General features: G+C 66.1%; 3 protein-coding genes and 1 long non-coding RNA gene across 9 annotated transcripts; 1 reads left to right on the plus strand and 3 right to left on the minus strand.

The window, feature by feature from the left end:
• The first annotated feature begins 11,749 nt into the window (after positions 1–11,749).
• Positions 11,750–80,793, plus strand: PLCH2 (phospholipase C eta 2). 3 transcript variants are annotated; one of them, XM_023257976.2, is made up of 23 exons: positions 11,750–11,865; positions 13,065–13,326; positions 53,630–53,776; positions 55,744–55,987; positions 56,120–56,249; positions 59,936–60,106; positions 62,304–62,397; positions 62,589–62,792; positions 63,023–63,143; positions 64,905–65,076; positions 65,470–65,577; positions 66,731–66,889; positions 71,029–71,115; positions 71,415–71,497; positions 71,864–71,961; positions 72,054–72,236; positions 72,598–72,705; positions 73,045–73,169; positions 73,249–73,333; positions 73,504–73,650; positions 75,331–75,410; positions 77,555–77,852; positions 79,373–80,793. In XM_023257976.2, the coding sequence occupies exons 2-23, from the start codon at positions 13,248–13,250 to the stop codon at positions 80,593–80,595; spliced, it is 4,146 nt and encodes a 1,381-aa protein (XP_023113744.1). In that variant the 5' UTR covers positions 11,750–11,865; positions 13,065–13,247; the 3' UTR covers positions 80,596–80,793. The 3 variants fall into 3 exon arrangements, with proteins under 3 accessions (XP_023113744.1, XP_023113745.1, XP_023113743.1); XM_023257977.2 differs by lacking the exons at positions 11,750–11,865; positions 13,065–13,326 and adding an exon at positions 42,961–43,112; XM_023257975.2 differs by lacking the exons at positions 11,750–11,865; positions 13,065–13,326 and adding an exon at positions 51,545–51,993.
• LOC109502031 lies at positions 57,820–63,081 on the minus strand. Its single transcript, XR_006583829.1, has 3 exons — positions 62,711–63,081; positions 58,868–59,128; positions 57,820–58,009 (listed from the first exon to the last, which is right to left on the minus strand). It is a non-coding gene; the product is annotated as an uncharacterized LOC109502031 (long non-coding RNA).
• A 2,127-nt stretch (positions 80,794–82,920) lies between the features above and the next one.
• Positions 82,921–98,546, minus strand: PANK4 (pantothenate kinase 4 (inactive)). Of its 4 annotated transcripts, none has more exons than XM_023257980.2 (19): positions 98,389–98,546; positions 94,347–94,429; positions 93,163–93,377; positions 92,514–92,697; positions 92,224–92,316; positions 91,716–91,869; positions 91,435–91,616; positions 90,826–90,907; positions 90,143–90,228; positions 87,907–88,062; positions 87,214–87,326; positions 86,874–86,961; positions 86,100–86,251; positions 85,168–85,223; positions 85,044–85,093; positions 84,573–84,677; positions 84,167–84,267; positions 84,004–84,072; positions 82,921–83,443 (listed from the first exon to the last, which is right to left on the minus strand). In XM_023257980.2, exons 1-19 carry the CDS (start codon positions 98,510–98,512, stop codon positions 83,230–83,232), a joined length of 2,307 nt encoding a protein of 768 aa, XP_023113748.1. In that variant the 5' UTR covers positions 98,513–98,546; the 3' UTR covers positions 82,921–83,229. The 4 variants fall into 4 exon arrangements, 3 of the variants coding, with proteins under 3 accessions (XP_023113748.1, XP_023113746.1, XP_023113749.1); XM_023257978.2 differs by having other exon boundaries at positions 90,128–90,228; XR_006583828.1 differs by lacking the exon at positions 82,921–83,443 and having other exon boundaries at positions 83,998–84,072; positions 84,485–84,677; positions 90,128–90,228.
• A 2,012-nt stretch (positions 98,547–100,558) lies between these two features.
• On the minus strand, positions 100,559–102,155 carry HES5 (hes family bHLH transcription factor 5). The gene is made up of 3 exons (XM_023257982.2): positions 102,026–102,155; positions 101,775–101,940; positions 100,559–101,545 (listed from the first exon to the last, which is right to left on the minus strand). The coding sequence occupies exons 1-3, from the start codon at positions 102,077–102,079 to the stop codon at positions 101,265–101,267; spliced, it is 501 nt and encodes a 166-aa protein (XP_023113750.1). The 5' UTR covers positions 102,080–102,155; the 3' UTR covers positions 100,559–101,264.
• Positions 102,156–125,653: the final 23,498 nt, after the last annotated feature.

The following is a 125,653-nucleotide window of genomic DNA, read 5'->3' on the forward strand; positions in this document are numbered from 1 at the left end:
CGTGGGGGGCGGGGCCGATGCGGAGGTGGGGCCGTGAGGGGCGGGGGCGATGCGGAGGCGGGGCCGTGAGGGGCTGTGAGGAGCGGGGGCTTTGCAGAGGCGGGAAGGGGCCGGAGGCGGGGCCGTGAAGGGCGGGCTCGGGGCCGTGAGGGGTGGTGAGCAAGGCGGGGTGGGCGGGGCCGTGAGGGTTGGGGGCGATGCGGGGGCGGGGCCGTGAGGGGCGGGGGGCGATGCTGAGGCGGGCCGTGAGGGGCTAGGGGCAATGGGCTGTGGGGCTGTGAGGGGCGGGGCGTTGTAGAGGCGGGAAGGGGCCGGAGGCGGGGCCGTGAAGGGCGGGCTTGGGGCCGTGAGGGCTGGAGAGCAATGCGGGGTGGGCGGGGACGTGGGGGGGCGGGGGCGGTGCGGGGGCGGGGCCGTGGAGGGTGAGGACGACGTAGAGGCGGGCAGGGGCCAGGGGCAGGGCTGTGGAGGGTTGTGGGCGATGCGGGAGCAGGACTGTGGAGGGTGGGGCGATGCGGGGGCAGGGCTGTGGAGGGTGGGGGCGCTGTAGAAGCGGGCAGGCTCCAGGGGTGGGGGCAATGTGGGGGCGGGGCCGTGGAGGGTGAGGACGACGTAGAGGCGGGAAGGAGCCAGGGGCGGGGCCGTGAGGGGTAGGGGGCTGGGGAGGCGGGTAGGGGCCTGGGGAGGCGTGCAGGGGCGGGGCCGTGGAGGGTGGGGGCGGGGCTGCGGTGGGTGAACGCCGGCCCCAGCTCCCCGAGGTCCCGGAAGGAATGGGCGTTGGGGTGTGGGAAGGGAGTGGGCGGGGCGGGAGGGACGGACGGAGGTGGATGCGGGGCGTGGTTTGGGGACCGGGTGCGAGTGCTGGCGTTTTCGGCTCCGGAAGCTAACGTGGCGGCTTTACGTGAGCCTTGCTCCGGGATCCACGGTGAGCGTGACGAGACAGGCACCGCTCCACATCCGCAAGTGCCGACCCTTGACCCCTGTCAGCCTCTCTGCTCACAGGGGAGGGGCCCAGGGAGGCCACACGCCGGAGGGGACGGCGCTGGGAGAGCCACAGCTGGACCGAGCTGCGGGAGGGGAGAGGGACGAGGGAGGAAGGATGGAGTGTGCCTGGAGGCTTGGGGCTCTGTGCCCCACCCGCTGCCCGGCAGAGGAGGGCAGGGGGTGCCGCAGACGGACACGGCTGGCGCCTGCGGCTTGTCCTGTTGGCACTAAGGAGAGTGCCTGGCTACGGGGCTGGGGAGCCACTGAGCCTACGGTGACCTTGCCCGGGAGGGCGTGGGGCGTGACGGCCGCGGCCTTGCCCTCGCCTCTGCTCCCATCTCCAGGACCACCGTCCACCGAGGTGCAGCCGGGTAGTGGCTGGGCTGTGGCTCTGAGCCAGTCTCCGCGCTAACCGGAGGTCCCACCAGCTGTGGGCAGTCCCTTCCTAGTGAAGCCCCCTGGAGGCGAGCCCCTGCCCACGTCCCTGTGCCTCGCAGCCAGAGGCTGCCCGAAGCTTCAGTTGGCACCCCCGCCCCGCCTTCACAAGTTTCTGACCAGCTACGTCTGACAGTCTGAAATGCTCAGCTCCTTGCTGGCCCCCAAGACGCCCTGACCTGTGGGTTTGCACAGACGGCCCTGGTGTTCACCGCAGCCAGTTGGTGGAGGTTCGGGTCCCTCACTGCCCCGTCGTGCCCCCCAGCGGGTCCTGCTCAGGACTGCACCTCCCAGCATCTCTCCTGCTCAGCCTCACGAAACCATATGAGCAGAAACCAGAAACCATGTGACCCGGCGTGTGTTGTTCTGGGCAGGTGGGGCCTGGGTCCCCCGGTTCAGATCTTCGTTTCCCCCCTGGCGCCGCCCCGCACCCTCGCTGAGAGGACTTCGGGTTGGGGGTCAGACTGAGGAACGGCCGGCAGGTGGCGCCGTCGGCCCATCCGCTCTACGGGGTCAGAGGGTAGAATTTTAGGGATTAGGGAGTTTCACCCCAAAGAGTGAAGCTCGATCAGGATCCAAAGATGTGGCAGAGTGACTGTGATCTCTCCCCGGGCAGGAAGGTGAAGAAGAACAGAGTGGACTTCAGGGAAGTGGCCGCCTGGGCCGGGCTTGAGGTGGCCGAGTCCGGCCCCGGTGGTGGGGGGCGGGGGGGGGGGTGCTGTCCACCAGCTGGGCCTGCAGTTAAGGGGTGACTCCGTTTTTAGGCTACTGGGTGCTATTTGCTGTGTCCAGTGGCAGCCGAGCCGTGGGCCCTGCTGACCAGGAGCCGTGCTGGGCTGGTCTCTGACTCAACCTGCTGCGACTTCGGCGGGTCCTTGCTAGCTTGCAGAGAGCTTTCGCACACTTTCCACCTTAACTCCACAGACCTCCGTTTTTTGCTCTGTGAAATGGGAGCACTGATAGAATGAGCTGGTATTTATTAAGAGCCCACTGTGCCAGCACATGAGTCCCCTGGATCACAGGCTGCCCTTTGAGCAGGAGTGTGATTCCCGGCACTCAGGATCCTCTGTCCCTCCTCCGGGGTGCTTGCCCTGGACCCTCTCCTGTGTCCCTCCTCCAGGGTGTTTGTTCTAGTTCTTCTCTGAGCCCTGCTGCACACCTCACCCCAGGTCCCCCGCCTCATCTCCCGCTTCCACCCAGCACCACCCGCAGCCTAGCGGGCAAGCTGGTGGTCAACTCGTCTGTGTCCCTGTGCTTCATCTGGGAGGCTGGCTTCACCTGGCGGAGCCTTCCTGCTGGGGTGGCTGCTGTCCCCTCCAGCCCGGCATGCACAGGTGCTCAAGAAAACAGTGCCGGGAGGAGGGGAGGAAGGAAGACCAAGATGGGCTGGCCTGTTGCCCTAATTCTAAGATGCTCCCACTGTGTGACTCCCTGTCCCGAATTCCCAGGCCTCAGGGTCTTCCTGTTAGATACCGGGTGGGGTGTGCCCTTGTCCTGGGACTGGGAGGGGGACTGTTCCCCGGGGCAGGATGCCCACCCTGGGGACGGGAGGTTGAGGGACACAGGACGCTGGAGAAAGCTGCGTGCGTGTCCAGACAGCCACATGCCTGGGTGCTGGGCCTGGGCCCCTGACTGGGCAGGTGCCCTGGGGGTGGAGGGCAGAGGTGGGCATTGCTTCCTTTTGTGGGGAGCAGCTCTCCGACAAACCTGGAGAACAGGTTTCTCCACCCCCGTGGCCGCCCCGGAGGCCTGGAGGCCCAGAAATGCCCCTCACTGCACCGACTGGCACTCGCGTGCGGTGGCACACACACAGAGTGGGCGTGGGGTGGGGGCAGCCTGGGGAGGGGAGGGAGGCCCTGGGTGCAGATGGGCAGCACCTCCAGGACCGGGCAGGGGACCCCCGCCAGCCCCTCGAGCAGAGACCTCGTTCAGCCAAGCAGTGGTCCCACAGCAGGAGGCTCGGTAGCTGGGGTCAGGACAAGGGGCCAGAGTGCAGAGCCCAGGTTGGGGGCCTGGGCTTGCCTGCGAGGTCGTGTCAGTGGTTCCAGGGCATAGGCGAGTGGCTGGGGCCAGTGCGTCCCTGTGCTTGTCAGGGATGGGACTGTCTTGGCAGAGTTGCGTATCCGACGAAGCAGAGTCCGCGTGGGATTCTGGGGCTCTGGCCCATGGTCAGGGTTTCAAGGGAGCCAGGACAGGAGTCTGCACTTGGGGGGCTGAGGAAGGCAGGGGTAGAGCTAAGAAATCAAAGCTCAGAGAGATTGTGCCTTGTTCAAAGCAGGCACCGGGTGATCCTAGGTCTGTCTGGCCCCACATCTGTACCCCAGTGGTTCTGCCTGTTGCTGGGTGGGGGTGGCTGTCCATGTATGCGTGGCCGTCATCCTGGGCTGAGCCGCTTGGGCCCAGGGAAGAGATGATCCAGGAGGGCTTCCTGGATGAGGAGGCTTTGCACCGGCAGAAGGAGAAGGAGGGCTCTATCCAGAGAAGAGGCTGGGGTGATGGGTCACCCTCTTGGCCTCCCGTGGGGGTCGGGGGAGAAAGGAAAGGAGGGAAAGAAAGGCCAGGCCCCCGTGGCGTGGGGTGCCCCGAAGTGTGGGGACTCATGGGCACCAGGAGGGCCAGACAGGGAGGCCTCCGCAGGGCCACGGGCCGGGCGGGGTGTTGAGAGCAGCACAGAAAACCCGTACATGCACGCCACTCACTCCAGCCAGGGGAGCGGCCTCCATCCCGGGAGCAGGGACGTCAGGCCCTGTCCTGGGGCCATTTCCTGGGTGGTGCTGGGGGCCGGGCGGCCACTTTCGAGAGACCGTGTGCTGGAGCCTCCTCGGAGACACCCTCCTGTGGCGCCACTGCCTTCGTCCTAGCGGGGACCCGGTTGCCGCGTCTGCGCAGCGGTACGATCCTGGGGGATCCTGGGTAGGTCCGTACCTTTCCTGGGCTTCGGTTTCCGCGTCTGCCGGGTGGGCCCTGGGGGGCTTCAGTGCCGCATCCAGTCGGTTCTGAATGCGGGGTTGGCAGATTTGTCCCAATTCACAGAGATCGGTAGCTGCCAAGGGCACCAGCACCCCCCCACCCCGCTCCTCTGGCTACCTCACGTCAGTGAACCAGAAAGAGGCGTGTGGGATATTTTAGTTAGCGGGGCGGGTGCTCCTGCAGGCAGAGGGGCCCCAGCGCAGCCCACTGTGGCCCAAGTGTGCCGGGGTCCTCCCGCAGGCGGAGGGCAGTGGGAGCCCCGGGCCCGCTGGAGGCCAGTGGGCAGGAGCTGAGGCCTCCAGCGACAGGCTCTGGGTATTTCTGCCCCTGCCCACACCGTTGTGGCTCATTTATCAGACAGGTGTGACCTACCAAAACGTGTCACCAAAGGCCAGGGCCGAGTGGGGACCCGATGGGGTGCAAGTTGACCGTTGCATTTGGTAGCTCTGGGCATGTGGTGGGGGTGCCAATCCTTACAGGTCAGCGCCGCGTCCCTGCCCCACTGTCCCCTGCAGCACCGGACTCTTCTCTCCCTGTTCCAGAGCCTTCAGAGGCTCCCCAGCACCCGGAGGAGAGAGTTCTAGGTCTCACCTTGGCACTGGAGGTCCCTGCGGATATTGTGAGCACCTTGAAGAGTGGGAATGCGGGAACACAGGTGCCCTGTTTGGTGACCGCTGGCCCCACCCGGGAGGCCGTCTGCAGGTACCGTCTTGTCCGGGACTGTCCCATGACTCAGTCACAATATCACTCGTCCCCCACCCCGCTCCATGTGTCTCCCCCGGCATAATCCCTGTTCACGGTCTTTTACGACCGCCAAGGGACTACTTTGCTGCCTGCTTCCTTAAGATGTGAGCCCTGTGAGTGTGGCACTTCTGGGGGATCACTGCGGTGCTCCCCATTCCAGAAGGGGCATCACAGGTTTTCCTGAACAAACACAGAAAGGAATGACCCCCATTTCAGTGCTGAGGGCAGGAAGGGGTGCCCCAGACAGCTGCCCTTGGGATGGAGGCCGGCAGCATCCTTGGAATCTTCTCCCATCTCCTCCTGTCCTCCCTCTGTGGCCCGGCAGCAGAAGAGACCTTCCAAGGTGGCCTGGGGTGCCTTCGGGTGAGGAGGAGCCTGGTGGCAGGACTCTTAGAAGGTGTCTCCTCTCAAAGTCTCCGCTGGAGACGGTGCTCCTGGTGCCCTGTTGTGCCTGCGGGATAGCACGTGTCCCCAGGCTGTCCACAGGGGTGGGGGCAGTGGGTGAGCACGGGTGCAATTCCTCCAGCCTCGCTTGGCCCTGGGCCCTTGCCTGGGAGCACCAAGGCAGGGGAGGGGAGCTCATGCATCAGCTTGGGCAGCTGGAGGAGGCATTCAGGGGAGGCCAGGCCCGTGGACTCGGAACCTACCACCGTCTCTAATAAGACAGTAGCATTTTGTGGAGGGGGCCGAGGATGGGGGATAGGTCTGCAGACTGTGGGCGAGGGTGGGCCTGGGTGCAAGCGTCTGGCCCTGTCCCCAGGTTGGTCTAGAACCCTATGGGCAGGGCTGAAAGCCTTGGGCACCCCAGGGGAGTGCAGCACAGAGCATGGAGTGGGGCAGGGGACGGCCAAGGTGGCCCCAGCCTCGGGTGGGGCATTTCCCCCCCGGAGCCTCTTTCCTGCCTTGTGCAACATGGGGGTGACACGTTCCTGCTGCCTTTTGTTCCCACAGCCGCTCCTGTGCCCATGCCTGTCCCGGCTCCCCCTCTCCCAGGCGGGAGCCCCCCCCCCTCCAAGCCCTGTTACTCTCAGCTTGGCCTTACCCAGGCCTGCTCTGTGTCGTGGCTGCCCAGCACCCCTGCGCCCCCACCCTGGGCCCGACACCCTCGTGGCACTAACGTCTTTGCTGCCCAAAGACCCTGGGGTCTGCTTCCCATCCCTCCCTGTCTGTCCCTCACCGGTGGCTCCAACGACCAGTCCTCCCTGCCCTGCCCTCAGCCATGTGCCCACCCTTGAGCAAACCCTTTTCAAGAGAGTGAGCTTCCTCCCCACTTCCTCTCCCCCTACCCCCTGCTGTCCACCCCGACCCAGAACACAGCACCCCCATGGCCAGGTCTCCCAGCCTGTGGTCTTCAGTGCCCCCCCCCGCCCCCCCCCAGGCCCCGTGGGGCCTCCTCGGCCCCCTTGCGGGCTGCTCTGGCCTGCCCGCTTCCACACCTTCACCCAGCCGGCCACCCCAGGTCCTGGTGGGGCCCGGATGTGCTGTTGGCAGAGGCCTTGAATGGTGCAGTCATGGTGGATGTTCACGGCCTGAGGGGCCGGCAGAGGGAGACGAGGCTTCTGATGTGTTGTTGGCTATGTGCCCATCCAGCACTGGGATGTGGGAAGCCACCGCCAGCCTCCTCTGGGGGTGGGAGGACAGAGGGAGGAGCCAGAACAGGTGTCCCCAGCTGTGGAGGTGCCCTTCAGTTGAAGAGTGCGCTCCCTCAGCTGCCCCAGGCTAATCCTGGGAGGACTGGGACACGAAGGTCCTAGCCAGCCCTGGGCCCACGGACCAGAGGGCCCTTCCTGCCACAGGGGTTTTGCTGTCCCTGGGCTGTATGCTTCCTTTTTAATCCCCCTGTGCTGTGGCGTGGAGACGAAACTACTGCCCTGAAGTTCCCCCCTGGAGCTGCCTGTTGGGCCCAAGTGACCCTCCCGAGTGGAGAAGGTGGGGTTCAGGCAGGAGGGGCATTGGGGCCCAGTCTGCTGGTAGGTTGTGGGTTCTTCCCGGGATCATCTTTGTGGGGTGAAACCCGGTTATTTTGGCCCTGCCCCGATGGGGTGTTGTTCCTGGTACAACATGGGAAAGAGTCCCTGGGGGTGGGGGTCCCAGAGCATGAAGACTGGGAGGGGCCTGTGTCTACTCACCAGGCTGGGCTTCTCCCTGAGACCCGCCCAGTTCCTCAGTAATCTCTTCTGCAGGCCTCGGGCGCAGAGAGCAGCGGGGACCCCTCCTCACCACGTCTCGACCCCACTCTTGACTGATAATGGATTGCCATTTGCCCATCTGGTCCCCCCTTAGGTGCGTCTTTTGTTTTTTTGTTTTTTGGGGTTTTTTTTTGTATTTTTCAGCATGGATAGTGTTACTTCGCTGCGATTTTTAAAAATTCGTATTGGCAGTGCACAGGGTGGTCTCCGGACCCCTTTCCGATCTGAGCAGCTGTCGGGGACCCCGAAGTGTGTTGTGCAGCGGAGCCTGAGCCGCTCGCACCGGCTCACGAGCCGGCTATGAGGTCTCCGGTAATTCTGAGAGCGGGTTGTCACACGCGGCCGTTATTAAAATCAAATTAAACTAATTAAATTATGTAAAACATATAAATTATAAGAAAAGCAAGGTAATGAACACTCTTGCTTCCTGATTATTCACATCTTGCTGTTATCTGCACCCCTATCTTGTAGCTCACGCCTGTGCCCTCCGCCCAGCGGAAGTGCGGGAGGACCGGACGTGACCCCGTTTCCTCCCAGCTGGAAACTGGCTGCCGCGGGCGTATTCACGTGGAAATTGGCAAACACCGCCCATCAGGGCTTTCACCCCCACGGGGCTGGTTGGTAAATCTGGATCAGCACATCCCTGGTTATTAGCACTTGACATTTACTACGTTAGATATTGAGACTAATCATTAAAAACGTTTTGTTGATGCAGTCTCGCTGAATAACAACCAAGTGATTATGTGCGAACATAAAGAACATTTTTTGTATTTTTTGGAAGTAGGGTTGACGTGCGGTCTGACATTAGTCCTTAGTTTCAGGTGCCCAGCATAGTGACCGGGCAACTGTGTAAAATACTCAGGGCTCGCCGCCATCATGTTATTACAATCTACTGACCGTGTTCCCCGTGCTGTACTTCCCACCCCTGTGACCCCTTTATCTTGTAACTGGAAGTTTGTACCTCTTAATCTCCTTTATCTATTTTCCCCATCCCCCCACCCGCCTCCCCTCTCACAACCACCTGTTCTCAGTACTTACGAGTCTGTTTCTTTGTTCGTTGGTTTGGTGTTTTAGATTCTGCGTGCGAGTGAACTCGTATGGCTTTTGTCTTCGTGTGTCTGCCTTATTTCACGTAGCGTAATGGGCTGTGGTTCCATCCGTGTTGCTGCAGGTGGCCAGGTTTCATTCTTTTTATGGCTGAGTAATATTCCCGCGTGCGCGCATGCCCGGTCCTTCTCCGTTCCCCAACGGGTGGACGCCAGAGGGCGCTCGCACACCTTGGCTGTTGTAAATGGTGCTGCGGTAAACTTCGGGGTGCGTGTACCTTTTCGAATTAACGTTTCCATTCTCTTTGGGGAAATACCCAGTAGCATTCTTATTTATAATTTTTGAGGAACCTCCATATTGTTTTCCACAGTGGCTGCACAAACTCAGGTTAATATAAATAGTTTTTCATGAAAATAACTTTTTTTCCCCAAAACGAATTCGGCGAGAAGGGCGGTATTGCTTTGTCTTGTCGCGAGTGTCCGGAATGGGGGGCAGAAGGAAGGGGGCCGGGCTCTGGATGCGCTGCTGCGCCGCGGCCGCCACAGCGTGCGTTCACAGCGTGCCCGTCGGGGTGGAAAGCTCTCGAGGAGACCCACCTCCTTGCACGCGGGCATGTGCGTCCCTCGCCGCCGTGGCAAAGCCACAGAGACGATGACGCTTGGCGGAGGTGGTGGCGGGTGAAAGCCCGAGCCTGGCAATGCCCGTTTGGGGTTCTGTTACGTGAGCCCCGTCGGTGGGTCTTTGGCTGTGAGTGGATCTCTACCTGGGCAGGATTTGGGGCATCTGGAAGCCGCTGGTCGCTGAGTGCGGCAGAGAGTTCCTGCACGTCCACGTGTCGCGTGGTCTCTCCTGAACGTCGCCACTGCTGCCGTGAGAAAAAGCCTCAAATATTCGGAAGCCGTCAGACTCGCAGCGGTGGATACACGTTCTCCAAAATGCTCATTTTTACCGAAGCGCGAATTTCATCGCTGGCAACGGAGCTCATCACACGGTCGGCACTTTGCTTTTAGGTGGCAGGCTCGCCGTATGCGCTTTGGAGAAATCCGCCGCCAGATGTTGCACACGCCCGTGCCTCCCAACAGTCTGTCTGCCGCGGTTCCTTCCAGCAAAGACTGCTGCCTGCGCCTCGCGGCCCGCGGGCCTGGCATCTGCCGCCGGAGCCCCTCCTCTTGAGAAACCCCCGGCTCTCTCACACAGGATACGGGCAAGAGCTGAGGTTTCACAAAATTCACGTTTTGGAATTTCCCAGGGCAGCGGCTTCTTCTGTGTTTAGATCTGAGTGCGCTGTGACAGGGGACCTGACGGGACGACCCAGGGCCATTTGGAGCCGCTGCCTGGCTCTGTGCTGGCTGTTATCCACCGTTGCACAGATGTGGGCACGGGGAGGAGCGGGGTGGGGGGTTAGTATGGAAATAGCGCAGACTTCTACCCCCGGGGGTTCTGGGACACCAGGGGCTCCGTGGGCCTCACGTTGGAAGCACTGCTCTCCCGCACGCCTCGTTCTGGTCTCTGCTTCCTCCGCTCAATACCATGCTCTCAAGACGCTGCTTGTCCCCACGGACCTCATGCTATGTGTTTATTCCATGTGTGCGTCCCCCAGCGGTCAGGGCTGCTGGGAACATCTTCCCCCACTCCTCGGGGGCCGGTGCCAAGCTGGCTGAGTGACCCCCCACTCTTACCTGGGGCTTGACCCTTGACAAAAAGCCCCTCCCTCGGGACCTAGCGTGAAGGCTCAACTCAGTGAGACCAGCCCCTGGGCCAGCTCACTCCTGCCCACCCTCCGCGAGCAGGGGGCCGGGGCAGGGTGCTTCCCGCCACGGCCTCGGAGTCAGGGCTGCTGGGTTCTCTGTGCGATGTGCCCGGCCTGGCTTTGGGCGGCTCAACAGCTTGGGGGGGGGGGTTGAGTGGCCCCCTCATCATCTGTGTTCTCATCCGCTAAGTCAGGGGTGGGTAGAGGGTCCAGCTTCAGACTGGCCAGCCACGGGGGCGCCCTGACCTGCCTCCCCGTCACTGGGGCCCCTCCATCGGTGGCTGTGCTGGAGAGGCAAGGTTGTAGGAACCGGTGCCAGGGGGCGCTGGCGGGCAGCGAGGTGCCCTGCTGGAGAGGAGACCCGTCAGGCAGCACTAGGGGGTCAGGGGGAAGGGACGGCTGGAGTGGAGGACCCTGGCTACTGGGTCCCGAGACGAGGAAGGGGTTGAGGGGCAGGCAGACCGTCTCCTTGATTTCCAGGTCCCTCATCGTATGAGATTTTCAGGCCCTCAGACCAGGTGTCCAGCCCGGGTGGGACCCCAGGGGGAAAGTGGGCAGTGGGTCTAGAAAAAGTCAGGTGGGATGTCTGGAGTCTGGTGGCCGGTGGGGCCTGGGGCTGGGAAGGAGCGGACGCCCTATTGATACATCCCCGCCTCCAGAGGCCGGGGCTCCCACCTCTGCCTGGCTCCCCACCCCTGGGGTCTTTCTGAGCTAGGGGACGCCCGTGGAGTGACACAGAGGATGTCGGGAGCAGGCCGGGGCTTGCGGTGGCCCCCGGGGAACTCCTCTGTCCAGCCGGCCGCTCTGCAGGGCACGGCAGGGGCGCTGCGGACATTGGAGGCGAGTTGTCAGGGGTGGAAGTCACTGAGGGCCCACGCCAGCCCTCCCTGTGGGCAGGGCACTACGGACTGACAAGTGCAGGCCAAACGGCAACCACTTTGTCCTCTGGGGGCTCTGCGGGCGGGGGCTGGCCATTTTGTGGAGGTGGGCGTACCTCTGGGCATGAGCACCGCGCCCTTGGCACTTGGGCTCGGGGCTGGGCCGCTCTCTGGCCTCTCTGGGCCTGGGCTGTATGCCTTGATTAAACAGGCCGACGCTGGAGGACAGGGGTCAAGTGGACCCAGCCTGGCACTGAACCATGTCATCCATGACCGGTCACCCGTGGGCAGTGGCCAGTTCCCAGGACTCGACGTTGGCATCTGGATGGGGGTCTGAGCAAGCTGAAGGCCTGGCACCAGAGGGCCCCCCTCCTCGGCCTGGGGCGCTGCGAGGAGGAGCAGGCCTGGCTGGGGACAGCCCCACAACACCATCAGCTGGGGCTCCTCCCACCCGCGGCCCCCACCCCACAAGGCTGCTGACCCCGCCGCAGGCCCGTGGACTGTAGGGGCCGGGCGTGTCCGAGGGGTGCCACGAGGGGCCCTGGCGTGGTCTGAGGGGCAGGGGCGGGTGGTGAGGGGCTCAGCTCACACGGCAAGGTGCAGCCGGGCCCGTGCCAACGGCTGACCTCATGGTCCTCAACGGCCTTGTCTCGGCTTGCGGTGTGGTGCTGTTGCCTAATTAGGTTCTACCGCGCCAGTCCCGCCGAGCCCCACGCCCGGCCTGTGCTTGCAGACGTGTTCAGGCACGGATCCTGGGCTCCCGTAGCAGCAGGAAGCCGCCGTGCCTACTCGGAACCCGGCAGTAGCCGGCTGAGACGGTGGCAGGAGCTCGCTCTGGCCTCGTGGGCTGTGTGGCCGGCGGCCTCGGGTGAGCTTGGGCCGGGGGACCCCACAGCTTCGGGTGAACCTGGAGCCAGGGCGTCTGGAGGGGTGACCGGGCGTGGAGGGCGGGCCTGTGAGAGGCTGTGGCAGGCACAGCAGGGCTGGGGCCGGAGGGGCCCTGTGAGTCCTGGCGCCCTGGCCTTCGGGCTGCCTGGTGCCCACGCCCCGTGCTCTTCGGGGGCGTAGGACCCCAGGGAGCTCCTGGCCGGCTAGTTCTAGGTCAGTTGCTGGTCTTGGATGGGGTAGGCCGGGTGGAGGCCGAGGGGCTGAAGTAGGCGGGGGTGAGGGAGGGATAGACCCCCGGGGGGGCGGAGGGAGCCCCAGAGGCCTGGGCTTCAGGAGAGTCACGCGCTAAGCCTGACCCACGGGGACCTCGGGAGAGGGCCTGCCCACCTTCGGTTCATTTGCCTGCTCGGACAGAGCGTGTGGCTCTGGGTGGCTGGAGGGGCCAGGTATCCTGATGTCCACCCGGGGGCCAAGCCCAGAAGCTCTGTCCTGGGCCCAGTGGCCTCCCACCTCGGCCTCTGTGGCCTCTCTCTAGCTCCCAGGGAGGAAGAAGTCTCTGGAAGGAGCTGGTCCGGCGTGTGTGGGGGAGGTGGATGGATGGAGTGGGGGCTCCAAGTAGGAGAGGAGCCTGCGCACAGGCCGGCGGGACTAAGACTTGGGGAGGGGGCGCCAGGAGGCAGGTGGAGCCTGGGCCACTCGGGCTCGGACACCAAAGTGGCTCGATCTGCTGCATAGACCCACAGGTGGCCTGAGCCGCCGGGCTGGGGTGACGGTGCCGTGGGAGCCGAGGGCTGTGGAAAGGGTCCAGGGGCAGCCTCCTCGGGCCGCTCCTGTGGCCCGGGGCCACCCCTCTGAGGCCCAGGGCTGGCGAGCACCCTCCAGCACCATCGTGGCAGAAAGGGCTGGCTGGCGTCTGTGAAATGCTGCCTGTTTTGCCTTTGAACTTCATCGAGTTCAGGAAAAGTCCCAGCACAGAACAACAGTCACTCTTTAGTGATGGAGCCATTGCTACGGTCACCAGCCCCCTGGCTTCACCCACTCCTCACCAGGGGGGGCCGTTTATCCCTGAGGGGTGGTGAGCAGGACGGCCATACAGCGGTGCCCTGCAACCCCACCCTGGCATTGGCCTGGATGCCTGGCCAGGCTTCGCCCACCCACCCGCCGCCCTGCTCTCTCTAGGTGTGTGATGAGCCACAGGCCCAGTCCCCACTCCGGAGGGGGACGCCAGGGGCCCCGGGGGCAGAGGGACCTCAGAACAGCATCTCCCTGCCTCCCTCGGGTGGCTGGCCCCAGCTGGTGACCCAGGCCAGCCACACCTCTCCCCTGCTGCCCTCACCGCCGAGAGCCCCGCACCCGTCCGTGATGGCTCCCCCGCTGGAGGACCCAGGGCCCAATCCGGAGAGTGGACAGTTTTTCCTGAACATCAATATTCTGCCTGTGGGTGAGTGAGGTGGTTCTGAGTCCCCGCCTTCCGCCCGGGAGAGCGAGCTCTGCCTGCTCCCTCGGAACAGGCGGGCTGCCGTGGGTGGGGGGCCCCGTGCGTGATGGCAAGAGTGGCTGGTGTGCACCTGTCCCCAGTGCACGAGGTTGACATGTCTTTGGTGGTCTTTGTCCGAGATGGGGGGCTGAGGTGGCCCCACCCGAGGTCCCTGGCTTCTTCTAGTTGAATGGGGACTGTGGCACCTCGGGTGGGTCTAGGGGGCGGCTCCCAGTGGCTTCAGGCAAAGGCAAGTTGCAAGCAGCTCCAGGGCTGGAGGTGGGGGAAAGGGGCCAGAGCAAGCCCGCTCCTCTGGTCCCTCCCCTCAAGGGCCAGGGCAAGGGGCGGCAGATGGGACAGACTTCCTTTTAGGAAGACCGCTTTGGGGCTGCCGGCCGGCCCACCAGCCCCGTCCATCTCGGTCAGACCCCTGGGAACCTGGGCCGACTTGGGGCTTCTCAGCACAGCTGGGCTGCGCACCCCAGGGAGGCTCTGGGCACCTCGGGGCCCGTCGCCTCTGTGCCTTCCTGTGGCCCGCTGGCAGTGACATTCGTGGTCTCTGGAGTGGGGCGATGATGCTTTGGCGCCTACCGTCTCTGCCTCTTGGCTTCGGGAAGATGGGATAGTGGTGCAGACGCTGTGAAGTGCTTGCATCTTGGGTGGGCGGCCGGATAAGGATCTGGCCACGCGACCACCACCATGTATCCGTTCGAGGCGTTTCCGCTTCCGGCGTTTGGATTTACGCAGGTGCACAGGTGCACAGGTGAGCCTGGCCAGGTGTGAGAGCCCCTTGCCCGAGGGAAGGGTGGGAGCCGGCTGCACCCGTAGACGTGGCTCCGGCGTCTCTCCCGCTGTATAATTTGCTCCGAGTTCCGCCGGGGATCTGCTGGCTGTGAGCTGCAGGCTGGGCCCGGGCTCCCCCGGGAGGTGGGGGCTTCTCCCCTTGGGGCCCAGAACCGTCGGCCGCGGTGTCCTGAGTACCCGGCATGGTGGGCTGAGCTGCGGCCACCAGGGAGTGTCCGGCCCCAGCCCCGGGCCCCGGGCCTGGGCTCAGCTGCTCCCTGCCGGCCGCGGACTCGGCAGCCACTGCTCCAGGGTACGGGGGTGCCCGGAGGCTGCTGGCACCCACCGGTGTGGCAGAGCCCAGGCGTGCGGCCGGTCCTCTCCCTGCGCCTGTCCCCTGTCCCAGCAGCGCAGCCTCTGCCCGCACGTGCGGGGGCCCTGCCTCCTTCCGGCTCCTTCTGGCTCCTCCTGGGCAGACACAGCCTGCGGCGGACCCTGACTCAGCTCTCCTGGGAGGTCAGGAGGAGAGCGCACCCTCACCCCCGCGAGGCCTGTGGCTCAGGGAGGTGGTGCGTGCCCACGCGGACCCGCTCTCCCTGAGGCCGGCTGCTGCTTGCCCTGGGGCTGCCCCTCGGGACAGCAGTGGTGGGAGTGAGCGTGGGCGTGAATTGGCACGCCCGCCCGCGAGGGTCTGTGCACACGTGTGCACGTGCGTGTGTGTGTGTGGAGTGGGTTGTGTGCATGTGCTCTGTGCGCCCCGAAGAGCCGGACCCGGCCCGTTCTCCCACATTCCCCAGACGTGCCCCAACGGGTCTCCTCCGCCGAGGGGACATGTCTGCTCGAGGCCCACTGCCCCCTGCCCAGGCTCTGGGCCCTGCTGCTCAGCTCAGTCTGGAATGGACGCCCGGAGAGGGCGGTGGCCGCAGAGCAGGCTGCCGAGCCCGGGCAGGGCCGCGGGGCGGAGGAGGGGGCCCCCACCCGTGGCCTGCCGTCTCCACCTCGTGCTCTCCTCGAGGTGCTCCCTGTGCTCTCTGTCCCCTCCACGCCTGACTTGCCGATGCTGGTGTGTGACACAAGGCCCCGTGCTTGGCTCTGGGCCGAGGGCCAGGGTGGCGGTGCTCCGTCTGGCCCTGGAGGTCCTTCCGGAAGGCTCCCCGAGGCAGCCTCACCAAACAAGAGAGGTTTTCCAGCCAAGAGGGCAGGAGATAGCCTCAAAGCCTGTGAAGCAGGTCAGCCTGTCCTGGAGGCTGTTTGGGGACAGTCGGCAGCTGCAGGCTGTGTCTCCCTGACATTCGGGAGGCTCCTTCTGGCTTTGGACTGAAGTATGTCTGGGTTCCCTTGAGCCATGGCGCCTGGCTTGGCTGATGCCAGCTCTGTCCCAGGTGGGGGTGGGGTGGTGGGGGGGAGCAGTGCCCAGGAGGGGCGTGCCTCGGGCCTGCTCTGGGGCCCTGGCCTCTTGGGCTTCGGGACCTGGGTCGGTGGCTTGCACGGAGCCTGTGCCGTCACCCAGCACCTGCTCTGGGCCGCCCTCACCGGGACTCACGGCCACCGTGCCCACGATGGGGTGCTGGCCCCCAAGTTCCGGTTTAATCCACTCTGGAGGGGGAGAAGACCCAGCTACCCGCCGGAGCTGGGGGCGGGGTGGGCCGTATGGGGCCCAGCCCCAGAGCCAGAGCCAGTGGGACGGTGTCAGGAAATGTGGCAGCGCCCACGGCAGATTGCTTACCCCACTTCTCGTGTGTCCGTGGTAACGGGTCTCGTTGAGAGCCAGTTAATCCCCTCCCACAGGTAAAGGGCTGGGGGTGCCGGGCGCCGTGCCTGCCGCACCCAGAGAGTGGGGTGAGGTGGAGACTTGAGCTCCCAGGTTTGGGGAGCAGTCGGCCTCTTCACGCCTCTGGGGTCGTGGATGCCAGCCAGGAAGGGATGGAGCCAGACAGGCAGAGTTGGGCTGGACAGACACAAAGGGCCTCTCCTGGGCCGGGGGGCTGGTGGTTTGGGGGGGGCGGCTAGGCTCCTGTGGGGGCTGAGTGGGCGTGGCCACCTGGTCACAGACTGGCACCCTCTCCAGGGCTTTGGAGGCTGGGGTCTGTGCTTTGGGAGGTGCAAGGGGCCTGGGGCATCAGGTTCATCCATGCTCCCATGTGGCGTACACGGAGAAGAGATCCACAAAGGGCTTCTCTAAAGGAGCCGGGGATAGGGGCGCCTGGGTGGCTCAGTCGGTTAAGCGTCCGACTTTGGCTCAGGTCATGATCTCGCGGGCCATGAGTTCGAGCCCGGCGTCGGGCTCTGTGCCGACGGCTCGCAGCCTGGAGCCTGTTTCTCCCTTTCTCTCTGCTGCTCCCCCGTTCATGCTCTGTCTCTGTCTCAAAAATAAATAAACGTTAAAAAAAAAATTTAAAGGAGCCGGGGTGGTGAGGGCAGGCCTGGCACTAAGGGACATCCCGGGGATGCTTGCCGACTTGGGGGCTATCATGGATGCCTCCCCGGGTTGCTGAGCCTCCTGGATGCCCCTGCGAGATGCAACACGTTCAGCCAGTGAGGAGGGGCTGTGGTGGCAGCTCCCTTCTCTTTTGCGGGGAGTCCCAAGCCGTGGTGTCCTTTCTCCACCCGGTGCACAGATGGGGCTGAGATGGGAGAGCCCAGTGTTCTGTGCGCTCACGTCTGTGAGGACGGGCCATCTGGAGCAGCCGGACAGCTCGCTAGGGGCGGGGGGGGGGGGGGGGACACTGGACCCGGGATGCTGAGCCATCGATGCTGAGGACGGCTCCCTCCTTTCCGTGGGCCCCGCCCAGCCTGGGTCCCTTGCGGGGCCAGCGTGTGCTGAGGAGCTAATGCAGCTCAGTGACGCTCAGAGACACTCAGTCACTAACTCAAGCTCACACAGCAAGATTCCCAGAGACAGGGCTCAGCCTGGGGAGGATCAGCAGGAGGGCCAGGACGCTGCTGGGTGTGCGAGGTCCTAGGGTTGGACCCGACGGGCCAAGGGTGCAGAGATGGCCAGGTCCCTTGGGTGGACGGGCGTGTGTGCACCGGGAGCTGCTGGTCTCCTGCGTCCCCAGGCCTTTGAGGGCCAGCCAGCCCTGCCGGGCACCTGTGTGCGTGGGCGGGGCCAGCAAGCCAGGGCATCCCCAGTGCACGGCTGGGGCTGCTGAGGCTCAGCGGGGCTTGGAGCAGAGGAGTCCTGGTGCTCCCCTGCCCCCGACGGTGTGCATCCAGGCCTGTGTCTTTACAGAGCTGGGGCTGGAGAGGCCGTGGCGGGGGGTGGGGGGGGGGCGGTGGGGGGGGGGTGCGGGGAAGCCAACGTGTGTCCACGAGGCCGGGGCAGGATGTGCTGACGCGGGCGCCTTCCCACTTGAAAGTGTGTTCGGATCCACTGCCCCTGCTCCTGGGACCTCCTGCCAGCTCTGTGCTGGTAACCTTGCTTTAATTCTTGTTTTCCTGCCTGAACATGAAAGCAAGAAGCAAAACTTGGTCGGAGGAGATGATTTGGAAAATACGGGAAAATGTGGAGAAGGGACGGAATCTGTCACCCCTGCCGGCACCTTCCGTGGGGGCTTTGCGTGCGCGGGGCTCTGTGCTCCAGACGCTGCGCCGACCCCGAGGAGCCCTTCCCCGGGGCTTGGTCTACCTTCCCCCCAACCCTCTGCCTTTTCCTCTGGAGTCTGATTTTTTTAAATTAATTTCTTTAACGTGTATTTGAGAGACAGAGCATGAGTGGCGGGGGGAGGGAGGGCAGACAGATACGGAGGCAGAATCCGAAGCAGGCTCCAGGCTCCGAGCTGTCAGCACAGAGCCCGACGTGGGGCTCCAACTCACGAACCGCGAGGTCGTGACCTGAGCCCAAGTCGGCCTCTTCACCGACCGAGCCCCCCCCCCCCCCAGGCGCCCCTGGAGCCTGAATTTTATGGCTGCCTCCCGGTCCGATGAATGTGGCCGCTGCAGCCACCACGAGCGTCTAGGAAACCTGTGAGTGCTTGCTGTCATAAATAATGTCGCGGGCAAGCCTCCTGCGCACGCGTCTGGGTCTGAGCCCCTGGCTGTTTCCTTGGAGGCGCGTGTCTTTCCCGCTGCGTGCAATGGCATCTGCCGTGTTCGCCAAACTCTTTGAAGCTCCCGCCTTCAGCCTGCTGCCGAGCGCCGGGAGGAGCGGGGCGGGTAGGACGCCGTGGCCTCCCTGCTGCCTTTCCAGAATCAGTCCTGCCTGGAGCAGGAGGGAGGGTCTTCCCAGGCCGGCTGGACGTGCGCTCACCTTCAGGGCCACCCGGGGCTGGGGGAAGCGGCCCAGCTCCCTGGCCAATGACAGCTCTGGGCTCGTCACTCCCTGGGCAGGGACACGCTCCCCTCAGGAGTCTCTTCTTGTCACGAGTCCTGGCCAGGCTGGGTGAACGCAGCCATGAGTTGTTACGTCCTGGGCGCCCACCCCGTGCCTGGAGTCCAGCATGTGCCAGGGCTGTGCTGGGCCCTGGGACAGAGACCTGGCTTTGCTGGCAGACGGACTGAGACCTTCCTGCCCAGTCCGCGGGGAAGCAAGGGGTCCAGGGCTGGGCCAGGAAGGGGGGCTCCACATCAGGGAGAAGGGAAGGGGTCACTGGTTAAAGGCAGGGATGGAGCTGGGCGTGGTCCACAGGTTGTCTGGAGGCCGGTGGACAGGCCACGGGGGTGCCGTGGCTGGGGGGTCCTGCAGGGAGGAACCCGGTCTTGGGGCATTTCCTCAGTGAGGCCCGGGGAGCCCGCAGCCTGGGGCTCTGGGCCTGGGACTCCTCCGGGCTGGGGGCTGGCTCTTTGAGCACCCTGGCCGGCCAGAGGGAGCCAGCCCAGCCGACATCAAGCCGAACAGAAGCTGTCGTGGGTTTCCCTGGGACCGGACGCTGGGCAGGTGTTTGTCAGGTGGGGGACACGCTGTGCAGGGACTGGGAGGGGCCCAGTTTGTGAAGGGGGTCCCCTGACAGGGCTCCCTGCTTCGGGGGCCTGGGGAGGGCAGCGCTGGGAGCAGCTTCCTCGCTGTAGGGCCTGAGGGCAAGGGGGCTCTACACCTGCCGATTCCAGGAAGGAGGCCGGGTCCGGGCACCGCCTGACCCTGGGGCTCCTGCTGTGCCCAGCCCAGGGTGGAATTTACTGCCTGCTGGGCTCAGAGGGACCAAGGTGAGGGCCCCTCCTCCCTCCCTCCCCCTGGGGCCAGGGGAGCATCCCGGCCCTGTCCCTGTGGCAGGCCGAGGAAAGGCGTGGGGGTGAGCCCGGCTGGCCCCGTGTGCCCGCACTCGGCATGCGCTGGCAAAGGCCTCTGTGCCCGGAGCAGTCAGGGAGAGAACAGCGAGAGCCGGCCCCGGCCCGTGGGGTGAAACGGTCTTCCAGGCCTTTCTTTCCAGCCGGCCCCGAAAGAGTAGACGGGCAGTGGCCAGGCAGCGCGGCACCCGGCCGGGCGGGCGTGTTCTTCTCTGAGTGTGGCCACTGGCCCCAGAGACGGGAGGTCCCCTCTCACCTGGGGTCACCCCCATTCACGGTGTCCAGACCCCACTCCTTCCCAAGCTCCCCTGGGACCTCCCCGCGGCCCGCGGACTGCAGGGCTCGGAGACCACTTTCTCCCCAACCCCCTGCGTGCTTCCCGCCACCCGCCTCCACCCTTCTCTTGTCTTGGGTACCTTGCGGTGGGTTTGCCCCGCGGGGGCCGCGGCATCATGGAGCATTCCCACCCCCTACCCTCTAGACCTGGGCTGTCCTGCCGGGGGGGTCTGGGCTGGCCTGGAGGAGCTGAGACTCTGACCGTGTGGATGGTCATACTAGACGTGGCTCGACCCAGCCCTGACCCAGCTTATGGGCCCTTCCCTGTCCTACCAGAGTTAGATGGAAATACCCACCCCTGTCCAGTGAGAGAGGCCTTTTGGGGGCCGGATACCTGGTCTTCCAGGACCTGGGGCCGTCTCTCTGTGCCTCAGTGTCCCCCTCAAAGAAAAGGTGGTATTGGGAGGCAATGATCCCTGAGGGCTGGCAGTGCCTTTCAAGGCCTCTGGTTCATCGGGGATGGGTCCTCACCCCTCCTCCGGTGGGCACCACCTAGACAGGAAAATGCCTGGTGGGGGGGTGTCTTGGTGGCTCAGCCCGGCCCTGCGCCGGGGGCCAGGCTGCCCACACCTTCCCCCCGCCCCCCCAAACCCGTGCCCATGGGAGATGCCTGGTGGCACCAGGGCTGTTCCCAGGCTCCAGGCTGTGCGTTCCCTGAGAAGCAGGAGCCGGGGGGAGCGGAGGTCTGATCCCCGTACGCTGTCTTGAGTTCTGATTGAGAACGGGACGTCTTAAGACCAGATGCTGCTGAAAAGCGAAACACACACTTCCTAAATTTAGCCGGTCGAGAATTGCACATTTACCTAATTAGGCTTATTGATTCGGCGCGTACGCGCTGGCCCCCTCCCCCCCCCCCCCCCCCCGCCCGCGGGCCGCACTCGCTGTGCCGCTGGCTGCCTGCATGCACGCCTCTCTGGGCCCGTGTGTCCTTGCTGTCCCCCGGCGCCCGTTACTGCTGGAGCCGGGCAGCGCCACTCATGGGGACAGTGTTCGTGTACACGGGGCAGCGGGTCAGTCCGGCTGGACTCCTCTCCGCCAAGGCCGAGCAGACACACGCCTGAGCTGCCCGAAGCTGGGCCCAGCCGGCGTGTGTAGGGAGAGCAGTGGGCACGTGGTCCCTGCCCTGCCTGCAGGGACCTCATGATCTGGGCGGCGAGACTCAAAACAAGGGCAAGGCCCTCGTGACAAGGCGTGTGAAGTTCTCTGGCTCAGACCGTGGACGGTGCGGTCTCAGAGCGGGCGAGCTCGAGGGTCAGGGCAAGCGGGGAAGGCTTCCTGAGAGAGGCACCCTTGCTCTAGGTCCTGGAAACCAGGCAGTTGGGCCCCCTGGGTGCCAGGCTGGAGGGTCTGATGTTGCATGACCCGAGAGTGGAGCCCTTGAAGGTTTGGAGTCCGGAACTGCCTGGTCAGGCCTGTGTTCCAGGAGCACGGGTGGGGTGAGCCTGGGGGAGGCGGGGGGCCAGAGTGGGTCTGGGAGACTGGCTAGGACTGTGCTCCGTGGGGGCGATGGAGGGCTGTGGGGGCAGGCGGGCCGTCCTGGCTGCCGGGGCGACTTGCAGAGGACCTGGTGGTCACAGTGGGCCCGTGTACACATCATCCACCGTGTGCAACGGCCTCTCTCTGGCTGCGTGGCCAGCCGGCCCGGAGGCCCTGAGCCCCGCCTGCCCACGCATCCCTCGCCCTCCTTCTTGAAATGCTTGGTGTCTCTGGCTCAGAATGGAGGTTTCTTTCCTGGTGGTTTCCAATTTGCATCTCAATTTTGGCTCTGAGGGAGAGGAGCCCAGTGTCGTCTGTTTGTCTGTTCTCATTGTCACCCTTGGTTTCCATCTCTGTCTGTCCCCGGGCCTTGTTCTCCGGGCACAGACGGTGTGGGTGCCCTTCCTTCCTCCTGGGGCCGCATCCCCAAGGCCTGTTGGGATCCTGCCGTGGCCCAGGCAGCCTTGCCCCCAGGACTGACGTCTGTGTCCCCAAGAGGCGAGCCACCTCCTCCCCCTGGCTGAGCCCCATGCTGTGGGGGGGGCGGGGGGAGGTGTGCAGGTGGGTGTGGCTGGAGGTGCTGCCCACTCTGGCCTGCACCCAGCCAGGGCTCTCAGCCGGGCAGGGACGGCGGGGGCACTCAGGGCTGTCCGTCTGGGGAAGCCTTGGAGAGCCCGGGGATGAGCCAAGGGCAGAAGGAGGCCCGGCTCGGCCGCTGCGGTGATGTCTCTGAGGCTGAGGAGTGTGGGTACCCACGGTGTGGTCACAGAAGGTCACGGGGCCCTAAGCGGGAGTCTCGTCCTGGCCTGAGTGTGGCTCCTGAAGGCTCCAAGAGGCTCCGTCACCCATCCGTGTGATGTGGGTCTGCCCTCTCACTCAGGCCAGCTCTTGCTGTCAGGGGTGGGGGCGGGGACGAGGCCACAGCAGCAGCCCCTAGCTTGGGACTGTCGGGGGGGGGGGCGGTGCAGAGAACCTTAGAAACCGGAGGGTCCTATACCCGGGGCCACTGAAGCCCGGAGAAGGGAGGGGTTCGGCTGAGGCTAACTGGGGGTCTGTGGGGGGGCTGAGGCTAACTTAGGGTAACTGGGGGTCTCTGGGGGGCTGGACGTGATTCTGCATCTTGTCTCCTGCTGTCAGGTAGCCCAGGGCCAGCTGCTGGGAGTCTTGGCCTCTGCACACCGTTGCCCAGCTGGACACGTTCTCTTGACCTGCCTCCCCCCTCCTCCACTGCCACCTGCTGCAGGAGGGAGTGGGGGGTGGGGGCAGAGGTGGGGGAATCCCAGGAAACCGGGTCTGATGGGAAGGTCCCATGAGGGAGGGCCCCCAAGCGTTCGGGGTTTGTCTCTGCGGCAGGTTTCGGGGCCCTCCGAGACCTGGAGCTGCGTGAGGGGGACATATGCTGAGGTCGTGGCCCCCTCGGGGCACGAGGCCAGTTTGGGGAGGGGAGGCAGTGGGCCAGCCCCCACTTTGCCCTTGGTGCTGTTTCTAGCACGGGGGTCACATTTCCAAGACAGCGCTAAGCGCCCCTCCCCCCACCCAGGGCGCTGCCCGCTGGTGTGAACTGAGGGGCGCCTAGTGCCCGGCCGAGGATCTGCCCACCGGGTCCAGATACTTACGCAGGTTTCTGCGCTTGCCACCTTACGTCTTGGGGGAGGGGTAGAGCCTGGCAAACACCCCTGTCTCGCTGCTGCGCTGAGCCACCTGCTCCACAAGCGCCCGGCCCCTGGATGGGGAAGCGGCTCTCGATCTGGTCCGCCCCCTTCCCGGTCCCACCGCCTGGGGCCAAGCGGAGGGGCGTGTAGGGGGAGGTAGGGGGAGCGACGAGGCCGCATCTCTGCGGGGAAAGCCTGCTGGCCCCACCGTGCGCCCCGATCTGCGCCCCGCGCCCAGCTCTGCGCCCCGCGCCCCTCGACTCTGCGCCCCGCGCCCGGCTCAGCGCCCGCCGCCGAGCCCGCGCCCCCGGCCCCCTCCCCGCGCGGGGCGGGCAGGGGGTGTGGTGCGGGCGGCACGAGTGACAGCGCTCTCCTCGCGCGCGGCGCCTCCACGGGGCGCAGTGTCAGCGCGCACAGCCCGCCGCGGGCCGCCCAGCCTGCGGGGCGATGCCGCCCGAGCCCCAGCCCGAGGCCGGCTGCTGAAGGCGCCCCCGCCGCAGCTGCCCCCCGCAGCCGCAGCCGCCGCGGAGACAATGGACGCGGGAGCCGCCCCGCGGAAGCACAGTAGGTGCCGCGCCGCCCCTGGTGCTGCGCCCGGGCTCGGTGGACGCGCGGGGGCGCCGCTGCTCGGGGCGGGTCGGGACCGCGCGGAGAGGGGGCGCCCCGCTGCCTCGGCCCGCCAGCGGTGGGGCCAGGGGCCTCCGAGCTCCGGACCCGGGAGGGAGGGCTCCGATCTTGGAGGGGGCGGGGTGGGATCGCGGGGGCAGGTGAGGGGTCCTGGGCTCTCTTGGGGGCCGCAGGTGCGCGCGGAGGCATCTGGGGCTACCTCCCTGCGAACTTTGCTCTCCAGGTTTAGGGTGGATACCGCGCTGGGGCTGTGACCCTGTGCTCAGACTGCGCCCTGCTGAGCCCGGAGAGGGCGCCCTGTCCCCTCACTGGATGTGGATGGAGCCCAAGCACCCCAGACATTTGGGTCTGTGGTGAGGTGCTGGGTGGGATGTGGTTCCCTGGAGTGGGTACGTCCGCTTGGCTGCAGGTGACTCTCTGGCCCTTGACCAGCAGGGGCTGGGGTGTGGGGGACCTGCCCCCACAGGGGACCCAGCTGGGCTCTGGGATGGTCCTACCCAGGCTGTCCGAAGGGTGCTGGCGCTGGTGCTGGGGAAGCAGTACTTGCTCTGGAGTTCAGGGCCTGCTGGCAGAGCGACGGGGCGTTTCTTAGGGGAGGTGGATGCTTCTGGGAGCCGGCGGAGGGAAGATGTGGGGGGGAACAAGAGGCCTCCCCCCCGCCCACACACCCAGTGACCCTTGAGGCAGACAGAATGACCACTGACTCCCCACCCGGGTGGCCTTTCTCCCATGGCTGTCTCCACCCCTCATCCCTGGAACTGTACCTCATTTGTGTCCTCCCTGTGCCCTATGCCCTGATCTCTAAGAGGTGATGCTCAGCTCTCCTGACACCTGGGCCACCGTGCCGAAACGCTTCTGTCATGAGCCCGTTTGAGTCCTAGCAGGGTCTTTTGAGCCCAAAGACTTAATCAGGCAGCCGTAGCCGTGGAGGGGAGTTCAGGCGCTACAGACTGGGGGGGCGGGTCAGAAGTGGGGTGAGGAGCCTGCCTGTCCACCCCAGGACCCAGCTCTGGTCACCCGCCGGGTGTAACGGAAGAGGTGGCTCTGGGGCCCCCAGCAACCCCCTCGTCTGTACTTAACCCAGGGCCACATCCTGTGCGGGGCCCTATGGAGAGAGTCCGGGGGTTCCGGAGAGGAGGCCGGCATGTGGCAGGCGGGGTGTGTGCCGTTGGCTGATGGAGGGGCCCTCACAGTCCCCTTCCCCGAGGCTGAGCATGTCAGTAACCCTGTCCTGGCCCAAAGCTGTGGCTCGCCCCGGGAGGCGAGAGAGCGGCTACTTCTTGGGGTTGAGGTGGGGGGACTCGGCCTGAGCACGTGTGGGCAGGCCTACCGTACCTGGGGCTTCCCAGAGGGTGGGCCGGGTGGCCTGGACGTCTTGGACCCTGGCCCACCTGAGCTATGAAGTGTGCACGGAGCTGGGGTGGGGTCTGTCATCCGGCCACCAGCAGAGCTGTTGGGGCTGCCGTCAGGGGACAGTTAGGAGCATAGGGAAGGTATCCGGTGGGCTGGAAGTGGCCCCTCCTGAAGGTGATCGGGCAGGGACCTCCCCCTCCGGTGTCTGAGCCGGGTCTGTGGAGTCCCACAGGTGCCAGAGGGACTTCTGACCCCCTGCAGGACCCTCCTGGTGGGGTGGAGGGGGGGGGTCAGGCCCACCCGGGCCCTCCCTGAAGCCGGGAGTTCAGGTTACATAACCTCCCCCTCCCTCCACGCGCACGGATTGGTTTACGTGGCAGGAGCCAGGTTTGACAGTGGGAGCTGTAATTGGATTTTAATTTTTAACGTCTGCAGTAGATGAAGAACTATGGGCCCATTTGTACACATTCTGTTACTTCATTAGCTGGGACCTGTCCCACCCGCCCGCCGCCTGCTCCCCAGAAGGGAGGGAGTCTGGCCTGACTGACAGGCTGCCTGCCACCTGCTCCAGCGAAGGGCAGGGCACGGGCTGGGCTGCCGGTGGGCGCCCCTGTCCCTGCCGGGCCGCCTTTCCCCCACCCCGCCCCGTTCTGCATTCGTGTCCACCGAAGCCCCCCGGGTCCTGTGCGCCGGGAGGGCGCGGCCATCGGGGGCTCGGGATCACACCCACCGGAAAAGCAGCTTCTGCCGCAGGCCTGGTCGGGCCTTTTGACCCCAAGGACCGCTGGGTACGGATGGCCCTGAGCCTTTGGGGCCCGGCCAGCCCCTGGGCGCCGGGACCCTGTGGACTACCCGGTCTCCCAGGTGCTGGGGGTGGGTGCAACCCCGGTGCCCCTCGCGCCTCCAGACGGCCTCAGGCCCTGGGCGGAAGCAGGGCTGCTGTGCCATCGGCCCTCCCCCCCACCCCCAGCTTGAGGGGTCCCGGGAGGCAGGACGGCTCCGTCCCCCCTGCACTGCCCGCCCTCTGGATTATTCTTAGGTCTGTTGTGTAACAGGCACAGCTCAGGGAGGAAGGGCTCGGGGAACTGGCTCCAGCGACAGCAGCCAGCCAGCTACGAATGGAGCTTTCTGTCCCTTCCGCCCGCCCGGCACAGGGGACAAAGGAGGCTGCGGTCACCTAGCTCAGCAAGGAACTGGCAGCCTGGGCTGTGGAGAGGGGCCCTGAGGTCAGCAGAGCCCCTGGGCTCCCGGCCGCTGAGCCTGGCCCAGGCCCCTGTGGGTGTGGATGTGTGTTCTCCCAGGCACCGTGGTCTGGGGAGGGTGCCCACCCCTGTCCCCACCGGCCCCTCGAGGCTCTTCTTCCTGCCTTCTTTCCACCCCCTCGGTGCTCCCAGCAGCCTCTGGGGCATCGATGCCGGGGTCTCCGCCCCCACAGAGCAGGCTCCTCACCTGTCTCCTCAGCTCCTACTGTGCATCAGCCCCCCGTGGGTGGGAGGCTCGGGGCGGGGGGCGGGAAGCACTCAAGGGCAAACCAGCCGGGTCTGGGAAGGTCTGGGGCAGGGCTGTCCGATCAGCCCAGAATCTGCATGGGAAAGGCCCCGAACGCTCAACTCACCTGTGGGGTCGGCACCCGCTGCGCCACCTCCCCCCTGTCCCCGCTGACCCCTGTGTACCCTGGCACTGCCCGTGCACATACACTCAATCCCAGGCTGCCCAGGGGAAGGAGGCGAGCTGGCTGGCGTATCGGGTCCAGAGACTCTGCCCTCCTCAGAGAGGGGCCCTTCCCGCCAGCTGATGGGGCTCGGCAGCCGGGCCAGCGTGAGGGGCGTGGGGAGACGCAGGCGTGATGGGGATGCCAGAGACAGCGTGGCCTGAGCTGCCGACCCGGGGGAGACAGAAAGGCAGGGAAGTGGGGGTGCAGAATCCCAAACGTCCCTCTGGTCCGTCTCACAGGACGAGCCCAGGGAGGCCTCTGACCCAGGCTAGGCACCTGGTTCCCCCAGCCCCGCCTCCCCTGCTCCCCTTACCCGTGGCGGTCACCTAACCGGCTGTTCCCCTGGGTCCTTCTCTAAGGAGCTTGGGGTTCTGACCAAGTCATTCGTGCAGAGCTCGGAGCTCCCTGCCAGCGCTGGGGGCTCCGGGGCCCTGGGCCTTAGTGGATCTTGTCTGGGTGCCCCGTCCCCCCCCCCCCCCCCCGGCAGCTAGACCAGCAGAGGCACCCACCTTATCAGAAAGGCTGATTTCTCCACGAACCCCGTGTGAGACGCCCCTCCAGCCCAGCCTGAGAGCTGCTCGGTGCCTGCGGCGTCCAGGACAAATGACCACAAACCTCCATCCTGGTCTGGAGGCTGGGAGCCCCAGACCAGGGTGCCCGGCGCTGCACTCCTGCGGGGCTCTAAGGGAGGATCCTTCCTGCCTGTTCCAGACCCTGGGGTCCCTGGCATCCCTGGACTTGTGGCTGCTCCCCTCCAACCTCTGCCTCTGTGTTCACGTGGCTCGGCCCCCTGTGCGTCCTCCCCTTTTCTTCTAAGGACACTTGTCATTGGATTTAAGACCCACCTGGAGCGATCCAGGATGAGCTCATCTCAAGATGCTTAACTTGGTTACGCCTGCAAAGACCTTTCTCTGCATAAGTTCTGGGGTGTGGATGCATCTCATAGGGGCCACCATTCAGCCCTCCACAATAGTTGTGCTGTGCACGCGCCCCACCCCCTACCCAAACACCTGCAGGCCAGAGGCGGGGGCCCAGATCTCACACCCTGGGCCCCACGGGCTGAGGATGTGCTAAGTGCATGAGAGCTGCTCTCCCCAAAGCCCCTGACTGGCCTGCCTCCTGGATCCGCAGGACCCCAGGCTCTCCTTGGGCTGGGCACAGCCTCCAGAGGCTCCCAGGGGAAGGTGGGGAGGGGGCCTGGGGGTCCTGGCCTCCAGGGGGATGTGGAGGCCAGGTAGGTCCTGGATGGGCCCTCCTTCAGTGAACGGCTGCTCCCGGGTCCTGCCAGCGACTGGTCATGGCCACCTCGAGGAGGGGGGGGTCTCCCAAATGCCCCTTTCATCAAGGCTGGCTACTTTGCTGGGGTGGGGCAGCTTTGGTGGGCTGAGGCCTGCTGTCTGTATCTTGGGGCCTCAACTGCATCTCTGTACCAAAGTGGATCTGACAGCCCCCTGGGGCACCCGAGAGCTTCTCCAAGGAGGCACCCCAGGCCCCAGCGTGGCCCTGAGCGGCTCTCCAGGTCTAGTAGGCTTTATGTGTTGCCTGGGAGTGTGGAAAATGCAGACTTGAGAGGGTTTGGGCCGTTTCCACCGAAGTGGCCCTTTTAAACAGGCTCCCGGGTGATTCTGCCGTCCGGAGAACCACGCTCAAGGAAACTCAGGTGTCAGGGTGGGTGGGGAGTGGAGATCAGGTCCATGAGGGGACCCACTCTTGCAGGCTGGCTTTGGTTGGCCGGTGAAGCCCAGGCCCGGTCCAGGGCTGGGAGGACACCCAGAGCAGGGGGCAGACTTGGGTCAGCTCCCAGTTCTGCCACCAGCCCCTGTGTGGTCTTGGGCAGGGGGCCTCATCTGAACGTCTCACCTGTGAAACGGGCTAATAGCAGTGTGCCGTGGGCAGCGCGTGAGTGGTCTGGCCCGGCCGCCGTTGGTGACCGCGGCCCTCCCCCGCTCCCCGGGCGGTGGCCGAAGGGGCTGAGCCTCCCCCCAGCCCGCCCTGGTGCTCTCCAGGACCCAGCTGTTCCCTGGAGAGCCAGCCGTCCTCTGCTTCTCCCGCTAACATTTGGGGAGCCCAGAGCTGAGGGCAGCTGCTGGCAGCTTTCATGCGCGCTCACGCGGCCGGCTCAGCCTCTGGCCTGCAGGCCTCAGTTTCCCTGGGCTGATGCTCCCTGGGACAGCGCGAGCAGGGTCGCTTGTTCGCACCCGGGGCCTCGGCGACTCCGCTGGGCTTTCCTGAGAGAAGCTGGGGAGCCCAGGGTGCCCACCCGCTGGGCTGTGCACCCCAGGGTTCCTAGGGGACAGGCCAGCGGGGGCCAAGCTCTCTCTGCTGTCTCCTTTCTGTGGCCGAGCCTGGAGGCCGTGTGCGGCAGTGGTATCGGGGACCTCCTTCACAAAGTGCCCCACTGCTCTCAGAGCCTCTGATTGGCCCCCTGAGCAGAACCAAGATGTGGACCTTGTGGAATGTTCCTGCAGCCTCCAGAGAATAGAAAGAGGGCTAATTCACAAGCCTGGTCCCGCTCAAGGCCTTCACCCCCACCTGGTTCCCCCTGGGGACCCACCAGAGGCCAAGGGTGGGGCCGAGGCCTGTTCCAAACCCCTGCCACTCCCTGGGCTGTGGCCTCTCCAAGTGCCAGGCCCTCATCCCATAGGGAATGTGAGGGACGTGCCAGCTGTGTTCCCTCCACCGAGACAGGGGCTTCTCGCCAGCTCCCAGGAGGTGGGCTCTGGGGGGCCCTTGCTGGGCCGTCTGGAAGCAGGACTTAGGTACAACTTAGGACAGCCCAGGCGGGGCGGCCGTGGGCCCCGTGTACCAAGAGCAAGGCCAGGGCACCACCACACTCCCCAGGCCCCACTGCCTCCGAGGTGAGGGTTGGGGGGTCTGCAGCATGAGGCCTGGAGCCCAGAGCTGCGACAGGCCAGAAACCATCAGGGAGAATGTGGTTATTAAAAATGGATCTCAGGAGGCCCAGTTAACTCTGGGAGCTGGAGGGGGTCTCACGTGGACCCTGCTTCCCACGCGGACTCCTTTCCCCTGCCCTCGGCCCCCCGCCAGCCCCTCTGGCTCTAAGGCCACAGTCCCCATATTTCTGTGCAGGAGCCCTATGGCAGCCCTATGGGGGGACATAGGCAGGCCGGGACCCCTGCCCAGTGGCAGGACCCCCCTGACTGCACAGCTCTGAAAGGGCCAGTTGCCCCGGGGGAGCAGAGGGTGTTGCCCCAGTAACTCCGGGTCAGTCTCTTTCCTGGGGGGGGGGGGAGGGGGGCTGGGCCAGCACTTCACAGAGGGGGAAGGGGCCGGTGAAGGTCAGGTCAGAGGCATCCCACCATCCCACTGTCCCACAGGCCAGACCATGGCGTGCTCTGGGCCCCCGGCTCTGCCTTCTGCCTGCGCTGGCAGCCAGAGCTGTGGGGAGATGCTGTCAGCCCGCACGCTGGTGCGGGAGTGTTTGTTCACACAAAAAGGCCCCGGCGTCTGTGTCACCCTTCAGAAATGCCAAGCCGGCAAAGTGAGGTTTTTGCTCTGCCTCAGGCCTGTGGCAGGCGGGTGAGAGGGCCTGGGGACCGTGCCTCACCCCTCCGGCGCCCTAGGGGAAGGGCCGCCGGCCTCCAGTGTCCCCCTACCGGGACCTGGTGTCACTCTGTCCTGCCTCATGGGAGCCACCCGGGGTTTACAGGAGGAGGGGGCAGAGACCCAGGGCTGGTCTTGCCTGCAGGAGAGCAGCTGGCGAAGTATTTCCTCTTGGCTCGAATGCAGCAGCCGCTGGCCTAGAGTGAGCCCGGGAGAGAGGGGCTGTTTAGGACAGGGAGCCCTTGCCGCTGCCCTCTGCCTGCCCCCTGGTCTTCAGAGCAGCCACCCTGAGCAGCGGGGGGCCGGGCAGGGTCCACCCCCCTCTCCAGAGCTTATAGGTCACTCACCCAGCCCTTTCTGCCTAGGAGAGCAGGCGGGCCTGGGGAGGTACCCAAATGGTTCCCAGGTGGTTGGGATAGAGGCTTGACTGGGGCTCCCGGCCAGGAACAGGTGCAAGCCACCCTTTCCGGGGGCCTGGCCTATCGGCCTGGTCTTGGGAGACCCCCCTTTTGCGTTTTATTTTCAGCCTTCCCAGTGTTGGTCTTGTTATTGCCCCGTTTTAAGTATGAGGACGTTGAGGCTGGGGGTGGCGACCTGCCAGCAGGCAGTGGAGCAGGTGACACCCTGTGCTGTCTGCTTAAACAGGAGCATCTGTGCACAGAGCAGGCAGGAGCTCGTCCGGTGCTGGTCCCTCCTTCCCTCAGGGAGGGAGGTCATGGGGGCCCGGACACGCTGACCCTGCTGTGGGGGCCTTGACTCCCCATCTCAGCACTGAGGAGTGGACAGCTCCCCGACCTCGTCCGTGGGCCCCCAGGGCCGGTCCTCCAGGCCCTGCTGGGCACCACCCTTTGCCCGCGCAGCACAGAAAAGCCAGGCCCAATGTCCATGTGCCACTGCCGCCATCCGGGGTCCTCGGGCCCCTGGACAGTCCCCTGGGATGCCCTGTCTACACTCCGGCAGACCCCAGCAGTGGGTCCCTGTGTCCCCCTTTGCAGTAGGCTGCTGTGCTCCACGTGTCCCCAGGATTGCGGCCGGCATCAGGGAAGAGCCCGGCGGAAAAGCCCGTCCTGCACTCCTCAGCAAGGGATGCTCTCGAGAGCCCAAAGATCAAACACCTCCTCATCCAGCACCGTGTCTGAGCCTCGCTGGGGGCGGGCAGGGGGTCTGGGCTCCCGGGGGGCTCCCCAGGTCCGGGCGGCGGTGCTCCCCGTGCGCTCGGCCCCAGGCTGGAGCCGAGGCCTCCTGCGCTGTGCAGCTCTCCGCAGGCCGCCTGCTGCAGAGCAGATCCCGTGACTGCCAGACCAGTTCCTGAGCAACCAGGCTCTGGCCCACTTCCTCTGGGCCGCAGCAGAACCCCGGAGCATCAGGGGGCTGCCTGCCTCAGCCAGCAGGCAGTGAAGGGGGGCAACCCTGACCTCCGTTTGCCTTGATGGGCTTGGGGGTGACAGAGGGGCAGGCGGGGGGTCGGCTCCCCAGAACAAAGCCAGCTCGTGCTCCTCTGGACAGAGCTTTGTCTTGAGGGGCTGAGCAGACTGTCCACGTCACTCTTTCTGTGACCTGTTCTCATCACCTTCACCCATCCAGCCCTCCCTTCAGCCACCCTTCAGCCTGGCGAGGTGCGGCCTGGTGCCGTGTGGCCTGGCATAGTGTGGCCTGGAGTGGGGTGGCCTGGTGTGTGTGGCCTGGCGTGGCTGCCTTCCGGGTGGGTGGGCTGTGGTGGAGGGTCTGCTGAGCACTGACGTCGTTCAGTGGAGGCCGGCTATCCAAGGCCACGGATCTACGTTCTTTGGGCTGCACCTGTGTGGGCCCAGTCCCTTTACTGGAAAGGGGTGGCCTGATGCCGACCTCAGCCCTCCTGACCAGGGTCCTGGGGTGTAGGGCCCAGTCGGGCCCTTGGAGCTGCCCTTGTGGATGAGGCTCCTGAGTGTGGGGGGAGGGTGTGGTTACCTGTGGGCTTCTCTAGCCATTCACGAGGGCTGGGTCGGCCTCTGCAGGAGGAAGAGCCCCTGGTGCCGTGGGGTGCGGAGAGCGAGCCGGTTCCTAGGCCCTGTGCTGTGGCAGCCGAGGCCCGGGGACCTGGCACTGGGTGCTGGCTGTCCCAGGGCTGGAGGCGCAGGAGGCCCACGAGGCCCCTTGTCTACCTGCCCGGGGCAGGGGCCAGGGATGCCCACAGGGATGCCCCCCCAAGAGGACTGGGCTGACAGGTGTGGAGGACTGGCCACCCTGCAGGCCCACGTTTGCCCCTTCTGGGCAGGTGCCCACAATGCAGTGGCCCATCCACTACCCCCAGTGTGGGCAGGGAGCCCAGGAGAGTGGGTAGGGGCAGGTAGAGGCCTGGGCCGCTCCACTTTTCTGCAGGCCCAGCACTGGGCGAGACCAGGGGGAGCAGTTGTCCGTGTGGTCTTGGGGGCAGGGCCGGGGAGGACTGGGGGTTCGGAGCTCCCAGGGGGCTTGCCAAACACAGGGTGGCAGGCAGAGGGCCCGAGAGCACTTTCGGGGAGCCCGTCCGCCCCTCCACCCCGCCTGCCGCCCCGGGGCCTCCCGTCGGCCCCAGGTGTGGGGCAGGGCCCCCTCCCCGCATGCCCCCACCTTCACCCCCTACCTGTGGAGGCACGGTGGGCGGAAGCGGGCGCCCTCGTGTTTGTGCATTTTGTGTATTTTTAAAGCGGTTCTACAGCTGTGCTTGACTCAGTAACGTTCTCCTGTGGAAGCTCGGCACGCGGCGCATTGTGGGGTTATTTTGGGCTTGGCATCATTGGGGATTATTATGTTCTGCGTCTGTAAGAAACTGGCGCCACCGCACGGGGATCATCGGGCGGAGGTGGGGGGTCCGGGATGTGGTTCGGGATGCGGGCCCAGGGCGACGTGGGGGCTGTGACGGCGGAAGGCCCCGGCCGCCCCGAGGCAGGACGGGCACCTCCCGGGGGCTGCCACACGCTGCTTGTCCCCTCCCCTCGGTCCGGTGGCCGTGCTCTGCAGAGGCCTGCTGGCTTCAGCTGCTCGACCCAGGAGCAGCGAGGAGGGGCAGCCAAGAGGGGCTCCGGGGGGTGTTCTCAGGACAGCAGACACACAGGCGGATGGGTGGGAAACGACAGAGACCCAGAGCCTCCCTGCCCACACCCCCAGGGCTCCTGGACGCAGTTGGGGTCTTCAAGCTTCTAGAACCAGAGCTCAGGACAGCCAATCTCCCTGACCCCAGCACACAGCCTTTATCCACTCGCCCCTCCTCTGGCTGCTTCCCGGGACAGGAGGTCGGGATGGGGCAGGGACTGTAGGTCCTCCCTCCTGGGAAGTCCCTCAAAGGGCCACAACCCCTCACGGACGTGACGGCCCAGCCATACAGCAAGGCAGGCCTACTCCCAAGCCATCGAGCGGAGGCCCATGCACGTCCCGCTTACGGGGGGCACCTCACTCCGGTCTGACCCGAGTCCCTCCTGCCGCAGCTTGGGGCCCCCCACCGTTCAGGGCCCAGAGGGCGTCACGCTGGTGGGCACGCGGCTCCTCGCTCGGCTCTGACCTGGCGTTCTCCACCACACGCTGTCCTGTCTTCTCAAAAAGACCTAAATTGCCCCCTTGTGCTTAGCTGTGCCTTAAAAAGACCCGGGCGGTGACTCAGCCGTCACCACTGGGCGCTGTTCCTGGAGACACACGAGGTCGCTGGAGCAGTTCTGTTTTCTTGAAACCCCCGGGCCAGATTTGCTCCCACAACAGGGACACAGCCAGGGTGGACGGCACCTTCTCTCAGCCTTTGGTTCAGGTCCTCCTCGTCCGGCTTGGGACGCTGGCCCCTTTCCTCAGGAGTGGGGAGCTGTCTCTAGACCCCTGGGCCTGGCCCTCTCTAGCCCTCGGGTGCCCATGTCTGGCCAGAGTGGCTTTTCCATCGTGCCTTGATGGGATAGGGCCAGCCCTTATCCAGGGGGGCACTGGGGGCTCCCAGGGTGTCATTGCTGCTCTTGAGGAGCCTGCCCGTACTGACCAGCTGGAGGCTCCGTCCTGGTTGGGGGAGGCATGAGATCTGGCCTTGAGTGCCATTCAGGACTCCCACCTGCCCCTGCCTTCTCTGGGGTTGGGGGGTAGCCTGGTCATGGAAGGGGGGCTGCGAGGGACCAGAGGTCTCGGGGACCGTGCCCCTCAGCAGCCTCATGGACTGTGAGACAGGGTCACCCTCTGTCCTGGTTGCCGGCTGACAGTGGCTACTGTCTGTGCCGCTGGCTCTCTTGGTTGGTCACCACGAGATGGACGAGGTGGCTCAGACACCCAGACAAGCCAGATTTGCCGATAGGGGTAGCCCCTTCTCCCAGGGGTGTGATGGGGGCCAAGGCTGTTGGACAGCTGCCCGCTCCTGAAGGGCCTAGAAGGACAAGGTGGTCAGCGAGGACCCCCCGAGGGAGTGGCTGTCCTTGGAGCACCGGCCGCAGGAGGCTGCCATCCCGGAGGCCAGCGGGCACCCCCTGCGCTTCGGGAGGAGTGGGGGCAGTTCCGGCCCTGCCCAGGGGGTGCTGGGGCTGAGCCGTCTGCAGTTTGCTCGAACGTCCCCAGTGACTCACCCTCCGGATAAGCCATCCTTCTTCTTTCTTGTCTTTTCTTTTTTCTGCTCTAGAGAAAAAAATAAACATTTGTGTGCGTAGCACTTGGTGGCTGCGGGGGCCCACGCAGTCCGTAGGCAGGAGACTGGGGGGCAGAGGGTGAGGAGCAGGGCAGGCAGGCCAGGAACACGGTGCCCCGGGATCCCTGCACTGTGTCCGCCTCTGGCTTGCCTCGCCCCAGGCTGTGGGGGTGTGTGTTGGGGGTACAGTCACCGTGTGGCAGGGCGTGTGACCTGTTGTCACCCCAGGGCGCCCGGGGTCTTTGAGGGCCCTGAAAGCAAAGGACTGATGACTGGGTGGGGCTGAGGGCCTCAGGGCAGCTGAGCAGAGGGCTTATGGAGACAAGATGCCCAGGACCGACCCCTCGTGGGCAGTGCCCGCTGCCTGGGGAGCTGCTGTGGTTCCGAGCCCGCCGTCCTGTGTGCTTGATCGGGGCCCCCGGAGGGGCCTCGCTTCCACCTCCCACCAGGCCGTGAAGACCCTTAGCTGTCTGGTGGGCAAACACCTGGGTCAGTAGGATCTCGGGGCCTCTCTCCGGGCTGGAAGGAAAATGCGTGTCCCAGGTATCCTGGTCTTGAGTTACCGGTTCACACTCTGGCCCCAAGCTGTGTGTTCTCACTTTAAGTTTCTCTAGTTGTGTGTTCACACCCCCGGCCTCCCCTCCCCGAGCTGTGTGTTCACACCCCAGCCTCCTCAGCCTCCCCTCCCCGAGCTGTGTGTTCACACCCCAGCCTCCCCTCCCTGAACTGTGTGTTCACACCCCAGCCTCCTCAGCCTCCCCTCCCTGAGCTGTGTGTTCACACCCCAGCCTCCCCAGCCTTCTCTCCCCAAGCTGTGTGTTCACACCCCAGCCTCCTCAGCCTCCCCTCCCCGAGCTGTGTGTTCACACCCCAGCCTCCCCTCCCCGAGCTGTGTGTTCACACCCCAGCTTCCCCAGCCTTCCCTCCCCGAGCTGTGTGTTCACACTCCCAGCCTCACCTCCCAAGCAGTGTGTTCACACCCCCAGCCTCCTCTCCCCGAGCTGTGTGTTCTCACTTTAAGTTTCCCTAGCTGTGTGTTCACACTCCTAGCCTCCCCTCCCTGAGCTGTGTGTTCACACCCCAGCCTCCCCAGGCTCCCCTCCCCGAGCTGTGTGTTCACACCCCAGCCTCCCCAGCCTCCCCTCCCTGAGCTGTGTGTTCACACCCCAGCCTCCCCAGCCTCCCCTCCCCGAGCTGTGTGTTCACACCCCAGCCTCCCCAGCCTCCCCTCCCTGAGCTGTGTGTTCACACCCCCAGCGTCTTGAGCTGTGTGCTCACACCTCTTGCCTGGGCTGTGTCAGCCTCCCTGGGAGTTCACCCTCTACCTGCTATTTGACCAAGGCATTGCCCGTCTTAGAAGGTGCAGAGGTGGGACTAGATCCTGGCTCTGACCCCAATGCCTTGGGGGTTGGAGGGACAGTCACTCTGAGTGGGAAGCTGGCTGAGGCCTCTCGGGCAGACCTTGTGCTCTCGCCAGGTAGCACACGATGGCTGCTCTTGGCAGGCCAGCAGCTGAATCTCCCAGGAGAGATGGCTTGGGTGGGGGTGTTGCTGGGCATTGCCACCTCCCCAGCCTGGCCCTCCCTACTGTATTTGGGGCGGCTACTCGACAAATACCTGGCAAGAGGTTGTGTGCCGGGCACGGCTGGCTCTCGACACTGGGGTTAGCAGTGGGTGGCACGGCCCTGCCCCCAGGGAGGCCCCCAGCCCAGACCCACTTCCCACGCGGGTACACCCTCCACATAGACCTGTCACCATGCAGATGGTGTTGAGGCCAAGTTTGACTCCCTGGGCAGCCTCTTGTGTTCCAAGTCTCACTGGCTTTTAATGTGTGCTTACACAACCATTACACAACCATTGCTCCTCTGGTGCAAAGGGTGGCCTGATCTGGGGCTGTCGCAGCGTGTGTGGTAACGTGGGCTGGCCGTCTTCCTGCACGGGGGCTGCCTCTCTCGATGGCTGCGCGGCACTCAGCTTATGTGGTGAGATCACATGACACCCAGGGTGTCCCAGGTTCCCGTGGAGCACCCAGCCCTCTCTGTGAACAGTCAGCCCAGAAGCCCCCTCCCAGGCCCCAAGCCCTGGTCCCCATTTGGGGGTGGGCTCCTAGAACCTGCAGGTGCCAGGCAGTTAGTGTGGCTGTCCCCACGTGCCGGGGGCCCCGTGAGCTGCAGCCTCCCAGGGCCTCCCCGCTTTCCCCCCGGGGGAGACATCATGACAAGTTCTGCACCAACCCCAGCCCTCTCTGAGGTGTTTATTCACTTTTGCCGTTGGACAAGCATGTGCTACCACCCAGAATTTTTAAAGGGTTTCCATTCTGCCAACGAACCCTCCTCGAACGGCCACCTGAACGTGGTGACGGAGTTAGTCCGGCTGCAATTCATACACAGCAGGGCGCGTTGTGGAAGGACCCGGTGCGGAGGGGTTGTGGGGGGCAGCATTGAGAGGATGGCTTCAGGAGCGTGCCCTGTGCCGGCGCTGTCCATCCTGGGCTCAGCGAGACGGGTGGGTGCTGATGGCCGGCGAGGGGGCTGCCGCTCCCGCTCCTCTGTGGCCTGAGCCGGGTCCGGGGCCAACAGCCTTGTGCTCACGGCAAGTGTAAGTGCACCCCAGCCGGCACGCTCTGGCCCCTGCCCTCTCTTCGTGCCCCCGGCCCCCTCAACTCCTGCTCTGCAGTGAGGTGGCCCGGTCTTCTCTGGGCTTTGTGAAGGGTACGGCACTCGGGGGGGCTCCTCTGCACGCCTCCACCCAGGGCTGCCCCGAGGAGCGGGGCGCATTCCTGCTGCTCTGCCTTTCTCTGAGGGTGGAGGTGCTCTGGTTTGCTCCCTACTTCCTTGACGCACGGCAGGTGCTTAATAGACCTGGACTGACGGCTGGGGGTGCAGACGCGGAGGAGGGTGAAGGGCAGGGAAGGGTGGTGGGGCGCGCACGGGCAGCCTAACCTGGCCCTGGGGTGGGGGCTCCAGGCTGTGGCTCCCTCTGACCCAGAAACGTGCCCTCTGCATGCAGGCCTGATAGCCAGAGACAGGGGCTGATTTGCATGTATTTGCATCTGCACGAACACGCTTCTAATTTCGAGGAGTTTTGTGTTTTTAATCGATGCAAGTGGCCAAGTGGCTTCCCATCCCTGGGTCCAGGGTGGCACAGCTCAGGGGCCGGTGAGGCTGATGGGACGTTTCCAGGCCCTGGCGGCTGGCCCGGCCTGCTGCGGGCCACGGCTGTGGGAGGGGGTGGGGCGGGCGGTGGGCAGCTCCTGACAGACCTCGCCAGGGACTTGGGGGTGACTCCGGGTGGGCTGGGCCTGTGGCCGTGGGGCTGTGTGGCTGTTGGCCCTGGAATCCGGCCGTCTTGTCTTCGTGCCAGGCCGGCTGTGGCTCTGCCCGGCTGCTGCTCGCAGGCACAGAATCTAGGTCAGGCTGGTGCAGAGAGGCAGGGCCGTCCGGTGGGACCACAACGGCCCAGGGCAGGGCCCTGACCTGATGACCTTGGCGGAGCGGGGGAGGGCTGAGGGTGCTTCAGTCCTGTGGGGGCGAGGAGGGCTTCGAGTGGAAAGGTGTTGTGGCTGAGGGTGTCACGATGATGGGGGCCAATGCCGCGTGTGCCCCTGGGGGCCTGGACATGTGGGCGTGGCTGTGGCTCTTCAGGCAGAGCCTTCCAGAAGCCCCCGTCCTTCCGGCTGTCTGTGGCCTCCATTTCCTGCCAGCCCATCCCTTCATTGGCAGATCACCCCATTCTCCCTGCCTCCTCCCACGGGTCTGTCTGCAGCCCCAGGGTTCTGGCCACATTCTGCTTCGCCCGAGGACTGGAGCCCATCTCCCCTCCTGCCCCAGCAACCCTGGGGGCTGCTGTGTTGATCCTGACCACCCTGGCCAGAGGCACTCTGCCCTCCCGACTGCCCCGTCTCCACGGACCCCAAATCCATCCGGCCTTCCTGCTGTGCTGTATTTGCGTGCTCTGTTCTTCTGCCTGGGAGTTCAGCGCTGTTTCTTTCGGAGATATTTGCTGGCTCAGCCGGGCTTGGGGGACCGTGAGGCAGATTCGTGCCCTGTTTGAGGCGGGCACGGGGGTCCTGGGGGCAGTGGGAATGCTAGGTTTTAGCAGCAGCCCCTGCCGCCCAGGGCCTCTGTGCTTGGGGTTTATCTGCGTCTGCGGTCTGCTTGGGTGCACTTTTTCCAGCCATCTCCCCAGAGGCCCCCTCTGGAACTCACTCCTGGGGTCGGGGACTGAGTCCTGGTCTTGGGTCTGCCTCCGCTTGGCTATGAACCGTCTGCCTCAGTTTCCCAGTCTTAAAAGCAAACAGGTTGGACGCGGTGGCCTCCGGGGGTCCTTCTGACTCAGGCACTCTGAGGAGCAGAGGGGACACGCCGAGGCCCCCCGTGTCCCTGGATCCCCGGTGCAGGGAGACTCGAGGCCGAGCCCGCCTGTAGTTGGGCTGGTTTACTGCAGCAGGCCATCGGGGAAGCGTTTCCTTGGAGATTTATGTAGGACACAAGTCCGAATACGAAATCCAAGGTGCCCCGTGGAGGTTTTCTGCAGCTGCACATCTGCTCTACTGCACTCGTGGGGAGACGATCGCGCGTAGCCTCTTGTTCCCGGAGGCTGCCACCCAGGCACTGGTCAGGGCCCGTGACCCTGAGAATAGCGAGGCAGTGTCCTTAGGCCCCGTGTCACACAGTGGCCACCAAAGGGGACATTGCAGTGGGATCTTTGGTACAAGAAGGCCTGGCCCCGGGTGTGCCCCCACCTTGTGCCCCCTGCCCCTTACTGCTCTCCAGACCTTCCTCCATGGCTGTCCAGGCCCCTCAGAACTGCTTGCTCTCCCTTGGTCACAGACTGGGAAATGCAGGTCCGAGGGGATGTGGGTTCCCCTGGGCACACGGGCGGGACAGAGCAGGACTGGAACCAGGGTCCCCAACAGCCAGCAGGGCACTGCCCTGTGTATGCCTCCTCCCATCTCCAATGGTCTTCCCAGCCCCTCCCTGGGCACGGTGCTTCCTGGGACGCTCTCAGGTTAGCCTAGGGCACACAGTGCTGGGCTCACGTGTGCTGGGTTTTGCTGTCCCCAGGCGGCTGGCCCGACTGTTCCCCTGGCTGGAGGGGGCCTCTGGGGCTCGGGGTCCTGTGGCTGCAGGCACCCCACGCTGGGAGTGACTAGGGCAACACTCCTCCTTCCTGCCTCTGCTCTGCCCGTGCCCCGGCCACCCCCTATGTCTCTGGGGCTCCACCGTCTCTCTTCGGGGCTGTTTTCCTTTCCAAATATCATTTTGTTCATCCCGACACAGGCTGTGCGCTCCCACCAGCCCCTGGGCACATGCATGTGTACACGCAGGCCTCTGGGGGTCCCCGCACGCCAGGAGGAGCCCTGGTCAGTGCACGCTGCCCCATGACAGGGGCGACCCAAACAGTGCTTTTGGAGGGTCAGAGGTGTGGGAGCCTCCCCTGCGAGATGACCAGGGACTAGACCGTGTCACAGGTGTCCCAGGGAACCATAGGACTCCCAGCGTGAGAGCATGGGCAGTGCTGGCTGGTGGACGGTGGGCCTGCCTTCTGCCCCCGCCAGCTGGGGCACAGCTAGATGAACACGCTGAAGGGTCAGGGTGCATAGTGCACGAGGCAAGCTCACGGAACACGTGTGGACCCTCAGGGTCAGCTTTGGGTGGGGAAGCTCAGCACCGTGATGGGGGGGAGGGGGCTCGGCAGACCCCAGTGTGTCTGTGGCTATCAGGATCAGATTGTGAGTGGCTGCCTGCCTGTGTAGACCCCAGTCCTGAGAACATGTGTGCAGATGAGGAAACTGAGGCACAGAGGGGGACGAGCTCTGACTACCGACAGGACTGGCTGGGAACCCAGGGACTCTGGGCCCAAGGTCCAGGCTGCCCCCCATGTGTTAAGGCCTGGAGTGGCCTCCTTCTGGCCACGCTTGAGAGCCAAGGGATGGACCCAGCTGGAGCTCATGGCCAGATTGAGCCTCAGACTGGCCCTTGCCCGGTGGTTTAGATCTGGAAGTTCCAGGGAGTGGGGGTGGGCGGATGGCAGTTCTGGGCCTGACCCGCAGACCCCCTGAGCTGGCATCCTGGCATCCGGACCCAGGCTCTGTCTCCAGGGGTGAGGAGGCCCTGCCCTTGCAACCCCAGCTCCCTCTGTACGGCCCTTCGGCTCCAGACAGGAAGTGGGTCTGGGCTGATGTGGGTGTCCATGCTACGTGGGCAGGTAGCAGGGAGGCAGGGAGGGGGGCGGGGGTGGGCAGGGGTGGCTCAGGGCAGTGGGCCTGGGGGCGGGGAGCAGGATTGGGGCTCCAGAGCATGAGCTCTCCCCTCTCCCCAAGAGAGAAGGGGTCAGGCTGGGGCCCCAGGCTCACTGTCCTCCCCCCACTGCCCCCCTGTCAGTATTTGTTTATTCCGGTCTCCTCTTCAAACAAGAAGAAAATTAGACTCCTGGGGGCCTGGCAGGCCCTTCTTCCAGACGTGCATCCCCACCCACTGCCAGCCAGGCCAAATGCTCTCAAAGACAGAATTTTGCTTAAATGCCCAGAAAGGAGATTTAGGAGATCAGAATCTTAAGCAAATTAACATGTGCGGCAGGCGGCTTTTAATCACCGCCGGTAATCACCCACCCGCCCCGCCCCTTGGGGGAAATCAGCTCCAGGCTGTGAGGGGGTGGGGCCGGCCCTGCCGATGGATTATTCATCAGAACCTGAACTTGAACCACAACCTCATTTTGCCCACTCCAGGGAGCCGGCCCCTCGCCGGGAGCCTGTGTCTGCCCGCCCCTCTCCACCACCCACTCTCCCTTCCTCCTTGGGTTTTGCCTGTCGCCTCTCCCTGCCTCAGTTTCCCCTCTTCTGAGACTTTGGGGTTGCTGGCACTTTCCCAGTGGAGATTGTGTGAGGGGACTTGCAAAGCGCAGGTGTGGTGATGCCGGAGCGGCCCCTCCCGGCTTTTGCTCCTGGCCGCAGGTCGTCTGTGCACATTTGCGCTGGTGCCTTGCTCGGCCCGGTCCCCTCTTCTTGGCCCCACAGACCCCACCTCAGCCCTCCACACTCGGCTGCAGGACCCCCTCCCGGTGTGGCCAGCAGAGAACCTCAGTCACACCTGGCGCTGGAGGGAGGATGTGCCACCGCAGTGCGCACGGGCCCGGGGATCCTGACCCTGCCCAGTGCACGAGTGACCACTGTGGACAGGAAGGTCAAGGTGTCACGCTCATGAGGGCAGAGCCCTAGAGACTGAGGGGCTGGGCTCCACCAGGGGCGGCAAAGGAGGTGGCTGCCCCTTTAAGGGAGCCAGGCGGCAGCCCTGTGGCCTTCCCTGGGCAGGATCCAGGTGGTGGCTCATGTGTCTCACTCCCTCCACACCTGGGGGCCCGGCCTGGCAGGAGGCAGTCACACCCTGGGGTGGCGGCAGCTCAGGGAGCCCCGAGGAGCCCCAGGTCCTCCTGCTCTGGCCTGCCGCCTGCCTGCCTGCCTGCTGCCTCAGCACCTTCGCCCACATCTCCGTCGACCTCCCCAGGCCACCCTCAGGGCTGTGGGCAGAAGTGGCGGCTTTGGAAACGGCACCTGAGGCATGAACAGAGCAGCGGCTCAGGGCAGCCGGTCTCTGTGGCTGATGTGGGGAACGTCATTTCTCTTGGATGCTGGGTGCCACAGGTTGAACCAGAATACACCCCAGGAAGAGGCAGGCGGTGCTGGAGCAGGGGTGGGGGCTGCTCCGCACACACCCCACCCTCAGACGGCTCCCTGCTTGGCCCAGGCAGGACCCTAGACCCCAGCATCTTCTCAGGATGCTCACTGAGGGACATGTGGGGAGAGGCAGAGATGGGGCACAGGAAGGGCTGGGATGCCAAGGGGCAGGGGCTGCCACCAGGGGCTCCCGGACCCTCATCGACATGCTGCGCACACACCCCTAACCAGGCAGCCAGTGAAATGTCACCCTAGCCATCCTGGAAGCACTGGGCATTTGGGGGAGCCCCACGGGATCGGGGGAAGGTCGTCTGTAATGATCAGAGGGACCCCCGTGGTCCGGGGGCGGGGGCAGCCAACCGGAGGGCATTCCATTCCTGGGGGGAGCTGGCCTGGAGGGAGGGAGGTCAGAGCCAGCTGAGGGTGGCCTTGGGAGCCAGTGCTGAGAGAGCAGGCGCGCCCAACTGAGACCCCACCCCCACCCCGCACGCGCCTCCTCCCCCGCCCACTGCGGGGCTGGGCTGTGAAGGGTTAAGGCGGGCGGGGCTCTGGCGGGAGGGGCGGTCCCGGCAGCGGCGGGCTGAGCGCTCGGTGATCGGCCATGGGCGCGCGCTCAGGCGCAGGGACACGCGGGGCCGGCACACCGCCCGAGGCCCCTTGGGCCACGCCGGTAGCGGTAGGGGTGGTACCCGTGGGCCATGGAAGAGCCCGGGGACCCCGGTGGGCTCAGCCTGGACGAAGGTAAGAGGGAGCAGTAGGGGCTCAAGGAAGAGGCTGTAACTGTCCTGCAGGGAGCCAGGGTCAGACGCTGAACTGCCCATCGGTGACCCACTGAGCCCGCTTGGGCAGGGCTTGACCCCTTCCCCCAGGGGTCTCCGGGACAACCCCATCCCATAAGCACCTGCACACCCCTGTCCCCCTCATCGTCCACCACTGTGCCAGCATCTCTGCAAAAAGTGGAGACAACCCCGATGGGCGGGGGGGGGAGTAGGTGCCCCCGCGGAGCTGATGGACACCTGACCTCCAGTCTGCCCCCGTGGGGCACCAGCCTCAGTGCGGGGGGGGGGTCGGATCTGGGGTATCCTGACCTGTGGGACTCGGGGGCTCGCCTGGTCCAACCCCCTCCCGCCCCCTTCACCCAGGGCAGCGCGGGCGCCCCGAGCCTCGTCAGCACCATGGACAGGGCAGGAGCTGCTTCTCCCTGAGGCGCCTGCTGAGCCCTCAGGGTTCCGCCAGGCTCCCCACCCCCCCCACCCCGGTGGGAGATTTCTTGCTCAGATCTGTCACTCAGTCCTGACCTGCGGCCCCGGGCACTGCCCTGGGCAGACAGCATAGATCAACAGGGGTGGCAGGCGCCCTCCAAGGCTGCCGGGAGCTGCCCAGCACCAAGGAGCTTAGGTGCAGGGTGTCAGGGCCCGTCCCCGCAGGGACCAGATGGGGCAGCACTTCTCAGGCAGCATTTGCTCCCGGCCAGGAATGGGGAGAAGCAGAGAGGGGAGAGGGCCCAGAGCCACCACAGCTGTAGCTGGAGGGACCGGAGTCAGCAGAACTTCCTAAGGGCTGAGACCCCCCAAGGAGAGTTGAGCTTGCCTTGTGGCCATTTGTCTGGATCCCGGTTGTTCCGGACTTAATTAGTTCTTCCCTCTGATTGGTGTGGACACACGGGAGGGACTGTGGAGCCTCGGAGAGCAGGCGGGGGAGTGGGGACATTACTGCCAGGTCGTCTGAGGGCGAGACCCTGGCGGTGCCTTTGATGAGCTGTGTGACCACAGGCAGATGCCAACCCTCTCTGAGTCTCTTGTGGAAGACAGCGATGGCATGGAGTTGCCTTGGTAGAGTGTCTGTGAGCAGAGTGCGCCCTGTGTGTGTGATGCTCCAGGATGCCTGTCCCCTCACCACCCCCTTCTCTTGCTGAGATGCCCTTTATGAGTGGAGGACAGCATGGCAGTAGAGGGCTGGTGGTGCAGACACTCCTGGCTTGGCTGTGTGCTTGGGCCGCTCGTCGGGACACCCCCCCGGATGACCACAGCCCCCATGCCAGTGTGGGGCAGGGGTCCCATAGTGGCTGGTCCTCGGGGAGAGCCTGGCCCAGCACATCCCTGCCTATCTGGCCTGCAGAGAGATCCATGGAATCAGCAGCCAGCCTTGGTCAACCTTGGTCAGAACCAAGGGTTCCGGGGTGCGGGATGCCTGCCTGCGAACCAAGGGGGCGACCGGCTGCCCCCAGGGTCCAGGGAAGCCTGACACGCCCAGGCTCCGCAGCCAGGAAGGGAAGAGCCCTGGTCCTGGGAGGGGAGGAGGAGGGCAGCAGCAGGGCCTGAGGCCCCTCGTGCCCCCATTGCCTGGGTCAGGGTCTCAGCTGGCCTCGAGGGGGAGACGTGTGGCCTGGCCCTTGTCTGCTGGGAGGAGTGTGCTGCGCCCCTCCCCCCACACCCCGGGAGAGAACAGTCTCAAATGTGCAGCTGAGGACAGAGCAGATGGGCTGGAGTCTTGGGTCCGGCCCCCCATCTGCACAGCTAATGAGCTGATGGCTTAGCTTCCAAGCTCTTGGCACCTTTCTCCTGGAAAGCCGGGGGGCGGGCAGGGCGTGAGCGAGGGGCGCAGAGGCCAGGACAGGGTGCGAGCGAGGGGCGCAGAGGCCAGCTCCATGCTCCTGGCAGGCTGTCGGGGGCAGAGGCATCGAGGAGGGAGGAGTAATCAGAAGTGCCTGTTGCTTCTGGGACTTTGCTCCCAGCACGGCTTACGTGGGCTTCTGCCGGCTGGACAGACTTCCTGTGTGGAAAAGGCCCCTCGGGCAGGGTGACGGACACCCTTTCCAGGACGGGATGTTTTGTCCGGCTCTTGAGAGCTGGAGGGAGAGGACGCTGCCCATCCCGAACGGGTCGGTGTGCCAGCCAGGGACAGCTGGCCCTTGAAGACCCCAGGCTGGGGCCTCGGGTGCCGGACGATCGGGTGAAGAGAGGAGGAAGCTGTTCTCAGTCCCAGTGACTCGTGTTGGTCCTGGGTTCACAGTGATCGGGCCCTGGCCCCGGTCAGCTGAGCTGCTGACCTTTGGAAACTGCCTGTTGTTCAGGCCCCTGTGGTGGCACTGACCACGGGCCGGGTGTGAGCGGCCCCTCCTGCACCCTCTCCCAGGTCCACGGTGGGCATGTGGGGGGACGGAATCGAGGGAAGTCAGGGTGACGCTCAGGGAGGTCCCGTCCCCAGCCACACGGGGACAAGATAGAGGGGACTTTAGGAAGTCAAGTTGGGAGAGCCCAGCTGCTTCCGGAGAGTCCTCAAGGTGCCCGAGGCCCCAGGGCTCTCGAGAAAGCTGCCCTGGCCGGCAGGAGCGGCGGGGCCCAGGGATCAGTCCACGGGCTCAGCCTTCTTCTGTTTCCTATTGCCTCCGTGGCTTCGTGCCCACTCTGCCGGCGGCCGTCCAGCCCCGCCAGCTGCCGCCTGCCTCCTGCGCAGGCCCAGGTGGGTGTGGGGTGGGGACGGCCGGTTCTGCCAGTGAAGGGAGGACCCCCAACCCCCCCAACCTGCGGGAGTTTCCTCTCCTCCCAGCAGGCAGGCCCAGTCCATCTGGTGACTTTTCAGGAACATGCCCCCACCCCCAGAGCCGCTGGAAGTCTCTCTCTGCTTCTCCAGCCGCTCCCGGGGCTCCCGGGGGTAGGCCCATCAGACAAAGCCAACAGAGCCGGGCACCTGCCTCCAGGGAGGCCAGGCCGATGTGGCTGTGTGATGGCCGTCCTGACCCCTCCTGGCCTCTGCTCAGCCAGTGCCTGGGAGATGAGGGCCGGGGTCTGGGACAGGAGCCCCCAGAGCCCATGAACCAGGGCACCTGTGAGGGCAGGCTATAAATAGAGTCCTCTCCCCACACGACTGTCCAGTGTGATTAATGCCACTGCTGTGGCTGAGCCGGGGGCCACCAAGACAGGAGGAGGCAAAGGGAGAGCCACTGCGGGAAAGACCCTCACCGGTGTGAGCAGGCCCTGGGCTCTGCTGGGCAGGCAGAGGAAAGCAGGATATTGGGACCCCCCCGTGTTGAAAACCCATGTCCCCGTGGTGCCCAGCAGCCTCGGTGACAGTGTGGTGGCCCATTGCATGGGAAGGGGTTTCTGCAGCGGGAGGGCACTGGGCACCGGATACCCACTGCTTCAAGAGCCTGGACAGCTGTGGACTGCTGGCCCCTCACACCCTACCGGGTGACAGACAGAAAGTTCCCGCTGGCCTTCCCTCAGGGCTGGTCCTGGCAGGATCCTGTGTCACCGGCTAGGAATGGGCCAGGCTGCTGCCGTCCCCTGCCCAGAAGCGCAGGCACCCAGGGCCTCCGTGGGTGGCAGGTGCGGGCCCAGGCCCGGGGCTGGTCAGTCGGCAGGGGGGGCGGGACATCGCTGGCTGCCAGAGCCCGTGTCCACCCGATGGCACTCTCAGGAAAGGGTGGGGTGGCCTGAGGCAGCCCAGAGGGGCAGAGCGAAGTCTGGCCGGTCCACCCCCACGATGCCCTCGGGCCCCCTTGCCTCTGAGCCAGGTGATGCCGCGGGGCTAGGCCCCCCTGCCCACAAAACTCTCTCCTGGCTCTTGCTAGAAGGCTGAGCCTCTGGCCCCACGGCGAGGATGCTGCGGGAGGAGAAAGGCACATCCTGGCAGGTGGAGTGTCCAGCACGAAGCCCCATCCCCGGCTGCTCCCCTGTCCCCCGGCCCTCCCCCAGTCTCGTCTGGGGCCAGCCCTGGGCCTCGCTGGCCTGGCCAACCAGGGTCTGCTGTCCTCGTGCAGACCCTCGGGCCAGTCCTGGCTCCTGTGCCCCCTGGGCGCTGGGCACAGTCACCCTGGAGTCCTGCCTGGGGCGGGGAGGGGGGGCTTGAGGGAGCCGACTCGCACTCCCTGATAAAATAAAAATAGTTGGGAGGAGGCGCCCAGACGGGCAGGGGGAGGGGGGCGCGAGCTGCTTCTCAGACGTTTAAATAATCTCCGCCATATGTGTGTGGGCCTGTCCCTCCCTCCTGTGAGGCGCTGGCCAGGGGCCGGGCCGATCCCCCGTGGGTGCGCGCGGGAGCCCGGTGCAGCAGCTGGGGCCTGCTGACCTCTTCCTCTTCTTCTCCACCCAAGCACAGCCTGAGTGCCCGCTGCGTGCGGAACTGGCCCCAGTGGAGAGCAGAGATGCGGCTCGGGGCGACGGGCGGGGGCTGAGGACCCGTGAGGGCTGTGGCAGGGACAGGCCGGCGTCCGCGCCAGTCGGGAGCCTCGGGCTCCGTGTGTCCGGCCGTTGCTGTCTGTTCTGAGTCAAGTGGACACGGAAGGGCTCCCTTGAAGATCCTTCGAAAAGGCAGAGAAATGTCAGAGGGGAGAGGGGCTGGCGGGGGTAGGGGGCTGCCCAGCCTGGGACCCAGGGCCGGTGCCCTCAGGGAGAGGGGAGGAACGCGCCCCACACCCCGACGCCTGCGCTCATGTGCTCAGTGAAGGGGCAAGGGAGGGCCTGACCCGTGCGCACACCCATCGTGGACGGGGGCCCATGACACCTCAAGAGTGCCGGTGAGTGCGCGTGCTCGCACAGGGGAGCCTTTGGGCATCATCTGTGGGCTTTGTTGCGCTTTCCAGCCCTCCCAGGGAAGAGGCGGGGGTGCTGACCGCCCCTGGCCTCTTGCCCCCTCCCGTGTGAGGGAGGCTCAGCCTCCGGTGTAAAAAAGAAAAAGCCACTGTTGGCCAGCTTCTGATGGCGAGGACGTTTCCCCCTTGGGGAAGCTGCCACCGTGTCCCGTGGCCGCTGGAGGAATCGAGGAGGGAGGGCCTGTGGAGCATCCTCTGACAGACAGGGAAACTGAGGCATGGAGACAGGCAGGCCGTCCGAGTCAGCGGTTCAGCCACGGTGCAGGGCCGAGCTGAGGAAGGTCATGGGGACCTTTCCTCTGGGGTGTCAGTGTGGGGGGAGCCCTCCCTGTGCCCTCGTCCCCCCTGGGAGGGGGTGCCACCTGTTCATCTGTGCCGGGCGCGTCCAGGCACCAGCCTCCTCGGGGACGGCAGCCGGAGGTGCCGGCACTGGCTGGCGGTGGCCAAGCCCTGGAGGCTAGACGGCCACTAGCTGACCAGTGACGGCCATGCCGGGCGCTGACTCGTGTCACCTCGTGGGGCTGGCTTGGCGGCCTTGGCACCAGGGGCCCAGCCTGTGCTTCTGCTGTGGGCCAGTCCCGAATGGCACAGGGACAGAGCAGGACAGGACAGGGTGGTCCCTGCCCGGCGGTGCCCTGGGGGATCAGGCAGTGTGCAGATGAATGTGTGCGGTCTCGTCCGGAAGCCACAGGGCAGGCGGGAGGATGCTCAGAGGAGCAACTCAGGTCACAGGACTGAGAGCCAGGAGAGGTGTGTGGGGCAGGCGTGAGGAGGAAGGGGCTGGGGGGACCCCTTGTGCCCCCTGGAGCCCTCCTGCCCCTTCCTGGCGAGGCTTCTGGCTGACCCGGGTAGGCCAAGTGTAGACTGGTTCCAGGCTCTGGAGGCCAAATGTAGAGACTGAGCCCCCGCAGGGCCGGAGACACGTGGCTGCTCTGGCGGCCACATCTATGGCACTGTTGGGGCTGGAGGTGGGGACCGACCAGGGAGTGGACTCTGGCTGGGGTCAGGGTGCTGGGATGTCAGTCTCCCCCGGACGCTCTGGGCGGCTGGTGCTCGCAGGCCAGGTGGGGTGGTGGCAAGTGTCCTGGGTGCGGAGGGAGTGAGCCCATGGGTGGGGTGGGCTGGGCTCCTATCCCTCCTGGTGTTGGCCTGGGTCTGCTCCCACGCAGCACCTGGGGTGGGGGTTTTCTGCGGTCCTGGGACCTGTTCCCTTCTGTGACCCTGAGGCGGGGGGGGGGGGGGCTGGCTCTGGTGACCACCTGTGGACACGGGGGCCCGGCTCGCGCGTTTGGGGACCTGGTCAATGGTAGGTGCCCCTGCTCTGTGCTTGGTTCTTCTGGGCTCTGCTGCCCCTCCCTTAGAGGCCTGGGGCTCAGCCCCTGTGGGGGAGGGTGGGAAGGGAGGAACCTTGCCCCCGCTTTGGGGGGCTGAGCCATTGGGGGTCGGGGCCTGTCCTGGGTTCAAGCCCAGCTTGGCAATCGCCTGGGGCATGGCCTTCGCAGGTACCCAGCATGCTCAGCGGCACTGTGGGGGCAACATGGTGTCCCCAGAGTCAGGAGCACCCCCCAACGGTGTCCTCAGACCCTGGTCAGAGTGTCAGAGCTCAGGTGGGGATCACCAGGGTCTTGCGGGCAACAGAGGGGCTTTGGTGGCAGAGCCCCGCATCAGGCTGGACTGATTGGACCGTCCTCTGCCGGGTCAGTGAGGACCACCCTGGACTGGCTGAGGAGGACTCAGGGGTGAAGGGCCACTCACTGTGGGCCCCCTCCTGGGCCCCCTACCCAGGGAGATTAGGGCACCAGAGCCCCCCTGGCTGACGGCAGGAGACCATTGATCTGGGCTGAGAGTCCAGGGGCCTGACCCGAGGATGGCAGGGTGTGGCCGGCTCAGGGAGCTTTTGTCCGGGGGGAGGTGAGAAGACCCCCAGAAAGGGGCCAGGCGTGGGGGAGGAAAGAGGCACAGGTGTGACCAGGTGTAACCTGGGTTTGAAGAGCCGCAGGCTTTGAGGCAGGAGGGGATGCCCCAGCGTCAGGGAGGGCCCGCCGATGGAATGGGGCCGTGACACAGGACCGGCAGGTGCGGCCTGGGGAGCCAGCCTCGGACCCGCCTCCCGGCCTCCTGCTCTGGTCCCTCTGCCCCGCTCCAGCTGCCCCCCGAACACGCAGAGGCTGTCAGGGCTCCGCAGCCGCGTCTCCTGGAGGAGACCCAGGACCCTTTCTCTTTCTAGAGGCTGGTGGCTTCCTAACCTGATTCCACATAGCGCCACCTCCTGAAGGGACTGACTCGGAGCCGCTCTGGCAAAGGCTCCTAATTGGGTTCTGGCATTTGGCTTTGAGTCGACTGCGTTGGCTCTGGTCAGGTGGGGCCCTGTTCCCTGTGGTCAGCCTGGGACGCCCATCACTAGCTCCTCATGGCCTGCCGCCTCCCCCCCCCCGCCCCCCCCCCTGCCCCCCGCTCCGACCTCGGACCGGGCTGTGCCCAGCTCTGTGGCCCAGGCCCCAGCCACTCACTTCTGTGCTGGGGACGGAAGGGTGACAGCCCAGTGATGCCTGGGTAGGGGGCACGCGAGGGACCAGGGGCTCGGGGGCTCAGCGGCAGACGGGCTCCGAGGTCCTCGGGACCGGGCGCCAGTCCTCGCGGCCGCTGGTCGATGTGACCGTGAGGTGGGGTTCTGCCCCTCGGGCCTCGCGCCCTGGGAGAGGGGGGCGTGCCACCCTGTCTGTCTTTGCCCGGCTCTCCTCCTCGTGCCCAGAGCTGCCCGCCCCAAAGGGCTGTCCTCATCTGGGCCTTCACTGGTGTGGCCGTGAGTGGGCGTGTCCGGTCAGCAGATGTGCCAGCAGGTCCTCCCTGGGCCCGGCTCTCCCCCACCAGGCTGGGCCCGCCAAGGGAGGGCAGCCTCTGGGGGCAGAGCTCAGCGACGAATGCGCCCAGGGCAGTGGGCCGCCTCCCGGAGCGCTCTGCCCCAGGGGCTGGTCCTTGGGAGCTGAGGCGGCACAGCCGGGGGCCCGGAGCAGGATGAGGCGTCTGGGAGCACGGGACCCAGGCTCGGGGACCGGCAACTGTCCCTCCAGGGCTAGGAGTCGAAGCAGAAAGGGGCCCCCCGTGTCCCAGGCCCTCCCCAGGCCAGACAGGCCTGGGCAGGCAGCCCGCCCAGCTCGGCTCCTGGTTGCGGCCCACGGAGGGCTGGACACTGAGGGTGGGGTTCTGCTGCTCCCGTCACCCCTCACCCCCACCCCGGGGACCACAGGAGCCCCTCAGAGCCCCTGGCAAGTACCAGGGACGTGGGCTTGGGAGCTGGCGATTCTGGGGCTCAGGCTGGGACAGAGAAGGGGCAGCAGGGAGGGCGGTGGGGGGACAGTGGACGGTCCCATGAGGACCGTCACCCCAGGCCTTACAGCGGTGTTCTTTGGGTCCTGGGGTGGCCTCTCCGTCTTGCCTGTTGTCGCTCAGCCGGGACGTGGGGGCTGCCCGCTGCCCTCCTGGTCTCCAGCTGGGAGTTCCCTTGGCCTAAATCCTCTGGCCAGCTGGGCTGGACCCGGGCTTGGATTAGCACAGGGGATTGGGCAGGGGGTGGGCGGGGCTTGCAGAGGCCCTGCGGCTGCCCTGCCCTCAGACTCTGGGACGCTGCTTCTTTGGGGATCCCTTTGTGGCCCTGGCGGATGGGCAGGCTGACCTGGGGGCCATCTAGGACGGCAGGTGACGGTTGGGCCAATGCCAGAGGGACCTGGGAGCAGCCCCGCGGGGGCCTCGCAAGGCTCTAAGCAGGAGGAGGAAGAGGAGGAAGAGAGAAGGAGGGCCCGTGGAGCCCCTGTGCCACCCGCCATTGCCTGACCTGCTGCTGAGGCGGGGTGGGGGACTCGGGCGTCCTTTGGCCTCCTAGAGCCACCCCTGGCCATCGTCCTAGCATGTCTGTCCCCTGGCCGTCTACCCCCAGCCGGACCGGGGGAACAGTGGCCTGCCTGGCAGAGGCCCTCCTCTGGGTCGGAGCGAGCGTGGCCGTGTCCCCGCCGTGGCAGCTCGGCCCGCTAGGTAAGGGGGCAGGCCTGGCCCTCCTCGGCGGGAGCCCCGCCTCAGAGCCACAGGGGCCAGGAGGGTGGGGGCTGCTTCTGGGCGTGCAAAAGGCCCCCCTCCTCCAAAGCAAACCTATGACCTCCTGCCCCTCGGGTCTCCCTCTGGGGGTCATGGGGCTCCCCCGCTGCACCTCCGGCCCACCTGTCTGACCCCAGGGCACCAGGCAGGCAGCGGGGAGGGTGGGGGTTCGGGGATCAGGGGCAGGGCTGTGGTGGGCATGCTGGCTAGGCACTCAGGTGGCTATAAAACTTTTGCTGAGGGGTCCCTGGCACTTTGCAGGGGTGGGGGTGGCACCTTCAGCCGGGATGCGCTGGGGCTAGCGTGCTGGTGAGGGACGAGACCGCGCCTAGAGGGGGGCAGAATGCCCCTCACTGGTGTGAGACAGGGGTGGGGTGGAGGCCTGCCCGGCCGGTGATGGGAGGGTTGTGTCTGTTCTGGCTGGGCCGGCCCACGGAAGGCCCCACTTGGGACTGTGTCCCGCGCCCCTGGGGCCTGGTCTGGGTGCCCCTTCTGGAACCTGTTCTGGCCTCTGCACCCGCCCCTCTCCCCCTGTCCTGCCTTATCTCTCCCCTCTTGCTACCTGTGCACCAGCAGCCTCACCTGTGTCCTCATCGCTCGGTGTCTCTGTGGAGCTCAGCCTCCCTGTGGGCCCTCCCACCACCACCCTGGCGTGTGAGGAGTCCCACTAGCTGGTCTCCTCGGGTGGCATTGCCTCCAGGGGGTCCCTTAGTGGGTGGGTCATGTGGGGTGGAATTATCGATGCTGCAGCAGTCCTGGGCTTTCTGTAAGTAGGTGTGAAGGGCCCGGGGGGCTGGGGCTGACCCATCCCCGGCTTGGAGCCCCAGAGCCTGCAGCCTCTCCAGCCCTGGGGGGCTGCTGGCCTGGCTGGGACCCCCTCCCCTCAGGACCTGGGAGACGTGAGAGCTGCAGACAGGAGGCCAAGTGGACAGAAGAGGGGAAGGGAGGGCGGGGAGGGGTGCTGGGAGGAGGGTTTGTGTTCTGGAGCTGAAGCCTGGTGCTGCCTTGACCTCCCGGGGCCCCGCTCTGTGGCCTCTAGGGACAGACCCTCACCCTTCCTGCAGGGAGGAGGAGGAGGCCGGCTTTCCCCAGTGGCACGGGAAGCAGGTGCAGGCTCCCAGGTTAGACCACGGCCTGGCCACCCACAGAGGCCCTTGTGCACGGCAGCTCCTGAGCGTGGCCTCAGCCACCACAGCCCCTCGTGTGTCATAGGCATTGGGGCAGGTCACGGCAGTCACTGGGGCTGGGATGGACACGGTGGCTGGAGTGAAGCGAAACCAAGCTGCAGAGGAACAGGGTCCTGCCTGGGACCCCGCCTGGCCAGGGGCAGTCGGGGAGGGTGGCCGTGGCCGGGGCTGGGTGGCTCGGTCTGTTTCTGAGCTTGGGCCTGTGGCCCGGGCCAGCGCCTGGGGGTATGAACCCGCCCCCGCGGAGGGCCGGCGGGCGGGCGGGCGGGCGGACGGTCTCTGCACCCCTTGTGCACGGGGTGGTGGGCGGTAGGGCTGGCCCGGCTCTCACGGCGCCCCGGCTGTCTTTGTGTCGGTTGTCTTCTGCCCGCCGTGTCCATGACGCCCAGTGGAGAGATGCATGAGCGCCATGCAGGCGGGGACCCAGATGGTGAAGCTCCGCGGCAGCTCCAAGGGCCTGGTCCGCTTCTACTTCCTGGACGAGCATCGCTCCTGCATCCGCTGGCGGCCCTCGCGCAAGAACGAGAAGGCCAAGAGTGAGCAGGCGGCCTTGGGGGCGGGGGGAGCCGGGGGCTGCCTTGGGGGAAGCGGGCTGCCCCGGGGGGTTGGGGCTGGGAGCTGCCCTGGGGGGGAGCGGGCGGCCACGAGGCAGCTGGGGAAGTCTCCGGGGGCCTCCGGGCCCGACACAGGCATCTGGTTGGCCTTGCAGTTTCGAGGTGATCTCTGGGCGTCAGGCGCAGAGGGACCAGGGCCTGTAGGACTGTGGGGACTGAGAGCCCATCTGGGATGGTCTGAGGAGCAAAAAAAAGGCCCTTCCTTCAGTGTAGCCGGGTCTAGACCTGCCACGAACAGAGAGAGAGACCTTTGCGGGGCACATGGAGGGCAGGGCTTCAGTGCCGCATGTTAGCTCGGGCGACCTGGGGCACGAGGACTGGCATGGGGCGTGGGGGCTGCAGGGCCGCCCGGGGTAGGAGGGGGCCTGGGCTGGAGGGTTCTTGCAGGGGTGGAAGGGCGAGGTGGACGTCGGAGCAGGGCCTGTCAGGGACCAGGCTGGAGGCAGGAAGGGACACGTCAGGGTCCTCCCAGGCCCGGAGAGACCCAGCTGCACCAGGGCAGGGCCTCAGCCCCGCAGTTGCCAAGGGCACGGCTGCCGCCATGGGGCCTGGGAGCCTTGGCGCGGAGCCCCTGGGAGGCATCCTGGTGGTGGTGGGGGGGGTGCGTGGGGCTGCCCTCTGGGCCCATGATGCTCAGATGGGGCCCCTCCTCTGGGCCTGGCACTGCTCCCCGTACTGGGCATCGTGTGGGAGCGGGTGATAAGGCAGGGGTGGGCAGGCCGGGACTGGGGGAGGCCGTGTGCGGTACTCAGACCTGACTCTAGCCTTGGAGGATCCTGAGGAGGGAGGAATGGGGGGCAGCTGTCCTCTGCCAGCACCCCCTAGTCTAGGGCCCGGGACCCCCGTCCCTGCCATGCACATGCATGCATGCATGCAGGGAACTGGAGAAGAGAGGTGGGCAGGCCCCCCGCCCTGTAGGCGGGCTCTGTACTCCCGGGAGCTCAGGGGGTGGGAGCAGAGGACAGGAGGGACACCCCCCTCACTGCACGGACGAAGTCCCCCCTCCATCACAGCTCTGCCCAGGATAACTCCCAGAAGGGCACGAGTCTCCCCACCATCACTGCCCCGCCCAGGATAGCTTCCAGAAGGGCACGGAGCCCGCCAGGCAGGGCTGCAGGAGATGGGCGGGTGGTGTTGGGAGGTGGTGAGAGCTGGCAGGAGGGTGCGATGGTCGGGGCCCAGCCCAGGGGGCCGGGCTCCCAGAGGGGATGCCTGTGCCCTGCACGGCTGGGAGGGGCCCTGCCGCCTGTGCAGGAACAGACCTGAGAACTCATCTCCTCGTGGTAATTCAGCTTTGGAACGGAGGCCCCGTGGAGCCCCGGGTGCTGTGGCCAGTAATGAAATCCTTGGTGGGCCCGGAGCTGGTGCCCGCCGGGCAGGACCCCGCCGCACCCCTGGCCCCGCGGCCTGCTGGAGCCAGAGCCTCCTAGGGAGGCGGCGCGGGATCGGGCCAGTCGCCCTGTCAGAGTGGAGACGCGAGCTGGCTGGAGGCTGAGGGACAGAATTGGCCTGTCTGGGCTCCCTCAGCCTGCAGCCTCGGCTAGTGCAGAAGCCACGCGCCTGGGGTTGCTAACTAGGGGGAGGGGGCTGCCCCCGGGAGCACGAGCCTTTCTCACACCCCGGGGGAGTGGGGAGCAGCCCTCAGGGTCAGAGCAGAGCAGGGAGGGGTGGGCTCCCCAGCCTCAGCACATGTGTACTTTCTCTTTTCCCCACCCTGACGGTCCCTTGAAACACCCCTTCCCCGGCTCCCCCAGCCTCAGATGGGAAGGGGACCCGCAAAGGTACCGGCCTGTCTCTCGCGGGCCGAGCGGGGCAAGCTGCTGCGGCGGGCGGGGGCGCCAGCCCCTGGGGACAGGCTGTGACCGGCGGCCGCCCCTGCCTGCCCGCAGTCTCCATCGACTCCATCCAGGAGGTGAGTGAAGGGCGGCAGTCCGAGATCTTCCAGCGCTACCCAGACGGCAGCTTCGACCCCAACTGCTGCTTCAGCATCTATCACGGCAGCCACCGTGAGTCGCTGGACCTGGTCTCGCCCAGCGGGGACGAGGCGCGCACCTGGGTCACGGGCCTGCGCTACCTCATGGCCGGCATCAGCGACGAGGACAGCCTGGCCCGGCGCCAGCGCACTAGGGACCAATATCCTTGGTCTCGGGGGGCGGGTCCCTGGGTGGGGCTCTCCCGCCCCTGGCCGGGTCACACGTTTGGGGGAGGGGAGGGGGGGCGCGCTGGGCCTGCTGGACCCGTGTTGGTCCCTGACTCGGCCCTAAAGTGGCTGAAGCAGACATTCGACGAGGCGGACAAGAACGGGGACGGCAGCCTGAGCATCGGCGAGGTTCTGCAGCTGCTGCACAAGCTGAACGTGAACTTGCCGCGGCAGAGGGTGAAGCAGATGTTCCAGGTGGGGTCCCCTGCCTCGGGCACCCCGGGCACAGGCTCTGTGGGGCTGAGGCTGCGTCCGGAGAGGAGGGGCCCCGCCCGAGCGGCGGGAAGTCCTGGGCGGGGTCTCTGGGCCCGCAGTCAGCGGGAGGCCAGGAAGCGGCTTGCCCCTCGCCCTGCGCCCTGGGTCTGCTGAGATGCCCCAAGTGGCCGCCTCTCTCTCTGCAGCTGTGCGGGGCCCTCCCTGGCAGCCTAGGTATTTGGGGCAGGTGTGGGTCCCTGAGGGAAACCACCCAAAGGAGGCTGCACCCCCTTTCCTCCACTCCCCCCCGCCGACTCCCCAGCCTTGATGAGGCACGGCGGCCTGGCGGGGTCCAGGGTGCACACTGGCCCGTGTTGCGGCCTCAGCTCTGGCTCCCCGCCCCCTGCAGCCTCCCGGTTGCAACCACCCCGGTGTTAGAAGTTATGAAAATGCATCTGTCAGCTGGGAGGCGGCCTTTATTGTCTGTAATTAGTTTCTCTCTTTCCGGAACTCCTGCTGGAGCAGCGGGGAGGAAAGGTGGCATCATTGGGTCCCGGTTTGTGGAGTTGATGGGCAAGCAGACCCAGGAGGAGGGCGCTCTCTCTCTGTCTCTCTCTGTCTCTCTCACGCGGGCACACACACACACACACACACGCACAGAGCCAGCTGCTCCACCAGGCACGGCCCCCGGTGGCTTCACTTGTGCTCTCGCCATAGACAGCTGGTGGTTCTTGGCCAGAGCGGGGGTGGGGACCCCGCAGCTCAGAGCACAAGGGTCTGTGCATGAATGAAGGGACGAGTGGGATGCTCTCGGGCTGCTGGTCAGGGACTAGGGGGGCTCACAGGGCCCCTGCCCGGGCAGTGAGGAGCTGTCAGATGGCTCAGGCCTGAAGATCAGCCCCCTACCTGTACCCTGCCTACCCTACCTCCAGGGATAGCTCTGGGCTGAGAGTCCCTTCCAGAATGGTGAGGCTGTCAGGGGCCAGGCAATAGGCTGGCTTAGAACTTGGGGTCCAGCTTGGCCGGTGAGGTGGGAGGAGAGGAGTGTACCCTCACAGAACGGGGTGAGCGCGCACAGAAAGGTCCAGTGCAAAGTCCTGGCTTGAAGATGCACCACGCTGGGAGCTCTGGGGAGCCCATGCCCACCTGCCCCTCTTCTAGGGGCACTGGGCCTCTCACATGCTCTCTGGGCACAGGGGCTCCCCACAGAGCCCTCTGACCAGCCCTCGGCCTGGCTGTGTCTGGGCTCCAACCAGATCCCCTTGAGGAATCCCAGAGCAGTGGGGACAGACCCTGCGGCCTGTCTGTGGGGCCTGCAGGTGGGGCGGACTCCGGGTTGGCTCTGGAGGGGGAGTGAGCAACAGGGGTGGGAGACTGATGTTGGCCTAGAGCTGGGGACCCCAGGCCCTGGATAGCTCAGACCCCAGCAGCCTTGTCCACGGTAGTCCCTGAGTGCCTGGGCCTCCCTGGCCATCTTTGCGGCTGACCTTGTGGGGCTCTGGACCCCAGAGAAGGAGGGCTGGCCTCCAGCCAGGCAGAGCAGCTCTGATAATTAGCATCAGTCCGGTGGTCGAGGAGTCTCTGTATTGTTTCCACCACCTGGAAGTGCCTAATCCAAGGAAAGATCTGTGTGGTGGGTAAAGAGCACCTTGAACATAGTTTCATTAAGTCTGAGATAACAGTGGAGTGCAGGCCCAGTGTGGGCCTCGGGCCGCAGAGCAGCTCCAGCCGAGCGTGCCTTCACCTGCTGCAGTCACGGTCTGTGGAAAGAGGGGCCGAGGAATTACATCGGGAGGCAATTCTGGGGCTCAGGGGCCGGGTCTGTCCTTAAGGGTTTCCCGAGGGCTTCATCCTCATAAAATATTCTCATTCACCCCACGGGCTGGCAGCTGGACAGAGAGCAGGCAGCCACCCCGTGCTGGGCTCCCGGCCGGACCGCCCAGCACAGAATTTGGGGATGGGGGGAGGCCAAATCGCCCTGCGGGCTGGACACTCGACACACTGGGAATCTCTGCCTGGCTCCAGCCACACCCTGGGGAGGGCTGCTGGCCAGGCTCTGTCCTAGGGGGGTCCTTTGGGCTGCAGTGTGAGCCAGAGCCTGCAGCCAGAGCCTGGCTGAGCCTGCCGGCTCTCAGACCCAGGGCTGTCCTCAAACCGAGCTCCAGGCACAATGAGGTCTTTGTCTGGTGTCTTCTGGGCCCCTGCACATGTGGCTCTGGGCTCTGGTCCTGTTCCAGCCTTGGCACAGACTCTGGGGTCCTGGGGTGGGATGCTGGGACCTTGCTGGGTGTCCACTTCAGTGCCGAGCCAGGACTGGCCTTCCCAAGAGCAGTACTCTCCCTGGGGACAGGGACATGGGGGTGGCTGTGGCCACATGATTCTCTGGTGATGCTTCTGGTTCAGAGAGGGCCTCAGGGACGTGGCACCCACCCCCCAGCCACCCCAGATTGTGTCACCACATAAGGAAAGACTCCAGATGGCGCTCAGAGCCAGAAGCGCTGCTGTCCATGGTGCTGACCCAATGTCAATACCTGCTGTGCAGCCAACCTCCAGACAGGTCCTTCTCACACCCCACCCCCACCCCACCAGCCCTAAGAACTGGGGCTCTGTATCAGCACCTTCTACGGGACCTTTCTTGTCCATTCCCAGGGATCACTGTGGCCCCAGGGCACCTCAGGCTCCTCTAGGCAGCCTGGCCTCCAGTCGCTGGGTGCCCTTGTCCTCTGTGTCTGTCCCTGGCCTTGGCGTTTGGTGTTCCCAGGGTCTGACACTTCAGTAGATGCTCCCTGAGTAAGTGGGTTCATGAAGAAGTTCATGGTCTCACTGGGGTCTCGGTGGGTTTGCCCCCGGCGGGTCCTGCAGGAGTCGTGCGAGCTGCCCTGTCCGCAAGAGAAAGACAGTGGCCAGGTCCTCTCATCTCTGCTGTGGAGACTGAAGCCTGGACACTCCTGTGCACCCTGGGGCCTTGTGCTTTTCTAATCAATGGGCAGCAATTGCAATTACAGGCTCACAGTCCAGGGTGGGCATTAACTCCAGGGTGGGGTGTTAGCTCCCAGAGTGCCGTGTTGATTCCAAAGTGAGGTGTTAACCCCCAGGATGGGATGTTGGCTTCCTGAATAGGGTGTTGGATCTCAGGGTAGAGTGTTGACTCCCAGGTGAGATGTTGGCTCCAGGGTGGGGTGTTGACTCTAGGGAAAGGTGTTAGCTCCAATGTAGGGTGTAGGCTCCCAGAGTGGGGTGTTGGCTCCAATGTGGGGTGCTGACTCCAGGGTAGGGTGTTGGCTCCATGCTGGGGTGTTGACTCTAGGGTAAGGTGTTAGCTCCAATGTAGGGTGTAGGCTCCCAGAGTGGGGTGTTGGCTCCAATGTGGGGTGTTGACTCCAGGGTAGGATGTTGGCTCCCAGTTTAGAGTGTTGGTTCCCAGGAGGGGCATTAACTCCCATAGTGGGGTTTTGACTCCAATGTTGGATGTTGGCTCTCAATGTGGGGTGACTGTGCCAGGTATAGGTGCAAGTTGACCATGAAAGACTGGGACTGGGAGGGCAGGGTCAGATCTGTGTGAAAGGATCGCTCAGTGGCTTCTTGGTGGGAGAGTTGGAGCGAGATCCCAGTAAGTTCACTGCTGCAAGGATCCCAGGGAGCTATCAGGGTGGGACACTGGGGGACCCAGAGGCTTTGGCTTGCAGGAGGCAGACACAGATGACCACCAGGGTACACTGAGCTTTGAGGAGTTCTGTGCCTTCTACAAGATGATGTCCACCCGCCGGGACCTCTATCTGCTCATGCTGACCTACAGCGACCACAAGGACTACCTGGACGCTGCTGACCTCCAGCGCTTCCTGGAGGTGGAGCAAAAGGTGAGGGGACGACAGCAGGAGCAGGGTCCTGGCGTACATGGCCTCACCTTTGGCTCCCAGGGCACTTGAACTAGTTCACTGTGACTGAGAATCCTTCAGTCTGGAAGGATGGGCCACAGCCTGACACTCAGGGTCCTCAAGCCTGCCTCCACTTAGTGAACCTGCTTTGATTCCCATCATGGGCCATCCCGGCATATTTCAGGGTGTGTCCCATGGAGGCCCTGAGTGGGTGGCTCCTCGGTGGGCCTCTGAGCGGCTCAGCCATGACCTCAAGGGACCCTGCACTTGACCACAGCACCTTTAGCATGGAGCACCTCATAGAACTGGGGTTCCATGACCCAACCTTCCCACCTGTTCCAGCCACGGGTCTGACTAGCTTGTACCCCCTGAGCCCCAGGCCCATTACCACCACCTTTGACCCATTTGTCCAGCAGATGCCCAGATGCCTCCAAGTGCCAGGGGGGCTACCCACCCATTTCTCTTGACTCTAGGCCTTCTTGTCTATACCAAGAGGCCTACTATTTCCTGGGCACTGCCCTGCTGACTGGGGGCCCAGTGTTTGGAGGCTCAGGGATGTGGGCCCCTCAACCTTGGCCCAGGCAGGGGCTGGGTGTCACCTGCTGTGGTGGGCAGGAGGCTGGAAATCCATAGTGGGAGAGGGGAAGGCCAGTGTCCCCTGAGGAAAGAGTGTCCCCATGGTGGGGTCCAGGCAGTGTATATCTCCTACCCTAAGGGCTGGTGGGAGGTGGCCGTGAGGACCAGCGTCCACACTTATAACTTCCTGGGATCCTCAGGGACCCAGTTTGGGGCAGAGAGTGGGAGGGGCAGTCAGCCTTAAGTTAGAGGCCACGGGCAGAGGCTGCTGGGCAGGGCCGGGGGCTGGGTGGCTGGAGCAGCTGTGGCACCCAGGCTGGGTCTACACGTATCTACCCAGGATCTCTACCCCCGCCCCCCCCCCCCCCCGCAGCTGTCCTGGGCTGGTGTCTGCCCCACCTTACCCCACGCGGCCGTCCTCGGGGCTGTGCTCCCAGGACCCCTCCCCGCTACTCACACAGTTTGCTGGGGTTCCATCCTCGTGGAAGTGTGCCTGCCTCCTCTCCTGTCCTCCTAGGGGAAGCCCTGGGGTCTGACCCAGGCAGGAGAGGCTGGCACCAGCCTGGCTGGATGCTGATGCCCCGGGCAATTCACTCCCAGCCCAGTCACTGTGGGCAGCATTGGGATGAGGCCGTGGGTTCTCTGTCCCTGTTGCCGGTGTACGTGGGGGTGGAGGGTAGGAAAGTGGCCCTGTCTGGGAAGGGCAGTACTGACTCATTATTCCCTACCCTTTGCCCTAAGCTTTCCAGAAGCTTTTCCCTATATCTGGGGCCAAAGCTGTCCACCAGGTGGGTGGTTTGAGCCCGGACCCAGCCCCCAGACTCTGGGCCTCCCAAGGTCCACAACTACTCTGGGCTCTGACCCCATTTGCCCCGCTTCCCCACTATCACCTGATATCCCTCCCCCACCCCCACCTACATGGGACTTCCTAGAAGCCCTGCTGGTGAACTTGCTTCCGGGAACTGAGGGGTCCCGGCCTGGGCTGCATGGCAGGGCCCTGGGAGACCACTCAGCCTCTGACCAGGGCAGGGTGGCGGGGGTGGGGGCGGCATCGATGCCCAGGGCCGCTTGGGCTCGGCTTCCGTGTGCAGCTTTCCCGAGATGGATGTGGGTTAGGCAGCAGGGGGAGCCAGGTAGGGGAGGCTCCCTGTGCCCCTGGGGCTCCTCCAAGGTGGGACTGGTTCTCCTGCACCTTCTCACACATAGGGCTCCCTGCCAGGCCTGCCCTGGTCTACAGCTCTTGAGACCCCGACACGGTGGGAAGGAGGGGTGGGCCAGCTGATGGGACCAAAGAGCCCTCCCCTGCGTCAAGGATCCTGTCCGACACAGCTCTTCCAAAGCCATGTGATCCACCAGTAGTCCTCCGGCCACTGAGTCCCAAGTCTCACGACGCTGAGGGTAGCCGGTGTGCCGCCCAGTCAGGGAAGCACCCTGCAGGCGCCCGAGCCTCCCCCTGACGCCCACCGTGGGCAGTCTTGATGCGACAATCAGAGGCAGCCTGGGAGGCGGCGGTGGTGCAGGAGGAGGAGCGGGGGGAGCTGCCCGAGGCTAGCCCGGGGCCAATGACGGGCTAGCCTGGGCTGAAGCCCCTACTCTGGCCTAGATGACGGGGGTGACCCTTGAGAGCTGCCGGGACATCATCGAGCAGTTTGAGCCCTGCCCAGAAAACAAGAGCAAGGCGGTGCTGGGCATCGACGGTGAGCGGGGCATCGCTGCGGTCCGGCTCTCTCGGCGGGCTGATGGGCAACCCGGGGGCCTGGACAAGTGGCCTGAGCAGAGAGTTTACGGTTCCACGTGGCGGGGGTGGGGGGCGGTCCTGAGATGAGCCCCGTGGTGGGGGGGGAGCTGGCACGCAGGCGCTAAGCACCCTCCCACGCTCCCCACGCAGGCTTCACCAACTACACTCGGAGCCCCGCCGGCGACATCTTCAACCCAGAGCACCACGGTGTGCACCAGGACATGACGCGGCCACTGAGCCACTATTTCATCACCTCGTCCCACAACACCTACCTCGTGGGTGACCAGCTCATGTCCCAGTCCCGGGTGGACATGTACGCCTGGGTCCTGCAGGCCGGCTGCCGTTGTGTGGAGGGTGAGCGGCGGGGGCCGTGGGAGTCCGAGCCCCCCTCGGGCCCGGGGGCCTTGGGCTCCGGGGGTCTCTGAGCAGAGTGTCTGCCCTCCTTCCCGGGCAGGGGCTGTGATAGGCCTCTCCTGGTGTTAATTGCTGAGCGAGAGGACTGACCCCAGTCAGTCCGCGAGCCGCGGGTCTCTGGGCATCGGCGGCCAAGCTCCTGGAGCTGACTGACGTCTGCCTTCCCTCAGTGGACTGCTGGGACGGGCCCGACGGGGAGCCCATTGTGCACCATGGCTACACTCTGACCTCCAAGATTCTCTTCAAAGACGTCATCGAGACCATCAACAAATATGCTTTCGTCAAGAATGAGTGAGTGGCTGGGACGGGGGCGGGGGTGGGGGAGGGGCTCGTGCGGCCCTTCCTGCTACTCCCCCACATCCTTTCTTGGGGGCAGTGTTTGCAGAGGCCAAGGGGCTGATCTGGGGGTCCCTCGTTGAGGCTGAGGGTCAGGGAAGGGAGTGGAGCTGCAGCTCCGGGGAGAGGGAGGGCAGCGGGCGCAGGAAGGGACAGCGGATTGGCTGAGCAGGGTGCGTGTGCGAGCAGCCCCCATCCACACACACTTGGCGACCCCTGCTGTCAGCCGCCCTCAGCCGTGGTGGCTCTGGCACTAATTGCCCCCGAGAAGCTACTCTGCGTCCAAACTCAATTTGCTGTCACTCAGCTGTAGCTACAGACACCGTTGAACAGAATCCTATTTAGTTTCTGGAAATAGAAGACCGCTCCCCTGCCCCCCCCCCCCCAGTCACCTTCAAGTCCTGGTTAAACAAGGCTCAGAGGTAAGGAAAGAGCTAATTTAATGAGGGAGGGGAAGAGAAGCCAGATTGATTGAGGACATAGAAATAGAGGGGCCCCTCCTGAAAGAGCTTGCCCGAACTCTGTCTCGGGCTGTCAGGAGGGAGTGGGAGTGAGGAGTGGTGGCCTGGTGCCTAGACTTGCAGGTGAGAGAGGCATCTCAAGGTAGGGGGGCTGAGGCAGACAGATGTCCTGTAGCTGCCGAGGACCCAGGGACGTGCTAGGGTCCCAGGACGGGGCTTGCCTCTCATGTGCCAGCATAATCTTTGCAGACATAGGGTTCTTCCCTAGGCCCTTGTGCCACAGGCTTCAGTCCCTTGCCTGAGAAGTAGGGAGAATACCTTCCCGCCAAGTCCTGTTTGCCCTCTCTGCACCACAGGACTCGCCCATCTCTTGCTCTGATTCATGCCATCTAGGTCTGGGTCACCTACATTTTCTAAAAGGATCATGTTGCCTTTCGACAAAAATCCAAGTAAAATGTGCACACGGTTAAAAAAATAAATCAAACAGGGGCACCTGGGTGGCCAGTCGGTTAAGTCCAACTTTGGCTCGGGTCATGATCTCACGGTTCGTGGGCTCAAGCTCCATGTCAGGCTTTCTGCGCACAGAGCCCACTTTGGATCCTCTGTCTCCCTCTCCCTCTGCCCCTCCTCTACTCACGTTCTCTCTCCTCTCTCAAAAATAAATAAACGTTAAAAAAATTTAATAAATAAATCAAACAACTGAGGAATGTGTAATGAAAATGCCCATGCTACACTCCCCATTCTGCACTATGAAGGTAATAACAATGTTCTACCAGATGGAATGTGCCAGCCTTATGTCTCCTTTTCTTATGGGGCCGACGTTGGGACCCCAGAGCCATTCACAGGACAGTGTCTCCAGTATCTAGGCCAACAAGATTATTTTTCTCAGTCTAGTCATTGTTCCATATTGCACCTGTTTAGTTCACATTATTTTTAAACCATGACTGGCTGACTTGCTTGCATTTTCCCTTTTGTTTTCCTGGAGTTTCTAATTGCCTTTGTTTTTTTCTTATTGGGCTATGAATTGCATGCCTTCTTTACCTGTCCCTAACATCTCCCAGATCCTTTCCCACCCACACAGTTGCTTTTCAAAGCCATCGATGGGCCCCTTCTCAGAGTGGCTGTCAGTTCCATCTATCCTGGCTGCTGGTGAAGGTCTCTTTTCATTCACTGGTGCAGGTGACTTGAGGTCTTACACATTTGGGGGCCTAGCCCTCCCCTGGCTTACTCTGCTCCTTCCACCTTGGGGCCACAGGTACCCAGTGATCCTGTCCATTGAGAACCACTGCAGTGTTATCCAACAAAAGAAGATGGCTCAGTATCTGACGGATATTCTTGGGGATAAGCTGGACTTGTCATCAGTGAGCGGTGAGGATGCCACCATGCTTCCTTCTCCGCAGATGCTCAAGGGCAAGATCCTGGTGAAGGTAAGCCCCTCCCTGCCCCTTCTAGGGCCAGCATCCTGCTGGGCCTCTGGCCTCTGATCTGTGGCCAGGTGAGGGGCAGTTGCCCTGCTCTGGACAGTACAGGGCTCCACACCATCTGTGGCAGATTTGAGGAGTCAGGGTAGGCCCTGTGCCCAACCTGGCCTCAGTCTCCCTCCATGGTGGCCATTCAATCTAGGGACCTCTGTGTGCACACCCAGGCGTTTCCCTCCCACACTGCTGCTGCAAGGAAGTGCCAGACTGGCTTCTGCCCTGTGGCCTGAGGTCCACAAGCAAGCTTGAGAAAGGCTCCTTCCCTTTGCTGCTGCTCCTGTGGCTACTGGCCTCCCAGTACTTCCTGCAGAACCCCTCCCATGGTCCGCCACCTCCCCCCAGGGCAAGAAGCTCCCTGCCAACATCAGTGAGGATGCTGAGGAGGGCGAGGTGTCTGATGAAGACAGTGCAGACGAGATCGATGAGGATTGCAAACTCCTCAATGGGGATGTGAGTAGGGGCTGGGAGGCCCTTCCCTTCTTGGGGGGCGGGGGCGCTGCGGTCCTGAAGAGCAGGCTCACGGCCTTGCTGTGAGAAGGCAGTGGCTGAGAGAGGGACATCGGGCAGATGTGAGGGTGCTTTGCATGGCAGACAACTGGGCACACACTCAGCCGGGGTGGGGGGCCTTCCCTGCCTGCCCTTTCACCCAAGACATGGCCCTGCACTCCCAGCTGGCAGAGGTGCTGGGGCTGGGGGCTGGCTACACAGGAAGGAGGAGTGAAAAAGGGCTTGGCAGAGGGGGGCTGGGGGGACTCTGTAATTAGCATCTTTTCTCCTCTGGGCACTGTTCTAAGCCGCTGCTCCGAGGCGGGAAGGCATTATTTCTCCCTGAGGGGCCATCGGATGGGAAAATAATTGTGCAGGAGCATTCCCAGCCATGCTGGCTAATTGTTTGAGAAAACCCTGAGGCAGCGGAATTCTCCGCTTGGATGTGCCTGCATATTTCTCTGGCTCCGGGTGACAGGGCACCCGTGTTCTCTGACACCTAGGGTGCACCCCTCCAGCCTGGGCTCTGGGGCACCCAGATGCCCACGGCCCAGGCGCTGCCCTGGAGGGGCCCGAGTTTGTTAGGGCTATGATGGGGGCTGCTTTGGACAGAGAGGGCACCTAGAGGCTATGCCCCGGGTGCTGGCGGCCGGGGCCGTCCATCCCTGCCCCCTGCCAATCTCCTGAGGGACATTGTAGCCACTGGTAGGATCCCAGGTCTCGAGCTGCTTCGGGCTCTTGGAGCCCAGTGTGGCCACCAGGCACACCGACTGCCTCCCCCACTGGCCAGACACCGGAATCCCTGGGGCGACGTCGTGCAGCTAAAGGGGTGCAGGTGTTAAAATCTGAGAGGCCTGGTTCAGAGCCTGGAGGTCACTGGCTGTGGCCCTGGGGCAGATCGTAGGCCTGAGGTGCGCCCCAGGAGCTGGGAGGTGTGGGGGTAGGCAACGCAATGCGGGGGTGAGTGTGCGGCCAGGGGTGTGAGAAGCCAAGACGGGGTTCGGGCTCCCCGGCTCCAGCAGGCCCCCGCGGCCCTGCCCGAGACCCTGGGGGCTGTCACCGCTGCTGCCGTGGGGCTGGGGGCTGATGGCAAGGGGCGACCGTGTGGCTCTGGCAGGCCGCCACCAACCGGAAGCGTGTGGAAAACATCGCCAAGAGGAAACTGGATTCCCTCATGAAGGAGTCGAAGATTCGGGACTGTGAGGACACAAACGACTTCACCGTGTCCACGCTGCCCCCGTCCGGGAAGCTTGGGCACAAGGCAGAGGGCAAAAAGGTGAGAGCCCGACGGCCGGTGACGTCAGCCTGCAGCCGGGTCAAGGGCCTGGAGCACGAGGTCTGTGCACACCGGTGCACATGTGTGTGCATACACACACGCCCCCGAATGCGTGCACACACCCGCACACACCTACGCGTGCACACATGCACCTCTGCGCACACACCTGCACACACCTACTTGTGCACACGCACACCCGTGCATACCCCTAGTTACCTAGTTGTGCACACGCACGGCCGTGCACACACCTGCACACACCTACTTGTGCACACGCACACCTGTGCATACCCCTAGTTACCTAGTTGTGCACACACACGGCCGTGCACACACCTGCACACACCTACTCATGCACACATGCACCTCTGTGCACACACCTGCACAGACCTACTTGTGTGCGCACACACCTACATACCTAGTTGTGCACGCACGCACGCCCGTGCACACGCCTACACACCTAGTTATGCACACCTGTGCACACACCTGCACACACAAGCCTGCGTGTGCACTCATACCACTGCCCGCTGGCCCTGCTGCCTGCCGGCCTGCCTCTTGACCCCGGCTTCTCTAGGAGCTCACCTCAAGCTGTTTTGATTCTGATCATAAGGGACTCGCAGCCTTCCCTGTGTCGCAGGGTGGCTGGCCAGGGTGAAGGGGTGGCCCCATTTGCGTGGCTGTTTCCTTGAGGTCCCCAGGGGAGCTGCCCCACCCCCACCCCCCACCCCGGGGATTTGCAGCTCTTTGTGGAAGGGCACTTGAGCATTGCCTGGGGGCTGGAGGCCAGGCACCTCCTGCTGAAGGGTCTTGTGAGTGACAGAGAGGGGCACACAGCGTCTCAGAGCCTAGACAGTCTTGGGGAGCTATCTAGCTGGTCCAGGCCTGCAGTCTCCGACAGCCTCACAGGGAAGCAGGGCTGGGCTCTTGGAGGTATCTCATGGGGAGAATGGCGGGCGTGAAGCATGTGTTGGGGGGCGCTAGGCTGGGTCGGCGAGGCTGAATAGTCTGGGGCCCGGCTGGAGAGGGGCCGCGAACCTCGAAGTTCAGGTGCATTAGCTGAGAGGCTCAAGTGCAGCTGATCCCCCAGGGGCTGTGGTGGGCAGCGTGGCTGGTTTGGGGCCGGGCGGGGTGTGGGTCAGCCCTACAGACCCTGTTTCACAGTGAGCAGGGCTGCAGGGCAGGCGGTGGAGGTGGGGTCTACCCCTTTGGAGAGAGCCCTGCCCTGCCCCCTGCCCCCTGCCCCCTGCAGAGCTCACCACTGTCTGGGCCCCGGGGAAGGTGGGAAGGCAGGTGGGGGGCTGGGCTTCCCGGGCAGTGTGTTTAGATACAAGTGTCTGTCGCACCCACAGGGCACGTAGTACAGACGGTGCCCCCGGACACTGGGGGTCCCTCTCTGTGCAGGTGGCCCCCACAGGTCCCATGTGGACAGAGCATTGCTTATTTCCAGTGCCCAGATTTCTAGGTGGGGGCTTGGGGACGTGAAGGATGGCAGCTTGGACCTGGGGAACTAATGTCCATGTGACTTTTTGCATGAGGGGGAGCAGGTACTCAGGGAAGGCTTCCTGGAGGAGGAGAAGTTGTGGCAGCTTAGGCTGAGCTGCCAGGCGTGGAGCTTGGAGGGGGTGTCAGGGAGGACCCCCCGCCCCCAGCAGCATTAGGCCCTCCCCGGCTGGGACACGCGCAGGGGAGCAGTGGGGATGCAGGGCACAGAACTCTGTGTGTGTGTGGGAGGGGGGCTGGGCAGTGTGGTCATGCACCTGCTCCCACATGCCTCTCTGTCTCCTTTGCCGAGTGGCCAGAGGCTGTGGCTCCCGCTCCCTGGGAGGCAGTAGGCAGACGTAGGATGGGCAGACTGGTGGGGAAGAAGCAGAGGGGCAAGGAGGGGACCCCCGTCTTCAGTGCCGGGTGCAAGTCTAATGGGCACGGGTGCTGGCCGAGGGCAGGCCTGATCTTCTGTGAGGGAGCCGGTCCCCTCGACATCCCGAGTGGCCAGGACTGGAGGTTCCTGCTCGGAAGGGCCCTGCAGCCGGCACTCCTCCGCCTGCCTTCCCAGTGGCCCCGCCCACGAGGCTGAGCTCTCGTGTCAGGCGGTGTCGAGGGGCAGGAGCAGCCCCACTGCGGGCCCTCCGCTTCCCACGGCCTCCCTGAGGGTGGTGCTCAGGCCGGTGCTGTGACCTCTGCCAAGATTGGGGGTGCGGGGGCGTGGGCGTGCAGTGTTGCGGGCGTTAGAGTGTGCAGGGGTGAGGGGTGTGTGTGCAGAGGGTGTGGGTGTGCAGGTGTGTGGGGGTACAGGGGTGCTGGGTGTACGGGGGTTGTAGGTGCGTGGGTGTGCAAGGTGTGGGAGGGTGCAGTGTGTGTGGGGGGTGTGGTCATGTAGGTGTGTGGGAGCTGAGGGGGTGCGGGTGTGGGGGGGTGCAGGGTGTGGGGGGGTGCAGGTGTGTAAACGTGCAGGGTCCAGGGATGTGGGGGTATGAGCATGTGGGCGTGCGGGGGTGAGGGGGTGAATGTGGGTGTTCGGGGAGTGTGGGGGTGTGAGTGTGCAGGGTGTGGGGGGTGTGGATGTGTGGGTGTGCAGGGGTGTGGGTGTTCAGGTGTGCAGGGTGTGGGGGAGCGCAGAGTGCTGGTGTTTGGGTGTGCAGTACGTATAGGTATGCAGGGGTGTGGGGTGCAAGTGTGTAGGGTATGTGCGGTGCGGGCATGCTGGGGTGCAGGGTGTGCAGGCGTGCGGGACTGCAGGGTGTGTGGGTGTGCAGGGTTGCGGTGCGCAGAGGTACAGGATGTGCGGGTGCGGGGGTGTGGGGGTGTGGGTGTGCAGGGGTGCGGTGCGCAGAGGTACAGGGGCGCGGTTGCGGGGGTGCCGCGTACGGGGGTGGGGTGGCGACAGCAGGTTCTGGCCGAGGCAGCGGCCCCTCTCCGGATGCTGGGCCAACAGGCGCCCCTCCCTGGTTGTGCGCAGATTCAGAGGCGCGTGTGCGCGGCGTTTCAGGCCGTGTTTACAGAGCCGTGAAGCGCCTCGGCCTCAAGCGGCTGCAAACGCCCGGCGTCTGGCTGCCGGCGCCTCTGCCCGCGGGCCGCAGAGCCATCAACTAGTCAGGAGGGACAGGGGCTGGTGTTGCCAGGCCAGGGGAGGGAGAGACTTGTAAGTGCAGTCTGGGGCGGGGCTGACGCCCAGCGCCTCTGCTGCGGCGGGTCTGTGCCCCGGGGTGGGCACGAGGGCCTCCCGTGCCGCCCCCTGACCTGGGGGTGGGGCACGAGGAGGGCAGACGCGGGTGGGAGCCGGGAGCCGGAGAGGCGCCTGTCCTGACTCCCCCGGGCCGGGCTTCTCCGCAGAGCAGGAGTGGGCAGGGGCAGGGCGGGGGCCGGAGCTCGGGGGCGGCTGCGGGCCGCGTCTTGGGCCGCACGTTCCTTTCCCGACGTGTGAGCCACGGTGCACGGCGCTCAGGTGGGGGGCCGAGGGCGCGGGCGCCACAGTGGGCTCTCTGCGGGATGAGGTCCCGTCCCCTGTGCCCCTGGGGTGGAGCTGACCCTCGTGTCCTCCCCCCTCGGGCCCAGTGGGGCCCAGCTTGAGCCCCTGACCAGGGGCCTTACTTGCCTCCTGGCCGAGAGGCCGGCGGTCCAGGCCGGGGCACGGTTGGCGGGCAGTTGCGTGTGTGCAGACGCACGTACGGGACCGGGTCTGGGGGGGGCTGGGGGGGAGCAGGGAAGGTGCTCCATAGACAACGGTGGGGAAGCTCCCAGAATCTCCCAGAAGCTCCCAGAAGCCCCGAGGGTGATGTGAAACGGCCGCTTCGGGGGCACAGACCGCATCTGTCTAATTAGGGAATACTTTGGTCTCTGCAAGAAGCAGGACAGGACGTCGGAGCTGCAGGGGTCTTCATAAAAGCCTTACATAAGCATGCTCGGCCGAGGAACGTTCCAGACACACAAACAGCACTTACCGTACACTCGCCCTCCACGGGAAAAGAATTCAGAACTGGGGCCTTAATGAGTTCAAAACACTTCTGGAGGAGCCCGTGGGGCCTCCACACTCCCTCTCAGACCCCTGCCTCTGCGCCCCCGGGGCGGGCTGGGGAAGGGTGCCTGGAGCCTCGGAGCCTGGGGCCCTGAGCCTGGGCGCCCCCTTCACCGCTCTCTCCGTCCCCTAGGCTGAGGACGGCGTGGAGTCCGGGGAGGACACCGGTGGCAGCAGACGGAACAACCGGACCCTCATGAGCAGCTTCTCCAAGCGCAAGGTCTGGCGGGGCTCCCCGGCAGGGGCGGCCGGCTCCCCGTTCCTGTGCCCCCCGGGGGTCCCTGGGCCGGCCAACCGGGAAGCCCCCTTCAGCTCCCGGGACCCCTGACCTGTCTTCCAGAATCCCCCCTAGCTCCATCGTCCCACTGGGGCTGGGGTTCGGAGCCGGCCTCAGCACCTGGCTGGGGCTGGGCGCAGCAGGTGCCTCGAAGGCCAACCCCCCCAGCCGGGCACACCGGCCGACGCCCCTGGGTCACTGGGGGGCCCCACGGGGCCTCACTCCGCTGTCCTTCCACACAGAAAAAGAGCAGCAAACTAAAGAAAGCGGCCAGCATGGAGGAGGGGGGCGAGGACCTGGAGTCCCAAGGCAGCCAGGGCCGAGGGTCAGTGCCCCGCCCGAACGGACCGTGGCAGCGGGAGGCGCCCAGGCCCCTGTCTGCGCGGCAGCGGGAGTTGGATGCGCGGGCCCTGGGTGGCGGGGGGACCGCGCGGTGGGCTGGGGGAGTGGGGGCCCCTGGGCGCGGACCTCGAGGGGGCCGGACTGGCCAGCGTCGCCCCCTGTGCTCCCTTCCAGCGCCCGAGGCGGCTGGGGAGGCATCCTTCGGTGGGGTCCGCGCCGGCACCCGCCCCTCCCCCACGTCGCTCCTGGGTGGAGCCGGCTGAGGCCTGGAGCCTGCCTCCCAAACTGGGGTGCGCAGGCTGGCCTGAGTCGGGAGGCCCTGACCCCCTGTCCCCCGCCGTGTCCGCAGGGCGAGCCGGCAGAAGAAGACCGTGAAGCTGTCTCGCGCCCTCTCGGACCTGGTCAAGTACACCAAGTCTGTGGGCATCCACGACGTGGAGGCGGAAGGTGAGGGGACCGGGGCCCCCCGGGGGGGGCGGGGAGGGGGCGGCGGGGCGCCGGCCTGCCTGCGCCCCTGATGCCGCCCCCCTGCACCGCAGTGGCGTCCAGCTGGCAGGTGTCGTCCTTCAGCGAGACCAGGGCCCAGCAGATCCTGCAGCAGAAGCCGGCCCAGTACCTGCGCTTCAACCAGCACCAGCTGTCCCGCATCTACCCCTCCTCGTACCGCGTGGACTCCAGCAACTACAACCCTCAGCCCTTCTGGAACGCCGGCTGCCAGATGGGTGCGCGTCACGGGGCGGCCGGCCTTGCTCCCTGGCCGCTGGCTTTGGGGAGCCTCTATCACCCCCTGCCGGTGTCGCCCGGCCGGCCCTGCGGGGGGGGGGGGGGCGGCCGGGACCCCAGGACGAGGAGGGAGAGACGGAGGCACGTCCGCCCGCGTCCCCGGGGGTGGACGGGGGCTGGCGGGGCAGGGCCCCGGGGACGTTCTGCCAGGACGCGCACACACGCCCCGCTCACGCACAGGGCTGTGAGCCCAGGGTCCCCGCTCACATAGGTGAGCCCTGGACTCGGGCAGCCGTGGGGGGGAGGCGGGGCGGCGGGCGGCCGGGCGCTGACCGGGCCACGTCGCCTCCCTGCCCGTAGTCGCCCTGAACTACCAGTCGGAGGGCCGGATGCTGCAGCTGAACCGGGCCAAGTTCAGCCTCAATGGCAACTGTGGCTACGTGCTCAAGCCCCAGTGCATGTGCCAGGGTGAGGCCCGGGGGCCCAGGGATGCGGAGCGTCAGCAGGGCCACCTGGTGGGTCAGCCAGGGACACGGCCCCCAGGATGCCAGAAGGGGGGTGTGTGGGGGAGGACCCCCACCCTGCCAGGAATCCGCGAGGGGTGACGAGCCGTGCCCGGTCACAGGGTGGTCACGGGGGCGGCCAGCACGCGGACCCCTGGGACCCCCGCGCCGGAACGCCGCCTCCCGCCCCCCGGGCCTGGCGCTCCCGTCCAGCAGGAGGGTGCGGTGGGGTGCCCGGCCAGCCCGGCGAGAGGGTGGAGGCCGGCCCCGCTCCCCCTCAGCCTGGCACCCCCGCACCCCCCAGGCGTCTTCAACCCCAACTCCGAGGACCCTCTGCCCGGGCAGCTCAAGAAGCAGCTGGTGCTTCGCATCATCAGCGGGCAGCAGCTCCCCAAGCCGAGGGACTCGATGCTGGGGGACCGGGGCGAGGTAGGAGGGGCCCGGGCCCGGGTGGGCGGGGCTGGGGCGCCACGCCAGGCCAGGTGCCAGCCCTGCCCTCCGCGCCCAGATCATCGACCCCTTCGTGGAGGTGGAGGTCATCGGGCTCCCCGTGGACTGCAACAAGGAACAGACGCGTGTGGTGGACGACAACGGTGAGGCCCCGGGGGCCACAGGGGAGGGCCGGGCGGGGGCGCCCCTGGTCAGAGCCCAGTCCCCAGGTTCTCCCGGGCCGGGCCGCCAGCCCCCGAAGGAGGCGAGGGCCCAGGTGGCCTCCGGGCTGGGCCTGGGGTGGGAGGTGACACCTCCTCCCGGTGGCCTCTAGGATTCAACCCCATGTGGGAGGAGACCCTGGTGTTCACGGTGCACATGCCTGAGATCGCGCTGGTGCGCTTCCTCGTCTGGGACCATGACCCCATCGGGCGTGACTTCATTGGCCAGAGGACACTGGCCTTCAGCAGCATGATGCCAGGTGCGCAGGGGGCCAGCAGGGCAGGGAGGGCAGAGCCCGGGCCAGGGCCCCCTGGTATAGAGACCAGCATCTCCTGCAGAGCCCAGTGTCCCCCATAAAGACAAGCATCCCCTCAGGCCAGTGTCCCCCCACAGGCCACCACCATCCATAGAGGCCGGTCCCCCCACGGCCCAGCATCCCCCATAAAGACCGGTTCCCCCCACAGGCCAGTGTCCCCCATAGAGACCAGTTCCCCCCCACAGTCCAGCGCTCCCCCTAAAGACTAGTCCCCCCAACAGGCCAGCGTCCCCCATAGAGACTGGTCCTGCCCACAGGCCAGTGTCCCCCCACAGTCCAGCGTCCCCCATAGAGACCGGTCCCCCCACAGGCCAGCATCCCCCATAGAGACCGGGTCCCCCTATAGGCCAGCATCCCCCATAGAGACCGGTTCCCCCCACAGGCCAGCATCCCCCATAGAGACCAGTCCCCCCCACAGTCCAGCGTTCCCCATAGAGACCAGTCCCCCTATAGGCCAGCATCCCCCATAGAGACCGGTCCCTCCACAGTCCAGCATCCCCCATAAAGACCAGTCCCCCCTACAGGCCAGTGTCCCCCATAGAGACCGGTCCCCCCACAGTCCAGTGTTCCCCATAGAGACCGGTCCCCCCATAGGCCAGCATCCCCCATAGAAACCGGTCCCCCCACAGTCCAGCATCCCCCATAGAGACTGGTCGTGCCCACAGGCCAGTGTCCCCCCACAGTCCAGCGTCCCTCATAGAGACCGGTCCCCCCCACAGTCCAGCGTTCCCTATAGAGACCGGTCCCCCCACAGGCCAGCATCCCCCATAGAGACTGGTCCCCCTATAGGCCAGCGTCCCCCATAGAGACCAGTCCCCCCACAGTCCAGCATCCTCCATAGAGACCGGTCCTCCCCCATAGGCCAGCATCCCCCATAGAGACTAGTCCCTCCCACAGTCCAGCATCCCCCAGAGAGACTGGTCCCCCCACAGGCCAGCATCCCCCATAGAGACTGGTCCCGCCCACAGGCCAGTGTCCCCCATAGAGACCGGTCCCCCCCACAGGCCAGCGTTCCCTATAGAGACCGGTCCCCCCACAGGCCAGCATCCCCCATAGAGACCAGTCCCCCTCACAGGCCAGTGTCCCCCACAGGCCAGAGTCCCCTGTAGGTCAGCTGCTATAGAGACCGGTCCCCCCACAGGCCAGCATCCCCCATAGAGACCAGTCCCCCTCACAGGCCAGTGTCCCCCACAGGCCAGAGTCCCCTGTAGGTCAGCTGCTATAGAGACCGGTCCCCCCCACAGGCCAGCGTCCTCCATAGAGACCGGTCCCCCTCACAGGCCAGTGTCCCCCACAGGCCAGAGTCCCCTGTAGGTCAGCTGAAGCCAGGACTGAGCTTCTTTCTGTGAGTCGGTCCCTGCCATGGGTGGGCCTGGAGACACAACAGGGAGCTGAGGAGGAAGGTGTAAGGCCAGGGGCACATTGTGGGCGGGATGGGGGAGGGGAGCCCAGTCTGTAGGGTCCCCCAGGCCCCAGGAAGAGGAAGAGGTCGCTGCAGGACTGAGTGATACCGGAGGGCTTCCTGGAGAAGGAGCCCCCAGAACTGGGCTCAGGGGTTGTACTCGGGGCCCGGGACCTTTGGGTAGAGCGCGGGGCGGGGTGACCGTGGCCTGGCCGTTTCAGGCTACCGGCACGTGCACCTGGAGGGGATGGAAGAGGCCTCTATCTTTGTCCATGTGGCCATCAGTGACGTCAGCGGTAAGGTGAGTGCCACCCGCAGGGCCATCTGCCCGGCCCACCCCTGCTCCCACCCCGGCCCTGTTGCCAGGCTGTCGGGCCTGGTGCTTACTCCTCTGGGTCTGTGTCTCCGCCTGCAAAATGGACAGTAGGGACACCCGACCCCGGCGTCCCGGGGCCGCTGCAGGCACCAGGAACCGGACACCCTGGCCCTTCCTGGGCACCCCTGCCCCCCACCCCCCGACTCTCCTAAACCTCCTCACTCCTACGTCTCAGGGTCCCCGCTTCTCCGTCCCTCTCCGGAGGGTGTCTGCCTGGCCCTGCCCCCCACCCCGCATCCCCGGACGGGGCTCTCACTCTATCGCCCCAGGTCGCGGAACCCAGGGCGGCCCCGTTCTGTGCTCCGGGCCCAGGCAGGGCGTGTGTGTGGCGGTCCGTCCGGTGTGCGTGGGGGGCCTGAGTGGTCCCGGCGCTGTCTCTCTCCTGCCACCTGCGCGGCCCCGTGGCACCACGGGCCGCCTGGCTCTCGCCCGTCGTCACCCCGTCCGTCTGTGGCGTGTCTGCCTGTCTCCGCGGGCCCCGCGCCCGGCTGTCGGCGTCTCACAGCCTTCACTCTGTCTCTTTGGTCTTGCAGTGAGCTTGCCTATGTCTAAAGTCTACTTTTAGAAGGACAGTCCCGTTAGGAGCTCGAAGGTACCCCAGCGCCGGGCGGCAGAGCCCGCCCGTCCCCCCACTGCATGCTCAGGCCGCCCCCATTAGCATCCGTGATTCCCGATAGCATTTTGGAGACTGTCAGCTCATGCGACATGGATCGTGCCGCGGCTCTGGGGTCCCTTGGGCCATGTTCAGCCACAGAGCAGCATTTACGAGGCAGGTCCAGGACTTCAGCGAGGCCTCCTGTGCGTGGACCCCTCCCGGCCTTCCGTTCCCTCCTCCGTCTCCGTCCGCCGCCCCGTGTCCCCTGCCTACCTCCGTGTCTGGTCCTCTGGCTTTGAGCGCCCTGCCCCCCTGCCCCCGTCACCCTCCCTGCCCTCGCCTTTCCTCTCCGCCCCCACCCCCCACGTGCTCCCTGACTCCGTGCGCCCATCACGTCTGGGGTAGGGTGGGGTGGGGAGGCCCCAGGGACCAGGAGCTCGGAGCTTGAATCCTGGACCTCCTTCTAAATGGCTTTGCGGGCAACTTCGCCCAAATTGCACTAGATTTGGGATCTTGAATCGGGAAGCTGATTCAAGTGCTGGCCACTTTAACACCTCCGCCCAGACGTGCCCCTGTGTCACGGGGGAGTGGTGGCTGTTGTCGGGGCCTCTGCATGCGAGGACCCCTCTGGCCTCTGCACTCTCGACACGCAGCCGCCGGCCTCTCCGGCGTTGACCCGGGTACCTGCCGGCTGGTCCCGGGGGCCCCCAGCTGCCCTCCTCGGGCGGGGAGGCTGTCGGGAGAGGCCTCGCGGGGACTTCCCGGGCCCGGCTGTCTGGGAAGGCCCGAAGCCAGCGGCAGTGCAGGGAACGCCGAGCCGGCACGGGGCCTGCCCTTAGGGCTGTGTGAACCGAGAGCAGGGTGAGGCTGGCAGCGGGGCAGGAAGGCTTCCCGGAGGAGGCAGCAGGTCCGAGGAGTGGGCCGGGCAGGGCCCCGGGAGAGCAGACTGCTGGCCCGCACCCGGCTTTGCTTGCTTCCTCAGCCTGTGGCGCCCGAAGGTGGGGGCGGACGTGAGCCTGGCGGTGTCTGCTCCCGTGGGGTTTTCTCCCCGTGTCAGGCCCACCCCGCGGGCCCTGGGCCGGCCTGCTCCGCCACAGCCGGGGGCTCCGTGAGGGGCACACGGTGTGGGCGCAGGATCCAGGGTCCGGGGAGAACCCTGGGGGGGGGCTCTCCGTCTGGCCGTTGCCGGGTCCGCCTGTCCTGGGACCCGTCCACCCTCCGGCGGCGCCTCCTGGTCTGCGCCAAGGCCGTGGCAGCTGCCGTCCCCGGAAGGGGCGCCCGGGACACCCTCTCCCGCACCCACAGCCCTGAGCGGCACGAGCCCGACACGCTCACCGGTGCCCTCGTCGGGCCGGCTCTTGGGCTGCGGCAGGCTCGGGCCCGTCACCGCCTGCCGGAGCGTGCCGGGGGCCGGGCCGGCGGTCCCCGGTCCCCGGTGCCCGGCCGCTGGCTACGTGGGTTCCTTCTCTTGCAGGTCAAGCAGGCTCTGGGCCTAAAAGGCCTGTTCCTCAGAGGCCCAAAGCCCGGCTCCCTGGACAGCCATGCTGCTGGTCGGCCCCCGCCTCGGCCTTCCGTTAGCCAGCGGCTCCTGCGGCGCACGGCCAGCGCCCCGACCAAGAGCCAGAAGCCGAGTCGCGAGGCCTTCCCGGAGCTGGTCCTGGGCACGCAGGACCCCGGCTCCGAGGGGGAGGCCCGTGACGTGGCGGCCCCCGGCCCCGGCCCCACTCTGGAGGCCTCGGCCCCGGAGGACCAGGGCAACCGCAGCCCCCGAGGTAAGGCGCCGGTGGGGAGGAGCCCGGCGCGCGGGAGTCTGGCCCAGGGGCGGCCCCCTGGTGCGCCCGAGGGCCCCGGGCCCGCCGGGATGGCCGCCGCCTGCATGAAGTGTGTGGTCGGCTCCTGCGCCGGTGAGGACGCCGAGGGCCTGCGGCCGGGACGGCTGCCCGGCCCGGGGCCCGGGGCCGGGCGCGAGCCCGTCAGCCAGCAGCCCCGGGCCCGTGCGGACTCGCTGGGGGCGCCCCCCACTGCCGCGGGGAGAGGCAGAGGGGCCCGGTGGCAGGGTCCGGGCAGCGGCGGCGGCGGCGGTGGCGGCTCTGTGTCCTCGGACTCCGGCAGCCTGGGCGGCCCCGAGGTGGCCCCCCGCTGGCCCGAGGGCGCCCGCAGGCAGGCAGGGGCCCTGCAGCGGGAGATGAATGCCTTGTTCGTTCAAAAGCTGGAGGAGATTAGGAGTAAATCCTCCACGCCCTCCGCCGGTAAGACCCGACGCTCCTCCGCGGCGTCCTCCGTGCTGCCCCCACTCCGCCCCTCGGCATGGCCGGGCCCGGAGTCTGCTGCGCTGCCGCGCCCAAACCGCCGCCTCCGTGTGCTCGTCCTGGCTTTACTTCCCGCTGCTCCCTGCTTGCCCGGGGGCCCCCGTAGCCCCCAGCACCCCTTCCCCAGCTGACTGCGACCTGCCCGCGCAGACCCCCACCCCCACCCCCACCCCCCTCCCCCCCAGCCCCTAAGCGGCCAGGGAAGCGAGAGCAGGTCTGACCACAGCTGCCTCGGGGGCTGAGGTTGTCCCCCCCCCCACCCCCAGTGCCCCCATGACCTGGCTGCCCTGGATGCCTTCCTAAGACCCGGGGAGCTTCCAGCCCCCCTCGTCTCCCTCCGGGGCCGGGCCGCGGGTGTCCGGCCCCTGACTCTGCACCGAAGGCCTCCGGCGGGTCCGGCGTGGGTCGGCGGTGCCCTGCAGAGCGGCCCCCGACGCCCCCGAGACCCCTGGACGGTGCCCAGGGTGTCGAGTGGAGTAGACGGCACCTGCTCGGCCCTGGGGATTCATTTATGGCCTGAGCCGCGCTGAGCACCGGCTGTGACTGGACCCTGGCCTGTGGAGGGGGCTGAAAGCTGAGCCGTCCCGTCCCCCCCATCCCTGCACCCGCCCAGCCTCGATGTTTGTCCACCGGGCAGCCCCACCCCTGTGCTGACCACCCTGTTCTCCTTTCTGTCCCCACGCTGCCTCTGTAGTTAGGGACTGAGAGCAGCCGAGTGCCAGGTAATGGGGCCCGGTCCCCCGGTCCCCCGTGCACCCTGTGCCGTCCCCGGCCTGGCTTGTCGGCCGGGCCCCGTGGACCCGGCCCGTGGACACAGGCCCGTCTGCCCACCACCCCACCCCCCCCCCAGCCCCAGCAGCGGCAGAGCCGGAGGGCAGGGTGGGGGGCAGCTGCGTGCCCACCGAGGGGCCTGGCTGTTGGGGGTCCTGCGGGCACCGTCCCCGGGGGATGAGCCCGACACGCTCCTCTCCTCTCGTCCACAGACACCCGCCCTTTCTCCGCGCAGAGGCCGGGCTCCTCCCTCCGTGGCCTGGAAACCATTGCCGAGGAGCCAGCCCCGGGCCCCGGCCCCCCACCTCTGGTGGCTGCCCCCCCCAGCCCCTCCCCGGGAGGGCTGCCGCGCCCGTCGGGACCTGCCGCCGAAGTGGCCAGCCCCCCTGTGGTGGCTCTGGGAGCTCCCACGCCCTTCCAACTCAGGACCCAGAGCAGAGGGGACACGGAGCAAGCCCCAGAAAGCCATCGGTGGATGTACAACGGTGGGGGCCCAGGGGGAGCCTGCGAGGGGGCCCCCGGCAGCCAGACGGTCAGAAGGGCTGACGGTGACGGGAAGGTGCCCCCGGAGATCCCGGGCGGATGGCGGCCCCCGGCCGGGCCCTGCCCCACCGTGTACTCGGACGCCACGGCTGGAGACCGGCTATGGCGGCGGCTGGAACCGGGCGGCCACCGAGACAGCGTGTCTTCATCCTCCAGCGTGTCCTCCAGCGACACGGTCATCGACCTCTCCCTGCCGGGCCTGGGCCTGGGCCGTGAGAGCGTCTCCGGGGCTCCAGCAGGACGCCTGCCCCTGCGACCCTGCTCGGCCACGGCCGTCCGCCTGGACCTGCCTGCTGTGACCAAGAGCAAATCCAGCCCTAACCTGCGGGCTGCCAGCCAGCTGCCCACGGCGCCGGAAGAGCTTCGGCCCCGTCCGCTGGCCCCTAGGCCACCCTGGGGCCGCCTCCCCCTGGTAGGCCTCCGGGACTGCCCTGCAGCCGCCAAGTCCAAGAGCCTGGGGGACCTGACTGCTGACGACTTTGCCCCTCAAGTGGAGATCCTGGGCCGAAGCCTGGGCCTGGCGAGGGAGGGGCGGGCGGTGCGGGGGGCGCGACGGGACGCCCTGACCGAGCAGCTGCGCTGGCTCACGGGCTTCCAGCAGGCCGGTGACATCACCTCGCCCACCAGCCTGAGTGGCGCTGGGGAAGGGGTGCCCGGTGCCCCCGGCTTCCTGCGGCGCTCGTCCTCCCGCAGCCAGAGCCGCGTGCGTGCCATCGCCAGCCGGGCCCGGCAGGCCCACGAACGGCAGCAGCGGCTGCAGGGCCCGAGGGGACCCCCAGGGGAGGAGCGGGGCACCCCGGAGGGTGCCTGCTCCGGGGGCCAAGGGGGCTGCGGGGACGTGCCGGCCCCCTGCAGGGGCTCCGCGGCCACCGGCCTCCTGCTCAGACTCTGACGGAGGCTCAGGGCGGGTCGCAGCTGCCCTCGCCTTGGCCCTCCGTCTGCCACCCCTCCCCACCCCCCTCCCTGGGGAGGAAGCGGCCTCCTGGTCTCAGGGTCTGGGGGCGTGTTTCCTGAAGTTAAGATACACAACAGAGGTATTTAAAATTTAAGAGACAAAGCTTCTACTGCATTAAAATGGTGCCCAGTCCTCTTCCACTTGTACCTGGTTTTCTGCAGTGGGGGGGGGGGGGGGGTGCACAGGGGCGCGGGAGGTGTAGGTGAGCACGGGCACAGGGGGAGCGGACGCGCGGGGCCCCTGGTGCAGGGGTGCGGGTGTGGCCCCAGGGAATGCTCCTTCTGTGCCCAGAGCTGCTGGTTCCCTGCCCGATGGCGGCGGGCTCGCTCTGCACAAAGCCTCCTCTGGACACCCTTAAACTCGCGGACACAACTCCACGCCCACGCCTGCTCGGTGTAGGGTGGCCCACCGCCCCCGTGACCGTGAGCCAAGTGTTCCCGGGCCGTGGTCTGGGCGAGAACACCCCCACCTCTGTCCACAGAGGGCTTCGCGGACTGGCACCCTAGGGCAGGGGCCTCGAGGCTCCAAGACGTAAGCCCTGCTCCCTCCCGTGCCTCCAGTCCCACTCTTGGACAGGGACCCCAGGCCAGAGGACCCTCCTGGCTGTGGGGGCTGCCCTGCCCAGAAGGGGAGATACAGGCACTGCCCCTTCCCTGGAGAAGCCGGATGCTGGCTAGGTCCCAGGGGATCCGTGCCTGGGCTGGCCCCCCACCCCCGCATCTGGCCCCTAAAGAAGCCACCTGGGGTGCTGGGGCCAGCAAGGATCGCTGCGACAGGCGGCGCCCTTGAAGCAGCAGGCCGTGGGCTTGGCTGGAGGCCTCGTGACCCACCACCAGGATAAGTCTTGCCGTCTTCCCGAGCAAACCCTCGGGAAGGCGGGTGTGCACGCTCTCCCTCGAGGTGTCTGTAGGCCCCAGGGCCCCTCACACCTCCCCCGATCCACCAGACCCCTGGGAACCCTGCCCCCGCTCAGGCACGGGGTGTGTTTTCGTGGGAAGTGTGCCCCACGGCGAGAAGCAGCACCAAGGCAGGGCACTCAGGTGTGCCTGGCCTTCGGGGCCCCTAGAATCCGGGGTGCGGCGAAGGCGGTTCCGGACCAGGGGTGGGGTGGGTTGGCTGCTGGGGTTCCCGGAGGTGGTGCCCCACCTGCTCAAGAGAAGCGGGGGCCAAGCCTTGTCCAGCCCCGGGTGGACCCTGCCCGCCGCACACGGCTACCGTCCGGGGGCCGGGCTCAGCCCCCGGGAAGCCCAGGAGGGGGGCAGGTGCCCCCGGTGCCCCTCCTGAGGGCCAGGCTGGGTGGGCGGGAGGGCCCGTGGGGGCGTCCTGACGTCAGGCCGAGCCGGGCTCCGGCCGGACGTCTGGAGGCCTCCCAGGTGTCTGCGCTGGGCCCCCTGCGCCAGGCAGGCTGGCACTGCACCTCCACCGGGAAGCAGGGGACGAAGGGCAGTTGGGCCGAGGGGCTGGGGGAAGCCACACAGAGGTGGCCACAGCCTGCTGCAGGGGTGCCGGTGGGGAGGTGCAGGGCTGGACTGTGGTAGGGTCGAGGCCGGGGGACCCTTGGGGATGGGGGTTCATGGGGACCACCTACTGGCCCGGGGGGACCCGGAGGCTGGAAGCCTGTGGGGCCACAGTCTCGGCTTTAGCAGAGGAACGGCTGGGAGCCGCTTGCACGTGGAGCTGGGGGTGACACGTCTGGGGGTCACCAGGGGGGCCTGGAACAGTGGGGTGGTCACGGTCCCTGAGCGTGGAGGGTGGGAGACGGGGCAGGCCACCCTCCAAGGCGGGAGCCCCGCACACCCTGATAGAAGGGTCATCTCACTGGCATCCCTCCGGGGCCCAGCCCAGAGGCACCCACCGTGGGTGGCCCAAGGCCACGCGGCGTGATCGGCTCTAAGCAGGAGTGTGCACGGGCCCCCGAGGGCTCTCAAAGGTCCTCCCTGGATGCCAGTCGAGTTGGGAGCGCCGTCCGCCCTGTCCCCCTTGTGCCCAGTGGGGCTGGGGGCGCAGAGGGCAACCTTGTCTATACAGACACACCGGGGGGAGTCTCCTGGCCCCGGGCTGGGGTGGGGGTGGGCCACGGCCCACAGGCCACAGCCAGCCCAGGGGCTCGGGGAGTAACCGAAGGGAAGGGCCCGCTCTCGGCCGCCCCGGGGACGGGCTCTCAGGACCCCTGCCCGCACCCCTTCTCTGCAACCACACAGCACAGGCAGGGGGCCGGGCCCGCTCTACACGTTCTATTTGGTGCGGACCCCGAGCCTCTGGTGACCTGTTGGAGACATGTGCATATATTTATATCTATACGTACATATGTATATATATATATATATAAAAGATTATTTAACAGTTAAATATATTCCAATACGAATGTCTCACTGGACAGAGTTGCGTCTCCTGCCACGGACGCGGCAGCATCGTAGGGACCCCGACGCCACACGCGCCCACGCTCCCACCCGGGCGCACCCGGCTCTCGGTCACAGGCGCGCGACATAAATATTCCGATCGGAACTCGGTCTCCCTGTTGTGGTCGAAGTACGTTCCCGACGAGCGGAGGAGGGTGGCGGGGTGGGCGCCTCACTCGGCCGGGACCTCGTACTTGAAGATAACGCTGAAGAGCCGGCCGCCCAGCCGCTCGGCCAGCCAGGAGTTCTTGATCACGGCCAGCTTGAGGCTCTCGCAGCGCAGGGCCGCGTAGTAGTTGGTGTGCACGGCGCGGCCCATGCCCTCGATCACCACCAGGTCTGCGCCTCGCTCCCGGACCAGCACGGCCAGCCCCTTGTCCAGGCGGCTTCGGGGAGGAGAGGGGCGGTGAGGCGGGGCGGCGGGCCCTCTGCCCCTGCACCGAGCGGCTGCCGCGCCCTCCCCACAAGGGCATCCCCGCCCTCCGGGGCCTGTGGCGGGAAACTTGTGAAAACCGGGCCTGAGAACGCTTTTCTATGTGCGGCACTCCAAAGGCTCTAACTCCTTTCCGCGTCACGCGAACTCCCCCTTCCTGCGTGGTTCACGACGGGCCCAGAACAGGGAGGAGGTCGATCCTCGAGCAACGTCCCTCCCCCGGGGCTGGCTCCCGAAGGCCGGGTTCTCTCACGTAGGGTCCCCCGGGGCCGAAAGCAGCAAGGCGGAGACCCGGGCGTCTAAGGGCACGTGGGGTGCCCGCAGCCCCAGCCGCGGGGCATCCGACCCACCAGCCCACGGCGCGGCCAGGCTGCGGACGGTCCCGAGCCCACCCTCCTGGGTCCCCGAGGGAAGAAGGCTGCCCAGACCGAGGGCTCCAGCCGCACTGGTGACCCCTGCTGCCCAGCTCACGCGCCGGGGGCCGGGGTGGGCGAGGGGGTGCCTCGGGGGTACCTGAGGTCCAGACACGGGGAGCTGGAGCCCGTCTGCATCAGCAGTAGCCTCTCCTCTTTGAGCGCGGAGCTGCGGAGCACAAGGGGTCGGTTGGCGCCCTGGGAAGCTCCCACCGTGCCCCCGCTTCTCCGGGCAGGGCCCCCCGGGCGCCCGCCCTGCTTACTGGACGACGGGGTCCATGGCCGCGATGCGCTCAGCCACGATGAGGGACTCACAGTACGTCACGTCATTCAAGGCGGGTCCCGAGTTGCACGCCAGGATGACCTACGGCGGGACGCCCCGAGCTTTGTAGGGACCTCGGCCACCGCCCGGCACCGAGCCAGCCTCTGCTCGCCCGCCCACCCGGGGCTGCCGGCTGGGAGGCGCAGCCCCGGTGACCTCGCTGCTCGGTGGTCTCCAGGAGGGCCGGCTCCCGGTCGGGACACGGACGGCCCCGAAACGGGCAGACCTGAGGTCCGTGACAAGCCTCACCTGAACCTACCTGGCCCGCACGGAGGCCACGCCGACGCCAACCCCCACCGCGAGTGGAGGGCCCAGGGCAGGGGTCCCGACTCGGCCCAGACGCTCACCTCCGTCCCTCTAGAGAGAAGCTCCCTGACAAAGGGGAAGACTCCCAAAATGACGTCTATTCCACTGTTATCTGCGAAAATTAAGGCACATTTGTGAGGGGGCCCCTGTAAGACAAAACCAGGACGTTCAGTTGGGAACAGGCGCGTCCAAGCGTTCCAGACACCTCCGTACTCCACACTCCCCGAAGGCCGAGGCCGAGGGCTGCTGGGTCCCGCGGGCGCTGGGGTGCTGGGGGCAGGGCGCCCGTGCCTCTTCCAGGACTGCGGCCCCCGTGACCTGCGAGCCGAGGCCGGCCGACCTGACCAGTAGAGCCTGCGGGACTCAGGCTGGAGCAGGGGGCGGTTAGCTGAGACCCGCGGCTCGGCGGCTGGGGGAGCGGGCAGGGGCCCTCAGTGCACTGCCCCGGGGCAGCCCCGCGCCGTCTCCAGGGCCCCTCCCGCCTCCCAGGGCAGAGGTGGGGACAGCTGTACCTTCAGTCTCTGAAGCCACTTGCCGTAGGAGTCCACGAGCCACGGCCGCTCTGCGGGGCAGGGACACGGTCAGCCGCGCGCTCGCGGGCAGGCCCCCTCCCCCGCCCGGCCCCGGGCAGCCTACCTTGCAGCTTCGACTTGGCCTCCTCAAAGCCGAACTGGGGGTCAGATTCAAGGACGCTGCGCGGGGAAGAGAACGAAATCACAAAACACCCAAACCTCAGCTCACAGCATCCACGGAGACCCCGAGCGAAGCCCTTCCCAAACCGGCGAGCGTTGCCGTGACCGGAGCGGCGACGTTCCGCCGTCGGTTGTCGGCAGAGCGCACGGGCCCTGGGTCGGGGACCCGCTCGGCAACGTGAACGGCGGTGCCGGGGGGCAGAGTGAGGTCCTGAGCCGGGGGCGACCTCGGGCAAGGCCCCGGGTCGGCGCCGGCTCCCAGCCCCGCCCAGCACACGCCTTGACGTGCCACCCAAAGGGAAGGACGGGGACAAGGGTGAGGGAAGAGGCGGTGACTCTTCTCAAAGTTGGAAAGGACGCCGCGGGTGCGACCAGCGAGAGCCACGCAGAGGGGACAGCGGGCGGGAGACAGGGCGCCGGGCACAGGGCGAGGCGGGGGACGGGCGTGCCTGCCCCTTCGGGAGCCCCGGGAAATCACGCTGGAAGGCTGGGTTTTGACGGTGACCCCAGACCGAGAGCCCGGGGTGCTCTGAGGGCCGGGGCACGTGCCCCCACCCGGGTCTGCAGACTCCTTCATGAGGCGCCTCCGTTTCTCACTTGCAAACGTCAAGCGTTAACTCTGACTCTCGCGCACCAAGGGTCTGCATCTCTGCCTCGGGGCGCAAGCCCACGCCTGGTGGATGCCAGTGAGCCGGTCCCCGCGGCTGTGCTCGCGGGAGCACAGCCCACAGAACCGCCTGTCGTTCCCGGGGCCACATGTGATCGGGTGAGGGGGTGGGGGGGGGACAGGACGGGCAGTCGGGCCGTGGTCCTGGGCCCAAGCTGGACGGAGCAGGCAGGGGTGGGGCTGACGGGAGGCCGGAGGGCGGCACCTACTCAGAGACGGCTTTCGCTCCCCAGTCGAAGACGTTCCCCGCCAGCAAGCCTTTCACCAGGGCCAGCTGCCTCTCCTCCCAGCCCAAGGCGTCCAGACAGCGGATCACCCTCGGGAAACACTTCAGCGCGACCCCGTTTTCCTTCTGCTTGACCTGTGGGGACAGGCGGGCGGCTGGTCGGGAGCGACGGCGCGGCCCTGCCTCCCGCAGGCCTTCGGCGGACCGGGCAGAGGGAGGGCGCCCGGCTGGGGACGCCGCGGAGAGCGTCACCGGGAACATCGCTGTGAACCGGCGCCGAGGGGTCGCGCGCTCAACGCGCCACCACAGGAGTTCGTGCCAACCAAGCCGTTAGAAACCGCAGATGTGGAGCCGCGCAAGGTCACGGTGTGGCCTAGGGCAGGGCCGGGGTGGAAGACGTGGACCCCCACAGGCACGCGGCGCCCCGTCCCGAGACGCTCCACCCGAGGGCAGGGGGCGGGAAGCGGTGTGTGGCACGGGCCCGCGCACGCGGCCTTCTGGTCAGCGTGGCCCGTCTAGGCCGCCCGCCAGGCTCCGGCCGGCTTGTCGCCCACGAGGGCACGACTGGTGTCCACGAACGCTCTGAGGTGGCGAGCTCCCGGGGCCGGAGAGGCGGGGCCTCCAAACCTCGGCTCTGACAGGTGTCGCCGCCCGCGTCCACCCCGCGCTCCCGGGGAACAGCCGGGCCACGCCCCTGCTCCCCGCTGGCCGTGTCCCCCTCGCGGGCGCCAGTCCTGCGCGGGAAGGCGGAACTCACTTTGGAGTAGGGGTCCGGGAAGTTGAACTCGTTCAAACAGTGCTCCCTCGTGTCCAGAAGGCTGCGCACGGTCAGCGTCCCGTAAGCACTGGGGACGGGGCGGGGGAAGGGCGGCTGAGCGGATCTGACGGCCACGCACGCTGCCCGAGAGCGTCCTCACGGGGGAACCGAGGTGGCCTGGCCCCGCCGGGCGGCTGAGTGGGCGGGGTGGGGGGGTGGCGTGCACCGCCGCACGTGTGGCCCCAGGAGCAGCCGTCGGGAGCCCCGGCCCTCACGAGCGCACGTTCCCAGGCCGGGCCCCCAGCGCACCGCAAGGCGGCCCCGGGCAGGGGACACTCACAACGGCTGGTGTCGCAGCGTCTGCAGCTTGCGCCAGTATTTCTGCCGGAACTTCTCCGCCCGCTCGGCTGCGTCCACGGAGCCCGGCTGGCTGGCCACGGCGCGTTTCACCACCTGCGAGCACGGGGCGGTCAGCACGGGCACGCGCTGCCGCCGAGCCGTCTCCCGGGTGGCAACGGGGCCACCCGAGCTCCCGCCGTGCCAGGGGGATGGGTGGCTCGGGGGGCCGTCCCTGCAGGCTGCGGGGGTCTGGGGCAGGGCAGGACCCCTCCCTCTGAGGACCCCAGGGGCCCGAGGGGCTGTAGGAGGGACACGTGCTCCTGGGGGCCCCGAAGGGCTCGAGTCACGACTCTTTGGAGCCCGGAGCCCGATCGCAGCTGTCCCCTGACCCCCGCGCGAACTGTTTGAGCTCTGGAGAGACGCGGTGGCCAGCACGGAGGCGGGGCGCGTTCATACGCCCTCGCCGAGGACACGTCCCAGCTCGCCAACGAGCCACTAGGAGCCACGTTTTTACCTGGGAAACGTGATTCACCCCCTCAGGCTCACACACGCCTCCGGTGGCTTCCGGGAGACGCCCCCTCCTCCTTCACCACACCTGTCGCTTGCTGCATGGGCGCCCGGGGCCTCCGGCGCCTACGAACTCCGAGCCGCCCGTCTCGACCCCAGGGGCGCCCGGCCCGCCCCGAGCCCTCACCCCGTCCAGGGCCTCCTCGAAGCAGGTGAGCCAGTACTTGCGGGCCAGGGCGTCGTCCGTGAGGTCGACCGTGTCGGGCACGTAGGAAGACGGGTCCAGAAGGAGTGGCAGGTTGGCCAGCGGCCTCTCCAGCCGGTCCATCTCCAGAAGGTCGAACTGGAAGGACGAGAGGCGGCGGACGCGTCAGCCGCGCAGTTCTAGAAGACCGAGGCGCCTCCCGCCAGCCTGAGAACCAGCTCCTCGGCGAGATCGGAAGGGGCGCGGGGAGGAGACCGCTGCGGGTGCAAGCGGACAAGCCCCTTCTTCCCGTCCCCAGACCCCGCCCGTGGCCCCGCTCAGCCACGGCGCCCTCCATCTGGCCGGTGGCCTGAGCCACGCACCCCAGATCCCAAGTCTGCCCGGCCCCCTTCCTCCCTCCCTCCCCCGTGGAGTTTCCTGGGACCCCTGCGGCGGGGGCTCCCACACCAGCCTGAGCCCAACCTCACGCACGACCCCCAGACACGCAGGCCGTGCTCGTGGGTCCCCACGTATGCTACTTGCACGCATTGTCCCACTCGCTGCCCCGCAGGCCCTGGACCCGTAACTCCCCCGTATGGGGTCCACGGCAAGGCCACCGGGACCCCGTGGGGCAGGAGGTCCAGGCCCCACACTGGCTCCTTTGTCTCCGCAGCACGAGTCTGATGCCAGTTCTGCCGGCATCGCCGAGGGGGCCCTTTATGCCCAACGTGCTACCTGTGGCCGCCAGCGACGAGCAGGCCAGTGCCCCAGCGGTTTCTGGAGGAGCGGTCACTCAGCCAGCCAGGGTTTTGGCTTACGTTGTCAAGACCGAAGCTGGTGCTCTCCCACACACGCGAGAACCCAGCACACGCCTAGCAGCCCTGTCCCCACCTCTAGGGAGTGACCCACCACATCGCCGCACACCGGGACGCGGCTCTGGTCTGCCGGCGGCCTTCGGCCCGGCAAGCCTGGGGGGTGACGGGCAGGCAGCACGTGCTCTGTGCCGGGGCTTCCGCACAGGAAGGGCCGCCACGTGGGGACTTGCAGGATGTCCCGAGTGACAAGTTCAGCGTGGAAACAGCTGGCATCTTCCACGCGAGGAAAGAAAGTGGACGGTCACCGACCTCAGGGCCTCGGCCCGGGCTCCGCGGGCCCTCCCGCTACCTGGACCCGGGAGCTCACGCCTCAGCCCGGCCTCGCGTAGCCTCCGCAAACCCAAAGCGATGACCTGGCCCCTCCGCGCTTCGGCCTCTCCCTCTGCGAATGGGGGTCGCTGTCCCCGCCTCGCAGGGCCGCAGAGACCCAGCACAACAGGCATGCGAGGCGCCAAGCACGTGCCGCGTGGGGACGACCGGCATCCACATCAGGTCTGACGCGGGGATTTCGTGCTCGCTTATCCATTTGGTTTTACGATCCCTGAGGCGGGAATCCACATCGCCCCTCTACAAATCAAGACGCAGAAACCCCTTGCGAGCCAGTCGCTGCTCCGACCAGGCCCGGGGTGCGGGAGCTTTCTCTCCGGGGAGGCTACGATTAGATCACACGCGTCCCCACGAGGCTTACGCTAACTAGTATGAGAATCTGCGTCCGTGACGGAAAATCAACTTTGCGTCCAACAGGCCAGCAGCCTGGTCCTGATGGAGACATTCCGACTCGTGTGCCCAGACGAGTCGTCCGCACTCGTCCAGCTGGCTCTCCAACAGGGCGCCCGAGTTCTGGTAACTGCTCAGTGAGTTACCAACCAGAGCGACATACGCCATCTGGGGGGTGTCCTCGATAAGCCTGCGATGTCCCCCAGGATGGGGCCATGATGGTAGCGTCCTCTGTCTGGCTGACAACTGGTCACACAGGCCTCTCCCAAGTGGGGACCGAGGGACGGGCAGGAAGCCAGCAGGGACCGCAGACTCTGTCCTTTTCTACCGCTCGAAACCATCAGGCAGAGAACGCGGTCTAGAGAAGGGCCCGTGGGGGGTTCTGTGGCTCTGGGTTGTGAACGGTGCCACAATTCTGGGGAAACACACTCTGTATTCTGCCTGCAGACACGGGGGCTGGACTGCACAGTCTCGGAGGCTCCAGAGGGATGTCTGGAAAATGCTAAGAGGAGGAGGGAAGCAAGCCCCGCTGCCTGTGTTTTGTCCCAGAGTCTCGGCCTGCTCAGTGGCCGGTCTGCACCGGGAGAGGGTCTCTCGGAACCTGATGACCCCACCAAGGACCCCATACTCACAGTGCCGCTCCTCACCCGCTGTGTTGGGCAGAGCTCCGGGGATGAGCTCATCAGCCCGGAGCTGCCGGCATAGTTTTCTCCCCAGCTGTACTGGTTAGGGTCTAGGGAGGGAGGGACCGGGTGTCACTCAGACCCCAGGTGGCCCGACCACCATGGGAGGTCTCCACAGCACAGGTGGCCTGGGGTTTCGTGCTACGCTACCGTAGTCCCTCTCACTGGCACCGAAACCCTGTGAGATGATACCCGTACCCTTCGCGGCCTCTTAAAGCGGCCTGCCCCGCCCTGCCCCATCACATCCTGCAAGTGTCCTTGAAAAAGCACGGCCCGGCCGAAGACACGCAGCTTGGCAGACAGCAAGGCGAGAGGCAGGCAGAGGAGGGCCACGTGCCCCTGGCCCCTGCTCGGAGTCCTTTTCACCCACCAAGACCCTCCTCCCCCCCAACCCAGGGTCAATCATGTGGCACGCGAACCTACAGGTGTCGCCTCCCACCGACCCCTCGGAAGGGCGGCAGCAGAGGGAGGGCCGGCCCCTCAGGCTTGTGACTCCGAGGGACAGTGAAGCTGATGGGCGGGGCCTCTCCCCGAAGGTTAGAGACCCACTCCCAGGGCCCCGGTGGCCTCTCACCCCCACCCCTCGCCGCACAGGCCCTGCCCCGCCCTGAAGCGAGCACGGGTCCCCCCATGGCTGCTCCACTCACTGTCTTGTTCTGCTCCTTTGAGAAACGCTCCGATGGCTCCCAGGTAGCCTTCGTGTCTCAAGAACAGCGCCTGGACTTCCCCCTGCCGTGGCAAAACCCCGCCTGAGCTGACCTCCAAGTGACACCTGGGCGGCCCACACAGGTGGTCTCTGTATGCGGTGGAGGTTTCCTGGACAGTCTGCGACGCACTCGTCAACAAAACCGCACTCGGTGCGGAACCTAGACGCTTGGCATTTGCGAGTAACTCCTTCCGCAAATTAACTCCCACCCTGGTCACCCCACTTGAACGACACGCGTCTCAAAGCTCGTCTGCAGCCCGCGCACGGTGGAGATGGCCCCAGAGGCTCGCCGCTGGCATCACGCCCAGCCCAGGGAGGGCCGTGGCGCCCCAGGCGCGGGACGCGGGAACTGGCCAGAGGAAGGGAGGCAGGAGCCCAGGAGAAGCTGGCGGGGGCGCCCTGCTTCTTGGCTGCCTGCCCCGGGCCCCCCCGGCCCCTGGGTTGGCTGGTTTTGAAGACGCCGAGGGGCCAAGCCGAGTACCCGGGAAGAGCGGAGCCCAGGGTGCCGGCACAGGGAGGGAGGGAGGGAGGGAGGGAGGGGGCCCCGCACCTTGGAGAAGAAGTTAATGCTGTAGGTGATGGTGCGCATGGTGACGGGGTGGCCCCGGATGAAGAAGCCGCCGAAGTACACCCTGTCCAAGCAGTGAAGCTTCGCGTACAGGCAGGCGAGCTGCCCGATGTCGTTGCTGATCATGTGCAGCAGGCTCTTGGCCATGTCCTCCTTGGAGAACTCTGGGAGGGCAGAGGCAGGGCGCCGCTGGGCGAGGCCGGGCCCGCGAGGGGGCCGCAGGCGCGGGGGGAGGGGGACGGCGGCGGGGGGGGGCGGCGCACCTTTGTCGGCAGCGGCCGACTTCCCGAAGCTACTGGCGATGAGGTCGCCGCTCAGCCCCAGGGTCTGGTGGGCACCCCCATACACGTCCTGCACCAGCATGTCCACACTCGTGTGCTGGCCCTTGGAGGCCAGATGCAGCAGCTCGTCAAACTTCTGGGGGGACAGGGCGGACGGAAGGGGGTGGGGTGCGGGAGCTGGTGGCGTCCCCACAGCCCAGGAACCAGCCCCGCGCCGAGGAGCCGGCGGTGGGCCGGGGTGGGGGTGCGGCGGGCAGGGCTCCACGGCCACCCACCCGGGAGGGGGGAAGCAGGGGGGGGGAGACTCTGGGCGCCCAGGCTGCCTCCCGCAAGGACCAGGCACACGGCCAGGACCGGGCCGCGGAAGGAGCCGCTTCCACAGCGACACCGGCCGCCTCGGGTCCCCTGGCCGCCGACCCTCTCCTGAGAAGGCATGGGAAGCGGGACTCGACGCAGAGCCGGGAGCGTCTTCCCGCGGCCGTCGGGATACCTTTGTTTTGGTGAGCAGAGCCCCGAGTCCCCAGAAGGTGCCACCTCCGATGGAGCTGCCGCCAACCCACTCGAACCTGTCCTCCGTCTCCACCTGTGGCGGCAGGGCAGGCGAGCTGCCGAGGGGGGCCGGCCACCGCCCACCGGTCCTGGGGACGCCCCGGACGCGGCAGGGGGGGGAGCGCCATCCTGCAGGCCGAGGCTGGGCCGCCTCCCCACGGCAGCCCCCGCCGACGCTGCACGGGTGCTCCCTGCCCGGCCGTCACGCGTGGTCCGGGGAGCCCACCTCACCTTCACAATGGACACTCCAGAGCCGATGTTGACCAGAAGGTACGGGAAAATGTCGGGGTGATTGGTCTGGAATCGGAACTCGGGGTCGGAATCTTTCTGATACGCGAAGGCCTCGTGTGGGATGTTCCTCAGCACGAAGTTGCAGCCCTTTATCAAGCAGGTCATCACGTCCTCCTTGTCCACTCTGCAACGGAAGGAGCCCGGCCACTGAAAACAGCACGGGCCACAGAAGGCGCCTCTGCTGCAGCGCGGGGTCCCTCGTGGACACGCCGCCCCGGCCCGGCCGCGCTCAGCTTGCCACTCGGACGCACACGGCCCGGCCGCTCCGAAGGCACCTCCCTCCCCCCGCCCCGCAGCCACGGCGGCCACCGTCATCGCCTGAGCGGCCGGCCCTCTGCCGGCTCCGTGCGCAGGCGGCTGAGCCCGCGCGGACCTCTGCGCCAGCACGACAGGGAGCCGTGCCGCACAGCCCGGCCCCCTTCCTTCCTCGTGCCCCCTCGTCTCCCCCCCCCAGCCCCCCCGCCCCCCGGGGTCCGGCCGCCAGAACCCGCCCAGCGGCCCGGCCCCCGAGTCTAGTCCCAGCACAGGGCGGGGCGGGTGCGGCGGTTTCAGAGCCCGCCCCGAGAACCGGCCGGCAGCCCCCACTTACTTCAGCCGCAGTTTTTCTTCAATGAGGTCCTTGAATTTGTAGGCCCCGCCCCCGGTGGCCTGGATGACCTTGGTCTCAGTGTTGACCAGGTGGTCTTTGATGAAGTCCAGACAAGCTTCTATGTAGGTGTTCTCGAACTTGACGAAGTGCAGCCGGGCAGTGACCTCCTCCTGGACTGAGATCTCGTAGGGCGGCTCGTGGTCCTGCTCTGTGTCCTGGGGATACAGGTTGGGGGTCTGTGTGTGCATGCTGCCCTGAGCGGGAGGGGGAGGGGAAGACGCGGGGATGAGGCCCCGGGACCATGAGCAAGGCCACCCTTAACTCTAAGTTCAGGCCAGAGGCAGCGCGAGGGCAGGGGCGGGGAAGGAGCCGGCTTCCCAGGCAACAGGAAGCGGCCGGAAGCGCCTCCTGAAGGGTCCTGGACGGTGGGGGGGGGGGGGGGGGGGGGCTGAGCTGGGGGGCAGGGAGGGGTGTCGGGTGCCTCCTGACGGGGTCCTGGACGGAGGGGGGAGCTGACCTGGGGGGCAGGGAGGGGTGTTGGAGGCAGGGAGGGGTGTTGGAGGCAAGGAGGGGTGTTGGGTGCCTCCTGACGGGTCCTGGAAGGACGGGGGCCAAGCTGCGGGGCAGGGAGGGGTGTTGGAGGCAGGGAGGGGTGTCGGGTGCCTCCTGATGGGGTCCTGGATGGGGGGGGCTGACCTGGGGGGCAGGGAGGGGTGTTGGAGGCAGGGAGGGGTGTCGGGTGCCTCCTGACGGGGTCCTGGATGGAGCGGGGACCGAGCTGGGGGGCAGGGAGGGGTGTTGGGGGCACGGAGGGGTGTTGGCGACTCCTGATGGGGTCCTGGACGGAGGGGGGGCTGAGCTGTGTGGGGGGGAGGGGTGTTGGGTGCCTCCTGACGGGGTCCTGGATGGAGGGGGGAGCTGACCTGGGGGGGGGTGTCGGGTGCCTCCTGACGGGGTCCTGGATGGAGGGGGGGGCTGACCTGGGGGGCAGGGAGGGGTGTTGGAGGCAGGGAGGGGTGTCGGGTGCCTCCTGACGGGGTCCTGGACGGAGGGGGGCCGGGCTGGGGGGCAGGGAGGGGTGTCGGGCAAGGAATCCCCCTGGAAGCTAGGCCGATGTGCACGAGCAGCAGCAGGAGGGCAGCCGGACAGTGACAGCGCCCGCCCAGGGCCCCCCGGAGGCTCACCCTGCCCGAGGACTCGAAGGAGCGCACTCTGGCAACCTTGTGCTGCACGGTGGAGTAGTAGGCCAGCTTGGTGAGCGACCCCCCTGCAGGGAGACACGGGGCAGCAGTCAGGAGCCGGCGGACGGGAGCCCAGGCTCGTCGGTCCACGCGGCCTCCTCGCCACACCAGCTCCCGTGCCTGCCGTCACTTGGTGCGAAAACCCTGCGGGCCACCGACCGGAGGAAGGGAAGGAACCGTGGGGCCCAAGCACTCGGCCGTCTTTCGAACCGGGCCTGAGACTGCCCGCTTCCCCTGCGCACCAAGTCCTCGAGGAGAAAGGAGAGCATCCTGTTTCCGGGAGGCCCTGGAGATCACTAGTGGTTTCGAAAAGTTGTTTCAAACCGTGGTCTTGAAAATGACCCAAAGGACAAAGCTAAGAAGGGCACGGCTTTCGCCGACAAGTACGCTCTTGACTGTCCATGGTAACACGGGTCGGGGCGGAACCACTACAAGGGTATTTTCCCAGAGTGCACCGGCAGAGGAGGGGGCTGTCTCACCGGGAACGTTCTAGCAGCCCACCCTCTCCAAGCTCGGGGCTGGGGGCCTCACGGGGCAGCGGGGTCTCCTCCCCTCGGACCGGATCTCGTGAATACCACCAGGAAGCCCCAACACCAGGGAGCAGAAGAGGCCTTTATTTGCCTGAAACACGTTCAGGGCCAGTTAGAGAAACACCCGAGCAGTCACTTTCAAGGGTAAGCTCTGGGGAGTCAGAGGTGGCCTTGGGCAGGCGTCAGGTGGATTCCCGCAAGGCCCGCGATGGTGGTGGTGGTGGGGGGGCAGCAAAAGGCTTGTCGCCACAGCCACAGAACGGGTTCGTGTGGCCAGCGCAGCCGGCGGGACGCCCTGTGTGAGGACGAGGCTGGAGGCGATCTCTGAGAGTTGCTTTGTGATGCTGTCCCCAGGGAGCATGTGACAAGCACTCAGGTCAGGAAACATCTGGAAAAGGCAGGTATCAGAGGGCCGCGACTCGTCCAGGTAACGGATCTCAATCTGAGAGCGGCCGCCCGGAGCCTGCCAGGCAGCGTGGACAGGGCCTCCCAGGGTGCCCCGTGACCTGCCCTTGTCGGGCCACGGTCAGCACGCCCGCTCACAGGCTTCCTCTCGTCCCCAGACCATGGGCTTTAAGAAGCAGGACTTGGTCTAAGCCTCCTTATCCCTCCTCCCTGCCCTCAATCCCCGCCTGGCCCGGAGCGGCTTTCACTCCGTGAATAAACACGATAAACCTTAAACAGGCGATGCAAAGGGAAGAAGACATATTTTGAGACTTGTCAAAAGTTGCTGTGAACGAGACCCCGGATCACAGAAGGTCCAGTTTCAGATCGTGAGTTCTTTACATGAGGTTTACATCACAGCCAAATACGAGGTGTTGGGGCCTGCTGGGGCTGCGGTGGGGGCAAGTTGTTCCGTGTGCCCCACACCACGCACCCCAGTGGGGCAATGCCCAGCAGCCAAGCCACGTCTCTGTGCCCCCCTTGCCCCCCAGGGGGACAGCGAGTGGGGACGTGCGGAGCGGAGTGTTCAGCCTGAACCAGAGGAGCTCACAGCGCAGGATGGCGGGTGCTCGGGGAGAGCAGGGGAGCCCGTCTGCTCGCAGGATTCCTTGGATTTAGTGACTGCCGGCCACAGGTCCTGGCATGTCACACCCACTAAGTGCAGTGACCACGCTGGTGGGGGCACACAGTGGTGGACATCAAGGACGCTCCAGTCCAGCCCGCACCCCACTCCAGGGCCAACGGAACCCGGACTGACATCAGCCCGCCCATGTCCCTCCACCAGCACCTGAGCCGGGACCCCCCACCCCCAGTTCATCCAGACCCACAGGGCCGGGCGCAGGGCCACCCTCTCCTCCGCCTTCTTGGCCAGTCCTTCCACCGTGGGCACCGGGTCACTGCCCCCTCGCCCTTGCTCTTCACCCGAGGGACCCGTCTGCTGCCCAGCAGAGACTTGAAGTCAAGTCAGCTTTAAGCATGCGTTCGTAGACAAAATGTCCCTGATGCTTTCGAAGCAGGGAATCTGCTTGGCTGACACGAGTGTCCGAGAGAGGAAGAAGCTGGCCAAGAACACAGAGCAGCTGAGCTCTCCTGGAGCAGGAGGCTTGGGTGAGGGAAGAGGAAACGGGAGAAGCCTGTTTTTAAAGCCAACTGCTGACAAGCACATGCACTTGTGGGTTTCCGGGCTGAGGACCCACGTCCGAGCTGTGATCTCCCACCAGCCGCACAAACATGTGGTCTGTCCTTAAGAACAAACACAGGACTCAGACCCAGGGGGAATCTTCAAAGAGGGGAAGGGAACACTGACACTGAAGATATCCCTTTGAGTGTCCTTGTGCCCAGGAACCCCACCTGGGTTTGGCGCTGGAGGGCAGGCCACCGCAGGGCCCCTTGGAGCCACGGCGCTCCTCTCTCGACTTCCTTCACCCTGTGTCTACGAGCTGACCCCTGGGAGCCGCAAACAACATCTCAGGGTAACCCCGGGCGAGCCATTTTTCAGCTGCACTTTCAGGAACGTTAAGTGCCAACCTGTTCCCAGGGCGCAGAACCCAGGTTTACGTGCAGCCAAACAAAGTCGGACACGTCAGGGCACACACCTGCCTGGGCCCCTGTCACATCAAGGCACGGGTAGGTCTCAGAAGACGGGCAGAGCAGGGCCTCCAAGCTTCCCACTGCCAGCCCAGCGTGCAGTCAGGCACCAAGTTTAATCGGGTCCCCCGCTCATAATATGTCCTGCTGTACGCTGGGGTCCCCACCCCCCACCAGGCCTCCGGGCATCTCACACCTGCCGCCAGGTCAGTACCCTAAGGCACCGCCCCTCACAACCCCCACTGGCCTGCAAGGTGAGCACTGAGGACACTGAGGGTCCAGCCCACTTTCCACTCTCCCGGAGGACACCCTCCCCCACCCAAGCCAGAGACACCTCAGTGACTCTCAGCAGCAGGGGAGAGACAAGACCATCACAAGCAAATGGCTCCAAGAGGAAGGGCCCGGGGCGGGGACAGCACGCCTGTCCCTTCTAGCATCACTGGCCAGCTTCAACAGGTCAGGCAGGGCTGCCCCGCTGCCCGGCTACTTGGCCGCCTACACTCGGCTAGTGGCAGGCCCAAGCAAACCGAGGCCCCAGCCGAGAGCCAGCTGAGAAGGGAGCCGTGTGAGGCCACCATGCCTACTCCGGGCGCCTCGCCCAGTGAAGCTGCCCCCAGGAAACCTTCATCCCCTGCCGACGGGGGCAGAGCAGCCGAGTGCCGAGGCTTGACCAGATTCCAGGCCCCACCTGGTCGCTTACCAGCCGACCTCAAACAACTTAGTTCACCTATCTGACCTCAGCGTCCTCATCTACGAAAGGGGGCTGCTGGGAGGCGGCCGGCGCCAGCGTGGGATGAGGGGTCTAGAACGGGCCTAGAACAGGAAGGTCGGGTAGAGCCTGGGCGAGGTCCTGGGGTCACCCCTGCGGCCTGCACGGGGGCAGGGAGGCTTCTGAAAGATGCCGGCAAGGGTCCCGAGGTCCACGTCCAGGTCCTCCAAACTCCCGCCAAATGTCAGCGGTCCAGAAGCCGAGGGCGGCAGGGGGAGGAGGGCTTCGGGCTGGGCCCAGACGGGCAGCCCGCCGAGGGTTCCCGCGGCCCCAGGTCGGGCCGCTGCCCGCCCTCGGCGCCGCCCCAGACGGCGGGCCCCAGATCGCTCTCGTGGCTCGGACAGGCCCCGCCCGGCGGCCGACCCTACCCGGGTGGACTAACGAGGGGCCGCCGGGCCGCCCGCCTCTCCGCGCGGGACTACGAGGGCCGGCGTGCCCCGCTCCGGCCGCGCGGCGCCTGCCGGGAGCTGTAGTCCGGCTGCCGCGGCCAGCGTAAGCGCCGACGGCCCGCGAACTACAAGGCCCGGCAGGCTGTGCGCGCCGGCGGCCCGCGCCCCGCCCTTCGTCCTTGCCACCGCCCCCGGCCCGCCGGCTCCGCCGCCCGCGCCCACGCCCGCCGCGCGCCGCTCAGCTCCCGGCGCCCGTCCGCGGCTACCTATGTCAATGGCGAAGCGCTTGGCGTTCTCCAGGTTGCGGAAGATCTCGTCGGGGGGCAGCGTGATGCTCTTGTCCAAGCTGTCCCCGCTGCTCCCGCTGCCGCTCGCTCCGCACTCCGCCATTTTGAATGTGCCCGGCCAGCCTCATCAGCCATGGAGATATATGCGCATATATTTGACTGCTAAACGCCTCCCGCGCATATATTATGCTAATGAGGCACCCGGGCCCGCCCCCCCCCCCCCCCCCCCCCCCCCCCCCCAGCCCGCCTCTGTGGTCCCGGCAGCTGGAGGACCACTGGCCTGCCCGCGCGCCGGGGTCCCCGCGGCCGTTGGCCCAACACGAAACGTCTGGACTGTTGTCTTTGTTGTTCCCTCACCGAGCTGGCCAGATGCTGACCTCCAGTGCTCTGAGCTAGTGCAGAGAAGGCACCTGGGGCTTGCAGACCCCCAGAGACCTGCCTCTTTCAGTGAGTGCAGCTGTTCCCAGGGCGCATGTGACCCACCAGCCCGGGTCTCTAGGGACCAAGGACAGTTCCAAAAGCCACATGCAAAATGGGGGTGTCAGGGACCCTGCCTTCCAGGCGCCCCAGCCTGGGGTGGACGATGCACCTGCAGGTGGGGAAGACACTCACCCTGATGGTGAGATCTGCTGACAGTGCAGGGGAAAACAGGGCAGCCCGCCTGGAGGAGGCTGCCTTTGGGCAAAACGGGGAGTCTATGGGAGTTTGTAGGGGACCATCTGAAAAATATTCCTGAAGCTGGAGCACGGACACGAATGGTGGTAGGCAGGGCCAGTCCCTGGGAAGCTCCTGCTGGCCAGAAGACCCTTGAGGGATGAGACCTCAGAGGCACTGGACGCTTTGGGAAAGAGCCCAGTGCTGGCAGTGGACAGACGGTCCCTAGGGCAGCTGACTCCCAGGTGACCCTGGGCCAGTTACTTCTTGTCTCTGGACCTCGGCCTCTGTCTGAGCATGTTACCAGCTGCCTGGCAAGGCCTCCGGGGCACGGGTCTGTAGAGCAGCACAAACCCCACGCCCCCGGGGTGATCGCAAGGGGGGCCCTGTGCCTCGGGAAGAGGCCGACTTGCCAGCATCGTCTAAGGGGTGGGTGTGCTGGGTGGAAGAGGGCAGGGGGTCTGCTCCTAGAGCACACAGGCCTCGAGCGCCGAGGACTCTGGGCCGGGGGAGGGGGGGCACTGTGGGCCTGACCAGGAGGCACAGCCCCCTCCCCGTGCATTGACATGCCTGCCCCACAAGCAGTAAGCGTGTGGGATGTAGTGCTGGGCCGGCCTGGAGGGGGCGCCTCAGATGTTCCTGTCAGGCGGGACAGAAAGGGATTCCAGAGGGCAGAGGGGAGAGGGGAGCTCCAGAGGGAGGATGGCCCGGCCGGGCCCCCTCGCTCCGAAGAAACGGGAAGGCCTTTTGGTTCCACTGCCCGTGGGCGGACTTGTCCTTTGGGGAGCCAGGGCCCTCCTAGGTCCTTGCAGACTCAGTCAACACCTGGTGGTCCGCCTGTTTCGGCCCTGGCGAGCGGTTGGCCTGCAGGGAGGGCCGGGCAGCCACCTGAGTGTGGGCTAGCCAAGCGGGTGCATCCAGGAGCTCACCCAGGGGCAGGGCCCCCTGGCCACGCAAGACGGCCAGGGGAGGCGAACGCCTCCTGTGCCTTTGGCCCTGCGAACCCCCTTTTGCTGCAGCAAGAGCCCCTCCCCCCCCTGCAGGCTGTAGTCGTCTCACCCCCCTCAGGTGAACACAGCCGGAAGGTCCTGGAGCTGTCACTTCCCCCCCCCCCCCCCCACCTGCAGGGAGCTGCTGAGAAGCCCCGGGACAGAGAGCCCAGTCTCCCACTGTACTGCTTCCTGCTCCGCACGGGGGTACGTGTTGTCTGGGCCTGTCTTCCTTCCAGCCTGCCTCTCCCCTGCTCGCCTGCCTCCTGGCCTCCCTCCCTCCTTCCTTCAGCCGGGACCAGCCCTTCTTTCCCTGTGCAGAAGGTCACCGGCAAAGACACCTCCCACCCATGCTGGAGTACCACGATGGCGTCTGTCCCCCTCCCCCCCCCCCCCCCCCCCCCCCCCCCCCCCCCCCCCCCCCCCCCCCCCCCCCCCCCGCGCAGACCCGCCCACTGCGTGGCTGCCAAGGACACATGTCAGGCACGAGAGACAGACCCCAGAGGGCTGCTTAGTCAGATTTTATTGGAAGTCTGCAGAGCAGTCCCGTGGGCTCCCACGTGACCGAGGGTTCAAATTCTGAGTACAAAGTCATGACCACACGCACTCGCCCACACAGAGGGATCCTTTGAGGATCATGGTGGAGACGCCCACCCTCCCCACAAAGCCCACTATGAGCCCCAACTAGACAACCACGTGCACGCAGGGGCCTTTCGGCCACAGCTCTGCATGGTCCTTCAGTGCCCATCCAGGCTGACACTCTTTCCTATGAGGATACACCTTGAGTTCCGCCTTCACAAAAGGCAAATGTGCCCACGGCACGGCCCGCCCGCCGGGCCCCCTGGCCCGGCAGCAGCAGGCCCTGAAGAAAGTCCTCTACACGCAGAGGCACCGGCTGACCGAGCCCCTGACGCCTACAAATATCATAGAACCCCGGGCAGCGGGGACTTCCCAGAAGTCACTTGCTGAAATGCAAACACAGAACAACCCCGTGGAGTCAGACACTTGTGCGAAGGCGGCCCCGACTGTCCTGAGTGACCAGGGCTCTGTGACCGCCTTCTCTCCAGAAGGACCCTCCTGCTGGCCCGCCAGCCTGGAGAGCGAGCCTTCCGGAGAAGGGGGCCTGTCCAAGCCCCCGGAGGGACAGACGAATGGCCAGAGGTGCAGGCTGGCCTCTGGTCCTCGGGGCGGCCACCCGCACGTCCTGCCGGGTCACCAGGGCCGCCAGAGGCCGCAGGTGGGCTGGCGCGCGGTCACTGCAGTGGCCTTGGCGGGAGTGAGCACGGGCGTGGGCGCGCTGCCGGTCGCCTTGGGTTCCTTAGCGGGCACGGCGGGCGCGGCTGGGGGACGCTGGAAATGGTGGAGCAGCTTCATCTGCGTGTCGCTGGCCGCATGCAGCGTCAGGAACTGCACGGCCTCCTGCAGGCACCAGGAGTAGCCCTCGCTGTAGTCCTGGTGCAGGCTTTTGGGGCCGGCGGCGGCGGCGGCGAAAGCTGCAGGGAGAGGCGCAGCGGCGGTTGGGGCGGGCGCGGGGAGCGCGGGGGCTCAGGGGGCGCAGGACTGGGGCCGGGCGGGCGCGGGGAGCGGGGGAGCGCGGGGGCGCAGGGGGCGCAGGGCTGGGGCCGGGCGGGCGCGTGGGCGCGGGGAGCGCGGGGGCGCAGGGGGCGCAGGGCTGGGGCCGGGTGGGCGCGGGGGCGGCGGGGAGCGCGGCCAGCGGCTCACCTTTGCTGTGCTTTAGGTAGCTGACGGCCATCTCCAGGATGTCGGCCTTCTCCAGCTTGGAGTTGGGCTGGTGCCGCGCGAACTCCTGCTCCAGCAGCAGCTTAAGCTGCTCGATGCTGCTGTTGATGCGGTCGCGGCGCATCTTCTCCACCACTGGCTTGCGGAGCTGCGGGGGGACACGGGCGTCAGCCGGCGGCCAGGGCGCGGGGGCCGCGGGGGGCGCGGGGGCGCGGGGCGGGCGGCGCACTTACTCGGTTTTTCTCTTTGGGGCTGAGCAGCTCCACGGCCACGGTGCTGGGGGCCATGCCTGGCGCAGAGAGGCGGCTGGCGAGCGGGGAGTGGCGGGCGGCGGGCCGGCGGGCCCTATATAGGCGCGGCGGCGGGCAGGCGCCTGGGGCCCGGGCGCCGCGGCCGTTCCCACACTCGGCGGCCAATGGCCTCGCGGGCCGCACAAAGGCGCCGGCCCATTAGCGCACGCTAAATTGCCTGTGAATTGGCGCGGGCACAATGGGTGCTCCCCGAGGAGCAGGTGGGCCGCCCGCACAATGTCCGGGCTGTGGGAACGCGCTCGCCCTCATTAGCATCCCGGGGCCTGATGCTAGAAGCCCCGCGCCTCAATATGCTGCCTTTTCCCAGGCCTCGGGGATGGGGGGGGGGGCAGGAAAGAGTAGTGCCCCTCCCCGGCCCCTCTCTCCCCTCTCCTTCCCCTCCCCGGTGGCTCCCCGCTGCCGCTGGCTGGCGGAGACTAGGTGGGGGAAAAGCTTTAGACTGAATTAGTGCCGCGGCTTCCAGTGGTTGGGGCACCTCCTAGACAGGGACCTGCTGCCCCCCCCACCCAGGGCGGGTGGAACAGAGGAGCCTACACTTGCCCCGAACAGGCACCTCGGCCTTCCCCGGGGAACAGGTGGAGAGTGCAGGAGCGACCCGAGCTCTTAGGATCAGACCTACTGGCTGTCACCTGGGACTCGTGACTTCTCGAGAGCTAGCAAAAATTGGCTGTGGTGCTTCCCTGGCTCAGCTTCGGGTAGCTCCAGGGAACCGGAGTTCGTGAAATGCCCAGCTTGGAGCCTGACACCTGGGCAGTCCCCCCAGGAGCTGCTGCACCCATCCTCGGGGGAGCAGCTCGCCAGGCAGTAGCATCCGGGGTGCTCTGCACCGGCAGGTGCTTCTCGGGGCTGCACCCGACCCCCATCTGGCGGGAAGTACCACCATGGCCGTCTGGGGAACACGGGAGGGCACCTGGTTCCAGGTGCACAGACGTGCGGTCGCTGCACCTGTGAGATTCGGGGGGAAGCTCTGTTGCGGGCCACCCTCTGCCCATCCTGCCGGGCACTCGCAGGGTTTGCTTTGCTTGGGCACCTTGCCAGTGGGTGGGGAGGCAGGGTGCCAGGTGGCAGACGTGAGGGTCAGAGCAGGGCAGGCCTGGGGCCCACGTGGACGCCGCGCAAGCTCAGACGGCGGCCCCGAGGGCGGCATGGGAAGACTGGTGATCCTGGTGTCTGGCCAGCCAAGCTGAGGGCCGGCAGCTGCTTTGGCGCCGCCAGCCCTGCCCTGGTTCACCGGGACCGGGAATCCTGCAGGCACTGAGGGGGGCGGAGGCACCGGGGCCTCCTCCTGGGGCAGGGCAGGACCCAGCCAGGTTCAAGAGGCAGGCAGGGCCTCTGCCCTGGGGGCTGGCAGCTGACATCAGGGCACGTTAGCCCGAGTTTGAATCCGGGAGCACGTCCAGGTGTGGCTGGGAATTGCGGGGCTTTAACAAGGGTCCGGTCAGATCTTTCGCCCTCCCGCGGGTCTTAGCAGTGACCCACGGCTACGACTGGCCCGTTTGGTGGGCCCGCTCCAGAAATCGCCCCTCCCCCCCCCTCCTGTGGCATACAAGGAGCCTTTGGTCTCCCGGCAATGGGCTCAGCTGGGAGGCATGCAGGATAGTGTCACGACAGCCAGGGCAGGCTTGGCTCGGAGCCAGCTGAGGAGTGCCCCATGGGCCAGCTGGTCACCCGCCGGGGTGGGTTAGGCTGGGGGAGCTCCCGGGGTGGGACCTTCAGGTGGCTTTGGAGGGCGAGAGTAGGCAGCCCCTACTCACCCCTCTGGCACCTGCTCCTTCCTCCTACCGGCACCTCTCTTTTTTTTTTTTTAATTTTTTTTAACATTTTTATTTATTTTTGAGACAGAGACAGAGCATGAATGGGGGAGGGGCAGAGAGAGAAGGAGACACAGAATCGGAAGCAGGCTCCAGGCTCTGAGCCATCAGCCCAGAGCCCGACGCGGGGCTCGAACTCACGGATCGCGAGATCGTGACCTGAGCTGAAGTCGGACGCTCAACCGACTGAGCCACCCAGGCGCCCCCCGGCACCTCTCTTAAAGAGGACACGGCCCCTGGGCTGGCGGTGGGAGGCGGTGACCCCGAGCGGGGGCTCCCGTCTGGGCAGATAGGACCCCGCCACGGTTATTGGGCTCCAGTTTGCCGCAAAAGGGCAGGGGGCACCGGGGCCAGCTGGGGACGGGCATGTCGAGGCCCTGTGCTCACCGCTCTGCTCCGTGGCCCGGGATGCTGACAGTGGCTAGTGGCTTTGATGTGGGCTGGCAGTGATGTTCAGTGGGGCCATTTTTGGAGCCAGAATGGGGCTCGTGCTGGACAGCCGGCGTAGTCTGTCGTGCCCCTTGCCTGCTTATGGGCTCCGGGGGGTGGGGTGGGGAGGGACAGGATGCCTTCGTCACCTGTGTCCGCTTTGCCCACATCCTATGAGCGGGGGACCCGGCACCAAGGAAGCGCTTCGCTGGGGCTGAGGGGACGCAGGGCCAGGAGCAAGCCCCAAGCCCACCCTGGCCCTGGCCACGGCCTCCACCCACGCCCACGTGTGCCCTAACTGCCTGGCTGCTAACGGAAGGCGGTGGGGGGGGAGGGGGGGCAGGACTCTGACCAGAAGTGAGGGCAGTGCTCCAGCCAAGCCCTCCTGCTCACTGCCTCACCCCTCCTCTGCTTTGGAGGGGGGCAGTTGGCGGGGCTTGCGTCCTGCCGGCCCCCTTCCCCCTCCCCCAAGCCGGCTCTCGGTCCAGATGAGACACGTGCAGGAGACGTGGTCCAGCTTCTCCCCCCCACCCCGCCCCCGCCCCAGCTGCCCGCCCACCCGCAGTGGGCCAGGGTGGCCTGCCCGAGGTGAGGGTGGCGGCTGGGCCGTGGCGGGCCCGAGGGGGCTGCCTCCTTCTTCCCTCCTCCCCCCGACCTGGAGCGGCTTTGGTCCATTTTTCAGTGGTGGGAAATATGAAATGAACAGTGTTAAATCCCAGCCAGGCCGGATGAGAGGCTCGCTCCCTCCCTGCGTGCGGGCCAGATGGCAGTTCTGTGGCCTCCGAGGCACACGCCCGGCCTTTGTGGGCCGTTTAACACTGTGAATGGGGCCAAAGTGTGGGAAACTCCTTGGGCTCCTGGCTCACACCATCGGAGGGGGGCTGGCCCGCCAGGCCTGGGGGAGGGGGCCGTGGAGGGGCGGGGTGGGGGAGGGCCGAGGCCGGGCTCCAGGCGGGCGGGTTCTGCCCAGAGGCATCCCAGAATGCAGGGGATGGCGGGATCCTCCGCCTGGGCTGCCCCCAGCAGCGGGGAGGGGAGTCCTCCCTCCGCCCAGGCTCAGAGTTTGTCCTGCGCCCCCCACCCCGGAGAGCCCCCACGAGTCTGAGGGGTGGCGGGTTGGGGTGAGGCGAGGTGTCTTCCTGTGGATGTGCGGGGCTCCCCTAGCTGGACGTGATGATGCTAGGATTCGGGAATCCGGGATGGTAACCAGCTCCTGAATGACTCCCACCCCCCACGGCCCCTCCCAGGCTGACTGCAGAGCACATGGCACCACCACGGGGGGCGGGTAGGGCTCCAGGGGCATCTGCTCTTAATGCCAGAGGACGGGCCGCGTGGTGGGTCCACGGCCGCAGAGCCGGGCGCAGGCCCTGTGAGGGCTGGGTGAACCCCCCCCCCCCACGCGCACGGCAGCAGGCGCTCGAGGAGCCGAGGGGTGGGAGCCACCCCGGTGCCCACCGACGGAGGCACGAACATGACGTGGTCCCTCCACGCCGTGGAGGATCATCCGGCCCTAAAGAGGGAGGAGCACAGATGCCCTCGGGGGCACCGTGCTCCGTGACAGCGGCCCGTTCCCACAGGACAGACCCCGTGGGACTCCGGGGACGCGCAGTACACGCGGGGGTCGAATCCACAGAGAGTGGCGGGGTGGGCGCCAGTGTTTCATGGGGCGGAGCATCCGTTTGGGAAGGTGGAAGGTGCTGGAAATGGGCGGCGGGGACGGCCGCACAACTGTGTGAACGTGCTTGATACCTCCGAACTTCACGCTTGGTGGTTAAGACGGTACGTTTCAGGTCAGGGGTATCTCACGAGATACACAGATCTTTTTCAAGAGGGCCGACTCCTTCCCTGCAAGGGCCCAGGGGGTCGCCCACACCCTCACGGGAGATGTGCCTTGGGGTGGCGCCCCGCTCCCTGCGGCGGCTCCGTGTCTACCGATCACCGGGTGACTCCCGATGCCCGGAGGTCAGAGGTCGGGCGGGAGGTGTCCCTACACCCGGAGAGGCCCGCGCTGGACCCGGGAGCCCGCGCCTTCCTCATCGGCCAGGCCCGGCGCCAGACTGTGCGAGGACTCTGTGGCGGTCCGAAAGGCGTCCTGGCAGCTGCGAGTGAGGGCCCTGAGGCCGCCCTGTGGCTGCAGCCTGAGCCCACCCCCTCCTGGATGCGGCCCTCCTCCTTTGGCCCCGTCCGTCCGTCCGTCTGTCCGCACGGCCAGCTGGAAGCCAGTTTAGAAAGGGGCTGGAGGGCAGAGGAAGGACCCCAGTGCCGGCCCTCCTTCTGGGGCCCGTGTGCCACTCAGGCCAACAGGTCAGCGCCTGGGTCGTGCCTGGACCGCAGGGGGGTGCACGCTCTGCCTTTGTTGCCGTGAAGGTGCAGAGTGGGAACTGCCGGCCGTGTGGCCCCAATCCCATTGGGGGCGCTCTGGGGGCAGTGGCCACCACCAGGCCTGGGGGAACCCCAGCCCCCTCTGCCCTAGCTCCCTGCACCCCCTGCCCCAGACCGGAGAATTGGATACAGAGATGGGACCTCTTGCTCCTCCCTCCCCACTGGGGGCCGCCTCCCCTCACGGGGGCACAGACGCCTGGGCACGCTGGGCTGGTGGGTCCCGAGGCCTGGCCCCTACCTGGGGGTGGGTGGGGACTGGGGAAACCTTTACCAGTACGGGGTAACTCGGTGGGGTGTAGATCGGGCCCACCATGGACTTCCATCGAAGACGGGCCAACGGGATGCGTGCTTGACGTTGGCAGAGAAGTGGAGGGAAGCCCCCCAAATGCCAACAGTTTGGGGGCGTCAGTTTGGTTAGTTTTCATTATGTCTGTATTTTCCAGATTCCCTCGAGCGAGCATCCACTGTTGCTGTTGTTTCTGAAGGGCCACATATGCATTTAGGCTTGCCATCTTTGGGGGTGCTGAGACGCTGATGCTTTTCCGAAGAGCCGTGGACTTGGGGGGATGGAGGGGAAGACAAGGACGCCAAGGGAGGGCTTCCTAGAGGAGGAGATGGCTGAGGAGTGTTTGGAGGGATGGTGGGTGTGCTCCAGGCCAAGGGAGGGTGGGAACTGGGCTCGGGGGGCGGTTGAAGTGGGGACCAGAGTCTGCAAGTCTGGCCGGAGGAGGTATCCCTGCATGTGTGCCTGTGCGTGCTCCCCCGTGTGTGCTCCCCTTGTGTGCTCCCCCGTGTGTGTGCTCCCCCGAGTGTGTGTGCTCACCTGTGTGTGCTCCCCATGTGTGGGCACCTGTGCCTGTGTGCCTGTGCGTGTGCCCTGGGCTCCGGGAATAAAGAGCCTGGCACTGGCTCCCTAGCCCCTCGGCCTGGCCCCCTCCCCTGGCGGGTCAGTGTGTGGACGCAGCTCGGGTGTCACCCCTTCCTGGTCCTGTCCCTCTGCCCGGCTGTCAGAGGCCCCCAGATGGAAGATTGTCCCGGTTGGGCTGAGCACTGCTCTGCGCCACCTTGAGGGGCCTGGGGGGGAGCGTGGGGGACAGGCCACATCAGCAGCTCCTCTCCTGCACCATCTGGGGGTTAGTGCCCTGCCCTCTGTGACATGCCCATGGTGGCTCCGGCCCAGCTCCCACAGTGTCTGGGGTCCTCCCCAAAGATGGCCGTGCTGTGCATTCCAGTAGCCCCCAGACTAGGGTGCAGCCAGACCCTGGAGGTTGCTCTCTGAGCACCGCGGGCACTGGGTCGGGGGGTGCAGGGGCAAGTCCAGGCTGCGGGTCTGTGTTCTGTTGAACTCATGCTGGTCCTTTCTATGCCTCAGTTTACCTGTGTACAATGGGCTTCCCCTGCCGGACCAGCTGATGGAGGGCTGGTTCTAGGTTCCTGGAGATGACCAAGGGTGGCCAAGGGGGGGTGGGGCATTGCTGAGAAGAGAGTAGTGCCCACCCCACCCGGCCCCCTTGGCCCCTGACCCGGAAGGAGACCCCCTTGCTGGGGCTGACTGCTTGGGAGTGCTTGTGATTCTCACCTGAACAGTCACCTGAACAGTCAGGGTCACCGAGTCAGGGGTTCAGGGGTTCACCTCTTTCTCCAGGGGGCCTGGGGCGGGCTGGTTCCCCACCTGGAGAGTAGGGGTGCTGACTGCAGCCTCTGTACCCGCCCCTTCTCGCCACTGATCGAGGGTAGGTGCCACCCAGCAACCTGACTGTGGGGTGGGCCGGGGGGTTCACGCTCTTAGGGGCTCCTGCCCTTCGTCGAGGGGGATCACACGTGGACAGTGGCCCCATTAAGTTCCCAGGTCAGATTTGGGGACCCCAGCTTTTGCAGGCCAAACCAGACCCCCCGTTCCCAGACGGGATGTGCTCTAGTCACCATTGAGGGAGGGCACGGACCCCGGGCCCGACCGGCCCCGGCCTTCGGGGCCTCAGTTTCCCCAGTGTAAAGAGGGGCTAGGGTGGACGTGCAGGGGCGGGTGGTGTGGGAAAGTGCGGAGCCCTTGAGTCTCATGGGGGCCCCCTCTGGATTAGGGGCCTCTCCGGCCCACGTGCCCCCCCCACCCCCACCGCCGGGGGCAGGCCCAGGTCGCAGTCCCAAGCTGGTTAAAACCCTGCGGTGTCAGAGAGCAGCTCGCTCCCAACCTCTGAAAGGCAGACAAGCCTTTATTGCTCTATTATAACGCGGAGCCAGATGGCCTTTTGGGAGCTGCCCCCCCCTCCGCCGCCCCCCGTGGCCGCCCCCATTCATTCAGAGGCAGAGCCCAGCACTAATGCCGCGGGGGGCCCAGGCACGCTTCCGTGGCCGCCGCCGCAGTGTGGGAACCGCAGGCCAGCGCGAACCCACAGCCCTGCGCATCCAGGACCCGGGGGCGGGGGGGAGCCCGGCCCCCGGCCCCCAACCCCGGCTCTCGGAAGCCACGCTCCCAGAGGACCCTCCCAGGTGTCTCCCCGCTGGGCGACCGGAAGTAGGGCTCTTAACCCTCCCGAGCCTTAGTCTCCTCGGCTGTAGAACGGGGGTGCCGACGGGGCGGCCTGAGGTTTGGGGAGATAGAGCCTCGTCCGTGCCTGTGCCCTCCCAAGGGTGACAAAAACATCCAAGGGAGAAAAATATCTCGTGACGCATGAAAATGAGATGGAACTTCAATCTGAGGGCTTATGAGCACAATGTTCTGGGAGCTGGCCAGGCACACTCCTGCGCCGGGGGGGCCGGGGGGGGGAGCTGCCTCCCTGACACAAGGCGGAGGTGAGCAGGGGGGCACACACCGCCCCACACCCTGTGTTGCACCTGCGCGGGATGGACGCTCCACCCTCCGTCTGTGAACTTCCGTCCTGGCTCCCGCCCTGGGGGGCGGCCCCACCCGCCCTTGGCATCTGGGGGCCCGTGTGGGACCCCGCTGGGGAGCGGCCACCTTGCCAGGGCCGAGCGTCATCACGCCCATTTGCACAGGCAGGCAAACCGAGGACCGGTTTGTCCCCAAGGCCAAGCTGCCAGTTGGTAGTTGAGTCCGGACTGGACCCTGGGTGAGGGTGGTTGGGGTCCCCTTCTCCTCACGGAAAGGACCAGAGTGGCTTCCTGGCTCGGTTTCTACTTTGGCCACTCAGCCCCTACCTCGACCACTTGCGCGCCTTCCGGAATCTGGGGGGAACCTTCCCCTCACGTCCTCCCGGCGGTTCCGTGCTCTCGGCGCACTCTACACCCGAAGAAGACCCGTTTTGCTCTAAAAGCGCCCCAGCTCCCTCTCCCTAGCTAAGTTCTCTTCCCGCACAATCTCACCCTGTTTGCTCATTGGGGTCCTGCTCACTGGGGTCGGGGGCTGGCTGCTCCCGCCCCCTTGCTCCATGCTCCTGGGGTGGGGGGCCTGCAGGAGACCTGGCCTTGTGGCTGGCCGTCCCCGGGCCTTGTGCCCCCCATCCGATTGCTGAAGGCTTGGCCTGGCTGGTCTTTAAAGAGCTCCCCTGCTGCCTGGCCAAGTCCCCGGGGCTCCCGACACAAGCAGAGGGTGGGAGTGCCGGGTGGGTGGGAGCTGCAGGACTGCAGCAACCCGGAGGCACAGGGCTTGGAGGGACGGCAACTAATTTGCACGTGACTGTTGGAACAGAGAGGACAGTGACCCGGGCAGGGTTGGGGGCCACCCACTGGTGGATCAGTTACCTGCGATGCTGAGGTGGGGGCAGAGGGGGCCTGGGCAGCCCTGGGATTTGGAAGTCCCTTCTCTTTGCCCCACAACGTGACGTAGTGACTCAGATGCCCCTCATCCTGTGATAGCTGAAGGGGCCAAGAACCCCGGTTTGGCCACCACTATCCTAGCTGGGACCCCCTGCTTCCCAGGCATCGTGGAGACCCAACGGGTCACAGATCGGGGTTCGAGCTCCACGCCTCCCGTGTTGGCTCCTAGCTGATCCCTGGACCCCCCAGCTCCTCTCCAACCTCCTACGGGAGCCCTGTCCTGACTCTAAACAACTTCACCAACGGTCCTTTTGGGTACCCACATACCACAGACTCCACCCCTTATAACTGGTAGTTTGGGGGCGCCTAGGGGGCTCGGTCGGGTGAGCCTCCAACTCTTGATTTCGGCTCAGCTCGTGATCTCACGGTTCGTGGGTTCAAGCCCCGCACCGGGCTCTGCACTGACAGCACAGAGCCTGCTGGGGATCTTCTCTCTCTCTCTCTTAAATAAACTTAAAAAAAAAAGAATTAAAAAAAAATAACCGGTAGTCTGGGCCAGCTGTCAGGGGCTCAGGGCTCCAGCCTGGCATGGGGACCCCTCAGTGACGCTCACACCTACCAGGACACAGCACCCCAGGTCACAGATGGAGCCCAGAGAGCTCAAGCCAGTCCCGGGATCCTGGTTGGCCTCAAACTTAGGAGTGGAAGCAAGAAGCTCACCCACCCCCAGCCAGGCAACAATTACCCACTTTCAGCGGCTGCCAGATGCCAGGCAGGGCGCCCGGAGCCCGGGCGTGGGGCAGGGTGTGGGGGAGATGGGCGGGGGCTTCACAGTCTGGCGCTTCCTCCTCTGGCTGTCCCCGGGTCTGGCGGTGACCTCATGTGCGGTCCCCTGCCCCACCCCCCCCCAGGACTGGGATGGCTCCTGGCCTCAACCCGGAGGCTCTGGTGAGGGACCACCTGTCCACTGGGCTCTGGGCCGCATGGAGCCGTCCCCGGCCGCCCTGGAGCTCACTCTCGGGAAGGAGAGGACAGCCCCCGCCCGCCCCCTCGGGCCTGCTGCTCTGTGTGTAAATGGGGTGTGAGGGGGTCTCGGTGGCCTCACGGGCCCCATGGACCCCTGCCAGTCTGATGCCACGCAAGGAGGCCCAGGGGTGCGTCAGGCACGCGGCCCGCCCCCAGCCCAGAGGGGAATTTGGGCGGGAGGGCCTCTCCGGGTGGCTTCCTGGGGACATTCATCCTGCACAGAAGGCGCGTGCTGGCTTTGTGTGCCGAGCTGCGGGCCCAGAGGCCATCTGGGGAGCACTCTGAGCAAGGCGGGGCTCCCCCGGCTGCCTTTGAAGGTTGGGGAAGCAGCGGCAGCTCCTGAGGCACAGGCTGGAAGGTTGCACATCTGGCCGGGCTGGTGCCTTCCCATTTCCATGGCCCCTGGCTGTCCCCTCGCACCCGGGCCCTGCCTGCCGACTGCTGCCCCGCCCCCCCCCCCCCCCCCCCCGCCCCAGCCCAGTTAGCTCAGCCCAGTAGGGCTGTGGGCTCAGGGCTCTAATCCAGACCGCCACCGCTCGCTGGGCTCTCTGGACCTCAGTTTCTCCATCTGTAAAATGGGGTTAATAACGGTCCACCTGAGTCACGTGCTGAGGAGGAAGCGAGCGAATAAAGGCGGAGCCTTCAGGTGGCCTCACAGCACAGCGGCTGGCATGGTCGTCACCGTCATCGGGGGCCCCGGCCCTAGGCTCTGCCCTGACTTTGGCTCACTCCACCCACTTGGTGCATGACTCAGCCCAAGTCCTGGGCCGCCCGGGAGCGGCCGATGGAGCAGGGGAAGGCTGGGCTTCAGGGGCCAAAGTGCACCGGGGACTGCGTGACCTCAGGTGGGGAGCTGGGGTCAGTGCCCTGCCCAGTGTGGCAGGTGTAGTCCTGCCTCCCCCTCGGGATCCTGAGCAGGTCCAGGAAGACACGTGTCTTGCTCAGCCTGTATGCAGTCGGTGCTAAATAAGTGTGCAGTTCCTTGCCACACCCTCCCCGTCCATGCCCCTGAGCACCCCCGAGTCTGACCTCAGCCCCGGGCCCGCCTCGTGGCCCGCTGTGGGCGTAGCGGGCAGTGCAAAGGGTAGGGTCTGTCAGCCCCAAGGGAACGCCCTGGCTGACCACCGCCCAAGAAGGCCAGAGGCCCGGACGGTCAGGAGGGAGGGCCCCGGGGGGGGGGGGACAGGGCCGGAGGGGGCTCCTTGAAAGTCCCGCCTGGTGTGGGGGCAGTTCTGAGTCTGGGCAGCTGGACGGGTGGGGGCAGGGACAGTCCGAGGGGCTCTCCACGCAGGGGCCCTTCCTTGCTGGGGGACTTCTGGGGCCAGTGCTCGGCAGACAGGACCTCTGTGGGGACCCCTACCCCCACCCCCGCTGGGGGGGGCCATCCTTGAGAGGGTGTCCTGCTGGCCCCGAGATAATCCGGGCTTTGGAGAGGGTGTGAGAGGCTGCCCGCCGACTTTCCCACAGCCCCACATAAAGGGCCGGCCGCCAGCTGCTCTCCCACAAAAGGCTCCCAGCCATTCAGGGCCTGCAGGCAGGCGGGGCGGCCGAGGGGCGGCAGAGGCCTACCTGGCCACCCCCAAGCCGGCCGCATCCGCAGGGGCAGCGCCCGCCTGCTGACCATCAAAGGGCTGGGAGGTCCCCAGGGCCGGGGCTTGGGGGCAGCCTGCGCGGCCACCCGGGCCAGCCACGCGCCTGCTCCCCCACCCCACCCCCACCGCCCGCGTTGCCCGAGGCTGGCTCGGTGCCCGGGTCTGTCACTCACCCCCGTCACCTGGGGCACAGGGCCTCTCAGGGGGACCCGTCACTCTCCTGCTGCGATGCCGGGCATGGTCACCCCTTCTCCGCGTCACACACCCTGGCCACTCCTCATCCCCTCCCGGCACCCCTGCTCCTGGCCCTGGCCTGTGCCCGGCTCGCATCCCCACCCCTGCTCTGCCACACGCAGAGCGGGTGACAGGGCAGTGACGTGGTAGGGGCACAGGGCTGGGCAAGGCCTCCTCCCCGGGCTGGTGGACGAGCCTCCTAAGACCAGCGGTTTAAAAAGACCAGGTCCTGGGGAAGCCAGGGTGAGGCCAGCTTGCGTCTCCTGCCCCCCGGAAAGAGCTGTCCAGAGCGCCTCCGGAGATGACCTTATAATATGAGGACCAGCCTGGGGGAGGGAGGAGGTGACAGCTGGAAAGTGAGATGCAGGCTAGGGTTTTCCACGGGCAGGGCCGCCGTGCTCCTCTGCCAGCGAGCACCCCGTCTCTGACGCCGCATCTCCGCTGCCCCTGCGGAGCCTCGCCTCACCCCCCGGAGCTTGGTCGGACCCAGCAGGTGCCTGGCGGGAGCACTGCACCGGTGTGAGAGGCCCGGAGTAGACCGAGCACGGCTCCTGCGGGCAGGCGGCGGTCAGAGGGGGGCCAGAGAGGACCTTTGAACGGTGCCTGGATGGATGGGAAGGTGGGGTGTGCTCAGAGCCGCTCCGGACACCGAGCCACAGGGACGGCCGCTCCCACCGGCCTCTGCGCCCCTGGGCAGGCAGCTGGACCGCGGGCGGCTGCGCCGTGAGGATCTGACAGCAGGACTTGGTCGCGGGGCACGTCCTGGCCACGGCCCCACGTGTCCCCTGCCACCGCCCACACCCCCACCTGCTGGGGGTGGGGGCATCATCCCGGTCTGGAGCGCCCCCCCCCCCCGGCCCCCCGCCCTTTGTCGCCCAGCTGGGCTGCTGATTGGTGGTGGAGCGCAGGAAGGCACGCGAGCCCGAGGCCCCCGCACCCAGCCGCCTCTGCTGCCTGTGACCACCCTCCTGCCCCGTGCCTGGCCACACCCCAAAGTGAAGATGGGCCGGGGTGTGGGGCGCCAGGGTCAGGGGGGGCGGGGCTGGCAGGTGCCGCCCCCACCTCTCCCGCCTCCCTTTTGTTCGAGAGGTTTGCGGCTGGGGAAGGGGCATGGTGGGCACCGCAACCCGCTGGGCTGGGGGCGGCGGAGGGGTGCCCCCTGGGGCAGGGTCCCCACCCGTGGCCGGCTCCCCCAGCCCGCTCCCCACTGGGCTCACTTCCCGCGGCCCCTGAGCCCTGACACTTCAGGGGCCGTGATCCTCCCCGCGCACCTGCTGCACCGTGAGCGGGTACAGCCCCCGTTTACAAGGTGGCCTGTGGGGGTGACTCTGCCAGGCTCCTTGGACCCAGCGGAGGGGGCGGGGCTGGCTGGGCACAGTGCTGCTCTCGCAGCAGGGAATTCTGTGTCCTGCCCAGCACCAGGGCCCGGGCTGAGCAGCCCGGCCCCTGGACAGGGGGGACTGGTGGGACCCTCTCCTGCAGGCCGTGCCTCCCGTCGTCAGCTTGAAGCAGGGGTCCCGGGGGCAAGGGCTTTGTGCCTCTCAAAGGCTGTAAACGGCCACGGCTGCCAGTGACAGAGGGAGCTGGGGGCGGTGCTGATGGTGGGGAGGGGGGTGTAGGTGTGTGAGCCCTGCAGGGGGACTTGTTTCTTCCATGAGGACAAAGGACCGGATGCTTTATGTTCAAGGAGAGAGGGAGTGTGGAATGCCGTGTGCGGGACAGCAGGGGGGCGTGGGCCCCTGATGGCATCCCACAGGGCGCAGGTGTATCTGTTGGCCCATGGCGATGTGTGTGGGGGCACACACAGAGCGTGCCTCCCAGTGGGACCACCACGGAGCTTGGGTAAAGGTGGGTCTCTGCCCCTTCCCCCAAGGTTGACTGATGCAGGGCTACTGCCGGGGTGTGGGGACGGATCTGGGACCTCCTGGGACGGGGCCCTGTGTCAAGGGCATCCTGGGCTGGTGGCCTCTTCTCTGGAACCGTGGTTGAGGCCCGGCCTGCTCCCCAGGCTCCTAATGACTCGGGTCTTTACTGGGGGTGGCTCCTGGGGTTCCCCCCATTTACCTTGGGGTCTGCCGTGGGACAGGCAGTGTGCCAGCCGCCCAAGTCACGGGTTCCCGAGTCACCTTCCCAGCAGCCTGGAGGCGGGAGCCTCACTGCCCCCCATTTCACACATGAGCACACTGATAGCCTGCAGAGTTGGGGCACACAGGACACACAGGGAGGCCGTGGCCGGCCCTGCCGTGGCCGCCCCGGCCCCACATGGACTCAGAGCAGGGAGTGCGCCTCATGCAGTGATCTTCCGGCTGGTCCTTCAAGTGTCGCCCCCCACTTATTCCCAGGACAAGCGCTGCCTTCTCCGTGGCGGCACCACGGCTGAGAAATTGCTTTGTCCTGGGCCCAACCCAGCGTCCTTCCCGGAACCCACGCTGGACGTCCTTGCCTGCGCCGGGGCCGGGGGCACGGTCTTAGGGGGGGTGAGGCCGGAGAACCACACTCCGGGTCCCCGACCAAGTGAGGGCAGCGGATGCCTCCAGCAGACGCCAGCACAGGGTCTGGGGTTTGCTGCCCCCTGGTGTCCTGTGACCTGACCGTGGGCGCAGCCTGGCTCCTTGGCCTCGAGGTGTCCCCCTAGCGGAGGAGAGCATCCCTGGGGATGCACGGCCGCCCCAAACCCAGCCCCAGTGGCGGCGCGCGGGAATGCCCAGGTCTGGGCGGGTCTTCTGGTAGGTTCCAGGAAAGGGGGTGGGGAGACGCCGGCCCAGCCGGGAAGCTGTCTCCTGGGGAAGCACCGGCTCTGACCTAAGCTGACCTCGTACAGACAGGGACCCAGAGAGACGACGGGTCACTGGGGGGACGGTGACCACAGGGGCCGCCAGCCCGCCTCGCTAATGCTGTCGCGGCTTCCGCACCAGGTGCAGCTCCGGCTTGTGGGGCCCCAAGCTGCCCGCCCCCATTCGTGGTGACCCCTTGGTGCTCCCCAACCTCACAGTCAGGGTTCAAGCTACCCCATCGGTCAGCAGATCTTTCCTGTGTGGGCGGGACAGCCTGGACGGCCGTCCCTGTGTCCCACTACCCAGCATGCAGCAGGCGCTTAATTACTGTGGGCTAAACAGACCGTGGCCTCCTGGAGGCAGGGGCAGCTCTGGAGTCAGGACAAGGCCCCAAGGGCTCCGACCCTCCCAGCTTCCCTATCAGGGCTGGGCGGAGCCCCTCAGCCGTGGGCGACCGCCCCTCCTCACGGGGCCCAGGCCTGTCTCAGGGCCTAACCCAGGGCGGGCCTGGGCTGCAGGCTTGACTTCCTGCTTTCTGGATCGTGATTCCAGGGAGCCCGTCTGTCTTGTGCCACAAATGGCAGCATTGGAATCGGGGTCTCCGGATTCCCTACCTTATCCGGGGGCCGATCGAGCCCACTTGTGTCCGAGGGTCTTCGGTCCCTCAGAAGGGGACACGGAGACACAGGCCTGGGGACGCTTACTGGGGGACGAGCAGTCTGTGCCCCGGCAGGTCCCGGTCTGGCTCCCCGCGGGCGGGTGGGTGTCAGAATGTCCAGGCGCGGGGGCGCGGGGGCCCCCCGGGCGGCTCGGTCGGCCGAACGTCCAACTCTCGGCCTCTGCTCAGCTCACGATCTCACGGTTTGTGTGATGGAGCCTCGCGGCGGGCTCTGCGCTGAGCCTGGCGTCCCCTGGGGATTCTGTCTGTCTTTCCCTCTCAGAATAAATAAATAAACTTAAAAGAAAATGGCATCCAGTGACCTTGTTTAAACAAAAGAGAAAGGAAACTAGAGGCACACTGTTCGTCTCATGACGACAGCTCAGGGGAAAACGGGTTACGGAATGTCCTGAAAACAGGACCACTGCTCCCAAACGCAGGCGCATCCTCTCCGCTGGCAGGGGGTGGGGGGAGGGGGTGCACCTGCTGCCTGCAGCGGGGGCTTCCCGTGTGCGGCTGGGGCCGGGCTCCGGACGGTGCAGGACCCTCGGAGGCCGTGGCCTTGGGGCTTCACATGCTACCCCACGTGCAACACGTCAGCTCAGGGCGCATCTCTGTTTATTTTCGTGTAATTCACAGGAATTGTAAGAAATCCTACAGACTCCGTGCGCCCTTTGCCTGACGTCCCCCGTGGGTAACGTCTTACAAAACTATGTTCGGGGTTTACGGCCGACATGGTCACGACACAGCACGTTCAGTCAACGCAAGGATCCTTCCGTCTTTCTTTTTACAATTTTCTTGCTTTGCTTTTAAAAAATTGTGGCGAAATATACGGAAGATTTGCCGTCCTAACCATTGGTAAGTGCACAGCTCGGGGGCGTTAAGCACATCCACAATGAGACCAGGCCCGCCGTCCATCTCCAGAACTTTCCGTCTTCCCAAACTGACGCTCCCCCCGCCCCCAGACCCTGGGGCCCACTCTCTCCAGGCACTCGGTGACGCCAGGCCAGTGGATTCGGGGGGACTCTGTCCTCGTGACCGGCTTAGTTCACCGAGCACGGGATCCTTTAGGTCAGCCGTGCCGCAGCGCACGTCCCAGCTCCAGTGACACTCCCCTGATGGGTCCGTTCATGTGTGACAGACACCCGGGGCCGTGTGAATTATGCTGCTGTGAACACGGGCGTGCAGGCCCTGGAGGCGGCCCCTGCCGGCAGGACCTGCACCTGATTCGTCTCCGAACCCCTCGGTGCAGGGCTGAGGGCTGGACGGCAGGGAGTGCGGGGGCCGGAGAGGAGGTGGGGTGTGGAGCGTGCGGCAGACCGGAACCCTCCTGACTGTCCGGAAGGCGTCTCTTCTGGGGAAAGCGTGGGCTCCCTTGAGGCTGGCCTGGTGGCCCGGCCTTCCCCCGCCGTGAATGCCGCTACATCTCTCACTCAGCTTTTTTCTTGCAGAAGTGAAACCCACACGGTGCAGGAGAGAACAAAGCAGAAAGCGGAAGTTGGCCCTTCGGGGGAGCTGTCCCCACGCCCCCAGCGGAAAGATGCCTGACGTTTCTCGGGGCGCGGGAACGAGTTGTTTTCATGCACGCCCTAGGTGCTGGCGGCCGTCTGCGTGTGGCTGTCGGGACCGGCCTGCCGGAGTTCCCTCCAGGTGACCAGCGCCAGCCCGAGAAGCCGCGCTCTTGCCTCTTGTGGCCCCTCGACCAGAAGAACGAGAACACCGGTCGTCGTCCTGCAGCCGGACTGCCAGGCACATGCCCGAGCCGTGAGGTCGGGGGATTGCCTGTGACAGCCAGGGACGCTCCCGCGGGCGCTGGTCGGCGGGACCGGGTCTGGGCTGCGCTGCGCCTGAGTGCGGCCAGGAGCAGGGACCTCCGGGACCGGGGGTCTTAACGCCCCTCGCCGCCGTCGTGAGCAGCCTGGATCAAGGCAGGGGCGGTGCGTGAGACCAGCCGCCCGGATTAGCCGGTCTTGTCGTGGCCTGACAGTGATTCTGTTTTGTCTGAGCGCACACCCGGTCCGTGTCCTTGTGGATGCCGATGCACCACGACGTCACGTGACGCAGCAGGACAGCGCAAGCCCGGCTCCCAGTGCGGGCCAGCTCTCCTCGGGCGGCGGCCCTCCTCCACCTCACGTGTGCCCGGGGCATTTGTGCCAGGCGCTGGGGACACAGCTCCCTGTCCCCAGGAGCTCACATTCTGCTTGGACACTGCCCTGAACTGTGTGCCCCCCAAATTCATGACTTGAAGCCCTGACTCGAACTTGACTGCATTTGGACACAAGGCTTTCAGGGGGTCGTTAGGGTCATATGAGGTCATAAGGGCAGAGCCTGACCCCACAGGTCCGGTGTCCTTCGGAGGAGGAGACATCTGAGGTCTCTCTCGCCGTGTGTGCACAGAGGAGGGTGGCGTGGGGGCCCAGGGACACGGCAGTGTCCACTGTCCGGGGAGAGAGGCCTCAGAACCACCTCGCTGGCGCCTTGATCTCGGACTTCCCTCCTCCAGAACCGGGAGACATAGAAGTGTGTTGTTTGAGCTGCCCACCCGGGGCATGCAGTCTTGACAGCCCCAGTGACTGCCCGATGTGAGCCCACCCCTGGCCTGGGCCCCCCTGACCCAGTTCCTCCAGGTTAGAGCCGCCTGTTCCAGAATGGCCATCCCACCGTGGCTCTGGCGGCACTGGCCTCTCCCTCAGCACGACCGTGAGCCTCAGTGAGGATGCTCCAGGCGCCCGACGGTCCCCAAGATGTCAGGTGCAGCTGTCTGAAGCTCCCCGCCCCCCCCCCCCCCGAGTGCTAGTCGTGCTCCGTTCAGGGCCCGGATTGTCCGATTCTGAACGGAACAGAAACAGGGGAGCCCTCCGCCTTCCAGAACTCTCTCCCTGAGCTGAAAGCCGAGAGGCAGTGCCGAGTGGTGACCAGGGCTGGGAATGCTTCCTCTGCCCGCGCTCGCTGGCTCCTCCAGAGCTGTGGGGCCTCCTTGCCTGGCCTGCTCTCTGCCTCGGTTTCCTTGTCTGTAAAGTGGCGGTCCCCAGGGTGCCGACCCTGTTCAGCACAGGGCTGCGGTGAGCATGAGGCCTGCACCAGGGACAGGGTGCAGGCGAACTGCTGTCCTTCCTGCGGGGCCCGGGAGGAGCCGTGGGGGGTGAGTGAGCACGAGGCTCCAGGACACGAGGACTTGGAATATGCGGGACCTGAGGGTCGGTGCGGCTGGAGGACGGGGAGGGGGCAGGGGGCGCAGGTGAGGAGTTGGAGAGGCAGCCAGGGCCTGACTGTGCGGGGCACTGAGGGGCTCTGGTCAGAGGCACCAGAGGGTGTGGGGAGGGGCAAACCTGGCCCGAGTTAGAGCTGGAAACGGTGCCCCAGCCTGGGCAGCAGAGACAGGGCTGCGGGTGGTGCTGTGTGCCTGGGGAGGGAGGGGTGAGGATGTTCCGAGCAGTGTCTCCAAGCCCAGAAGGGGTGGGGCGTAGGGTGTGAGGCTGTGAAGAGTGGAGCACAGCCACTCCCAGGGGTCTGGTTTTGGGGGGGAGGAGAAGGCCCTACCCAGTGCCGGGGAGGAGTGGGGGGCGGGGGGGTGCCGGGCACACCAGGCTTGGGACGCAGGCAGATGGGGGTCAGCAGCTGGCTCTGGAGCTGGGGTGGGGGGGGGGGGACAGGCGTCTGGGCAGAGGACAGCCTCCCAGTTCTGCCCCTCGACCTCTGGGAAGTCCCAGGCCACCCGAGCACCCTCTGGCCCTCGGCTGAGCCCTCACCCCCTTGTCCTTCCCTCTGCCGCAGGTGTGAGGCCCCGCAGTGCGTTCCATTCACCCTCCTCCACACCATGACCGTGACCCCTGGAGGCTCCCTGCCTCTGGGCATCACCCACGTCCCTCTCTCAGTGCCCTCCAGCTCTGCAGCCTGTCCCCCCACCCCCCCCCCCCCCAGTTCCCACCTGGACAACCTCGTCAAGCTAGACAACCTAGAGCCTCCTCGTCAAGCTCCTGTCCCCTCGGTCCACCCTGCACACCAGCCGGAACACTGCACAGCCTTCACAGCACGGGACGTACCAGAATCTCCCATCTCTGCGTAGGACCGGGCCTCGGCCAGCACCCGTGGCCAGCCCCTGCCTCACCGACAGCAGACGCCAGGTGCTTCCCAGCTGCATGGCCCAACCTATCTTAGGTTCTTTCTCAGAGATGCCCTTCCCTACCTCGCCCCCCACCAGGGCTCGTATTCATCCTTCAGAGCCCCGCCTGGCCCCTGCCCAACCCCCGCCCAAGTGGGTGCTCACCACATGACTCTATTTCTGGCTTTTATTTTTATTTACTAAAAATTTTTCAATGTTTATTTATTTTTGAGAGAGAGAGGGAGACACAGAATCCGAAGCAGCTCCAGGCTCTGAGCTGTCACCACAGAGCCCCACGTGGGGCTTGAACTCACAAACTGCGAGATCATGACCTGAGCTGAAGTCGGACGCTTCACCGACTGAGCCACCCAGGTGCCCCTCTTTTTCTGGCTTTTAGATGTGGCTCCCTCCTGAGACCCTGAGCCCCAGGAGGTCGAGGACCAGGCTGCTTTGCCTGTGAGCACATTGTCCAGCCTGGGGCTCGCACAGAGCAGGGGAAGCTGAGGGTGGCCAGAATGCAGGGGAGAGGTGGGGGAGCTTCTGTAGTGGAGCGTCAGGATGCCCCCGCCTCCCACTCTCCAAAGTCCGGCTCAAGCACCATGGTTCACACCACCTCTCTCCTACCCTCCAGAGACCCTGGAGATCTCTGTCTTAAGAAGAAAGGGGAAATGTGATTGGGGGATTCCCAGAGTCCCGGTGCAGTGTCCTGACCGGGAGGTCACTGTGATGCAGAGGGAACAGGCAGCCTGGCCCGGGCAGGGCCCTCAGGGTGAGGCACCCGGCGTGAGCCCTGTGGGTCTCTGGGCACAGGCTCCGGCTGAGACGGGGGAGGGGCAGGGGTCCCAGGACCCAGGTCTCAGGGGGTTATGGGAGGAGACGCCTGGGGGAGTGGGCTCCACCTCATCTCCCAGGAAAGATGGGGTGTGGGAGCCACAGACATGCTGATTCCTGGGTGCCTAGCACTGAGGAAGGGGAGGGCCACACCCAGCAGGTGACAGCCAGCAACGGGGGAGCGGAGGGCCCTATCTCCAGCCTCCTCCTTCTGTCTCACCTCCTCAATGATGAGTCAGGTGCCCCTGCCTGGTCCTTCCCTGCTGCCCAGGATCTCCTCCCCAGGGTCCCTTAGAAATGGAATTAGGTAGTGACCATGAGGGCATTGGCGGCTGCCAGTGGGACCCTTAGCCACCCCTATCCTGAGGAGCATGGCAGGAGTTGGAAGGTCAGTGGGGGTGTGACAGGAGGCACAGTGGTTGCCAGCACCCCCAGACCCTACCTTGAGCGTGCTCTGAGGCCCCTGTGTGCTGCTGGGGTTCCTAGAACATTCTAGAACATTCCCGATGCAAATGAGGGCTGAGTGGAGCGTGCCCCTTCCCCTTCGTTGGAAACCCCCAGATGGCCTACAGGCAGGAGGGTGTACACGCCCACACGAATAGCAGCATGGAGGTACCCTCTAGCAGGCTTCCGGTGTGGGGACATGGCCTGTACCGGTGGCTGTCCCCCGGGGCCTCCCAAGCCCCCACCTGGCTTCAGGGGCAGGGCCGGTTGTCCTGGGGGACCATCATCACCACTGCAGAAAGACAGCATTCATCTGGGGGCGCTGCAGGCAAGGAGAACAGAAAGGGGACAGGGGAGACCTGCAGCCCCAGACGCCAGGGCTGGTTCTGCGAGGACGGGGTCCCGTGAGGGAGGCAGACATTCCAGAGACACCCTCACAAGAAGGAACGTGAGGTCAGGGGCTCCTCTCCTGTGTCCTCTGCATCGCCCCCCAGGGCTCCTGGTGCTGCGGCCACAGAGCAGGGGGGCGGTTGGCCAGCTGAGGGACAAGGAGAAAACAGCGGGCCGCCTGGTGCCCGGGCTTAATTGACAACGGTGACTGAGGGCTGGGGCTTTTCCTGAGCGATGCGCAGGAGAGCGGCCCCCACCGCCACCCCTGGAGTCCCAGCCTCTCCACATGCGTGGGCGTCAGCGTGCCCGCTGCAGAGCCCGGCCGTCACGCACAGGCGGGGTCCAAGGTCGGAGGCACACAGGACCACGTCCTCCTGCCTTGCTCCGGGACTCTGCCCACATGGGCTCTTCCCTCCCACGGGCGTCGGGTCGGCCTGGGCACGCTGGGGGAGAGCCAGCAAGCCCCGCGAGCATCAGCCACGTCCCCTAGCCTCTGAACAAGGACGGGCAGGTCCAGACTGTCTCTGGGGCCGTCCTTGCCCAGGTAGTTCAGCCCGGTGCACGCAGGACGGACGACTTGAGTTCCCTGCCGACCCCCTGCCCGGCTCTGCGGTGGCCGTGGCGGCTGGGAGACCCCAGAGGTCCAACGTGGAGTCAGGCTGGGGGTTCGAGCACAGTGCTGCCGTGGACGCCCTGTGTCCCAGTGGCCCTGGACGGGCCGCCTAACCTCTCTGCTTCCACACCTTTGGAACCACGAGTCTTGGCTGGCATGTGGCACCCAGTTAACCCTGTTGCGACCGGCCCCCGTGAGGACACGGTGCTCAGCCCTCCCCTCCCTGCCCGGCCCGGGTCCCAGAGGCTGGGGAGTGTCCGTTAAAACATCACACACCAACGTGTGACCCGACCTGTTCGGTGATTTCTTTGTAAGATGATTTCCAGTGATGGAGTTGAAACCAAGAAGAAATATAGCAGTCCTGGTGCGCTCCTGATGACAGTTAGGGGACCTGTGGTGACTGTCCGGGTGGGGGCTCTCTCCAACAGCCCCTCAGGGCTGGGAGTCGAGCCTGTGCTCACGGGGGGCCTCGCGGGGGCTCCCCAGCCCCTGGGTCCCACCTGACACCCCCCGGCCCCAGCCTTGGAGGACGCCGTCCTGGGGGATGGTGATCAGAGGTGGACCCCGCTTCTGAGCGCTGGGAGGCTTTTGACAACAGGACAGCGGCAGCCCCCACCCCATCCCTGTGACTTCACCCCTGCCCGCTTCCTTTCCCGGCACCCAGGCTGTCCTCCTCAGTGTCCCCTGAGAAATGGAAGAGGTAGCGACCCCAGGGACATTGGTGCCAAGGTCAGTCTGGGCTGGGAGACCAGCGATCAGCTCAGTGGAGGGCGTGGTTCCTGGGTCTGGCGATGGGGACCTACCCGGGGCCTGTGGAGCTGGACATCAGGGCCGGGATGGGTCTCATTGATTTGCAGCCTCAGAGACGAGGGAAGTCAGAGGGTGTCATGCCTGTCACATGACCAAGGGCTGAAGCGATGTGGGAGCCATGGGGCTCCGGGGGAGACTCCCCAAGATACTTCCCATTCGAGGCACCAGCGGGGGTGGGGTGGGGCTAACCACCGGGTGCCTCGCACCAGCCCCCGCCGGCCTCTTAGGGCACCGGGCATGTGGTGGTCCCCCACCCCTAAGCTGTCCACACGTCCACCGGCTCCAGGGGCAGCCATGGTGCTGGGAAGCCTGGGTGGGGAGGGCCCCTTCTGGACGGGAAGTTGGGGTTTGGGTCCCAGCACGGTGTGCACCCAAGAGACCCTGGGCCCGGGGCGCCTGGGTGGCTCTGTTGGTTGAGCGCCCAACTTGGGCTTAGGTCATGATCTCACAGTTCATGGGTTCGAGCCCCGCATGGGCTCGCTGCTGTAAGCACAGAGCCCGCTTTCGATCCTCTGTCTCCCCTCTCTCTGCCCCTCCTCTGCTCGCGCTGTCTCCCTCAAAAATAAATTAGAAAAGAAAAGAAAGAGGGGCACCTGGGTGACTGAGGTGGTTGAGCGTCCGACTTCAGCTCAGGTCACGATCTCGCGGTCTGTGAGTTCGAGCCCCGTGTCGGGCTCTGTGCTGACGGCTCGGAGCCTGGAGCCTGCTTCGGATTCTGCGTCTCCCTCTCTCCCTGCCCCTCCTCTGCTCCCACTGTCTCTCTCTCTCTCAATAATAAATAAACATTAAAACAAATTTTTTAATATTAAAAAAAAAGAAAGAAAACCAAGAGACCCTGGGCCAGACCTGTTGCTTTCCGAGCCCATCTATCTATCTGTGAAATGGGAACAAGAATGAACCAGCCCAGCCCCTTCCCAGGGACAGGTGAGGTGTGGACACAGTGGGTGGGCTCAGGGAAAGCAAAGCGTGGCCTCCCTCTCTCATCCCCACGGGAGACTCAGGGGGCTCCCCCCTACACCCAGGCTCCAGCGGTCTGGGGAGACACCCTTCTGCAGAGCTGTGCTCAGAAATGCACACATGGAAAGCAGGAACCCCAGTCCCCGGTGGAGGAGGGGATGTGCCCTGCAGGGCCCTGTGTGGGAGACGGGTTCCTTCGGAGGGGACGGAGGGGACGGTCACCCTGCTTCAGCAGAAGCTGAGACAGGGGACAGGAAACCAGGAAGACTCCTTTTGTGGCCTCGGTGCTGGTGTTGCAGGGAAGGGGCGAGCTGGCTCCCTGGGTGGCAGAGCAGTGAGGAGGAAGGGCAGGTAGACGCTGGGGGGAGGGCACCCACCTTTATAGGAAACTCAAGGGGGGCTGCTAACGGCCCAGGGAGGGGCAGGGGGAACTTGCCCAGCCGGAACTTAGGGCGCGCTCAGCGCCCAGGCAGGAGGAAGGCACCCAGGCTCTGCCCCTGTGGCCCTGCCTCCGGCCTTTGCACACCCCTCCCCCCCTCCCCTCTACCTCTGCTCTCGATGAGGGGGCTGACAGGCCGCACCCCCTGCCCCCAGGTGGCATGTGTGTGATACTCCTCTACACTCCCGGCTGCCCAATGCCACAGGAAAGGGTTAGCCGACAGAGGTCACAGTCCTGAGGGACCTGAGTCTCCGTCGCCCTCCATGGTGATGTGGGGACAACGGCAGATAGAACTAAATTTCCTTCTAACCTGCAGCCCATGGAGAGATACTTAGGCCGGTGGA

Source organism: Felis catus, chromosome C1 (assembly GCF_018350175.1).
Source record: "Felis catus isolate Fca126 chromosome C1, F.catus_Fca126_mat1.0, whole genome shotgun sequence".
Classification (NCBI taxonomy): Eukaryota; Metazoa; Chordata; class Mammalia; order Carnivora; family Felidae; genus Felis; species Felis catus.

Excerpts from the sequence above, each read along its gene's own strand:
- PLCH2 (XM_023257975.2), top strand. The coding sequence starts at position 51,870 with ATGTCTGTCCCCTGGCCGTCTACCCCCAGCCGGACCGGGGGAACAGTG. Across the intron at positions 73,170-73,248 it reads TGCTGGGGGACCGGGGCGAG|ATCATCGACCCCTTCGTGGA; the intron begins GTAGGAGGGGCC and ends CTCCGCGCCCAG. Across the intron at positions 73,651-75,330 it reads CTTCAGCAGCATGATGCCAG|GCTACCGGCACGTGCACCTG; the intron begins GTGCGCAGGGGG and ends TGGCCGTTTCAG.
- HES5 (XM_023257982.2), bottom strand. The coding sequence starts at position 102,079 with ATGGCCCCCAGCACCGTGGCCGTGGAGCTGCTCAGCCCCAAAGAGAAA. Across the intron at positions 101,941-102,025 it reads GCCCCAAAGAGAAAAACCGA|CTCCGCAAGCCAGTGGTGGA; the intron begins GTAAGTGCGCCG and ends GTCCCCCCGCAG. Across the intron at positions 101,546-101,774 it reads CTACCTAAAGCACAGCAAAG|CTTTCGCCGCCGCCGCCGCC; the intron begins GTGAGCCGCTGG and ends CTCTCCCTGCAG.
- PANK4 (XM_023257978.2), bottom strand. The coding sequence starts at position 98,512 with ATGGCGGAGTGCGGAGCGAGCGGCAGCGGGAGCAGCGGGGACAGCTTG. Across the intron at positions 92,698-93,162 it reads GAAGAAAAACTGCGGCTGAA|AGTGGACAAGGAGGACGTGA; the intron begins GTAAGTGGGGGC and ends CTTCCGTTGCAG. Across the intron at positions 88,063-90,127 it reads AGCGGGTGAGGAGCGGCACT|TTCGACCTTCTGGAGATGGA; the intron begins GTGAGTATGGGG and ends TCGTCCTTCCAG.